Source organism: Trichosurus vulpecula, chromosome X (genome assembly GCF_011100635.1).
Source record: "Trichosurus vulpecula isolate mTriVul1 chromosome X, mTriVul1.pri, whole genome shotgun sequence".
Classification (NCBI taxonomy): Eukaryota; Metazoa; Chordata; class Mammalia; order Diprotodontia; family Phalangeridae; genus Trichosurus; species Trichosurus vulpecula.
The window spans coordinates 51,290,120-51,434,298 of record NC_050582.1 but is presented as its reverse complement, the minus strand read 5'-3'; the positions used below and the strand labels follow the sequence as shown (position 1 = coordinate 51,434,298).

Sequence of the window (144,179 nt, the reverse complement as noted above, 5' to 3'; positions counted from 1 at the left end):
GAGGTTAAGTGACTTGTCCAGGGTCACACAGCTAAGTAAGTGTCTGAGGGTAGACTTGTACTCAGGAAGATGAGTCTTCCAGACTCCAGGCCTAGCATTATATCTACTGCAGTGCCACCTAGTGGCCCTAATGGAAGTTTAGCTATTAAAAATATAAAACAACATTCACTGAACATGAAAACAAGATCTTCGACTTAGACCATCTAATGTCAGAAAATAAAACTGAACAAGCTTTTAAAGAATAATGAAAAAAGAATCCTAGTACAGATGGATTTATGGGAAAATAACATTAGATTTTGAAAGGATAAGTAGTCATATTACAAAAATTATTCCAAAAAATAAGAAAGGAAGTAGTCTACAAAATCATTTTAAAAGATATAGTCCTCAAAACATAAATTAGAGGAGATGAAAAAATAAAAGCATTGGGGCGGAAGGTGGTAAACTGAGATAAGGAGCTGAGAAATGCACACGTGTGTTGAGAGTATTTCTAGTGGAAGATATTTGATAGCTTTTCGTTTTGGTCCAGGTGTTTTTGTTGTTGTTTTCAAATTACCAGCTTGGAGTACAGAGGTCAATGGAAGGACCTGAATTCAATGCAGTTCTAATAATCTAGAGTCCATAGAAAGTGTTTTCCTTTTGGGGTGTGTGAGAATTTATTATGCCCCATTCCCAGTAAGAAGCCATGATAGGGAGGGGAGGGGGCATTGGAAAGACCTTATTTTCTCTTCAGGGTTTTAACAGAGCTTATTGGGAGCTCATGTCTTGATTAGGAGTGCACAGTAAGCCATACATTCCAGACTCTGAAAAGGTGTTGACTTTTTTTTACTCTACCTGTTACAAGGGAGAACTGGGGAAGGGAGATTGTGTGTAGTGAAAAAAGAGAACACCAATATAACCTTTAAAAAACACACAAAAGAAAAGTTCAGAAGGACATAGAGTAATCTTATTAATAGCTTGTTAGACAATATGCTATATTACAAGAGACTATATTCCTAAAGAATGTTGATATAAAAATGTTAAATAATATAGCAAACAGGCTATAGCAGTTTATTGAACAAATGATTCCTTATGACCAATTTGGCTTTATATGCAGGATACAAGGATGACTGAACATCAGGAAAAATTTACATTTAATTTGATTAAAAATAAAATGACAATTATACCCAAACTCATCTACTTGTTCAATGCCATCCCAATTAAATTAGCAAAAACAATTTACTGAGCCAGTAAGAATAATAACAAAATTCATTTGGTAGGGCAAAAGGTCAAGGATATAAAAGAAATTAATGGAAAAAAATGTAAAGGAAGGAGGTTTAGCAGTACCAGATCTTAAAATATATTATAAGGCAATAGCTAAGAAATAGAAAGGTGGATCAATACACAGTACTAAATAATTATAGTAACCATGTGTTTAAATATTTAAGCTTTTGGGATAAAGAATTCACTATTTGGTAGAAATTGTTGGGAAAACTAGAAAGCAGTCTGGAAGAAATTGGGTATAGACCAATATCTTATACCATTTACCAAGATAAGGTCAAAATGGATACATGACCTAGATATAAATGGAGGTATCATAAGAAAATGGAATATATTACCCATCAGACTAAGAGATAGGAGACTATATGAATAAACAAAAGATAGAGAACATTGTGAGCTATAAAATAGGTAATTTTGATCAAATTAAATTAAAAGGGTTTTGTACAAACAAAAGCAATGTAGCCAAAATTACAAGGAAAGCAGAAAATTGGGGACAATTTTTATAGACAGTTTCTCAGATAAAAAAGACAGAGGCCTAAACGATGTATTATTAATGAGATCCTGAATAAGAAGTGATTTGAAGAGCAAATCATAGAAAAATAATTATACAAAGGACAAGAAAGAACAGATAACAACCCCAAAATTCTAGCTTATAGCTAAATAATTCCTCAGAGAGAAGAAAAATCATATCTACATTAATAAAATAAAAAACAGAGGAATAATGAACTGAAGTGGCCATTCAATTACAAGAAAAGTATTGAACTAAAATATAGACAATATATCAGAGGAGAAATGGACAAACTATAAAACAAAAAGAAGATAGGGTGCAGAAACAAAGCTAAAGCTTCTTTGGAAAGATGTGCATGATTACAAACCCTTTAGCTAACCTAATCATAAAGATAAAGGGAGGAAATTAAATGGCCAAATAAAAATTAAAAGGCAAAGTCCCAACAGGGAAATAGGGAGCCTTATTATAACTTATTATACACACTTATATGACAGCACAACTGAAAATTGAAAAGAAACAGAATCTTAGCTACAAAAATAGCAGCATTAATAGAACATGAAAACAAGATGTTAGATCATCTAACGTCATAAAATGAAACAATTAACTTTAAAGGAACCCCCTTCCCCAAATCTGGGTACTGATAGATTTATGGGTAAATGCAATCAGACTTTGAAAGAACAAGTAAGCATATTACAAAAGTTATTCTAAAATATGAGAAAGGAAACAGTCTACAAAATCTTTTTATAAGATAGTATCTAGAAAAAACTATGGAAGAATAAAGGAACAAGGAATGACTATAGACTATATTATTAAAAATTGTTGATATAAGAAATTAAATAATATCATGGCAAAATGGCTACAGCATTATATCTAATGAATTATTTCACTATGTCCAAATTGGATTTGTATGAGGAATCCAAGGATGATTAACATTAGGAGAAATCATTTAATGTAATTAATTATATTAAAAAACCAAAAGGGGGGCAGAGCCAAGATGGTGACTGGAAAGCAGGGACTTACTTAAGCTCTCCCCCAGGTCCCTCCAAACGCCTGGAGAAATGGCTCTGAACAAATTCTAGAGCTGCAGAACCCACAAAATAGCAGAGGGAAGCAGGGCTCCAGCCCAGGAAAGCCTGGATGGTTGTGGGGAAGGGTCTATCGCACAGAACTGGGAGCGGAGCGGAGCAGAGCCCAGCGTGGGCCGTGCCAGGACCAACCAGACTAGGAGCCAAGCAGAACAGGTGGTAGGGCCCTGAATCATTGAGCTGTGGAAGTTACCAAACTTCTCAACCCACAAACACCAAAGACAACAGAGCAGGTTACTGGGTAGAACTGCTAGAATGGAGTGAAAGGAGTGTGCGGTTGGCCCCAGCTCAGGGCACAGAAGTGGTGCAGCTCTGGGGCTGCTTCCAGAATTCCAGCTGCAGTTGCTTCTGGCCCCAGGCCCACCTGGTGGGAGGAATTAAGCAGCAGATCAGAGCGGGAGTGCAAAGCCTGCTTGGATCTGGGTCGTGGTCCTGGTTGGCAGTTCTTGGGGGAGGAGGAGCACTGGTGTGGCAGAGCTTGCTGTGTAGAAGCAGCTCGGAAAACAGCAGTGTAGCCCCTAAAGCTTGGGACAAAGTACTCTATACTCTACAAGCAGTCATACCCTGACAAAAAGCTTGAGGGTCACGTAGTTGGCTGGGAACATGGCCAGCCAGCGAAAATGGTCTCAGATTGAGACTCAGACTTTGGAATCTTTTTTTGGTGACAAAGAAGATCAAAACATACAGCCAGAAGAAGTCAACAAAGTCAAAGAGCCTACATCAAAAGCCTCCAAGAAAAATATGAATTGGTCTCAGGCCATGGAAGAGCTCAAAAAGCATTTGGAAAAGCAAGTAAGAGAAGTAGAGGAAAAATTGGGAAGAGAAATGAGAATGATGCAAGAAAATCATGAAAAACAAGTCAATGACTTGCTAAAGGAGACCCAAAAATACTGAAGAAAATAACACCCTAAAAATAGACTAAGTCAAATGGCAAAAGAGCTCCAAAAAGCCAATGAGGAGAAGAATGCCTTGAAAGGCAGAATTAGCCAACTGGAAAAGGAGGTCCAAAAGACCACTGAAGAAAACACCACCTTAAAAATTAGATTGGAGCAAGTGGAAGCTAGTGACTTTATGAGAAATCAAGATATTATAAAACAGAACCAAAGGAATGAAAAAATGGAAGACAATGTGAAATATCTCATTGGATAAACCACTGACCTGGAAAATAGATCCAGGAGAGATAATTTAAAAATTATTGGACTACCTGAAAGCCATGATCAAAAAAAGAGCCTAGACATCATCTTTCAAGAAATTATCAAGGAAAACTGCCCTTATATTCTAGAGCCAGAGGGTAAAATCGAAATTGAAAGAATCCACTGATCACCTCTTGAAAAAGATCCCAAAAAGAAAACTCCTAGGAATATTGTCACCAAATTCCAGAGTTTCCAGGTCAAGGAGAAAATACTGCAAGCAGCCAGAAAGAAACAATTTGAGTATTGTGGAAATACAATCAGGACAATACAAGATCTAGCAACTTCCACATTAAGGGATCGAAGGGGTTGGAATATGATATTCTGGAGGTCAAAGGAGTTAGGATTAAAACCAAGAATCACCTAATGCTCCAAGGCAAAATATGGACTTTCAATAAAAAAAACCAAAAGGAGCAAGTCCAAGTCACAATTATTTGACAAGATACAGAAAAAGCCTTTGAAGAAGTACAACCTTCATTTGTACTGAAAACTTTACAAAACAGAAATTGGAGGCCCTTTTTTTGAATCTAATAAAGACTATATATCTAGCAAAGTAAAAGGTAGCACCAATTTGGTGTCAACATGGTTATTGATGTATTCTTATTAAAATAGAAAAATAACAGCTCTGAATCATGTGATTATTTGACAAGATACAGCAAAAAACCTTTGCAAAAGTACAGTGCGCATTTGTGCTGAAATCTCTCCAAAGCATCCATTTTTTGAATATGCTAGAGTCTGTGTATATATGTGTGTGTGTGTGTGCATGTGTGTGTATACACACACACGTATATATATATACATATACACATATATTTGTTTTCACATGTTTCTGAATATATATACATATATATATCAGAAAACAAAAGTTAGCTTTATTTCAAATGGTAAAACACTAGAAGTATTTCTAATAAATATATGAATAAATCAAGGCTAGATTCCCCCCTTTTACCTGTACTTTCTCACTCTTCTTTGATATAGTTTGGGAAATTCTAGTACTAGCAGTAAGACAAAAGAAAGAAATTAACAACTTAAACATACACAGAGAGGAGACACAATTATAGCTATTTAGTGACAAAATGGTTATCAATTTAGAATGTCAAATTCAACATGGACTAGAAAAAGATAAATAATGAAGGGGAAAGTGAAGGATAACTTGGAGAGGAAAACAGTGAAGGAAAATAAAAAATAGAGGATAAGAGGAAAAGGAGAGGAAAGTTTGTGGACAGAGAAAGAGTAGGTAAAAATGAGAGAGAAATAGAGATCGATACATGGATAGAGAAATAGAATACATATGGAGGTAAACTCAGAGAATTTGGGAAATAGCAGATGAATCAGAGCAGACATTCAGGACAGAGTCGTAGACTAGCATCAGGGTAATAGGAGCAAAACTATTTGCAAGTACAAAGTGGTGGTGTTTTCAACTCTTTCTGATCACAATTGGAATTTTCTTAACAGAGACACTGGAGTGGTTTGGCATTTCCTTCTCCAGCTCATTTTACAGATGAGGAAGTGAGGCAAACAGGGTTAAGTGACTTGCCCAGGGTCACACAGCTAGTAAGTGTCTGAGGACAGATTTGAACTCGGGTCTTCCTAAGTCCAGGCCCACCTCTTTATACATAGCACCACCTAGTACAAAGTACTGACTTTATACAGGAAGCAGAAAACTCATTGCAAAAACAAATGGAGGAACAAACAAGCCTAATGATCAGAAATTTAAATATAATGGATGAAATAATGCAGCAAAATGAAAGGCAGAGTAAATGGACAAGAACTAAAGTCTAACAACGTTGTATAATACAACAACAATAAACAACTTACATTTAGAATACTGCAAAATGAAACAGAGTCTCAATTAAAATTAGCTCCAAAATAGGTAAAGCAAGATAAAAAAGGAAAAGAAAAAAGCAGAAGTCACAACCAGAGTATCAGACAGAGAAAGCCAAAGATTCATAATACCAAGAGAGAGAAACACAAAAACCACTTTCCACCCAAAGGAACCACAGTCAGTGAATGGAAAGCTTTAAATGTGCATGTACAAAATAGCATAGCATCTAAATCCAAAAGGGAAAAGTTAACTGAATTACAAGAAGACATAAATAGCAACACAATAATTGCAGGACACTTAATGTTCATCTCTCAAAGATGGACAAATCTAAAAGTATAAAGAGAATATAGAACTGAAAAGCCATTGATGTTAGATCTTAAAAGGTTTATGCCATCTTATAAATGGGGATATTAAAGATTATATGTTTTTAGTGACAGGTTCACAAGAATAGAAGGTATGCCAGGGTGCAGAGAAGTTATAAATGAATGTTACAAAGTAGAAAGTATAAATACATGTGTTATATTTGTTCACATAAAAAATAAAGGTAATTAATATAGGAGATATAAGCAAAAGTTGTAGGCCCAAATGAAGGATTAATCATGATATCCTGAAAAATGAATTGGCCAAAGAACAAATCTTAGAAACAAATTGATAATTATGTGAAAAAGTATAACAATGATGAAAAAAACATTCCAAAATTTCTGGAATGCAGCTAAAGCAGACCTCAGAAACAAAAATCTTATCTTTGAAAACATACATAAATAAAATAAAGAGATAAACAATGACCTGAATAGACAAATTAAATAGCAAGGAAATCATAAAGAAACAAACTCAAAAGCAGTAGAAGAGGAAATTACTGAAATCAGAAGTCAAATAGCTACAATATAAAACAGGCATATAAAATATAATGTTGTTTACAAATTTTAAAAATTTAAATACTTATAGCTAATCTGATTATAAGGCGGAGAGAAGAAAATCAAATTGCCAGAATAAAAAATGACCAAGGCATAACCCCACAAAAGAGAAATAAAGAATTTTCATAACTCAGTGTACATACAAACACATGTTAAGCACAACTAAGAATTTTGAAGAAATTGACACTTATTTATCAAAATATTAAATAGCAAAAATCATAGGACATGAAGTCAGAATATTTCACAACTTATCATCAGCAAATTAAATTAAATGAGTTTGGAAGGAATTATGAAAAAAGCCTCTGCTCCCAGTGGATTTAGAGATGAATACTATTATACTTTTAAGGAAAAATTAATAAAGATAAAAATTATACTAAGAAATTGAGAAATAAAAGTCTGCAAAAATCCTTTTCTGTGATGAGTCCTGATTTTAAAAAATCAGGAAAGACTAAAATAAAGGAGAAATATAGACTATATTGCTAACGAATATTGAGTTAAATTAATGTGATTTTTGCTAAAGACTGTAGCAATATATTCAATAAATTATTCGTTATGACCAAGATGGATTTATAAAAGTGATACAAGGATGATTGAATAGTAGAAAAATTTCAGATAATTAACTATGTCAGAAAACAAAAACACCACCCCAAATTTAGATGATTATGTGACAAGTTGCATTAAAAAGGTTTTTGACAAAGTACAACAATCATTTGTGCTGTAAACCCTACACAACACAGGAAAGAAGGAACCATTTTTAATCTGATAAAGGGTATATATCATCACCCATAAGGTAGTAATGTTTCTAATGTTAAAACACTATAATTTTTCCTAATAAATGCAGGAATAAAGCAAAGATCTTTCTTTATACACTGTTACTTGACATAATAATTACATGAAATATTAATACTAGAAATAATTCAAAATAAAGAAATTAAAGGTACTCCAAGGGTAAAGAGGAGACAACATTATACCTGTCTGTTGACAAAATAGTAATTTATTTAAAATTTAAAACTCCAAATAGACTAGAAATAAAGAAAAATAATAAGGATGACAAAATCAAGGAAAAAGTTTTGAAAAGGAGAACAGTGAAAGAAAATGATAAAATAAATCAGAAGTTGGAGGGAAAGAGGACAGAAGATTTTTAACTACTCATTTTAATGGACTAGGAAAGAGAATGGACAAAAATGGGGGCCAGATAGATGGATAATAATAATAATGATGATAGATGCCATTTATATAGCATTTACCACGTGCTAGATACTGTGCTAAGCATTTCATAAATATCTTATTGGATCCTCACAACAACCCTGTGAGGGAGGTTCTGATATCTCCACTTTGCAGTTGAGGAAACTGAGGCAAACAGAAATCATGTGATTTACCCAAGGGCACACAACTAAAGCCAAATGTGACCTCAGTTCGTCTTGACTGCAGGCCATTGTACCACCTAGCTGACCCGTGGAAAGATAATGCAAATTCAAAGAATTTGGGATAGGGCAAACAGATCAAACAGAGGTTCAGGAGAGAGCCTATGGGGTTAATTAGGTATTGCAAACAAAATATTTACAGGTGTACAATACTGACTTAATAAGGGAAGAGAAGAATACAAAAATAAATTGAGGATAACACAAATATAATAAAGAGAAATTTGAGCGTGAGTGGATTTATAAGTAACACAATGAAATGAAAGAGATTGAATAGACAAAACACCCAAACCCAAAAATCTGCTGTATATAAGAAGCCCATCTAAAATACTTATACAGAATGAAAATGAGCAGTTGGATCAAAACTCACTACGCATGTGACAAAAAAGGAGGAATTGCATTTACAGTATCAAAAGAAGCCAAAATCAAGACTTAAATATCAGGAGAGAGAAACACAGAAATGACTTTATGCTTAAAGGAAACATAGTTGGTGAGCCAATATTAATACTTGCATCTAAATTCAAAAAGAAAATGTTAACAGAAATAGAAGAAGACAGGCAGCAATGCAATTAAGTTTAGGATGCTTTAATGTCCATTTCTCAAAGATGCACCAATGTAAAAGAAAGATAAGTGAAAAGAAAATAGATAACCTAACAAAACATTGATGTTGGAGCTGAAAGACTTCTGTCATCTTCTGAGGGGAAACATTAAATATAATATATGTTTCCCAGTACTAGAGGATATGTAGAAAATGTGCTAGGCCCCAGAGAAGTTATTAGGAAATGTTATAAAATAAAAATTGTAAACACATCCATTATTGGTGAAAATAACAACAAAAATAGTCCTTAATAAAGAGAAGGCAAGCAAAAGATCCAGACTCAGTGGAGAATTCATGATGACATCATGTATAATGAATGGATTAAAAATCCTACCAAATAGAGAAAATTGATATGAAAGCAGATGATAATAAAGAGCAAACAACCCCAGAATTTCTGGGATGCAACCAAAGTAGTCCTCAGAAGAAAAATCATATCTCTGAAAATGTATATTAATAAAATTAAAGAAGGAATTAATGATTTGAAGAGGCAATTTAAAAAGGGAAAATCAACAAAGAAACCCAACTAAACATGAAAGGAAATCTTGAAAATTAGAATAGAAATAAATAATATACCCAAGAAAAGGTGATAACATTCACAAACACAACTAAAAGTTCTTTGAAAAAAATGACATAATTGAAAAATAATCTTTAATCTGATAAAAAAAGGAGATAGGGAAATCAAATTGCTAAAATAAAAAATAGCAAGGCAAAATCATAGCAGAGGAGAAATAGAAGTTTTGTAGCTTAGTACATGCTATTACATGCAAGCACAACAGAGAATTTAAAATAAATGGAGGCTTATCGACCGAAATATAAAATAGCCAAATTAATAGGACATGAAATCGAGAACTTAAAAGATCTAATGTCAAAAAGTGAAATTGAATGAGCTTTAAAGTTACTACAAAAGCAAGAAAACCATGCTCCTGATGGATTTATGGGTGAATACCATGAAACTTTTAAAGAATAATTCACCACACTACAGAAATTCTTTTTTAAATGAGTTAGAAGACAGTCTAATAAAACCCTTTTACATGGTAATAATTACTGATAAAAAACCCACAAGAGAATAAAGCTAGACTAGATAGCTAATGAATATTAAGTAAAAAAAGATTAAATAAGAGTTCAACAGAAAGACTACAACAGTGGTTTCAAACTCAGAAACATGGGGACTAAACAAATATATACATAGATGTATATATTTGTGAGTCAATACTATCAAACATAAAGAACAGGTAATCATATTACAAATCTCATTTTATTCTGAAAAAAATGAGAAAGAAAACAGTCTACAAAATCCCGTTATAATATACCCACATGTATGTATTTGTTTAGTCTCCTTGTTTCTACACACACACACACGCATGCACGCACTTACACACTGTTGGATTAAAAAAATGACTCTTCTCTTCCTGTGTTTTATAGGATTTGCAGCACAATTGAGTGCTGCATTTTTCAGTCTTTTTCTGTATCTCATCAAATAATTATATGATTCGGAACTGGTATTTTTGTTTTTTTAATACAGGTTAAATGTTTTTCCTAATGTTCAATTATCCTTGTATCCCTTGTATAAATCCAATTTGGTGATAGTGAGTAATTAATTGGATATAGTTCTCTAGCCATTTTGCTATGATATTTAACTTTTTTATATCAACATTCTTTAGTAATAGTCTATCATTGTTCTTTGATTTATTCTCTAAGTTTTTTTTGGGGGGGGAGGGAAACTTTATCTTCTAACAGAATTTTGTAGACTGTTTCCTTTCTCATCTTTTTTTAGAACAGAATAGAATAGTAATATGACTATTTGTGCTTTAAAATATTTGATGGTATTTACCCATAAATCCATTAACTAATCTAATCCTGAAGACCAAAGGAGGGAAATAAGATGGCCAAAGTGAAACATGAACAGGGCAAAATCACAACAGAGAAGTGGAGGATTGTGTACACAATGACATGGCAGCACAACTCATAATTCAAAAGAAATAGAAGCTTAGGCACAAAAAATATATAAAATAGCATTAATAGAATGTGAAAATGAAATCTTAGACCATATAATGTCAGAAAATGAAATCTTAGACCACGTGTCATCAGAAAATAAAACCAAATCTGGGAACCAATGGGTTTATGGTTTATCAGATTTTGAAAGAAAAATTAATCACATTACTTAAAAAAATTCTAAAGAAAGATGAGAGAGAAAACAGTCCATAAAATCTTTTCATAAGATATAATCCGGAAAAACTAGGTCAGAATTAAAAATTGAGGGATTGGAGCAGAGGGTATCAAACTAAGATTTATTGCTATGCGGTACTTTCAGTTGTGTCCAACTTTTTGTGGAGAGCTGAGAAATGCACACTTGAGTTAAGAGCAGTTCTGGTAGAAGGTATTCAGTAGCTTTTTGTTTATGTTCAATTTTTGTTGTTGCATTTTTCCCACCTTACTTCCTTAGAGTGGTCTGTGAAATGACCTGATATCATTGGGAAGAGAACATAGTTTCTCTTCAGAGAGCTCATTGGGAAAAAAAGATTTCTTGGACTAGACATGTAGAATAAGTCATACTTTTGAGGCTCTGAAAAGGTGTTGATTTATTTGATTTGATTCTACTTATTACAAGGAAGGACTTCCATTTAGGGAGTATGGAGAAGGGAGATTGTGTGTAGTGATAAAGATGTTTAAAAAGAAGAGCTAATCAATTTAACATTTTAATAATATACAAAAAGCTTGTTAGAAAATAATCTATATTATACACTATATATAGAAAATAGTACTAAAGAATGTTGATATAAAGAAATTTAAATAATATAATAGTAAAAAGGCTACAGCATTATTTCCAATAAATTATTCACTGTGACCCAACTGGATTTATAGGACAGATACAAGGATGATTGAACATTAGGAAAATTATTTGACATATTTAATATAACAAGTTAACATTAAAATATTTAACATAAACTTAGTTTAAATTAATTACCTATTTTGATAATTTAATAAGTATTTTCTATTTATATGATTTTAGTAATTAATTTTAATAATAAGTTATTTAAAAAAATACTAGCTCTAAATCATGATTATTTGACAAGACCCAGACAAAGCCTTTGAAAAGGTACAATGCTCATCAGTGTTTAAAACCATAAAAACCTAGGAAGAGAAGGGTCATTCATATATTTCAAAATGAAAAGTAGCATTATTTTAAATGGAAAATAATGGAAGTATTCCTATTACATAGAGGGATAAAGCAAGGATGCATTCTCCCCCATCCCCAATTTCCCAATATTCTTTAACATAGTTCTGGAAATGCCAGTGCTAGAAATAAGACAAAAGAAATTAAGGATCTAAACACACACACACGCACGCATGCACGCACACACACACACACATACACAAGGAGAAGACAAAATTATAACTATTTAGTGACACTATGGTCTTTAACCTAGAATGAAAAATTCAAAATGGAATGGAAATGGATAAATAGTGAAGGGGAAAAGCAAAGGAAGACTTAGCAGAACAGTGAAAGAAAGTAAAAAAAAAATGAGCGATGAAGGGAAAAGGAGAGGAGAGACTCTGAACTGTTTACTTTATGGACAGGAAGAGAGAATGGATAAAAATGGGGGAGAGAGATGGATAGAGAAAGAGAATAAAATAGAAATAAATTGGAGAATTTGGGATAGGGCAGACAAGTCAGAGCAGGCAATCAGGTCAGAGTCTATGGGGTAGACTAGCATCACAGCATTAGGAGCAGAACTATTTGCAAGTTCAAAGTACTGACTTAATAAAGAAAGAGAATAAACCTCAAAAAAGTCCAATGGGAGGTAAACACAAGTCTAATGATCAGAAATTTACATATGACTGGATCACATAATGCAGCAGAAGAAAGAGAGTGTAATGGACAAAAGCCAAAGCTTAACAGTATTCTGACTACAAAAAAACCCACCACCAAACATAAAATACTCATAGCAGAGTGAAAATGACAGGTAGATGAAAATTGGCTATAGGATAGTTGATAAGAAAAAGAAGGAAAGAAAGGAAGGAAGGAAAGAAAGAAGGAAGGAAGGAAGAAAAAGAGAGGGGGAGGGAGAAAGAGACAGAGACAAAGAGAGAGGGAGGGGAGGGAAAAGAAAGGAAGAAGAGGGTAGGGGAGGGAGGGAAGAAGGAAGAGAGAAAGAAAGGAAGAGAAAATGGAGTTGCAACCATGGTATCAGAGAAACAAAAAGGTACATAACATTAAGAGAAACACAGAAACTACTTTCCATTTAAAGCAACCAAAGTTAATGAATGAATATCAATATGAAAAACATATGCAGAAAAAAGTGAAATTCAAATGGGAAATTTAACTGAATTACAAGAAGACGTACATAGTGACTTAATAATAGCAGGACACTTTAATGTTCATCTCTGAAAGATAGATGAATCTCAAGGAAAGATAAATAGTAAAAAATATAGAACTGCAAAAACCATTCATATAAGAGCTGAAAGGCTTCTGTCATTTTACAACTGGGAACATAAAAGATTATATGTGGTTTTTAGTACCAGATGATAGGTTTACTAAAATAGGAGATACGCCAGGGCAAAGAATAGTTCTAAGGGAATGTTATGGAGTGGAAAGAGTAAAGACATATATTGCACTTGATAATGTTTTGAAAATCATTAATATAGGAGATGCAAGCAAAAGCTATAGGCCCCAAAGGAGGATTAATCATGACATCCTGAAAAATGAATTAGTCAAGGAACAAATCACAGAAACAAATTGATAATTATGTTTTTAAAAAGTACAATAATGATGAAAAAACATTCCAAAATTTCTGGATGGCAGCTAAAGCAATCCTCAGACTAAAAAAAAGATAAAGCTTATCACCAGAAACATACATTAATAAAATAGATGAAGAGTGAAGTGAACTGCCATGTTAAGTAACAAGCAAATCAACAAAGAAACAAATCCAAAAGAAATACAAGATGAAATTGTGATAATCAGGGAAAGAGCTAAAATATTTTCAAAGGCTATAGAACTGACATCCAGAATTAAATGTTCTTTGAAAAGATGGTCAAAATTATGATTTCACATGTATAACCTATATCAGAATGCTTGCCAAATTGGGGAAGGGGGACGGGAAGGTGGAAGGGAGAGAAATTTAAATCTCAAAATCTTATAAAAATGAATGTTGAAAATTGTCTTTACATGTAATTGGAAAAAATAAAATGCTATTAAAATAAATGCTTACTGAATTGAAAAAGAAAGATGGCCAAAACTGCCAAACTTTTAGCAAATCTAATCAGAAAGAGGAGGGAAAGAAATCAAATTGTCAGAATAAAAATTAGCAGGCCAAAACCACAACAAGAGGGAAATAAAGAATTTTTATAACCTAGCGTTCACACTAGTACATGTTAGCACAATCGAGACATATCAAAGAAATGGAGGCTTTATCTCCCAAAGTATAAGATAGCAAAAAGAATAGGGCATGAAATCAAGATCTTACATAATCTATTGTCAGAAAATGAAATTGAGTGGGATTTAAAGGAATTATGAAAGAAAGAAACCTCTGGTGCAAATGGATTTATGGGTGAATTCTATCACACTTTTAAAGAATAATTAAATATAATACAAAACATATTCTTTTAAAAAATGAGAAGACAAAGAGTCTATCCAAAATCCTTTTATCAGTCCTGATGAGCAACCATGAAAGAATAAAGGAAAGAAGAGAAATATATGCTATATTAGTATTGAATATTAATTCAAAATAGTTAAGACCCTAGTAAAATGACTCCATCAATGTATCTGGTAAATTGTTCCCTAAGGCTATGCCATATTTTATTGAGGGATATGTAGATGATTGATTTAACATCAGGAAAAAAAAAGTTTGGTAAAAATTCATTATATATATATTTTAAAAATCATCAAGTCTCATGATTGTATGGCAAAAATACAGAGAAAGCCTTTGAAAAACTATGATGCTCATTCATGTTGAAACCCCTACAAAAATAGGAAGAGAAATTCCATTAAAAAATTTAGAGGGGGGGGAAGGCAGGGCAATTGGGGTTAAGTGACTTGTCCAAGGTCACACAGCCAGTAAGTGTGTCAAGTGTCTGAGGCCGAATTTGAACTCAGGTCCTCCTGACTCCAGGACCGGTGCTCTACACACTGCACAACCTAGCTGTCCCCAGGAGGAGAAATGCCATTTTAATTATGATAAAGCTCATATATTTTCAACCAAAAGGTAGCATTATGTCCAATGGAAAAATATTAGAAGGATTCTTAATAAATGTAGGAATAAAGCGAGGACACTATCCCCCACTCCACACCCACTTCCCACTGTTATCTGACATAATAGTTCTAGAAATGCTAGTGCTAGCAAAACAAAAAATTAAAGACAAACACAGGCAAGAAGGAGACAAAATTTATACTATTTGCTGACAGTGTAGAGGTTTACTTAGAATTCAAGATTCAAAAAACAAATTGAAGGAAAGCTAAATAAGGAAGAAGACAAAGCAAAGGAAAACTTCTTTGAACAGAGAGCAGTGAAAGCAAATGACAAAAAAAGTTAAGGTGGTGGGGATGAGAGGAAAAGGACAGGAAAGATTCTGAACTACTCGTTGATTGGTTGTTGTCCTTCATTCTCAAAAAGGACCAAAATGACATCACTATGCTAGAGTCAAGTCACAATGTGTCTGACTGCAGCTGATCAGACCAATACAACCTCAGAACGCTCTACCACAGGTCGGGCACAAATAGTCCATCTGAACTGCTCACTTTCCTGTACAAGGAAAGTGAGCAGAGAAAAATGAGTGAAAAATTGACAGGCACTAAATAGATAGAATAAAAATATAAGTGAATTCAGAGAACTCAGGACAGGGCATACAAATCACCTGAGTTGATCAGGTGATAGTGGGATAGACTAGGATCGAAGTATTAGGAGCAAAATTACATGATGGTACAAAGTACTAACTTAATAGAGGGAAGAGATAAAAATCAATACAAAAATAAAGGAAAGCACAAGACTCATGATCAAAAATCACAATACGAATGGATGAAATAATACAGCAAAATTAGAGAATGATGGATAAGAACCCAAACTGAATAATCTCTAGTATACCAAAAACCCATCTAAAATATTCATATAAAATGAAAATGAGAGGCTGGATGAAAATTGGCTATACAAAAAGTGATACCAAAAAGTAGGAATTGCAACCATAGTATCAGACACACAAAAATAAAGAGTCATATCCAGAGAGAGAAGCAGAGACTACTTTCTTATTAAAGGAACCAAAGTTACTGAATAAATATCATTTGTAAACATATAAGCATAAAATCACATAACATGTATATTCAAAAGTGAACAGTTAATGACAGTACATTTTGCAACAGTAAAATGACCTTCATAGTAACATAATAATTACAGTTCACTTTAATGGTCATCTTTCAAAGATGGAAAAATCTAAACAGAAAATAAACAAGAAAGAAATATTGACCTGAACAAACTATTTGTTAAAAGGTTTCTAGGATCTTACAAATGGGAATATTAGAGATTATATATGTCTTTTTCATGCCAGATGACATCTTTACAAAAAGAGAAGATATGCTAGGTCATAAATATGTTATAAATGTGTTTTACAAAATAGAAAGAGTAAGAACATATATTGCAATTGACAACATCAAAAACAGTCATTAATAAAGGAGACTGAAGCAAAAGATATGGGTCCAAATGGAAGATTAATAATGACATCCTGAAAAATGAGGTGTTCAAAGGACAAGTCATAGAATCAAATTAATAATTACACAAAAGAGTAAAATTACATTGAGAAAACATTAAAATTTCAGGGTTTCATCAAAAGCAGCCCTCAGAGTGAGGAAAATTCATATCTCTGCAAAAATACATTCCTTAAAGAGAAGAAGGGATCAACCAATAAACATTTGTTAAGCTCCTACCCTGTGCCAGGCAGTATGTTAAGTCCTTGGGATACAAAGAGGAAAAAGATGGTCTCTGTCCTTAAGGAGCTTACACTCTAATAGGGTAGACAACATGGAAACAAATATACACAAAGCAAGATATATACAAGAGAAATGGGAAATAATTAACAGTGTGAAGGCACTGGAATTAAGAAAGTCTGGGAAAGACTTCCTGTAAAAGATGCTATTTTACTTAGGATTTAAAGAAAGTCGGGGAGGTCAATGAGCAGAGCTGAAGAAAAAAGAGAATTCTAGCTAGGCATGGAGGACAGCCAGAGAAAATGCTCAGAGTAGAGAGGAAGAATGTCTTCTTCATGGAACAGCCAGGAGGCCAATGCCACTGGCCCAAAGACAACATGGTGGTGGGGGTAACGTGCAAGAAGACTGGAAAGATATGAGGGGGCTAGGTTCTGAAGGGCTTCAAATGTCAAACAGGATTCTATATTTGTTGCTGGAGGCTACAGGGAGCCATTGGAGTTAACTGAATAGGGGCAGTGACATGGTTGGACCTGTGCTTTAGGAAAATAACTCTAGTTGCTGAATAGAAGACAGACTAGAATGGGGAGAGACTTCAGGCAGGCAGAGCCACCAGCAGGCTATTACAATAATTCAGGAATGAGGTGAATGGACAATTAAACGAGAAAATAAAGAAAAAACAAACTCAAAGTAAGCACAAAAGAGATTTTGAAAATTAGAAGAGAAACAGCTAAAATATAAAGCTAAATGTTCTTTTAAAAGATACACAAAATTGTAAAACTTTTAATCTGCTCAAAAAGAGTAGGGGGGGAATTTGGATATCCAAAAAAATGAACAAGGGAAAATTACAACAATTAAGAAATGGAATTTTCAGTTTAAAATAGAAACAAGATCTCTGTGGACTACGCATTGACTTAGAAACCCACAAATTAACATTCTTTTTTCCCTTTTTTTTGAGGGGGGAAGGCAGGGCAATTGGGGTTAAGTGACTTGCCCAAGGTCACACAGCTAGTACATGTGTCAAGTATCTGAGGTCGAATTTGAATTCAGGTCCTTCTGACTCCAGGGCTGGTGCTCTAATCACTGCACTATCTAGCAGCCTCTAAATTAACATTCTTTATGTGCTTTAGTGTTTTCCTTTATTTTGTTAAGTGTTTTACAATTATGTTTTAATCCGGTTCAGGTGGCACTGAGAAGTTTTGCTGGGAAGCATGAGAGTTCTATAAGGATTCTTAATGGAGCAAAGGGTAGAGTCCAACAAAAGATAAAATAGATCATTTTGGTTACATGAAGTTAAAAGGGTTCTGAACGAACAAAATCAATATAGCTTGGATGAGAAGAGAAGCTGCTGATTGGGGAAAATCTTTGCATCAAATATGCAAATGTGCAAATTGTCTCCAGTGTGTGTCTCATATCCTAGGTGTATAAAGCACTAATGGAAATACATTAAGAATCAAGAGCCAGAAAGTGTTGGGGCAGCTAGGTGGCACAGTGAGTAGAGTCAGGAGGACTTGAGTTCAAATCCAGCCTCAGACACTTGACACACTTACTAGCTGTGTGACCCTAGGCAAGTCACTTAACCCCAATTGCCCTGCCTTCCCCCCTCCTAAACAAAACAAAACAAGAATCAAGAGCCAGGCTGTCTGAGTGCAGAGCCTGTGGCTGCAAGAGCAGCTAGCCCAAAGGCCTCCAACCCACAGTCTAAAGGTTTGAAACTCGCCTTCTTGAACTTCCAGGAGCCAGGATGTGCAGGTAAAATGGCTTTTATCCCTCCTTTGAATAAACTGAGAGAATAATAACTCAGGAGAAATAGAGGAGCCAGAAGGGGGGGCTTCAGTAGTATGAGAAGTGGGGGAGTGGGCCCTTCCTATGGTGGCAGAAGGAGACTAGTGCAGAAGAGAGGTATCCCAGCAGCCCTCACCTCAGCAGAACATCGAGGGTAACTGAGCCCCAGGGGCTGGAGCTAACAAACGTCAATGCCAAGAACCCAGACTAGGCTTTGCACAGCCAGAGGAAGTGGCAGACACCAGCACAGACAAGAGCTGAGACCACCCATTCTGTAGAACAGTCCTGGGGAAGAGGAGACCCCCAAGCAGCCAGATCACCCCTATCCCACACCTCAAGAAACCAGAGGCTGTAGAACGTAAAGTCAGTGAGCAGATCCACAGATTCCAACACAAGAAACTTGGGACAGAGCCCCCTGAGCCTCAGAAACAGAGATCCACTTAAAAGCCAGGAGAGAAAAAAAAAACACCATGAAAAAGAATCTGGTTAGAAGCCAAAGACCATTGATTCACATTATGGAGACAGGGAAGACCAAACTACCAATTCAGAAGAGGACAGCATGGACACTACACCCACATCTGAAACCTCAAAAGGGAAAGTGAACTGGTCTCCAGACCCAAAAGCATTCCTGGAAGAACTCAAGGAGGACTTTAAAAACCAAATTAGGAAGGTAAAAGGAAAAAATGGAAAAAATTCAATTAGGAAAACAAATCTTTAAAAGGTAAAATCAGGGAATTGGTTAAGGAAAATCAGAATATAAATGGATAAAATGTCTCATTGAAAAGTAAAATCAAACAAATGGAAAAGGAGATAGAGAAGATGAAGGAAGAAAACAAAACATTAAAAATTAGAATTGGGCAAATAGAAGCTAATGACTCTATGAGACATCAAGAATCAGTCAAAGAAAATCTAAAAAATGAAAAAAATAGAAGAAAATGTGAAATATCTGATTGGAAAAACAACTGACCTGGAAAATAGGTCCAGGAAAGACAATCTAAGAATTATTGGTCTACCTGAAAACTATGATGAAAAAAAGAGCCTGGACAGTATATTCCATGAAATCCTTAAGGAAAATTGCCCAGAGGTCCTAGAACCAGAGGGTAAAATTGTCATCGAAAGAATCCATCGATCACCCCCTGAAAAAGATCCCAAATTGAAAACTCCAAGAAATATTATAGCCAAATTCCAGAACTACCAGGTCAAGGAGAAAATACTTCAAGCAGCTAGGAAGAAACAATTCAGATATCATGGAACTACAGTCAGGATCATGCAGGATCTTTCAGCTTCTACCTTAAATGACAGGGGAAATTGGAATATGATATTCAGAAAGGCAAAGGAGATTGGACTACGATCAAGGATCAACTACCCAGCAAAAATTGAGCATAATTTTCCAGGCAAGGAGATGGACATTCAATGAAATAAGGGAATTCCAGACCTTCCTGATGAAAAGGCAAGAGCTCAATGGAACATTTGAGCTCCAAATATAAAACTCAAGAGATACATAAAAAGGTAAAAAGGGGGAGAAACCCCAAGTTAATCAATAAGGCTAGTTAGTAACATCCTGATATAGGATTATTTTGTTTTATACATATAATATGTCAATCTTGAGAACAGTATACTTTATTATGACAATTGAAAGGGATATTCATAGATTGTGGGTGTCAGTATAAAATAACCGATATAATGATAAAAAATATAATTAAGAGATATAAAGGGATGCTTCTGGGAGAAGAGGTAAGGAGGTAGTAGAAAAGGGTAAATTACGTCACATGAAGAGGCACAAAAACATATTCTAGTAGAGGGAAAGAAGGGAGGGAGAAGAGCAGTATTTGAGCTTTACTCTCATGGGATCTGGTTCAAGAAGGGAATAACATACCCTGATAAGTGTAGAAATCTAGCTTGTCCTACAGGCAGTAGGAGGGGAAAGGGTAAAAAAGGGAGGGGGTAGTCAGAAGGGAGGTAAGAAGTAGCAAGGGGAAAATGGTAAGATAAGGGAGGGGAATCAAGAGAGAGGGGAATCTGAGGAAGGCAGTGGTCAAAAGCAAAACTCTGTTGAGGAGTGGAAGGGGAAAGGGAGAAACAAAAGCATAAATAGGGGGGAAATAGGATGGAGAAAAAGGCGCAGATAGTAATCATAACTGTGAATGTGAATGGGATGAACTCTCCCATAAAACAGAAGTGGATAGCAGAATGGATTAAAAACCATAATCCTACAATATGCTGTTTACAAGAAACACATTTGAAACAGGGGAATACACACAGCGTAAAGGTAAGAGGCTGGAGTAGAATATATTGTACTTCAGATAAAGTGAAAAAAAAAAGCAAGGGTAGCAATCCTAATCTCAGACAAAGCAAAAACAAAGATAGCTCTAATTAAAAGAGATAACGAAGGACACTAAAAGGCATCATAAACAATGAAGCAACATCATTATTTAACATATATGCACCAAGTGTTATAGCAGGCAAATTCTTAGAGGAGAAGTTAAGGGAGTTACAGGAAGGAATAGACAGCAAAACCATACTAGTGGGGGACCTCAACCTCCCCCTCTCGAAACTTGATAAATCTAACCTCAAAATAAACAAGAAAGAAGTTAAGGAGGTGAATAGAATTGTAGAAAAGGCAGATATGATATACCTCTGGAGAAAACTGAATGGGGATTAAAAGGAGTATACTTTTTTCTTGGTGGTACATGGCACATACTCAAAAATTGACCATGTACTAGGGCATAAAAGCCTCACAATCTAAGGCACAATGGCAGAAGTAGTCAAAGCATCCTTTTCAGATCATGATGCAATAAAAATTATTTGCAATAAAGAACCATGAAAAAATAAGCTAAAAATTAATTGGAAACTAATCTAATTCTAAAGAATGAGTGGGCCAAAGAACAAACCATAGAAACAATTAATAACTTCATTCAAGAGAATGACAATAATGAGACAACATACCAAAATTTTTGGGCTGCAGAAAAAGCAGTTCTTAGGGGAAGTTTTATATCTCTAAACACTTACATGAATAAAATAGAAAAAAAAGGAGATCAATGAATTGGGCATGCATCTGAAAAAGCTAGAAAAAGAAGAAATTGAAAATCCCCAATCAAATACCAAATTACAAAAACTGAAGATCAAAGGAGAGATTAATAAAATTGAAATCAAGAAAACTATTGAATTAATAAATAAAACCTGGTTTTTAGCTGGTTTTATGAAAAAAACATTAAAATTGATAAACCTTTGGTCAATTTGATTAAAAAAAGAAAGAAAATCAAATTACCAGTATCAAAAATGAAAAAGGTGAATTCACCTCCAATGTAGAGGAAATTAAAACAATAGTTAGGAATTATTTTGCCCAATTGTATGCCCATAAATTTGACAACCTTAGGGATATGGATGAATATCTACAAAAATATAAATTGCCCAGATTAACAGAAGAGGAAGTAAAATACCTTAATAACACCATCTCAGAAAAAGAAATTGAGCAAGCCATCAATGAACTCCTTAGGAAAAAATCTCCAGGGCCAGATGGTTTTATGTGTGAATTTTATCAAACATTCAAAGAACAATTAATTCCTATACTTTATAGACTATTTGGGAAAATAGGTGAAGAAGGAGTCCTACCAAATTCTTTTTATGACACAAATATGGTACTAATAACCAAACCAGGAAGAGTCAAAACAGAGAAAGAAAATTATAGACCAATTTCCCTAGTGAATATTGATGCAAAAATTTTAAATAAAATATTAGCAAAAAGACTGCAGCAACTTATCATGAGAATAATACTATGACCAGGTAGGATTTATTCCAGGAATGCAAGGCTGGTTCAATATGAGGAAAACTATCAGCATAATTGATCATATCAACAAGAAAACTAGCAGAAACCATATGATAGTCTCAATAGATGCAGAAAAAGCCTTTGACAAAATATAGCACCCATAGGAAAAGGAGAAACTGCATTATCACTTTTTGCAGATGATATGATGATTTACTTAGAGAATCCTAGAGAATCAAGTAAAAAACTACTTGAAATAATAAACAACATTAGCAAAGTTGCATGATATAAAATAAACCCACGTAAATCCTCGGCATTCCTGTACTTAATAACAAAGCCCAACAGCAAGAGACAGAAAGAGAAATTCCATTTAAAGTTACTGTAGACACCATAAAATATTTGGGAGTCTATCTGCCAAGACAAACCCAGGGCCTATATGAACATAATTATGAAACACTTTTCACACAAATAAAGTCAGATCTAAATAAATGGAAAAATATCAGTTGCTCATGGTTAGGCTGAGCTAATATAATGAAAATAACAATTTTGCCTAAATTTATTTATTCAGTGCCATACCAACCGAACTACCAAAAATTATTTTACAGAGCCATATAAAATAATAACAAAATTCATCTGGAAGAACAAGAACAAGAATGTCTAGGGAATTAATGAAAAGAAATGCTAGGGAAGGTGGCCTAGCCATACCAGATATCAAACTGTACTACAAAGCAGCAGTCATCAAAACTCTTTGGTATTGGCTAAGAAACAGAGTGGTGGATCAGTGGAATAGGTTAGGTACACGAGATGCAGTAGTCAACGACTATAGCAATCTACTCTTTGATAAACCCAAACAATCCAGCTTCTGGGCTAAGAATTCACTATTTCACAAAAACTGCTGGGAAAACTGGAAAAAAGTATGGCAGAAACTGGGCATAGAACAATATCTTACACCACATACCAAAATAAAGTAAAAATGGGTTCATGATTTAGGAATAAAGGCTGATACTATAAGGAATTTGGGAGAGCAAGGAATAGTTTACCTGTCAGATTTATGGAAAACAAAAGAATTCATGACCCAACAAGAGATAGAGAGCATTACAAAATGCAAAAAGGATAATTTTGATTATGTTAAATTGAGAAATTTTGTATAAAAGGGCCAATGCAAGAAAGATTAGGAGGGAAGCATAAAATTGAGATAAAATCTTTACAGCTGTTGTCTCTGATAAAGGCCTCATCTCTAAAATATACAGAGAAATTAGCCAAATTTATAGGAATACAAGTCATTCCTCAATTGAGAAATGGTCAAAGGATATAAACAGGTAGTTTTCAGAGGAAGAAATTAAATATATCTATAGGCATATGAAAAAATGCTCTAAATCACTACTGATTAGAGAAATGCAAGTCAAAACAACTCTTGTTACCACATCTCTCCTGTCAGATTGGCTAAAATGACAACACAAGAAAATGATAAATGCTGGAGAGGATGTGGGGAAATTGGAACATTGTTACATTGCTGGTGGAGTTGTGAATTGATCCAGCCATTTTGGAGAGCAATTTGGAACTATGCCCAAAGGGCTATAAAAATGTTCATACCCTTTGACCCAGCAATACCCCTTCTAGGGTTGTATCCCAAAGAGATCACACAAGTGGGAATAGGACCCATATGTATAAAAATATTCATAGTGGCTCTTTTTGTAGCAGCAAATAATTGGAAATCAAAGGGATGCCCATCAATTGGGGAATGGCTGAACAAGTTGTGGTATATGAAGGCAATGGAATACTATTGTGCGATAAGAAATGGGGATGATACAGACTTCATGATAACCTGGAAAAACCTAAGTGATATAATGCTGAGTGAGCGGAGCAGAACTAGGAGAATATTATACACAACCACAGATATATGGATTCTGTGATAACTAACCTTGATAGACTTAGCTCTTCTCAGCAATACAAGGTTCAAAGACAACTCCAAAGGACTCATGAGGGTGAGAGATATCTACATCCAGAGAAAGAACTATGGAGACTGAATGCAGATTGAGGCAAACTGTTTGCTCTTCCCTTTTTTTCTTTTTTTTCCTCTCTTTTGTTTTGGTTTTTGTTTTTTTTTGTTTTGTTTTGTTTCTTCTTTCTCATGATTCATCCCATTGGTAATAATAATTCTTTACAACTTGACTATTGTGTAAATAAGTTCAATGTGAAGTTATATGTAGAAGATATATAGGATTATATGCTGTCTTGGGGAGGGGGAGGGAAGGGGGGAAGAATATCTGGAACTTGGGTTCATGCAGAACTGAGTGTTGTAAACTAAATATAAAACATCTTAATAAGAAAAAAGAGCAGACCCTCCAAAAAAAAAGAATCAAGAGCCAGAATGGGTAAATTATCAAAGGAAATGAAGGATTGGTTCCCAAAAGAATAACAGACATATGAAAGATTACTTTAAAATCACTAAAAATTAGAGAAATGGAAACAAAAGGAGCTTTGAGGCTTCGTCTCACACCTGGCTCAGTGGCAACTCTAATCTTCCTCGTTTTACAGAGGGGGAAACTGAGGCCCAGGGAGGGGAAATGACTTCCCTAAAATCACCCAGATAGGAAGCATCAGCATCAGGATTTGAACCCAAGTGTCCTGACATTAGAGCAAGTAATCTTGCTTTTTTTCTCATTGTCTCTGCAGCTTTGGCCTTACTTTTGGCCATAGTATGCATCTGTCCTGCCACTCTGTACTCATCCTGGTACCTAATACACATCTGTCCTACACTTCTGTACTTCCCCTCACTTTGCCCCTTTCCCCATATAAACATCTGCTTCCAATCTCTGTATTTACCTTGGGACTTTATGTCCAACTGCCCTGCAACTTATCTGCCCCCTCAGTCCTAATCAGTATCTGAGCTTTACTTCTGTGCTAACAGTAAGCACTAGCTACATCTGCCTGCATAGCTCTCTACCCTTGTATCTTCCATGTCTTTGTATTGACCCCTCCCTGCGCCCCACCCGTCCCGCAATCCCCTTAAAAACATTACACATAAACTTCCAGTTTTATCCTTACTTTCCATCTAGATTAGCCCTGCTGGACTGGCTACAGTCCTCAGCACATCAGTCATGCCTCTCTGCACTTTGTGGTCCTGTCAGTCTTCTCTGCTGCCCTTCCCCTTACTTACCTCAGCCCCGAGACACATCGATTGGGTTCCTCTAGTGTTACCTTCATCCTTAGATGACATTTGCCCAGAAAGTCTCTCCTTACACTCTGTCTCTGTAGCATAATCCACCCCCCATCATCCTCCTTATAATAATAATGATAATAATCATCCCCCACAAATTAAACATGGTGTCAATTCTGCCAAACTCTTCTTCTCTTCTTGTGTTCCTTGGATGCTCTGGAAATGTGATTCCTTACACTCTGTCTCTGTGGCATAATCCACCCCCCATCATCCTCCTAATAATAATAATGATAATAATCGTCCCCCACAAATTAAACATGGTTTCAATTGTGCCAAACTCTCCTCCTCTTGCTGTGTTCCTTGGATGCTCTGGAAATGTGATTCCCTATACTTTGTCTCTGTGGCATAATCCACCCCCCATCATCTTCCTAATAATAATAATGATAGTAATCATCCCCCACCAATTAAACATGGTATCAATTCTGCCAAACTCTCCTTCTCTTGCTGTGTTCCTTGGATGCTCTGGAAATGTGATGCTGGTGACTTATGGAATCCTGGAAGGGAAAAATTGGTTTAATGGATTTATTACGGGCAGGCTTCAGATTGGTTCTGAATGGGGGTGACTTAGCCCCCAGGGATTGGACGGGAACGAGGCAACAAATGGATGTCTCCACAGGTCAAGGACATGATGGGGTGAGGATGGGATGACTTAGGAATTAGAATCTGGTGCCAGGAAAAAGGCAATGTCTAAAGAAAATGGGTTAATCCTCAGGGAGGAATGAGAGTAATGAGCAAGGAGTGGTCTGGGGACAGGAGAGGAGTGGACAAGAGAGACATCCAGCTGCAAGAAGAGGTGGCAGGTGGGAGAAGCTGGATTGTTCCTAGAACCTGGATATGAGGTTATTATGGGCCCAGCTGACCTGATGCCAAGCTGCTTTTCAGTGGATCTTCCTCCAAGTTTCAGGCCACGATTGGCCCATAGAACAGTGGCCAAGCTAGACCTCTTAGAAGGAGTGGTAATTATTACCATAAGCATCAGCACCAAATCATATGCATATGTAACGTTTTAGGATTATGAAAACATTTTCAAAATAGGAACCCTGTTTTGTGATTCTGCTCTATCCTACAACTCTGTAATTTCTCTCAGCTTTCCAATACATGTCTACACTTCAGGTTTCTAATTATCACCATCCCAAATAAACATCCATCCCATGTGTCTACTAGACGTAGATTCTCCTCCCCACACCACCACCACCATACCAATCTTGACGATATCTCGGTACTTAACCTCAGAGGCCCAATAGACACACCCAGTGCTAGGGTCCTCTGTTCTTTCTAACCTCATCAGCAAACACATCCTCCCTTGGAGCTCTCTAGGAACCAGAGGCTGTACAATTCCAAGGTTGGGAGAGGATGACAGAGGGTCCTCCTAGGTTTTCCATGAAGCCCTCTGTGGGGCGAGAACAGCTACCTTCTCCTGATGTAGCAACTTCCACTTTTTCCCCCCCAAAACTCCATGGTTTTTTCCTTACATGAAGCCAAAGTCCACCCATTTTTTATGTTTCCCTGACTGCTCTTAGTTCTTTCTTTGGGAGCCAAAGAGAGCATGTCTGTTCCTGCTTTGACATGGCAGGCCTTCAGGTTCTCAAAGCCAATTATTTTAGCCCAAGTCTAAGTCTTCTTTTCTCCAGCCTAAATACCCCTAATTTCCACTAATGATCCTTCTATGGCATAAATTGAAGTCCCTTCCCCATCCTGGTTGGCTTCCTGTGGCCTCTCACTCTTCACTGTCCTTCCCAGAATGTGCTACCCAGAATGGACCACAGAAAAGCAGAAGCTGCCCAAGCCTTGGAGAGCATTGCAGGAACCTCCCCGCTCCAGTCTTGGCTACTCCTCTATCTTTCAATTGCACTGAAGATCCCATTAGTTGTTTTGATTGCCTTTTGACATTGCTAACACCTCTCAGGCTTGCCAACCACTGAATCCCTCAGATTTTCTGGAGATGAAGTCCTGCTAGCCACAGCTGCTCCTTCCCTTCTGAGCAGGAGGTTCAGTGTCCAAGTTAGAATCTGAACTAATATTACCTGATTCAGTTGAATTTCACTCAAGCAAGCTCTGGCCAAGTTATTTGTACTGTAACTGTCATTCATTATATTAGCTCTCTCTTCTGGCTTTGAATCCCCATTCACATAAGCTCTGTGCCTCTAGATTTACTTCCCAACCTAATACCCATTAGCCTTGAACTTTTGCTCTTACTCTTCCCCCTCAAATACATCTACTGTGCAACTTGTGCTAACCTGTTACCCCAGTACACCTGCCAGCACCTTAAAATTAACCCTAGACCCTCCTACACAGCCATTCAGCCCCTCATTCCTGATATTTATACTTAAAGCACTTCTACACTATCTCAGCCTCAATCCACATGTGATCTGCACCACTTTTTTTGTCCACTGTCACCCAAAGAAATATCTTTGGTAACTCTGTTCTTGTCCTAATCCCTCATCTCCATATACCCTGGGTATCCATGCTGACCTGCTATGCCCCAAGTACCCATGATGCCTCTCCAATGTTGACACTCACCTGAGGTCCCTAGAAGGTCTGTCAGGTTCAGAATTAGTCCACTGTCTACTGTGTGCATTCAGGAACTGGTCCTTTGTCTTCATCAGATGTCTGTACATTCTGGAAAGGTTTCAAAGCACAGGTGTGGCAACAATGTGTTGGGTAGTTGACAAAGGTCTAGTCAAGATGTGTGTGTGTGTGTGTGTGTGTGTGTGTGTGTGTGTGTGTGTTTGTGGGAAATGGTGAGGCAGACATTGGGCTGGAGGAGGGAGGAGAAGTTATTACAATGGACTCATTCTTATTAGAGCTCATGTCATGGCCAACGCAGGGTGCAAAGGGATGTGGGGCTTGAGTGTTAGGGGTTGTGAGACAATATCAAGAAATAGAGGGAGGGAAGCCAGCAGGGCCTTAACCTTGGGGATGGATGAGGCTTCACCAGGTAATGGAGCTTGGGCATGGGGCTGGGCAGAGGGAGGAGAGAGAGAGCGCAGAGCTCCAGCAATTCTGACTCAGGCACAAGGTGGAGGTCAGGGGAGAACACAAAGAGGTGGGGCTGTTTATGTGGTCACCAGTAGAAAGGGCAGGGACAACTTGTCTCTGGAACCCAGTGGGACCCACTCTCCTGATTCAAACTTGTTCTTCCTTGTAGACCAAGTTCTTGCTCTTTGCCCAGTCCTCAGGCCAGAACTGGTTCCTAGCACAGTGGCAGGGCTCCCCCTAGAGGCAGTGGCTGTGATTACCATTAGCAGTAACACAATCATAGTTTTAGATTTTAAGCTTCACTAAAGACTTTACTCACTGGCATGTATGTTGTGAGCCATATCTGCCCTGTAGCTCTACACTTACCCTCTGTATCCAAATACATACCTGTGCCTCAGTTCTCTCCCCACTGTCATCCCAAATACATATCTGCGCCATACCTCTTTCATCCCCTGCCCCCGCCTTAACTACTTCTTTTTACTTACCCTTAGCTACCCAACATTCTGTGGCTCTGGGCTCTGTCCTCTCCAGCGTCTGTAAACACATCTTCCCTGCAGCTCTGAAGCACCCCTAACCTCTAGAATCCCATAGCTGGCAAGGGAAAAAGGACATCTAGTCCAAGAAGTCACTGACCAAGAGTCCCTTCTCCAAGGTCCCTGGAAAGTAGCCTTGCCTTGAAACCCTCTATTGGGGTGGCGGAGACATTCCACTTGGAGACAGCCCTAATGGCTGCCTAGTTTCTTTGCATGAAACCAAAGTCTATCCCTTTGCAACTTTCCCTCCTTGCTCCTAGATCTGCCCTCAGGGGGCCAAGAAGGACAAGTCTCACTCTGCTCCCATGTGGCAGGCCTTCAGATTTTCTAAGTCAGCTGTTTTAGTTATCTTCTAAGCCTTCTCTTCTCCAGCCTAACCACCCAAAATTCCCACAGAAGATCCTCATTTGACATAGTCTAGCATCCCTTCGTAATCCTGGTTGCCCTCCTCTGACCTCTAGATCTCCATTGTCCCTCCCAGAATATGGTGCCCACACTGGACCATAGCATTGTAAATGTTGTCCCAGACAGAGAAAAGTAGGACTCCCCCCTCTCTAGCCCTGGTTACTTTTCCTTCTTTTTGTTACACTGAAGACTCCATTAGTTGTTTTGGTTGTCTCATTCCATTGTCAATGCATATCAGGTTTGCCATCCACTGAAACAATCAGATATTCTGGACATGAATTGCTGTTAGGCACAGCTTCCTTATCCCCTGTTCTTTCTCAGCAGGAGGTTCAGAGCCCAAGTTAAAACCTGACTAGCTTTAGCCTTATTCAACTTCATTTCATTCAGGAAAGTATTGTTTAAGAGATTTTTGTGCTATGACGTTTGTCATTCAATGTGTTCATTTTCTCTTTTGGCTCTGATCTGTACCTCTTTCTTTGCTCATTTCCCACTAATGACTTATGTTTGGTACCTCTGTTCTTGACCCATTCCCTCATCCCCCTTGGCCCTGGATCTCCATGCTTACCCAAGTCCATAGAACCCTTCTCCAGCCTCCAGATTCTCCTGAGGTCCCTGGAAGCTTTGTGAGGTTCAGAATTAGTCTGATGGTGCTCGGCCCATTCACAGACTGTCTTCATCAGCTGTCTGTACATCCTGGAAAGGTGTCACAGCAGAAGAGAACCTGACAAGGCTGGAGGAGGGAGAAGTTACTGCTGTGGCCTCAATATTATTAGAATACAGGCTGTTGCCAGTGTGGAGTGAAAAGGAACATGAGCCTTGAGTGTTGGGGCTTGTGAGACCATCTATCAGGACTCTATCCAGAAATAGAGGGAGGTAAGCCAGCAGGATCTAACCTTGTGGAGGGATGAGGTTGTACTAGGCAAGGGAGCTTGGGCATGGGGTGGGTTGAGGGAGAAGAGAGAGAGAAGATGGGGTTGAGCAGCTCCTACTCAGGTGCAAGGTGGGACCATCGATGTGGCCACTAGTAGCAAGGCCAGGGACTCACTGTTTCAGGAACATAGATATGAACTGATAGTGGGACCCACTGTCCTGTTACAAAGTTGTTCTTCCTTGTACACTGAATCATTGCTCTTTGCCCAGCCGTCAGGCCAGAACTGTTTCCTAGGAAAGTGGCAAGGCAGCCCCAAGAGGCAGTAGTCTGGATTACTATTTGGAACAAATGAAATAATATTCGTAAGGCCTGGTGCATATTAGGTGCTAAATAAAAGCTTATTCCCTTCCCTTCCCCTTTGATGTTGACTTTAATCCTCATTCGTACTGGAGCTGGAGCCCTGTCTCACACACCCTTTCTCCAGTGCCCAGGCCCATGTTTATCTGCTGCTCCCTAAATATTCTTTAACAGCCAGATCCCACCCTAGCAACCAGGTTAGGTAACCCTGAGTAGGCCCCAGGTCTGGAACTGGTCCTATGCCAATTCTGTCCCTTCAGAACCTGGACGCTTTGTCCTTTTAGGTTCTCTGAATGCTCGCTAAATGTCTCAAAACAGAGGTGAGGGGACAGGTGCTCAAAAGGAGAAATTAGACCCATTACCAGAACTCAGGTCATGGCAGGATGGTCCAAAGAGTTGTTTTGCCTGTGACCCAGAGACCAAAATACCTCCCTCTCCACCCAAAGGTGGGACAAACCAGAGACAACAGGTGATTGTCTTGGCAGGCCAAGCCCAATATGGAGTTGGACAGGACAGAAGGTAATAGGCACAAGTCACAGGATCAGGGAATCCTAGATCTAGAGCTCATAGGGTCCTTCAGATGTCATTGGATCCAACTTCCCTCATTTTACAAAAGGAAACCAAGGCCCTAAAAATGGAAGTGACTTGTCCAAGGTCACACACAGATTCATCTCTACATCTCGAACTGGCAGCTCCCTTAAAGGCCCTCTCATCCAATCCCTTTATTTGACAGAGGAGGAAATGGAAGCCACATGAGATGAAATGACTTGTCCCAGTTACGTAGGTGGCCACTGACGTCAGAATTTGAACCCTGGTTATTTTGGACACCACGATCAAGACATTTCACACTATACTACCCTGCACAAAGGTTGGTTCTTACGGAGAAACATGCAGACACAAGCTCCCAGGAATGCCCTTGGGTCTGGAGAGGGGAGGTAAGATCATTATCCAGCAACTATAGCTGAGACACAAGGCAGGAAGGTAGTTACTTGGTCACTAGCCACAAGGAGGTGCATGGTTCTTTGCTTATTAGGTGCAAGGCCAGAGACTCGTTGTTCCTACAACCAGGATATGAGGTCTTAGTGGGCTCACCTCATCTGATGGGGAGTTCACCTTCAGTGGCCATAGTGTTCCTGATAATCCCCTAAGGCTCTGGCCAGGACTAGTTCTCAGGATAGAGGCAGGGTTGGACCCAGAAGCATTGATTATCATCATCAGAATTAATAGTAACCCATATTTTTTATAATGTTTTAAAGTTTACAAAGCCTTCACCCCATAGGAAAGCTGTATTATGACTCTCATCTGGACTTCCTTCACTCCCCCTACTACACATCTGTACTTCTGTTCTTTTCTTAACATAATCCCAAATACCATCTGTCCTACCCAGTCATTCTTACCAATAGCACCTCCCAGCCCCTGCAAGTAGATTCTACATCCTTATCTGAAACTTCTAGAGCACAGATCATACCAATCATAGATTTATTTTTGGAGCTGGAAGGGCCCTCAGAGGCAATCCAACGCTTTCATTTGACAGATGAGCCAACTGAGGCCCAGGTAAGTGAAGTAATTTGTCCTGGGCTACAAAAGGATACATTTCAGAGGTGGGATTTGAACCCTAGACTCCTGACTCCAGAGTTAGTGTTCTATGCCTCATCTCACACAGAACTGCCTCCTACACCATCTCTCCTATAAGTCTTTCCTTTCCCTTCCCTCTAATTGTTATCTGTTCTAGAATTTCTTCATTACCCACTAACCCCTAAATACACACTGAATCTCTTTACTTGCTGACGATCCTCCAAGTGTGTACATCAGGGCCAGAATTCAATGTAGCATTAAGGTCCATTCAGGATCTTGTTTCTTGGTCTTCGTTCGCTGTCTCCAAGTCCTATAGATGAATCACAGGAGAGGTGAGGGAGGGAGAACTAGGTACAATAGGCCTAGCCTCATTGCATCTAAGGCCATGGCATGATACCTCAGACTGGGGTGGGATTGGGTGGGAGGTGCCCAGGGGTCAGGAAAGCCTTCTCATAAAAGGGAGGGTTTCAGCTGGAACTTGAAGGGAGTCAGGCAGACATGAGAAGGGAGAGAATCCTAGGCAAGGAGGACAGCCAATGAAAATGCCTGGAGTTGGGAGATGGAGTTTCTTGTGAGAAGGTCAGTGTCACTTGACTGCAGATTATGTGGGGGCTGGGAAGGGGAAGTAACATGTAAGAAGACTAGGAAATCAGGAAGGGGTCAGATTACAAAGGTCTACGAATACTAGAGGATTTTATATTGGTCCTGGAGATAATAGGGAGACAATGAAGTTTGAGTAGGGGTGGCTGACATGGTCACACCTGTGCTTTAGGAAGATAACTGACCTCTGGGTGGAGGAGGGGCTGCAGAGTTGAGAGACTTGAGGCAGGGAGACCAAGCTGTTGCACTGGTCCATGGGTGAGGTGATGAGGGCCTGGACCAAGGTGGTGGCAGTCAGCGTCAGGGAGAGAAGGGGCCTGGAAAGAAGAGTTCCAATGATTCAGGGGCTTGTCCTCAGGGTTTTACCAGGCAAGGGAACCCAGGCATGAGGCTAGGTGTGGGCAGAGGGCCTAGAAGGAAGGGCTCCAGCAGTTCCAGCTGAGGGGGCTGGTTGCTCATTATCAGCCACAAGGCCAGAACCTCAGTGTTCTGAGAATGAGGATATGAGGTCAGAGTGGGACTAACTGACCTAGTATAGAACTGTTCGTTACTGGCTGCCAGGACTGGTGCCCATGGTGGTGCCCAGGCTTAAACTCCCCAATGCAACCTAAGGTTTACAAAGCACTTTCCTCATAGGAAGCCTGCTTTGGAAGTCACCTCTGTTCAGCAACTCTGTCCTAGGCCTCAGACCTACAGTATACATCTTCACATCAGTTCTCTCCTTACTATGGTCCCAAATACACATCTGCTCCTCTCCCTCTGTCCCTCCCTCCCCCCTGCCCCCCTCCCTTTCCCCCACTCTCTCTCTCCCCCCTCTCTCTTCCTGTCTCTTTCTGTCTCTCCTCCCTCTCTCTCTGTCCCTCCCTCCTTCTCTCTCTCTCTCCTTTCCTCCCTCCCTCCTTCTCCTTCCCCCCTCTCTCTCCCTCCCTTCCTCCCCCCCCTCCCCTTCTGCTCGTTGATTAATTACCCAATTAACCACAACCACCAAGTACACATGTCCCACTCTTTCCTCCCTTTTCACCACTGAACACATCTTCCTGCATCCCTGTAGTTACCAAAAGCCCTGAGAATCCCTGAATTTCAGAATTCCATGGTTGGCAGGCATTTCAGAGGCCATCTAGTCTAAGAAGTCACCAAAAAGCATCTGCCTGTCCAGTCTTCCCCATCCTGGTTACCCTCCTCTGGCCTCTCTCAAGTTTCTCACTGTGCTTCCTAGATTGTGGTAACCAGAACAGAAGACAATGCCCCACTTGGGGCCTGAGCCGAGATGAACTCAGCTAGACTCCTTGGTCCTTGAGGCTATGGAAGCTCCTTTTGATGTACCTTAAGATCTCACTAGCTGTTTTTCTTGTCTGATTACTCTGCTCTCCACTGAAGTATCTAGAAATTGCCTAAATTAATTGCCCCAGACCTCTGAACTGGACATTTTGAGCCCAAGTTTAAGATTTGATATTCCATCTGATTAAGTTTCATTTCATTGGATTTGATCAAGCACTGCTGAACTCTTTTTGAATCCCATTATCTGACTATGCCTCTTAGCTCTGAACTGTCAGGTATACTGGCCCTCTGATACTACCCTTGCCCTCCAATTTGGTAATGTGCTTTGGCCTTGAACCTTTGCACTTACCTTGCCCCCTCAAACACACTTGCCTTGCACATCTATACTTGCCTGCTGCCTTTTAGACCTCCCCTGTACCTCTGGAACTAACCCTAAGCCCTTATAGACCTCAGGCTTGTCCTGACATCCTGCCATTTGGGCTTATTGCTGGTACATTAAGTTCTGTACTGACTGAGGCTCAATATTCACCTGTTTCTTACCCAGAAATCACCAGCCTTCCTCCCCATGCCACTCACCATCCCTCCTTGATCTCTTTCTTTGCCCTTCATTGCCAAGCATCCTGGAATTTTTTCATTACCCTTTGACCCATAAATATATAATATACTTCCTTACTTACCTGTGGTCCCCTAAGCCATGGCTTGGTCATAAAAATTCGGTGTGGTGTTAATGATGTACCAGGAGTCCTAGGTCCGGCACTAGGGGAAGGAAGAAGACCAAGTAAGAAAGCAGCATAGACAGTGTGTTACAGTGGTTAGATACAGTGCTGGACTCTAAGTCCTGCCTCAGATTCTCCTTAAAGGTATGTTCCCTGCCAAGTCACTCACCTCTCTGTTTCTGGGGTTCCCCATTTGTAAAATGAGTGGATTCACCTGAGGACAGCCAAGGTCCTACCTTCCAAAGACAGAGAATATGCCAGAGGCACCAGTTGTCTGTGTGGGGTGGGTGGGAGTAAAGTGAGATGGGAGACCCAACGTTCCAGGGTTGCCAGGCACTCCAAGGCCAAAGTTCTATTGTTACATAACACAATTATGAGTTCATCCTGGGTCTGCAAGATGTGATTGGTCCCCAGGGCAGTGGTAGGGCTTCCACTAGAAGTAGTAAATGTTATTCTCTCTGATTAGGGAGGGAAGTATCTCACATTTTGGTAATGTTTGAAAATAAACAAAGCACTTTATTCCCTAGAAGACTGGTTTGTGACTCACCTCTGACCAGCACTTCCTCCTAGCCCTTAGCACCTTCTGTAGGAAGTCTTTCCCAGTCCTTTTTAATTCAAGTGCCTTCCACCCATTGAATATTTCCAATTTACCCTATCTGCATCTTGTTTGTACACAGTTGTTTAATGTTGTCTTTTCCTTTAGACCATGAGATCCTTGCAGGCAGGGCTTGTCTCTTACCTTTCTTTGTGTACTCACTCCTTAGCACAGGGCCACTTGCTAGCTCTCACACCCCAGACAAGTCATTTAACCTCTCCATGCCTCAGTTTTTTCACCTGTAAACTGGGAATAATAACAGCACCTACCTCCCAGGTTGCTGTCAAGATTGAATGAGATCTTGTATGGAAAGTTCTTTGCAAACCTTAAAGTGTTATATTACTTAGGCTCTTTTAATCCAGGACCTTATTATCTCTCTCTCCCGGGAAATTGGAATAGCCTTCTAATAGGACTCCCAATTTCTCACTTCTCCAAGCCATTCTAAACACACATGTACATGCACACGCACACAAACATACACGCACACACACAAGCCCAAAGTTTATAAAACAATCTGCCTAAAACATATTATGTCTGTCTGACCATGTCATGACCCTGCTCAAGAACATTCAGTGGATCACTATTGACTTTCGGATAAAATAGAAATGCTTCAGCTTGCCATTTAAAGTTCCTTGAAGCTGGGCCCCAGCCTTTTATTTACTGTCTTTTCCCCATTATTCCTCTCCACATACTCTCCATTCCAACCAACTGGGACTTTGGTAGCCCATGTCCCCCCTTTGCCTAACTGTCAGACACAGGATTCCAGCCCAAGTCTGGCTTCTGCTAGACAATCATACAATTCTTTTTGATTCTGAACGTGACTGGCACGGTAATTGCCAGTATTAGTCTGACTTCCTTTTCTCCTCGTTATGATCTTTCATTTTTTGTTTCCTACGTCTGAGCCTGCATTTGAGCCCAGGTCTTCCTGATTGCAGGCCTGGTGCTCTAGCCACTGTGCCACCTAGCTGTATCTAATTAAGAATCTCTAATCTGTATTTACAATAAGCTGTCATCCAATATCCACTTGAAGACATATAGTAAAAGAAACTCACACTTCCCAAGCCATCCCATTGCACCTTTGAACAGATTGAATTATTAGTAACATTTCCCTTTCATTGAGCTAAAATAAATAATTTCATTTTCTGTTTCTATATTTGAATATTTCTATTTGTTGAGGGGTGCTAGGTGGCACAGTGAATAGATTGATAGACCTGAAGTCAGAAAGACTCACCTTCCTAATTCAGACACTTATTAGCTGTGTGATTTTGGGCCAGTCATTTCACCCTGTTCGCCTCAGTTTCTTCATCTGTAAAATGGGCTGGAGAAGGGGATGGCAAACCGCTTCAGTGTCTTTGCCAAGAAATCCCCAAATGGGGTCACAGAGAGTCAGACACGACCAAAGAGACTGAATAACAACAACGTCTGATTTTGGTGATGTAGTCTTGCTCTTTCTCTGCTTAAAAATTAGACTTGATAATTATTTCTAATTTTGTTGGACTTTTAAAAATACTAACACTTGGAAGAATTTCTCATATAAAATCTTTTGAAATATTTTTATTTTCAAATTTTATTTTTATTTTGACTTCCAAATTCTCTCCCTTCCTCCTCCCCTCCCCCACCCATTGAGAAGGCAAGAAATATTATGCCCATTATTCAAAAAAGTCATGTAAAACATATTTCTGTATTAGCTATGTTCATGAAAAAAAGACAAGACAAAAAGAAAAAGATATGCTTCAGTTTTCCCCCTGAGTTATGTTTTTCACATTTTTAGATGTGCTGCCCTCTCCCCTTATTCTGATGACTCTTTTTCTTTCATCTCTTACTCGCTGTTGCTTGGTTGGTATTTTGGGTTTTCAAAAGATAATCATAATTCCAGTTCCTTATTTTTGCTAATGTAGCCCCTAAATGCTATCAATTTGCTTTTGAGAACTACCTTGACTTTTTCCCATGGATTTTGATCTGTGACTTGTACCTGTGTTGTCATTATTTTTGATGCCATCTGCCACTGTTTTTGTCTTTTTCTTTTCCCCTTAGATGTTATTTACTAGAGCATTTTTTCATTTCCATCGATATCTCTGACATCTTCTCTCTCTGCTCACAAAGTCACAGCTCTTCTTCCACCCCTTATCATCAGTCTCCCTCTCAGCTGAGAACTTTGCCTCATATTTCACTGAAAAAATGGAGGTTGCTCTCTGTTCTCCCCTCCTCCTCATTTCATGTCCCTCAGCTGCCTTCTGCCACTATTTACTCCTTCACTCCTGTCTCACAGGAAGGAGTGACCCTTTTCCTTTCTTCTCTACATGCTCAAGTGATTCCCATTCCACTCCGTCCTCTCTAGCAGATTTCCTACTTTATCATCACCATTCTCTTACATTCGATCTCTCCTTGCCTATTGGCTGCTTCCCTATTACCTACAAACATACTCATATCTCCCTCATCCTCAAAAATCCCTAACTTAAAAGGGAAAAGGACCCACATGTACAAAAATATTTATAGCAGCTCTTTTTGTGGTGGCCAAGAATTGGAAATTGAGGGGATGCCCATCATTTGGGGAATGGCTGAACAAGTTGTGGTATATGAATGTAATGGAATACTATTGTGCTATGAGAAATGACTAGCAGGTGGATTTTGGGAAAACCTGGGAAGACTTATATGAACTGACACAAAGTGAAGTGAGCAGAACCAGGAGATTGTTGTACATAGTATCAGCAATATTGTACGATGACCAACTATGAATGACTTAGCTTTTCTCAGGAATACAATGGTCCAAAATGAGAGAAATGATTATTAATAACCAATTACTAATCTGGGGGAAGGATTTTCCACGTTTTTTCCCTTTCTATTTCCTTATTCTAAGCCCAAACCTTGTGCAGAACAAGGACAATGAGACATTCTCCTCAATCTTGGAAGGGATGCCACCCAATTGGGAGAATTTATTTCTGATTAAAGCATAAGGAGAATTGAATCTGGGTGAATTCCAGCCCATTGTATTCTACTCAGTCAGGACTTGGTGGACAATAGATCCTTTTGTATACATTGTCCATGAGGCAGGAGTCATCTGGGTATAGATGAGTCTCTTTGTCCAAAAGTGACATGATCAAAGTCACAGTTTCCCCTAGCCCCTTATTAGAATAAGCCCATTTATCATTATAATATTTTCTCTCTCATTATTTGTTAACCAATCAGTAGATTTCCACCGTTCAGGGACAACCCCTTTTCTAAGGGTATTTAAGCATTTAGTGACCACCAAGGTTGTCTTTGGTTGCTGAGAGAAACCAGTGACATCAATTTATTCATCATAATCATGTATAATTATAATATATAATATATATTAAATATATAATTATAATAAATTGATGATTAGTTACCCATACACTATGTTTCTCAGACTTTTCATTTGTCTCAGACACAATTCCAAAGGACTTATGTTGGAAAATCCTATCCGCATTTAGAGAAAGAACTGATAAAGTCTGAATGCAGATTGAAGCATGCTATTTTCATTTAATTTTTTCATGTTTTTTTTCCTTTTGGTCTGTTTCTTTTTTCACAACATGACTATTGTGGAAATATCTTTTATATGATTGCCCATATATGACCTATATCAAATTGCTTATCATTTTAGGGAGGGGTGAAGGGAGAGGAGGGAAATAATTTGGAACTCAAAATTTTTAAAAAATGAATGCTAAAAATTGTCTTTACATGTAACTGGAAAGAATAAAATACTATTAAAAACCCCTCACTTAATCCAAACAGCCCCACCAGCCACTATCTTTTATCTCACCTCCTCTTTGGTGTTAAACTCCTTGAAAAGGTCCTCTAGAATCCATGCCTTTGCTTTTTTCCCTTCTCATTCTTTTTAACTCTTTCCAGTCTGGCCTCTGAACTCATTCAGCTGAAGCCGCTGTCCAAAGTTACCAATGGTCATCTTAGTTGCCAAACCTCTTCTCAATCCTGATTCTTCTTGACTTGTCTGCAGCCTTTGACACTATTACTCTCCTGTCCTTGATATTCTCTTCTGTCTAGGTTTTCATAACACTGATCTCTCTGTGTTTTCATTCTACTAGTCTGACCACTTTTATTCAGTCACCTATCATTTCTGCCTTCATGTTTACTCATAGGTACACCCTCCTTATTTCCTCTGACACCAGCCTGGTCTGAGTCCTCATAACCTTTTGCCATAGCCTGCTGGTTGGTCTCCTTGCCTCAAGTCTCTCCCCACTCCAATCTATCCCCCACTTAGCTATCAAATTGATCTTCCTAAAGCATAGGTCTGACCCAATCACTTTCCTCCCTCCCCCCATATCATAAACTCTGGTGGCTCCCTATTACCTCCAGGATCAAATATAAACTATCATATTTAGCATTCAAAGCCCTTTATAACATGAACCTCTCTTACCTTTCTAGTCTTCTTATACTCCCTTCCCCATGCACTCTATAATTTAGTGACACTAGTCTCCTTCTCTTTCTCTCACAAGGTACTCCATTTCTAGACTCTGGGCATTTTCACTGGCTATCTCCCATACTTAGAATTCTCTGCCTTTTTATTTCTACCGCCTGGTTTCCTTGAAGTTTCAGCTAAAATCGGACCTTCTATAAGAAGCCATTCCCACTCCTTCTTAATTTTAGTCACTTCCCTTTAAGATTACCTCCAATTTATCCTGTCTGTATCTTGTTTGTACCTGTGAAGATGCAATGAGTGGATGAGAACAATTTGTTCCAACAGCCATGAAGGCACCTGAAACAGGTGCAGTGGAGCCCTTAGATCTTGGGGTGGAGCCCTTAGATCTTGGGGTGAAGCACTTAGAGCTTGGTCAGACATCAAAGAGGCCAAGGTCATCCACTGAATCTTGGGCCATCGCCAGTCATCCTGACTTTTGTCTTGCCACTGGATTTTGATGACTCTGGAAGAGAGAGTGAGGCTTCCAAATCTAAATCATGAGGAAGACAAGATGGCACCCCATGGTGTCATTGGCCCTCTTTAAAAGTGAAAGACAAACAAAAAACAACCACAACCTACAGTTTATCTTGTCTCTATCTTGTTTGTACATGGTTGGTTGCTTGTTGTCTCCCTCATTAGACTGTAGGTTCCCTGAGATCAGGGACTGTTTTTTTTTTTTGCTTTTCTTTGTATCCTTCTTTGTAGACAAGTACATGATTAATTTTTATGCTAGTTCTTTATACATTTAAATATATATACATATATGTATGTTATGTATGTTATTTGCTTTTCCCATTAATTTCTTTCCCATTGTCCATTAGAGTCAGTGTATGTAATACTATATAAAATGCTGTAATTTAATTTTGTTTCTTTAATGTTTTTTTCATATTCTGGTAGTGGGTGTTGAATAGGTATTTCTTTTTATAAGATTGAAGTTTTACCTTTTTGAATTTTACTGCAAAATTGTTAGGTACATATATATTATGACTTAATATACTCTAATTTTGATAGAACCTTTTAACATAATATCATCTAGTTATCTGCCTTTTTAAAAATATTTTCTGATTTGAATCTAACTTTGTCTATTATCAATGCTACTTTTTCTTTTCATGACTTATCAGTAGCAAGTCAGTTTTAGGCTACTCTTTCCCTTTGAATATATTTAAGTTTTCTGCATTAAATGTGTTCCCTGTTAACATGTTGGATTCTTCTAAAACACATTTTTTATTGGAGCGTTCAGATCATTTACATTTACTGTCAAAATTGCTAGTCCCCCCTTTGAATTGTTATTCCATTTATCAGAAGGGAATGAGAATTTTCTTATTCTTATCATTATTGTTATTAACCCACACTTAACACAATCTCACTTAAGAAAAATTCTTCCTTTTTGCTAGTATGTTTCTTTCTATAGATTTTATTAACACAGGCTTTCTCTTTATCAAAGAAAGGAACTTCACTTTGGGGTTACCCTGACCCACTCCTTTTGTTGTCCTATTATTTCATTCATTCATTCATTCATTCGTTCATCCATTCATTCATTCACCTGTTTGGAACATTCTGAAGCATTTTCTCTAATGCAATACTCCAGGTCATCACAGATTGTTAGCAAATAGTTGATACTAACTTGAGACATATGAAATATAGCAAGGGATTAGATTGTAGTATGAGGAGCCAGGGATCAATCAGAGGTCCCTAGTCATCAATACTCTATAACAAGGCATTGAAGTGTATGTACCCTCCTCTTGCAAGCCAAAGCATGCAGACCCAGTTCTATGGGAAGGATTCCAATCAAAGCTTTCATTTATATAAGGGTTTTGAATACTTTTCTTTTGGGTTTGGAGATGTGGTTCTTGTTTAAAGAATTCCTTGAAGTATAAAACTTTTCAAAGACCCATAGCAGGCCCACTTTTGTTGTTCAGCCATGTCTAACTCTTAGTGACCGCTTTTGAGGGTTTTCTTGGTAAAGATGCTACAGTGCTTTGCCATTTCCTTCTCTAGATCACTTTACAACTGAGGAAACTGAGGCAAACGGGGTTGAGTGACTTGTCCATGGTCACAGAGCTTGTGTCTGAGGCCAGATTTGAACTCAAGAAGATGAGTCTTCCTGACATTAGGCCTGCCATTCTATCCATTGCATCACCTAGACCAGTGCTTCTCAAATGTCGATCTCCAATCTTTATGTAACATCCTGTACTTTGCTGAGGCTATGGCCCTTGGTTCCTAATTTTATACATGTGGTATTGCAAATTTTCCCATTGTCCTTTGTCTTCCTGTGGAAGTCAGCTGTGATTCTGATTGATGTATTAGCTCCAACATTCAGCTGCGATTTGGAACCACCAGCTGTGTACAGAATGTGGATCTGAAATCGCTTCAAGACATGTCTATATAATAGTTAATACTCAACAAGAGATTAGCATCCCCCGAGGAGCTGCCCAAGGTGCGATGGGAAATGTAAATGAAAACACTAGAAGTTCCCATTCCCCTTGGGGCATGAAGTGTCATTTACCAGATGAAACTGAAAGATCTAATTAGGAAATTAAAAGCTCCATCACTCCTCAAAGGAGTGTTTTCTGGTGCTTCAGTTTTCCTGGAAAATTAGCCAACCTCTCAACTCACCTTTGACTGAGTCTGTTCTTTACCCAAGACAGGGGTGGGGAATCTTCGGCCTTGAGGCCACATGTAGCCCTCTAGGTCCTCAAGTTCAATTCACCCATTGGCTGAATCCAAATTTCACAGAACAAATCCCCTTAAGAAAAGACCACATCCAAGGACCTAGAGGGCCCACAGGTGGCCTTGAGGCTGCTGATTTCCCACCCTTTTCCTAGAACAATTCTGTGTTGCTTATTTTTCATTAATTTTGGGGGATTTTTGAATTCTTGTTTTAGTTGCTTCTGTGATTAACTTTCTACCATCTTTGATTTTATTTGTTCTCACAATTTTATTACCACTCATAATTTATAACTTCTTTGCATGAGTAATATGAGAAGCAGAGCTAAAATCTCATCTTCTCCTAAATCTTTTTCCCCTCCTCCTTAATTCTAGTGCCTTCCCTCTCTTGATTATCTTTAATTTATCTTGTTTATATTTTGTTTATACATAGTTGTTTGTTGTCTCCCCTGTTAGACTATGAGCTCCTTGAGGAAAGGGACTGTGTTTTGCCTTTCTTTGTATTCCCAATGCTTAGCATAAGACCTGGCAAACAGTGGGTGCTTAATAAATGTTTATTGACTGACTTGTGCTTTAGCTGTTTCTGTGGCTCCTCAGGATCTTTTTTTTTAAGTCATATCCACAGTTCTGCTTTACTCATCTCATCTTACATTTTGGTTCATTTTTATTTTCTCCAGGGGAGTAGGGTTAGCCATTTTTCTTCCCTTTGTCATTTCCACCATTGGTTGTTAAGGCAAGTGTGAAGAACCTGACTCTTCAAACATCTCACTCTGTCATTTTGATTGCAAAGCCTTGATGAAATCCTTCATGACACTTCTTGGATACAATAATTCTTGGCAATATTTCTTACAACTACTTATACCTACCATGAGGCCTCTGGTGTATCTATGATTTTGATCCCTTGGAAAGAATGGTGTTCCATGATATATAGCCGTTCAGCATCTCACAGATAATAATGGTGTAAAAATATGAGCTTTTGTGGCAGAGAGAATCTGGGAACACTGAGAGTGGTGTGCAATATCTCTAGTGTGAGCCAGCTTACTATCCTACTCTAATCTAATTCTGGCCTAGCTTAATGCTTCTCTATAGCCCTTGTCCAAGGGTACACATATACCCAGGAGTGTGCTGACATTGTTTAACAACCAGCTCCCCCCCAAAATGTACACATGACACATTTTTATGTTCAATATTCCTTATCAACATTTTCTCTATCACTTTCTTAAGTCTAGACAAACAACAAAACAATAAATCAAGCCCTGATTTGTTGGTTTCCCAGGTGTAAATGCTCATGCTCAAAGTGTAACAATTGGCTATCATGAGCCAGTATGAGCTAGCTCCAGCACAGCCCTGCACGTATCCCAGATGGACTAACCCTGGCTGCCCACCCAACTGCACGTCATCATCTGAGCAATATGCAGCATGGCGTAAGGGAAAGAAGTCAGGGGAACCTGAATTCAAGGCTGAGTTCCAATACTTATCAGCTATTTAGCTTTGGGTCAATCACTTAACCCCCTTTTGAGCCTCAGATAATAACTGTTGCCCTGCTTGCTTCCCTCCCCCTTCCCTACACACTCCTTGTGCCCTTCAGTCCTATTCTATTATTAACACATTGTCCTTCATGTTAGAACTGGGTCCTCCAACCTGGAAAAATCACTTTTCATATATTATGTGTGTAATTGTCTATGAATGGGTTTTCCTCCCTTCAAAGGAATGGGAGCTCCTTGAGATCAGAAACAGTTTCATCTTTGTCTTGTATCCATAGTATTGAGTACAGTGCCTGACACAGACTGGGCACTTGAATGGTTGTTGAATTATTGTTGTTCGTCCTTCGTGTTTTCGAAGAGGACCAATGACATTGTGAGGTGATGTCTTGACTTGTATGTGAATTGGATTTAAATGGGGTAGAGTTGCACAAAGCTGTGAATCTCACTCTCTTTTCCTGAGTCATCAAGGTCCAGTGGCAGGACAAAATCCTAGCACACAGTAGACCCTCAATAAATGCCTATTTTCTACCTTTCTTATTAATGATGATTATGCAGCATATAATACCAACCAACAAAATGCTGGTGTCTGTCATAAAGCCCAGTAATGTAGCTTGTTGAATTAGAGTTGAATGAAAGGAGAATAACACTCCTTTTACTCTTTATTCACCTCTCAGAGTTATTGTAATGAAAGCACTCATTCCGTAAATGTAAGTTGTTTCTTTCTTTTATTCTTTCCTGACAGTCAGTGATGGTGTTCCCCATGCTCACATAGCATTTTATTTTGCAATCACTGATGCTCTTGTCATGCAATGTCGTACAATTAAACTCTATGTGTTCATGTCCTAGTCCTCTTGTATCAGATGATAACTTCTATGAGGGTATAGGCAGGCTGTGTCTTATCTAAATTCCTATCTTACCCCCTACCTAGCACAGTGCTTTATGAACAGTTGGTGCTCTCATCCTCTCTCCCTCTATATATATGTATGTGTGTGTGTGTAGACATACATACATATATATATATATATATATATATATATATATATATATATATATATATATATATATATAGAGAGAGAGAGAGAGAGAGAGAGAGTGTGTGTGTACACATGTGCATATTTCTTGTATTTCATTATTTCAGTCATCCACTTGGTTTTTCCTATGCTAATCTTTATTTCTGTGTAACTGCTTTCTTGGTAATTGGCCTATTTTCTTTTATGCTTTTAAAAGCATTATTCTGAGGAGTCCATAGGATTCACCAGACTGCCAAAGCGGACTATCACACATTCGGTAAGAATCTCTGATCTAGAGAATCTTAGCAGCTAAAGAGAAACTTTCCTTCATTTGGACTTTGCATGGAATAACCTCAATGACCTAGTTAAAAAAACCCAAACTTTGAGAATATATCCTTCTATTTTATGCTTCACTTGCTATTTGTACTCAGTGGATCATTGAACAAAGTTATCTCTGTAACTGTATCTGTCAAAGAAATCTTGTACGATTTAGAATATGTATGGGAGAAAGTCTTTTGGGAAGAAAATGTTTAAGGCAATATTTTGCTCTAACTAAAATGATTTTTTTCTGTTAATAAACCAAGAATAAGAATTGTAGAATATTATCTGCTTTATACCTCTTAGTCAATTGCATGCTTTTGAAGGTATGATTTAATGTAGGAAATAATTTTTAAGAACCAGCCCTTTTCATGTTTTCATCAAACATACCCTTGCACCTACATAGACAATTTTTATGTGGCCATCTCCTGTGCCCTTCACATTGAAATCATCAAATGTCAAAGTGTATCTTGACATACTTTATAACTTCATCTAGAGTATCTTGTCAAGTTCTTCATAGAATTTCTCTATTTCTTCATCCTCCACAATAAATCATAGATTAGAAATTTTGAAAATTGGGAGGGACCTCAGTAGCATTCTAGTCTAAACAAATGGTATCAAACTCAAGTAGAAATGAGAGCCGCTAAGCCCTGCAGGGACATATATTGACTTAGAAAACCACATAGTAACATTACCTATACTATATTTTCTTTATTTTGTTAAATATTTCACAATTACATTTTAATCTAGTTTGAGTATTACAGCTGGTCCAGATTGGGATCTAAACCATAATCCTTCATTATAACATACCTGACACTTGGTCAGCCAACCTCTGCTTGAAGACATCCTATGAGAGGCAATGCATTCCCTCCCAAGGGAGCTGATTGCATTTTTGGACTACTAGACTTAGAAGGAATTTTTTCTCTGCATCCAGCCTAAATTTTCCTCTTTTCAATGTGCACGTATTATTCCTGGGTCACACAGAACAAATGAAATTCCTTTTTCACATGATAGTCCTTTGAAAACCTAAAGACCGCTATCTTACCTCATCCCCCGCCACCTCTTCCTCTACCCCCACCAAGTCTTCAGGCTAACAGGCCCACTTTCTTCAACTGATCTTCATATATGGTGGACTCAAAGCCCTCTTCCATCCTGACTGCCCTCCTCTGGACACTCTCCAGCTTATTAATGTCCTTCTTAAATTGTGGCATCCAGAACTGAACACAGTGTTCTAGGCATGGCAGAGTAGGGAAGAAAAATGGACTTCTTTGCAACTTTCCCTATTGTTCCCAATGCTTGGCCCCAGAGGAGCCAAGCAAATAAATCTAATCTCTCTTTCCTATTACCACCCATTGGATACAGGAAGACAGTCACTATGGCTGCCCCTCATCCCCCAAAGTCTTCTCTTCCCCAGGTTAAACATCTCCAGCTCCTTCGCTGTCCTGGTTGCCCTTTTCTGGGTGCTCTGTACCTTGTCAATGTCCTCCCTAAAATGTGGCTCACAGATCATCTGTCCAACACTTCATTGTACAGTGGAGGAAACTAAGGTCCAGAGAGGGGAAATGACTAACCCAAGGTCACCCCAAAACCCCCAAAGCAGACCTAGGATTCAAACCTAGGAACTTTGGTTCTCTTTCCACTACACTCCACTGCAGAAGTACTAGACTTAAAATTAGATGATCATGGTTCAAGTCCTAGCTCTGACACTTATTACCTGAATGACTTGAAGCAAATTGCACCCTCTCTCTCTGGACCTCTGTTTCCTGATCTTTACAATGGGCATGTCAAACCTAGATATTCTCTAAGGTTTGTCCCAGCTCTACGCCCTAACGTCACTTGCAGCTCAAATTTCCCATGAAATCTGTTCTGGGTTATATGAAATTTCCAGACCCATTTGGGTTGAACAAAAGTAACATTCACATCTGAGGGGACAGAAATATAGTAAGTCCTAGCTAGAGCTGAAGTTTTATGATGATGAATTGGAACTTCAGCCCATCATTTCTTCACACTACCTGGTTTTTCTCCCATCTGCTTTCCAGTCCCATGTGCACAGCCCAGAGCATTTTATAATGTGTCTTTGTGATGAAAAGAAAAGCTGTGCGAATGTGAAAAAATGTTCTCAGAGGAAACAGAGAGCTCACCACCTACCTTTCCACCTTTGACTATTACTGAAATCCCAATTACTGACTCCATGTCGGGGCAAAGCCCATGAAGATAAACTAATGTGCCCTCACATATTCTTCTAGTTAATGCATTAATTTTTTATTTGAGATAAGTACTTAGAAATGTGTTCCTCCCACATTCCAGGAAGCCCATTTTAATTAAAAATGCTAGGCTCATTTGTCTCTCTCTCCCTAAGCCACCTGTATTTTGCCTTTGGGCTCTTGTGTAGACTTTGCTGCCATTTGCCTGAATATAAATAACTCTCATTTTCACACTTGTCTTTTACTGCACTTAGTCAAAATGGCTGCATATAGCAGTATATTAATTTCATATCCAGCCAGGCAATTTTTTATAAAGTTACTTATCAACAGAAGTTGATTTTATCTTATGTGAGAATGAAACAAAAGCCGCTGCATTGCCAGCTGCAGAGGTTTTTGATAGAAGTCTGACTCCAGAGTCAGTGCTCTGTGAAAAATGAAGAGAGAACAGTGCTCTGAGTCTCATGGAAGCCCAGCAAGTCAGAGCTGGAAGGAATCTTCTAGATCATTTAATTTTCCCAGTCTCTTCATTTCATGGAGGAGGGAGCCAGGGGTTGCAAAAGGCAGAGCTGGGAAAGGAGATCCTCCAAAACGTAGGGGACAGCCTATGCAAAGGGATAGTGATGGGAGACGTGTACAAGGAACAGCTTCACTGTAATGTAGAGGGTGTGAGGCAGAGTGATGTGAAATTAGTCTAGAAGGATCCTTTGGGGCTAGATTGTAAAGGGATATTGAATATGTACTATATGCTGATTCCTGTGGTATGGTTGAGTCATTGGTGAAGGATTCAAGGTGGATTGTAGGGGTTTAAGAGAAAATTTAGTCCCTGTGTTGGTTGCAATTAGACTGTAAGTAGTTGGGAAAATGACCGAAGGGACCCTCAAGTCACTTAAATACTGAGCATTTGGGAGACTGGAACATGTGTCCCAAGCATAATACTGAACTCCTCAAGTATATGGAATGGTTGAATGGGGATCCTCTGGAGCCCTAAAGTATAGCTTTGTAGAGAAGATTTTTTTTCACATTTCCAAATCTGGTTTGTCAGATGCTGATTTTTGTGTAAATTTGTACTTTCCCTAGTCCTGGCAACCACTAAGAGTTGTCGCATACACTGTAGGTCTCTGAGGTAGCCAGAGGAGAATCTTGTGTGTCCAAGGGATGGCTACCTGTACCTCCTGCTATGCTATGGGGATGCTGCCCATCATACTCTAAAGTGCTTGTCGTTATAAAACCTAGCATCATACATCCGTCTGATATAGCTGGCAGAGTAGATAGAACACTGGACACTGAGTCAGGAAGATATGCATTCGAATATTATTTCAGACAGCTAGCCGTGTGACCCTGAGAAATTGACTTAACTTTTCTCAGCTTCGATTTTCTCATCTTGACATAATAGCACTTACTTCATAGGATTATTACAGGGATCAAATGAGTTAATATATGTAAAAATCTTTGCAAACCTTCAAACACTGTATGTGTTAGTTATCATTGTGGTTATCATCTTGGGAATTGATTAACTGATTTTGATAGCAGAAAATCGTACCAGAAAACTCACATTTGGCTCTATTCTTATGAAGGGCTCTGCCCTTTTAAAATTTCTGCATTCAAATGTCATTTTCTCCTTGGATTGTTTCTATGTTCGTTTTCTTCTGGCCCAACTTTCTAGACAATGGCTCAAAGGAAACAAGTCTCATATGTCTTCTTCCCTAAAGAGTTCCTTTGTGTTTATTTCTATGTATCTGTGTGGGATAAAGGGGAATGAGAATAAGCAAAAGTGCTAATTGTCAGTAACCACTGATGAGCATTGACCTCAGGCAAGCGTTGTCTTTAGAAGAATATCTGAATTTGTGTTCTGAAGCCTATTGTTATCTGAAGGTAGAAAGGGTTATAAAGGAGGAAACAGGGCTTCCCTTTATAGTTGAAGAGGTTCTAACGTTGTATAGGAAAAAAATACAAAAAAGTCTCAAACTTTTGCATATAAGGAGAAAAACATTGATCAATCAAATACACAGATTGCCGTAACAAAAACATGCTTAAAATCCCAAGGTTGGTAGTGGTTAATTTTACAGATTCAACAAAAAAATCACATATTTTGCAAGCAAGCAGGAGGAATATCTTTACATTTGAAGGAAAGGCAATTAAAATAATATAAGATTATTCCACAACAATGAGAAATCTGTGAAAAGAATGGAACCCCATATTCCAGAATGCAAAGCTACAGCCAAAAACAACATATGCTAAAATCTTGAGCCTAATCGTCAATGGAAAAAGATAGACTTATAATCAGAGAGACACCTGAGACATTTCTGCAGATTACAAAGAAAAAAAAAACAGAAACAAGCTGATCATACTGCAAACACCTCAAGCAACAGAAACATAAGAAAGATAAATGATAACAATTGTTAGGAAAATACTAAGTAATGAAATAATTCTCTTATTATATACTGCTTTATTTTTATTTTAGAAGATAATAAGGTAAAAGAAAGAATCCAGAAGGATTATCAAAGGACAAAAAGGATCAGATGGGCTAAAGATTTGAGGGAAGTTTAAAGAATTAGGAGACAGGGAGACGGAAAAGTTGAATCAAACAACCAACAGGCATTTGTTAAGCAGCTACTGCATGCCGGGCACTCCGCAGATTCTGGAGATATAAAGACAAAAGTCAAACAATTCTGGCACTTGAGGAGCTTACATGTATATATCTAAAAATTGGGAGGAAAACAGTATTAGCTCAGTGGATCAGGGCACGCTATATGTAGAAGGTGATGTAGGACCTGAGCTTTGAAGGAAACCAGAGCTTCTCTGAGGTAGACATGAAGAAGGAATAGATTCTAGCTACAGAGAACAACCATCACAAAGACACAGAGATGGAGATGAAGTGGTCTTCATGAAGAACAGCAAGAAGGCCAGTTTGGATGGACCATAGGGTACACAAAGGACAATATTATACAATCAGGCTAGAATGGTAGGATGGGTCTGGGTGGCAAAAGGCTTTAAATGTCAAACAGAGAAATTGATATTTGATCCTAGAGGTAATAGGGAGTCACTGTAGGCTATTGAATAGGGGAGTGACATAACTATACTTGTACTTTAGGAAAATCAAGTTGGCATCTGTGTGGAGCATGGATTCGAATGGGGAGAGACTTGAGACAAGGAAATCAATTAGACATCTACTGTAATAATTTAAGTAAGAGATCATGTGACGTTAGGAATTAGGTTGGTATCTGTGAGTGCAGAGAAAAGGACAGATTGAGAAATGATGTGTAGGTAGAAGTGACAAGATTTGGCAAGTTATTAGCCATAGGAGGTTAAGGAGAGTGAGGACTTGAGGATTGTGAGCCTGTGAGCCTGGCTACCTGGAATGATGGTGGTGTACTTGATGGGAACAGGGAAGTTCGGTTTGGGGAGAAATAAGTTATGTCTTGGAAATATTGAGTTTGAACATCCTAGAGGCAATATAAAGCCACTGGAACTTCCTGAGCAAGGAAGTGATATGGTCAGACCTGGGCTTTAGGAATTTCAATTAGTCAGCCACATGGAGATGTACTGGAGCCAGGACAGACTGGAAGCAGGGAGACCAGTTAGGAGGTGAGAGGGAATGAAAGCCTGAACTATGGTGGTGGCTGTGTGAGTGCAGAGAAGGGAATAGACTTAAGTTCAAATCCTGCCTCTGTGATGTAGAACAAGTCAGATCACCTCCTCTGGAAAAATAATGGGTTGGATTAAATGGCCTCTGATTTCCGTTCCAGTTCTAGAGCTATGATCCTATGTGTGACCTTGGTCAAGTCAGCTCATCTCCTTGGGCCTCATTTCTCACAGTTATAAAATTGAGGGGTTGGACTAGATGGCCTCTGAGGTTCCTTCCAGCTTTAGATCTAGGACCCTATATGTATGGCTGTGGCTAAGTTACTTCACCACCCTATGCCTCAGTTTCTTTTTTTGTAAAATAAAGGGGCCAGACTGAATGGTTTCTGAGGCCCTTCCTGCCCTAAATCTAAGATTCCAGTTTATGGCTGAGGTAGAATAAAGGTATAGGCCATGGGAGTTGAAGAAATGTATGAACTGGGTGATGACCAGGGTGTTTGGGGAGACATCAGCATGTATGTTGAAATTCCCAGGCATAAGGGTGGAGGTTGGAGGGGAGAGGAAGACTGTGAACCAGGTACTGAACTCCTTGAAAAGGGAGAAAGAGTGACCTGGGGCTGGTTAAAAAACCAAACTGATGCTAAGATCTAGGTAGGGTGACCTATCTGGAAAGAATGAACCTCCAAGGATGAGAGGTGCAGGTCTCTGGTAGCACCAGAAGATGGAAGCAGTGCAAGAAAAAAGGTCTAAGAAAAAGGGAGATTTAGTAGTGCTAGATGAGTAGGAGGATTGCAGAGGCCACAATGGGAGGGGAGAGCAGAGCTAGATGGGAACTTGAGAGATGCAGGGTAGAGAGGATACAAACAAGAGAATGGGAGTGAAATCATGGAAGAAAGATGGTTTTCACTTAGGCAGCCTGAGATTCTGTATCGGGGGATTAGGAGAGGAAGAAGTCGGAGTTTTCTAGCCACTAATGCACCATAATATTGTGTCTTATAACTGGGTCTGTGTTGTATAACACCCCCTCACTGCCCTCCCCTCCCCCCCACTATGGTCTTCATGGGGGCAGGCACTGTGTCTTATCTAAACTGTATGTGTCTCCCACTACTTGGGCTACTGCTCTTCTGTATACAGCAAGTACTTAATGAATATTGGTCCAATCAATGAATATAAATGCTTTCACATACATTATTCTCATCCATACACACCCCCTCAACAGCCAAGTGAGATGAGTAAATTAAAAGATTATTGTTCTCATTTTACATGTAGGGAAACAGGCTCAGAGAGGGGAAAATGGCTTGCCCATGGTACCGGTACCACAGCTAAGAAAGAGAAGAGGGAACACTGTGTCTCCAGCTTCTGAGGGAAGACCTCAACTCTCAACCTTCTAAGGTAGAGGTTCTTAACCTGGGGTCTGTGAATTTTTTGTTAGTATTTGGATAACTTAATTTTCATACAGTTGGTTTCCTTTCTAGACCTATGTGTTTTATTTTATGCATTAAAATTGTTCTGCGGTTTATTATTCATAGGTTTCCCCAAATTGACAAAGAGATCCATGACACAAAAATCATTAAGAATCTCTGTTGTAAGGACCCTTCTCTTTTCTTGGTAGTTGGTAATCAGTCTTGCTTCTGGATACAGTGTCTGGAAACCAAAGAATGATGAGCATGTCATAGGATCTAGAGCTGGGAGGGAACCTTAGAGGCCACATAGTCTAACCCCTTCATGTTACACATGAAGAAACTGAGACCTAGAGAGGTTGAGTAACTTTCCCAAGGTCACATAGGCAATGAGGAGTAGAGCTGAGATTCAAACCTAGATCCTCTGGCTCTGTCGTCAGTGCTGATTTGACTGTACCTAAAGCCTGTGAGCTGTCCTTGGGTTCTGGTATGCCTTGCATGAATCATAGCATTCAGGATCCTTTCTGAGATCAATGCCTTTTCAAGGTCTCCAACTGTTTAAAGAACTAGGAACGAGGGGAGCATTTAGTCAATGATGGTGGCCATTTCTCTCAGATGGCTCCTTGCTGTCTAACTGCACTCCAATAAACAGCCTCTCAGTGGGTAAGTGTATCAATATTCTCAGTCTTTCTTTAAAAAAATTCCCTGAGTTGAAGCCCATGCTTCCTAGGAAGCTTCCGGAATACTAACAGCATCAGCTGGGTATTAATGAAGCAGCATTGTATTATCAGTCAGGTGCTTGATGTCCTTGGCCTGTCCACATTGATTTTCCAACCATCGGAGCAAATGGCAACTGTTATTTGATAAGTATCTGAATGTTCTTCTTGTCAAATATGTATTTATCTTCAAAACTTTAGTTTTAGGGAGTACCTTTTATGAATAATTTTGACTAAAAAAGCTTATTGATTTCTTTTTCAGCCATGACTGCAGGTATTACCCCATTTAAGCCTCTGTTCACAACTAGAAATAATTCTAAGTGGCACTTTCAAGCATAGCCTCAAAGCCATCTGATGACTTTGAGGGAAGGTCTAGCTTGCTGAGTCTGTTGTTTTCCATTTCACTGAGGGTAGAAGAAATAATTTGCTGGGCAAAATGGACGAAACGGTGAGCCAGACAGATGCCCTTGGACTTTTCTAGAGGTACTCAGTGAGGTTAGGAAGTGGGGCAGGCTATGCTTGACCTAGGCAAGCTTGGGAAAATTCCTTACTCATAGTCTCTCTGTTCTGAGTCCTAACTGCAACTCCAAAGCCTACTATCAAAGAACATAAGAATTGGACAGACGTTACCACATATTTCATAGTAGCATGGATTTAGAAGAGGAAGATTCCTTGGAGGTCATCTCATCTAGCTAGTCCCTTTTGATCAAGGAGGAAACTGTGCCCAAGAAGTCATAGGATCAGTAATTAGAGCTGAAAGGGAGCTCAGAGGTCAACTAATCCAACTGCTTTATTTTACAGATGAGGAAACTGAGGCACACAAAAGGTAGGCAACTTGCCCACTATCACCATAAGGTCATAGATCCAGAAGTCACCAAATCAAATCCTCTCATTTTAAAGTAAAAAAAGGAGGACCAGAGAAGGGAATTGACTTGTACAAAGTCACACAAATAGTAAGTTCCAGAGCCAAAATATGAACCAGTGTCCTTTGACTCCATGTCCATTGGTCATTTTCATAACATTTTCCTCACACAAATGACCAAGACATTTCTTATTTCTGTTTTACAAGAGAGGAAAGTGAGTCTTAGAAGTGAAGTGTTTGAGCTGGCATTTGAATACAAGTCTTCCTGACCCCAAGTCCATACAGTGCCACGTTGCCCTCAGAAAGAAATCTTGGGATCCACTTAGACCATCTGCAGTGTGAAGGATCTCATGCTCTGTCCTGCATATCTAGCCCTGCTTCCATGAAGGAATGGAAATTGTATGCACTCTGAGTTGTTCCTTAAAGGAACGGAATTTGAGTTCTCAATTCAATCAAGTTAGATTCAATTAAACGAGAATTTATTAAAAGCTGGGACCTGAAGAATACTACGTTTAGTGGTAGGTAGAGAATTGGACATAGAGTCAGAAAGATGAGTTCAAATCCTTCCTAGCCATTTACTGTGTGACTTTTGGGGAGTCAACTTAACGTTGGTTTAAGTGACTTGGTTTCCTCATTCGTAAATTGGGAGTTTGCATTAGATTGCCTCTAAGATTCCTTCCAGCTCTAAATCTAGTGCCACTTACTGCCTATGTGAGGGGGCTGACTGCTGAAAAAAGATCCTTGTTCATGCTAGACCCTTATCTGAGAGACCACCACTAGTTTCCTTTGGGGGTGATGACTGGCAGCTGAGCAGGGGACAGCACTGGGTAACACTGCCTTATTTGTTGGCCTTGCCTGGAATGTAGCTTTTATAACTAGGTGGTGAAGTAGATAGAGTGGAGTCTGGAGTCAGGAAGACTCATCTTTCTAAGTTCAAGATCTGGCCTCAAATACTAGCTGTGTGACCCTGGGCAAGTCACTTAATCCTGTTTACCTTAGTTTCCTCATCTGTCAAATGAACTGGAGAAGGTAATGGTGAAGCGCTCCAGTATTTTTGCCAAGAAACCCCCAAAATGGGCTCATGAAGAGTCAGATGTGACTCAAAAATGGCTAGACAACGCAACGACAACATCCTATCTGTCTTATGTACCAGCCCTGTGATGACCCCTGCCTGTGTTAACCATGTTTGTATAATTCACCCAATATGTTATTATGCAGGTCTGCTTAAATACCTCCAGTGATAGGGAGCTCACTGACCCTTGAAGCAACTCATTCTATTATGGAATAGCCTTAATTTTTAGGAAGTTCCTTTATTATATAAGTTCCTTTTACTGAACTGAAATCTATCTCCCTGACCTAATAGCATACCATGGGCATAGAGATAAATGTGTTTTGATCTTCACAAATTTGAATGTTTATGTGTTATTTCCACAATTTATCTAGTTCTGAAGTATTTTGCTCAGATTTTGTTTTTGTCAACCAAATTATATTTTAAATTCACTGGAGAAGTTTACTACTTAAACCAGCAATCTTAACCTTCTTTTGTATCATGGACCCCTTTGAGGCATGTAGAATCCTCCTTAAATGCATAAAATATATAAGATTACAAAGGAAACCAAACACATTGAAATATAGTTATTAAAATATATATTAAAAAGTTCCTGGACCCCAGGATAAGAACCTCTAATTTAAAGAGCTCTTTACACAGTGAAGACTCCTTCTATGAAGCTAATCAGTACTCCAGTTACACCAGGACCATATGACTACCTGTATAACAGATTTGCCCTGAACACAAAATGATCTTTCAAAATGTTTTCCTATTGTTGCTTTGGAGAATTGTGCTCAATTGCTCCCATAGGCACTTTCCAGACCATGCAACATGGCACCCAGCTAAAGTTCTTCTCAAAGTCTCCTTAGGGATGTGCTCCCAGTCTTGTATCCTAACATATAAACACAATCAGCAGTGACTTGCTTTCCTTCTTACCCTAGATCTAAGATCCTATGTGTGACCTTGGGTAAGTCATTTCCCCTCCCTGGGCCTCAGTTTCCTTCTCGGTAAAATGAAGGGGCCGGACTAGAAGGCCTCTGAGGTCTCTTCTAAGTATGGATCTAGTATTTTCTGCATGACCCTGGCTAAGTCACTTCCCTTGTCCTCAGTTTCTTCCTTTGTAAATTTGCTTTGGAGGCCCAATCGTTTTTATTAGCAAAACATTATCATAACTTTGAATCAAGACAACTAGAGAAAATTAAATTGTGCTCTTTATAAGTGGACAATTTAAACTCAGGCTCTGTAGCCATGGGAATTGGAACTACCTTCTTCTATGACTGAATTTTTGACATTATAGATTTAAAGGTCAATGACCAGTCCACTGGGTTTTTTCTTGCTACATTCTATTAACTTCATGTTTGCAATTCAAAACAAAATTCTAGTTCAATGGAGAGCCAGGGTTAAGCCTATCTTGTTTCTTTTCAATGACTTTAGCCTGACCTTTGTCAGGAAGGTTACCTCCATGTTCTTTCTTTCTCTACCAAAACCATGTATTATGGCAGGGAACTCTTTCAGTTTCTTGGTATTGGCGGTGCTAAGACTTGATAAGCTGTAAGAAAACTATAAAGGGCGTGACAGCACAAAAATTTCAATGTCCAGAGCTGGATGTTGCTCTTTTGTTCCTGTGATGATAATTGTGCCATGTGGGAAAAATGTACAGTGAAGACCATTGATCATAATGCAGCTGGAGCAAATAGAACTGGAGTTCTCAGTTCTAAAGTTCAAATCCTGAGCAGTTTATCTGTAACAAGGTGTAAGTTTTCAGGGAAGACTCACATTTCACTCATGTATATCAACAGGATTATTCATTGGAGAATCTAAAACATGCTGCAGTATCCTCAATTTCCCTCCAGTCCAGGGATCCCAAATTGGTGTCATAGGAAACTGTGAAAAGTAGTGCTGAGTCAAGTGAAAAGTCAAAAGAAACAACATTGTTCTGATGTCCCTCTAGCTTCCCAATTCTGCTCCGCAGAAGCACAGACTTCTGTCTAGCCGAAGAACACTGAGTACACCGTGTGCTGCAGTAGAGGGAGATGGGACAGCAGTAAATTCACTGCAGAAGTCTAGACAACACCTGAATCTGGTTACCATCCTTATTTAGGTCTCCAATTTGAAGAGTGTTATCCCATAATGCAAAGACAAAAATAAAATTTCCACTGGGTACAAAGCTCCTCTCTCTTACTTTCCTGGAGGCCAGTCTCAAATTTTCATCTGCCCAACACTGAGTCCTGTAGTAAAAATGAGGCAAGAGAAGTACAGTGTTTGGGGAGTGTGTCATGCCCAGAGCTCCCTACTGGGTAGTAATGGCCATTGGCTGAGTGGCAAACCCTGATGATCAGTCTACCATCTTTGCCTTTGGCCTGCCTAGCCCTTTGGAATCCATTTTGCTGCTCCAGCTTTTGAGCTCAAACCTTGTGGAGATCGATTTGTGAGAAACGTGGTTTTGGGGATCACTGGACTTCCTAGGCAGGGCCAAAGTCCTGAAGAAGAACCCTGTGATAATCCCTAGGGAAGGCTGTACAGACCACAGGACTCCCAGAGGAAGACCAAGTGGTAGCCATCCCTTAATCTGTGGGGATCACAGGGCCTCCTAGGGGTCAGACCCTAAGGAAAACCCAAGTGATGGCCCCTTAGGATAGCAGTAAGATCACAAGGCTCCCGAGACAGGGCCAGAAATCCCATGTGATGTCCCCTTAAGAAGGCCGTGCAGACCACAGGGTTCCCCAAGGGAATCCAGAGTGGTAGCCCTCTTAACACCTCAGTGGGAATCACAGGACACCCCAAGACAAGATCCAGGAGTAAGCCTGGCGAGCTTCCGCTGCCTGTTGCTTCCCTTCACTTGACCTTAGGAAAACCCATGTGATTTGCCCATTCACACCCAAAGAACCCAGGACCACAGTGGGCAGAGGAAGGCATTTTATTATGCTCCCCGGTAGAGCGGGTGTAGTGCTCGAGGGAACACTCACACTGATACAGCTGCAGGAGCAGGGGTAACCATTCCCTCCACTCCTGCTAGAGTCATGGTTAGTTTACAATCTTTGTTTTTTACATAGTTTTCCTAGGTTATACAGTTTATATAAATAGGATAATAAGGATACAGAAGCAAAAGTGAAGTTAATTAGATTTTCCTTGTATTAAACTATATTCTTTTACATCCCCTACTTTCCCTCTTTAACATATGCAAATGATGCAAATCAGTAGGCCTGGATTCCTGACCAAGACCAGACCCTAGATAAGCTTGAACAGGTTCAAGTGGGTTTGGCCTCTCTAATTCCCCAGACTGCCTTCTCAAAAAGTATGCACATGCTTACAAGCCTCTGACCTCTCACCTGACTGACCTTGAGGCCTGGTCTCTGCTAAAGCTGGGGTGGGGGAGGGCAGGGAAGCACACCTTTAGTTCTGTGGAAACAAAACTCCTCCTCCCATTTCTTACAGATTGTTTCTGCAGTGGCCCTGAAATCAGCTCAACCAAATGTAATGTCTTTGAGATCATGTAAACTGGGGGAAAGGCAACACTCCAAATCTCATAACTTGATAAATTTTTTAAATGACAACTTGGTTTCCAATCAAATCCCCTAGAACAGGGGTTCTCATTTTGGGGCACATCAATCAGATTTTTAAATATTTTGAAAACTGTATTTCAGTGGGTTCCCTTTTTGAATACTTTGTAATTTATTTTATACATTTATAAAAAGGGGTTTATAGGCTTCATCAGACTGCCAAAGGCATCCATGGCACCAACAAGGTTAAGCGCTTCTGATCTATAGAATTTGACACATGTATAATTTAAAGCCATTCTCTACATTTAAATATTAGGCTTTGCCAGGCATAGTCCCATCCTTCTACATCCTCCATCTCTCCAAAGGCAATATTCCTTCAGGCCAAGTCAACCCCAACCTTTCCTGTCTGCCTCTTTTCTTCTGCCACTGGGTCCTCATTGAAGATTGGAATTAAAAAAGATTACATTACTGTTTAATTTTCAGTGATGTGTATTTCCATTCCCAAAGGGCAAGGCAGGCCAGCCAGAGCCTTGCTTGAGGATTTCATTTCCTTAATCACCCTTTGGCATTTGGCTACTTGAAGCTTTTTGGCTGAGTATACAAACAGGAAACTTTGAAAAATGTGGGGCAGGGCTCAGCCCATCAGGAGGTTTCCTGCAGTGCCAAGTTTCCAGTCCTCAGATAGCTGCTCCCATGAAAGTTGCATGCCTCTAATTGGAATGATTAAAGTCTCCCCTAGAAAAGTCATGCGACTCTGGAACTAGTAAGAACCTCAAGATCAGCCAGCATTGCCAATACTTAAAACCCCCAAGCACTTCTGTTTGAAGATCTCTGACAAACTGAAGGCAGTGATATCAGTAGAAAGAGTTTCAGATTGGGAGCCTGCGAATCTGGCTTCAGATTCTAGTAACTGTGCTCTTTTCTACCCTTATAGCCTTGAGCAAATATAAAATAATAGGGTCAGACTAGATGACCTCTAAGCTCTCTTGCTGCTCTCTATCTATGACTTTTTATGCTACAATCCCATGATCCCATGATCTTTATCCCCCCAGAGTCAATTGTTCAGGGAACTCTGTCTTCTTTCTTTTTTCTTTTTCTTTTTTGGCAGGGCAATTGGGGTTAAGTGACTTGCCCAAGGTCACACAGCTAGTACATGTGTCAAGTGTCTGAGGCTGGATTTGAACTCAGGTCCTCCTGACTCCAGGGCCGGTACTCTACTGACCGAGCCACCTAGCTGCCCCTCTTTCTTTTTTCTTAAAGCAAATTCCTGGCACACTAGGCTCATGTATTAATGTATAAGCTCCTAAATAAGTTCCCAAACCAGATAGAAATGCTTTGGGGATATCTTTGGATTTGTAAGGTCTCTTCTTGCTATTAAAAGTATAAAGATATTCAAAGACTGATAGCATCTATTTTCCCCACTGTGACAATGGTACAGTGGAGAAATATTAGGAAGAGGTGAGTTTAAAAAAGTTAGTGCTGATGCATCTGTCCTTATGAACTGCTTGATGCCTAGCAAAGTTAATCTGATTTCAAGTCCTCGTCTATTTTTCTTCACTTAACTTTGTTAGGTGACACCACTCCTGGTTTATGTGTCAATGGGTGACACGTATTTCAGAAAGTTTTCTATCTTTTCATTTTTCTTCCTTCCCTCTTCCTTTATCTTTCTATTTTTCCTTTCTCAGTATCTATGAGTCTCTGTGTCTGTCTGTTTGTCTGTTGGTCTCTCTTTCTCTCTCTCTCTCTCTCTCTCTCTCTCTCTCTCTCTCTCTCTCTCTCTCTCTCTTTCTTTCTCCCATCCTCCACTTAAAAGGAAGAAAAACCCACTCTTACCAACTTTGTTCACAAGGATTTGGAGAATTGGATAACTGCAGTATAGAAATCTGAGCCAGGTTTGGTCCAGCTTTCCCACAGGACAATTCCCCCTCTAAATTGGGGCCCTGTGGGTGTTAGCTGCTGACTTCTTGTTTTCAAAGCCATTAATCAATGGCTCTGTGCTGCTCTTCCTGCACTTCTAGAAATTGGATCTCATGTGGGTCGGTCTTGCGAAATTATTTCTGAGTCTTCTAGATTGCAAATAACTTGGTTCCCAGCTGCTTTCCAGCAGGAGTCATCAGGCTGCCTTCCTTGCTGTGCTGCTTGTCAGCACTTTTCCCCTTGCCTTGTCATTCAGCTTCTTCCTGTTTGAGTTGTACCTACTTACATCCTCCCAGACTACTGTATTCCTCACCCCTGTCCCCCAAAACCCTCCTCCTTTTTTCTATCATGAAGCAGAGAAGTTGGTTTATAAAGGAGGTGTTTTTCACACAGTTCCCCCAGATTTCACTGACTGACTTTGGGAAGATGGTGTGTGTGTGTGTGTGTGTGTGTGTGTGTGTGTGTGTGTGTGTGTGTATGGCACCACCACCATCTCTGTGGAAGGATAAAATGACAGGCTTCTCCCCTACCCCACTTTTCCCCTCAACTCCCCTCTTTTCATAAAGACAAATGGCAAGGTTTTGGTGGTGATAGTTATTGGGGGGGGAGGTAGTAACAATAGGATGTTGAGTCCTCTCCTTTCCATAGGTGACATTCCAAGCATTTATTTGCCTTTTTCTGGTCAGTACCATGGACAGCACCCAATGCACAATGCCTTTTTGGTTACTGTGTTTGTCTGACACTCTATCTTAATACATTTTTGAGGAAGTATGGGTACATTGCAAAGAGTATTGAATTTGGAATCTGCAATCATGGGTTTGAATCTTAGCTACACATCATTTACCCAAAGAGGTATAGTGAGGATCAAGTACATACAGCATAACATCTCATGTAAATGTGTGAAGATGGAGGCAGCTGGGGTATAGTAGAAAGGGCACTGGATTTTGAGTTAGGAGGAATGGGGACTGGACCTGTAATCTTGTTGGTATTGGAACTCCTGGGTCAGGAAACTCTCTCTGCCATTGCAGTTCTGCACCTTCTCTACAACTAGAGCATTAAATTAAGTGACTTGTCCAGGGTCATATAGCCATTATGTGTTGGAGCTGGGACTTGAACTCAAATCTTCCTGTCTTTGAGACTGGCTTTCTATATACCCTGTCATGGTACCAGTTGGGGGCCCTGGGTTAAAGTACTAAATCCATCCCATTTGACTCGGGCAAGTCCTTCCTCATCTCTAAGCCTCAGTTTGTTCATCTATGAGATGGAAACAGTAGTATTTGCCTTACCCACTTGTTGTGGCTGTAGTGAGTATCAGATGAGATCATGAGTGTAAAGTGCATTGTAAACATGAAGTTCATTTACACTAAGGTCCTACCAAACTGGTCTTCCTCTTTTCCTCTCACATAAAACTCCACCTCCCACCTACTTGCCTTTGCCACAGGCTGTGCTCTGTGCCTGCAAGTCACCTTTCTTGTCATCTCTGCCTTTTAGAATCCACAGTTTCCTTCAAAGCTCAGTACAAGCACAACTCCTACATGAAGCCTTTTCTGACCCTTCCTTCAGCTGCTAGTCCCTCCCCCTCAAAAATGGCTTTGGATTTATTTTGCATACATTTCAAATATACTTGTTTATGTAGATGTTCTCTCACTTGAATGAATAGAAACTCCTGGAAGGCAGGGCCATTTTCATTTCTATCTTTGTGTCTTTCTATCTTTGATGCATAATGCCCAGGAGCTAGGAATGCTGATGCAAGAAGATGTGACATCAGATGTAGGACTGGATAGACTGAAATTGACAGTCCAGGACATGACCATAAGGGGCAGAGTTCTGGATAATAGACAGTCACCTTCCCCATGATTCTGATTGCTGACAAGGCCAAACCTGTTACAATTAGATTTTTTCAAAGACATGTAAATAAGATGGAAGCAAGGGTAGGTAACAGAGGATGAATACAAAAGTGTGTGGTGACAGGGTCCTGTAAAAATAATGTCAAGAGTGCTAAATCTCAGATTGATCTGAGGCAAGCAATGAAAGCTAAGGAAACAGAAGGGATTTTTTTTTTGCTACATTGGGGATAAGAAGATATTTATAAATCCTGACTCTGCCATTCAGTGCATTAGCTCTCAGCTTTGTATCTTCTGAAAATTTGATGAGCATGCCATCTATGCTTTAATCCAAGTCACTGACAAAAACGTTAAACACAGAGCCAAGTGCAGATCCCTAGCATACTGTACTAGATACCTGCTTCCATACTGTCATTGGACCATTAACAACTAATCTTTGGGTATAACCATTTAAACAATTTCAAATCCATGTAATTCTATTATAATCTAGCCTACATTTCTCTATCTTGTACATTTGAATAGGGTAAATACTCAATAAAATCTAGATAATTGATATCTATCAGCTTCATAAGGCTAATATAGCATTATCTATTCAAAATGAAGCCATTCTGGGCCTTTGTGATCACTGCTTCATTTTCTAGCTATTTACTAACCACCCTTTTAATAATACTGTACATTCTAGAATTTTGTCTGAAATTGAGGTCAAGTTCACTCATATAGTCTGCAGACCATTCTCTCTTCTATTTTGAAAACTGGGCCCTTTGCCCTTCTTTAATCCTATGTTACCTCTCAAGTTTTCCATGATATTTCAAAGATCATTGGTAATGGCTCAGGAGCTACATCTGCCAGTTTTTAATGCCTCAGAACCTACGATGTAGTCATTTAGTCCCAATGAATTGGAGTCATCAAAGATAGGTGGGTAGTCTCTTACCATCTCCCTATTTACACTTGGAATCAACTTTCTAAGTGACTTTTGTTCTGGCTTTTCCAGTCCATTGATCATTTTCCTTGGCAGAGAATACAGAAGCAAAATTAGAATTAAGCTGATTTATTCCTCCCTGCTTTAGTTGATCATAGTCCAATCTGTCCTAAGCAATAGTCCTACTTCTTTTTTTATCCTCTAAACTAATAGCTTTACTAGATTTATTCTTATAGGACCATACCACACTTTTGCATTCATACTTTGTTATTTGGCCTTGCTTCTATCTTCTACACATGTCTTTTATAGCACATGCTTTGGGCTCATTCTTCTGATACTCCCTGTCACCTCCCCACCAGAGTTGGCAGGCTGGGCCCAGAGCAAGGCTGGCTATTCTGTTCTCAGAGTTCTAGGGAACTCTGAGGAGTTGGGAGTGTCCTTCCAATGCTATAATAGCTCACATGCCCCAACTGCTGTGTTTGCCCCATTGATTATCAGTTAATAGCAATTAGCCATCCAGACAATTAGGCTTTAGAAGCAGATATTTACTAAAATGGTATAGTATGAACAGTTGGTACAAAACATTCCTCCAAAGTGGAGGTGCATTGTTCCACAAGTATATACAGTGCTTAGTGGATAGTGGGCTTAAGCTAGAGGACCTGTGGCAAAGGGGAGGTAACTCAATGTTCTTATACATCCTTTTGCTCACAATCCTCATTTCCCCTTTGTGGGATCCTAGGAAATTCCCCTTAGGTATGGTGTATGAAGCTGCCTTTCCTCAATGTTTCTAGTTTATCCTTGGCTACTGATGAAGACACTGCCACCAGTCACTGTGGCTAGGGACACTTAGGATGCCAATAAAAGTTCAAATCTAAAGGGACCTCTTCTGGTCAGGAGATTGGGGAGGAATCAGAGACTCTATTCTCCCATTCCAAGGAATTCCCTCTCAGGGGTCTGGCTTGAACCGTTCTCTGTTCTAAGCTGACAGACAATTAAACAATTCTGGGTTTCAAATTGGCTTTCTATTTTATAGAAGGCCAACAGAATATCACATGACACACATTAGTTCAATGCCTTTGGTTGACTGACTGATTAAATGGGCATATTAACACCTGGTTTACTTGTTAGTTACTTTAATTGGGATGAGGTGATTTATTGATTGAGTCAATTGACCCTGATCTTAACACTTAAAAAAAATAAAAAAAAGTTGGGAAAAAATCCTGGGAATGTGGCAGAGTAAGAAGTAACCTAGGGGCAGCTAGGTGGTGCAGTGAGTAGAGCACCGGCCCTGGAGTCAGGAGGACCTGAGTTCAAATGTGGCCTCAGACACTTGACACACTTATAGCTGTGTGACCTTGGGCAAGTCACTTAACCCCAGTTGCCCTGCCTCCCACCCTCCAAAAATAAAAAGAAATAACCTAAGACTGGCCTTCTCCCTTACAATGTCAACTTAACAAGAAAGACACCTAACAATGCAAACAAAACAACAAAGTCAGGAAGAAGAGAGTTGAAAGAAGTCACCAAAAGAGAATTCTCATAAAAATAATTGAAGATAATTTCCCTGTCTTCCACTATCTCTCCAAATCTAAAGCACTGCTCTTTACAAGCTTGAAACCAAGTGGCTCCAGGGAAGCAGGCAACTTGCCCCCTGCAACCTGTCTATCCCTTATGCAACTTGCCCCTTCCCCCCAACCTGTCTATCCCTTATGGCAATTGCGGTTTTAGCCATCAGTTATTATAGTTGACCCCTCAATAGTGTTCTGGAGAATGTCTCATACCAGGGCAAGCAGGTTGGGACCTATGAACTGAACCAACCACAGAGGTTCAGGACAAAGGAAAGGTGATGCCTGTGGAGGAGGTTGGAAGCCGAATGAGTCAAATTGTAGAATTTCCTTGTGCCAGTATCCTGAATGGATCTTCCCCCTGGCCCAGTGGGTTGAGGTCCTATGAATACAAAGAAGTGATGAAAAATGAACAATAGGCCTAGCTGCCCCAGATCTCTCAGCATCTCCCTGTGGCAGTAAGCTAGCTAGCTACCTCCACCTCTTGGGGACCACAAACCTCACCCAACTTGTTTTGCCTGGGGAGAACAAAGTACAGACAGCGGGGGTTGGTGGAGCATGACATTGTTGGACCTAAATAAAGCCATCTAGTAAAGAAGGGAAGATATTGACAGTAATAAGCATAATTACAAAAAGGATACCACAAAACAGTGGAATGATTGATGAAGATAGATAAAAGCTGATAAAGGAGGAAAAATGAGCCAATAACTTAAGGAAAAAAAACATTCCAATGAATGAGTAGTTTGCAACAAAGGAAACTGAGTCAAAAACCTCTAAGGAAGATGAAACTATTACTTTGAATTCTACATGCCCTTCAGAAATGACAATAGAGAAACTCCAAGACTGTCCAGAATGGTTCAGAAGAGCAACAAAAATGAAGTAAAGCCATCAAATATATAAGTACAGAAATTTGATCTCTCAAGGAATAAGTATGTAAATAGAACAAGAACATAGGAGAAAGGGAACAAATGACATAAACTTCAAAATGATAATCTCTGAATAAAAGAGAAAATAGGAAAATTTGAATACAAGAACACAGAGAGAAGGCAAACTAATTGACAAAATTGGAAGAACACGGGAGCTCTACAAAACAATTAAGAACTAAAAATATGGTGTCAAGAAGTATATAAGGATTATAAATCTCTCAGTGAAAAATATAGTAAAAGTAGTCTGTTCATACACTTTACAACTATTGGAAACAGAGTACAGATCAATAGAATCCAAGAGAAAGGAACTCCATGTTTAACTCACCAAGAAACATCACAGTAAAACTTCAGACACATTAAACAGCAAATATTTCAGGCAGCCATGAAAAAAATTCATGTTCCAAAGAAAACATATTAAAATAGTCTAAAATCATGCCTTACAAGAAATCACAGGATGCAGACATGAAGAGGGAGGGAATTGTAGCCATGGGAGACAGGCAGTGAAAATGCTTGGAGTTGGGATCTCTGGAGTTGTGTGAGGAACACCAAAGAGGTCAATGTCACTGGATGGAAGAGTGCATGGAGGTGAGAAGACTGGAAGTAGAGAAGACATGGTATAAGAAGATTGGAAAGGTAGGAGAGAGCCAGTTAATAAAGAAAGGAAAACAAGCATTTATTAAGTGCCTACTATGTGCCAGATGCTGTGTTAAGCACTTTACAAATATTATCCATTTGATAATATGTGGGCCTTTGAATGCCTCTGTGCCAGGCTTGCGATCTCTGAACTTCTCACTTCTTTTCTCTCCGTATTCAATTGGTGTGTAGTATATTTTGACAACAGTAGCCCTTCTGTCTTATCTAAATACTCTCCACTCCTGGATTTTCTCCCATTCGTATATTTTCTTAGTATGAAATGCTTCTCAAGCCCCTTCCCCTTTCACTTATGTTGTTTCTTTTGCAAAAGGTTTACTCTTACAAAGCCATTTTCTAAGCAAGGTTTTAATCCCATAAAATCCTATTAATATCTTTGAGTTCAAATTTGACTGCTTGCATTAGAATCCCTAATTCAACTCGCTTGTTATTTACACTTTGGACACAGACATCTGAGGCCTTGCATTTTATTACTGGCTTATTTCATGGATCGTTTTCTCCTGTGGGCTGCTGTGTTCTCATCTCCTTCTGACATTTTAGTTTGGTGGCTATGCAAAGACAGTTTTCTTTCTCCCTCTTCCTTTCCAGCTTAAAGATCTTTTGATTAGATTTTCACACTTCCAGACAAATACACATTTACTCACTCATATTCAATGTGCTGCATCCATGACCAGCAACCATTTTTTCCCTCAACGAGCCTCATGTAGAATTTCTTGGAGCCCACGAATACCCCTTGCTCTCATACCTGTGGTGGCCTAGGCATCATATCCTTTCAACTCCATTTATCCATTAAGAATTTCTTTAGTTCCTTATATTCTCATTTCAACATAGTGTCTCCCATGAAACTGAGGGGAGCATTTGGTCACTGCTTTTTCACACTGAATCCATCAGAAAACTTTTGGGGCTTTCCTAGTCTCATGTCCCATTTCCAGTACACAACTTCAGTCTCCCCCACTCACCTCCTTTACTAGACCATTTCCAGATTCCTTGTGATTCTGATCAATAGTGCAAGCTATTTATTCTGGCTTATTTTACCTCTTCATATCATAATTTCTCAAATTAAGTTACTAAGTCACTACTAAGCACTTATTCTCTGCTTTGTACTATTAGGCACTGTTGGGAGCACAAGGGAGAAGCACAGAATGTCAGATGTGGAAGGGACCTTAGAGACCATGTAACCCAGTCCCTTGATTTTACTGAAGTGGAAACTGAGGCCCAGAGAGAACAGGATTTGCCCAAGCTTGCCTAGCAAGTTTGTGATAAGACTGGATTTTATAAACTCAAAGACTGTCAGATCAGGAAGGGGCCTTGGGGATCGTCTGGGCCAATCTCATTTTATCAGAGGAGTGGAAGGGAGTCGCCCACGATCTCACCTCCCGTAAACAGCAGAGCTGGAAGCTGAGCTATAAATGGATTCCTAGTTCCTAGTTATATCACATGAAATGGTCCCTGCCCTCAAGCACTTGCAATCTAGTTGGCAAGAAAGTCCTTGCAAGCATTAATCAATGAAAGATGGAGCTAGACACAATCTAATGGAGCAGCAGACTGCTGGCTTCAGGCTACTAGGCACTGCGTGCCCAAAGACTAATGGCAGTGGAGAGCTCGGGAAAGGCTGGCTCTCTTTTCTCTTCTAAGTGTATTTCTTCATCTAGCCTCCAGAGCTGTGGCTCTTTGAGAAATATTCTGACCAACTCAGTCTTTCTGATTGGCTCATATATCATCTTTTTGAGAGATGGATGGAGTTTCAGTACTGATAGCCCTGCTCTTGACTGGCTCCCTGGTTCCTCTCTCTCTGTCTCTCTCTTTCTCTGTCCCTGTCTTTCTCTTCTCTCTTTTCTCTCCCCTCTCCCTCCTTTATCTTTAAATCTCTCTCTTTCTTAGAAGAAAAAGGGACATTAGAACTTATCTAGTTCAACTCCCTCATGTTACAGATGAAGAAACTGTGGCCAGAGAGATTAAGTGATTTTCCCTGGTCAACAGAGAAGATTATACTTCTAGAGTAAGGGTTCTTCACCTTTTCTGTATCATGGACCCCTTTGGTAAATTGGTGGAACCAACAGACCACTTATCAGAATCACGTTTTTAAACACATAAATCAAAATGCACAAGGTTACAAAGCAAAACAATTATGTCATCAAAATATGAAAAAACACTAATTCACAGACCCCAGAATCCCTGCTCTAGGGCTAGAAAGGCTCTCAGAGGATAACACTCTCATTTTACAGTGAGGGAAACTAAGGCCCAGAGAAGTAAAATGACTTATCCAAGGTCACATAGTCAAAAGTGGCAAAGCTGAGACTTGAAACCAGATCTTTTGACTTTCAACGTATTTTTTCTCCTGTATCATGCTGACTCTCTATAATAGCTCCTAATGAAATGCTGGAGGCAGTCAGTGGCTCAGTGGTTAGGGAACTGGGCCTGGAGTCAGGAAGAACTGAGTTCAAATCCAGCCTCAGACACTTCTTAGCTGTGTGACTCTGGGCAAGTCACTTAACCTCTGATTACCTGACGGAATGGACCCATTGGAGAACGGAATAGTAAACCATTCCTGTATCTTTGCCAAGGAAACCCCAAATGGGGTCATGAAGGGTCAGACATGACTGAAATGACTGAACAACAATATCAACAAATGAAATGTTTGTTGAATTAACTTAGACTCCATAATACCAACAATAACAACTCACGTCTGTTTAGTGCTTTAAGGTTTGCAAAGTACATCACAAACACTATCTCATTTGATTCTTACAATGACTGGGTAGTAGGGGCTATTAGGAACCTGATTTTGTAGGTAAAGAAACTGAGGCCAGGAAAGGTGGACTGACTTGTCCATGTCTAGTAAGTGGCTAAGGCAGGATTTGAACTCAGGTCTTCTTGATTATAAGTTCAGTACTATTTATTGGCCCATCTAGCTGATGCTTCCTCTCTCCATTGGGCCTATACACTGCCCTTGTACCCCAGGCCAAAATCTTCTCTTTCTCTTTTCTCTTCTGCTCCATTCTAGCAAAACTGGCTCCAAGCTATTCCCCAAACTCAACATTCCATCTCCCACCCTGACTGAGACTGTCTTCTAGGTCTCCAATGCTTCCCTTCTCATCTCCATCTCTTAGAACTCTTATTTTTTCCAACCAATTGATCAACAAGCATTTATTAAGCACCTACTGCATGCTAGTCACCATGGTAAGTTCTGGGGGTACAAAGATATGTAAAAACACAGCCCTTGCCCTTGAGCTCACATTCTGATGGTGGAAACAACATGCAAATAACTGAGCACATGCAAGATGCCTATAGAATAGAAGGGAGAGCAGAATAGAATGGAGAGGGGAAGGCATGGGGACTTGTGGGGACCAAAACAGCCTTCCACAGAAGGTAACTATTGAGCTGACTTGTGAAGGAAGGGAGCTAATCCAGGAGACAGAAAGGAGAATGGGAGAGGATACAAGGCATGGGGGACAAGAAGTACAGAGGCATAGAGAAGGGATGTGGCAAGTCATGTGTAAGGAACACCTCCCCAGTGCTACCTCCTTTCTTTTTTTGGATTTTGAAAAATTATTTTTTATTTTTAGTTTACAACACTCAGTTCCACAAGTTTTTGAGCTCCAAATTTTCTCTCCCTCCCTCTCCCCCCTCCCTCCCAAGATGGCATGCAGTCCGATATAGGTTCTATATACACCTTCACATTAAACTTATTTTCACAATAGTCAGGTTGCAAAAAAGAATTATAACCAATGGAATGAACCACAAGAAAGAAGAAACAAAACCAAAAAAGAAAGAAAAGGAAAAAAGAGAACAAATAGTTTGCTTCAATCTGTATTCAGACTCCATAATTCTTTCTTTGGATGGGGATAGCTTTTTCCATCATGAGTCTTTTGGAGCTGTCTTAGAACCTTGCATTGCTGAGAAGAGCCAGATATATCAATACAGATACCGTGTGTTTGTAATCATGCATAGTGTTCCCCTGGTTCTGCTCCCCTCACTCAACATGAGATCATGTAAGTCTTTCCTACCTCCTTTCTTAGATTACCTTGATTTTACCTATTTGTAGACATGTTAATACCTGTTTCAGGTAGAATGCAAATTTCTTGTTACTCTGTCTAGACTCATTCATTCCTCAGTGGTTATCATACTCTCATTATCTCCTACTCACTACATTCCACTGATCCTGAGCCCCTAATTGATGCTGTGTAAACTTATCTATTCTATACCACCCCTACTACCCAATCCCTTGGTCCTCTCTTCCTTTATCCTTCCCCCAACCATGGTTTATTTTAGATTTTCCTGCCTCTCCCCCCCACCCTTGGATTACTCCTACATCCACCTATTTTACTCCCATTCATATGTTGCTGACTAGAGTTGGAGAAAAACATGAAACAATGATGCTTGGATCTACTACAAATTTATATTACATAATCTCAATTGGACTTTCACTGCAGAAAGGCAATCTTTTTACATCCCACTAACTAATTTGCTGTCTTATTCACCAGAGCATCACTTCTAAACCTTTTCATCATCCCTCAAGCCTCTTAGAGACCTTCCCCTAATATTTCATTGAAAAAATTATGCCATGTGCTGAGAGCTCCCTCTTCTCCTCTCATACTCATTTTACATCCCTCAGACACATTTCTTCACTAAATCCTTCTAGATGGTCATCTCACATAAAGAAGTGGTCCTTTTTCTCACAAAGGCAAACTCCTACTTCTAGGAGTAGAGACAAGATAGTGGAGTAGAGAAGCACTCAGCTGAACTCTCCCAACATTTTTCTCCAAATAACTTTAAAATAATGCCTCATACTGAATTCTCGAGTGGCAGAACCCACAAATCTCAGAGTGAGACATTATTCCAGCCCAAGACAACACAGGAGGTTGGAAAGAGAGATCTGTGACATGGTGGAGGAAGCTGACTGGGAGCCCACTTGGATGAAACACCAGTGGTAAGACTAGGTGGTGGCAAAAGAAACAGCAGCAGCTTCAGGAGTTCTCAAGCTAGAGATGGTAAGGCAACCTGACACCTGGTCAGAAAGAGATTTCAGGGGACCCCTGTGGTGGCGCTGGATGTAGGACCAGATGCTGTTTGGCAATTCCATTGTCAAACCCGCTTCTGGGCCATAGCCAAAGGGAAGAGAGGGGCCCTTTAGGTCAAGAGGGAGTGGAAGCCCTGAGAGACAGTATCACTTTTGGCCCCAAGGGATCAGGGATCTTGAGGAACGGTATTGTTTCTGCTCTGAAAGGATCAGAGGCCTTTCCTTGGTAATGACTAGAATGCAGACCAAGAGAATAGTGACCACACCTCTCCCCAGATCACACAACCCTGACAACTTCCAAACCCCCAGCACTAGCTCTGAAAACAACAATATGGAAAACGCCTGAAGCTTGAGACAGTGTTCTTCTTCAAGCAGTCAGGAAGAAACTATTCAAATATAGTGGAACCTTTCCTCAGCTGTATCTGGCACCTTTGCAAAAAAAATGACCATGTGTTAGAGTATAAAAACCTCACAAGCAAATGCAGAAAAATAGAAATATTAAATGTACCCTTCCCAAACCACAATGCAATAAAAATTATATTTAATAAAGGGCTGTAGAAGCACAGATTAAAAGTTAATTGGAAACTAAACAATCTGATCCTAAAGAATGAATGGGTCGAAGAACAAATCATAGAAACTATCAATAATTTCACTAAAGAGAATGACAACAATGAGTTAACATTCCAAATTTTGTGGGATGCAGCCAAAGCAGTATTTAGGAGAAAATGTATATCTCTAAATGCATACATCAACAAAAGGTAAAAAGAACAGTTCAGTGAACTGGACATGCAACTAAAAAAGCTAGAAAAAATAAATTTAAAATCCACAATTAAATGCTAAAATGGAAATCCTGAAAATCAAAAAAGAGATTAATAAAATTCAAAGTAAAAAAATCCCTGAACAAATAAATAAAACCAGGAACTGGTTTTATGAGGAAAATAACCAACCCCAACAAAATAGAGAAACCATTGATTAATTTGATTTTAAAAGAAAGAAGAAAACCAAATTATCAGTATCAATAAATGAAAAGGGTGGATTCACCACCAATGAACATGAAATTAGAGCAATTATTAGGAGTTATTTTATTCAATTATGTGCCAGTAATACTGACAGTCTAAGTGAAATGGATGAATATTTACAAAAATGTAAACTGCCCAGATTAACAGAAGAAATAGAATGCTTCAGTAACCCTAATTTAGAAAAAGAAATTGAACAAGCCATCAATGAACTGCTTAAGAGAAAATCCCCAGGAGCAGGTGGATTCACAAGTGAATTCTACCAAACATTTAAAGAACAATTAATCCAAATACTATATAAACGATTTGAAAAAAATAGGTAGAGAAGGAGTCCTACCAAATTCCTTTTATAGCACAAATATGGTTTTATACCTAAACCAAGGAGAGTAAAAACAGAGAAATAAAACCATAAACCAATTTTCTTAAAGAATATTGATGCAAAAATTTAATAAAATACTAGCAAGGAGATTACAGCAATATATCACAAAGATCATATACTATGACCAGATGGGATTTATACCAGGAGTGCAGGGCTCATTTGATATTAGGAAAATTATCAGCATAATTGACCATGTCAATAACAAAACCAAAAAAAATCATATGATTATATCAATAGGTACAGAAAAAAGCTCTTGACAAAATACAGCACACATTCCTATGAAAAAATACTAGAAAGCATAGGAATCAATGGACCCTCAAAATGGTAAGTAGCATCTATCCAAAACCATCAGCAAGTGTTATCTGTATTGGGGATAAACTCAGTAAGATCAAGAGTAAAGAAAGGATATCTGTTATCACCACTATTATTCAATACTGTACTAGAAATGCGAGTTATAGCAACAAGACAAGAAAAAGAAGTTGAAGGAATAAAAATAGGCAATGAGGAAACAACAAAACACTCTGCAGATGACATGGTATACTTAAAGAACACTAGAGAATCAACTAAAAAACTATTTGAAACAATTATTAACTTCAGCAAAGTTGCAGGACATAAATAAACTCACATAAGTCATCAGCATTTCTATATACCACCAAAAATACTCAGCAAGAAAAGATAGAAAGAGAAATCCCATTTAAAATAACCGCAGACAATATAAAATACTTGGTAGTCTACCTGCCAAGACAAAGGCAGGGATTATATGAACACAATTATAAAATTCTTTTCACAAAAGTAAAGACAGATCTAAACAATTAGATAAATATTAATTGCTCATGGGTAGGCCGAGCCAATATAATAAAATGACAATCCGACTTAAGTTAATTTACTTATTTGGTGCCACACCGGACTGCCAAAGAATTATTTTATAAAGCTAGAAAAAATAGTAACAAAATTCATTTGGAAGAACAAAAGATCAAGAATATCAAGAAGATAAGTGAAAAAGATGTGAACAAAGGTGGCCTAACAGTTCCAGATTTCAAACTATATTACAAAGCAGTAACCATCAAAACAATATGGTACTGACTAAGGAATATATCTGTAGATCAGTGGAACAGATTAGGTACATAATACACAGTAGTAAATGACTATAGTAATCTAGTATTTAATAAATCCAAAGATCCAAGCTTTGGGGGTAAGAATTCAACATTCAACAAAAACTGCTGAGAAAACTAGAAAGCAGTTTGGTAAAAACCAGGCATAGACCAACATCTCACGCTATATACCAAGATAAAATCAAAATGGATAAATGATTTAGACATAAAGGGTGATAGCATAAATAAATTAGGGGAACATAGAAAAACGTAGCTGTCAGATATATGGATAAGGGAAGAGTTTAGGACCAAATAAGAGACACATAGCTTCACAGGATATAAAATAAATAATTTTGATTATGTGAAATTAAAAAGCTTTTGCACAAATAAAGCTTAGTGCAGCCAAAATAATCAAATTTATAATCAAAATAAATATAAATATAAATCAAAGCTATCAATAGTCACACGAAAAAATGCTCTAAATCACTACTGATTAGAAGAATGCAAGCTAAAACAACTGTGAGATACCACCTCATACCTAAAAGATGGGCTAACATGACAGAAGAGGAAAATGCCAAATGTTGCAAGGGTTGTAGAAAAATTGGGGCACAAATGTACTGTTGGTACAGTTATGAACTAACCTAACCATTCTGCAGAATAATATGGAACACTGCTCAAAGGGCTATAAAACTATGCATGCCCTCTGACTAGACCTGCTTCCCAAAGAGATAAGGGGAAAGTAACTACGTGTACAAAAATATTTGTAACTGCTCTTTTTGTGTTGGCAAAGAATTGGAAATGGAGGGAATGCCTATCAATTAGGGGATGGTGGAACAAGTTGTGGTATATGATTGTGATGAAATACTATTGTGATATAAGAAATAATGAGCAGGATGCTTTCAGAAAAACCTGGGAAGAGGCCCAGAGTGGAAGTACCGGCTACAGCTAAGGCCAAGATTGAGCCCCAGGCCTCCCAGCCCAGGCTTGGAGTCTGTCAGAGCACAGAGCCTGCAGCTGCAGGAGCAGCTAGCCTGGAGGCCTCCAACCCCAGGCAACCATGAGGGCACCAGACCAAACCAACCCAGAACAGCAGGGGAATCCGGCCAGCCTGCGGGTCTGGGAGAGTGCTGGGTGAGCGAAATGCCAGAGCAGAAACAGGCCCAGGGCAGAAGTACCAGCTATAGCCGCGATCAAGCCCCAGGCCTCTCAGCCCAGGACAGCAGTCTGTTGGAGTGCAGAGCCTTCAGCTGCAGGAGCAGCTAGCCTGGAGGCCTCCAACTCACAGTCTAAAGGTTTGAAACTTGCCTTCTTGGACTCCCAGTAGCCAGGATGTGCAGGTAAAATGGCTCATATCCCTCCCTTGAATAAACCCAGAGAATAAAATCTCAGGAGAAACAGAGGAGCCAGAAGGGGGGGCTTCAGTAGCGAGAGAAGTGGGGGACAGGGCCTTTCCTGTGGTGGCAGAAGGAGACTAGTGCAGAAGAGAGGTGTCCCAGCAGCCCTCACCTTAGCAGAACATCGAGAGTAACTGAGCCCCAGTGGGTGGAGCTAACTAACGTCAATGCCTGGACCCCAGACTTGGCTTTGCACAGCCAGGGGAAGTGGCAGACACCAACACAGACATGAGCTGAGACCACCCCTGCTGTAGAGCAGTCCTGGGGAATAGGAGACCCCCCCAGCAGCCAGATCATCCCCCCCCACGCACACCTCACAAAACCAGAGGCTGTAGAACATAAAGCTAGATCCCAACACAAGAAACTTGGGACAGAGCCCCCTGAGTCTCAGAAACAGAGATCCACTTCAAAAACCAGGAGGGGAAAAATACACCATGAAAAGGAATTGTAAGAAGCTTTCAAAAACGATTGACTTATATTATGGAGACAGGGAAGACCAAAAACCAATTCAGAAGAGGACAGCATGGACACCACCCACATCTGAAACCTCGAAAGGGAAAGTGAACTGGTCTCCAGACCAAAAAGCATTCCTGGAAGAACTCAAGGAGGACTTTAAAAACCAAATTAGGGAGGTAAAAGAAAAAATGGAAAAAATCATTGAGGAAAACAAATCTTTAAAAGGTAAAATTGGGGAATTGGTTAAGGAAAATCAGAATATGAAAGGAGAAAATGTCTCATTGAAAAGTAAAATCAACCAAATGGAAAAGGAGGTAGAGAAGATAAAGGAAGAAAAGGAAACATTAAAAATTAGAATTGGGCAAGTAGAAGCTAATGACTCTATGAGACATCAAGAATCAGTCAAATAAAATCTAAAAAATGAAAAAAAATAGAAGAAAACATGAAATATCTGATTGGAAAAACAACTGACCTGGAAAATAGATCCAGGAGAGACAATATAAGAATTATTGGTCTACCTGAAAGCTATGATGAAAAAAAAAGAGCCTGGAGAGTATCTTCCATGAAGTCCTTAAAGAAAATTTCCCAGAGGTCCTAGAACCAGAGGGTAAAACTGTCGTTGAAAGAATCCATCAAAAAGATCCCAAATTGAAAATTCCAAGAAATATTATAGCCAAATTCCAGAACTACCAGGTCAAGGAGAAAATATTGCAAGCAGCTAGAAAGAAACAATTCAAATATCATGGAACTACAGTCAGGATCATGCAGGATCTTTCAGCTTCTACCTTGAGTGACAGGAGAAATTGGAATATGATATTCAGAAAGGCAAAGGAGCTTGAACTACAACCAAGGATCAAATACCCAGCAAAAGTGAGCATAATTTTCCAGGCAAGGAGATGGACATTCAATGAAATGAGGGAATTTCAGACCTTCCTGATGAAAAGACCAGAGCTCAATGGAAAATTTGATCTCCAAATATAAAACTTAAGAGAGACATAAAAAGGTAAGTGGGGAAAAAAAACCCTAGTTAATCAATAAGGCTAATTAATTATATCCTTATATAGGATTATTTTGTTTTATATATGTTTGATATATATGTCAATCTTGAGAATTGTATACTTATTATGACAATTGAATGGGATATTCATAGACTGTGGGTATCAGTATAAAATAACCGATATAATGATAAAAATATAATTATAGAGATATAAAGGGATGCTTCAGGGAGAAGAGGTAAGGAGGTAGTAGAAAAGGGTAAATTACATCACATGAAGAGGCACAAAACATATTGTAGTATAGGGAAAGAGAGAAGAGCAGTATTTGAGCTTTATTCTCATCAGATTTGAATCAAGAAGGGAATAACTTACCCTAATAAGTATAGAAATCTAACTTGTCCTACAGGCAATAGGAGGGGAAAGGGGAAAAAAGGGAGTGGGGTGGTCAGAAGGGAAGGAAGAAGTAGCAAGGGAAAAATGGTAAGATAAGGGAGGGGAATCAAGAGGAAGGCAGTGGTCAAAAGCAAAACTTTGTTGAGGAGTGGAAGGGGAAAGAGAGAAATAAAAGCATAAATGGGGAGAAATAGGATGGAGAAAAAGGCACAGATAGTAATCATAACTGTGAATGTGAATGGAATGAATTCTCCTATAAAATGGAAACGGATAGCAGAATGGATTAAAAACCATAATCCTACAATATGTTGTTTACAAGAAACACATTTGAAACAGGGGGATGCACACAGAGTAAAGGTAAAAGGCTGGAGTAGAATATATTGTGCTTCAGCTAAAGTAAAAAAAAAACAGGGGTAGGAATCCTAATCTCAGACAAAGCAAAAGCAAAGAGAGATCTAATTAAAAGAGATCAGGAAGGACACTACATCCTGCTAAAAGGCACCATAAACAATGAAGCAATATTATTGTTTAACATATATGCCCCAAGTGGTATGGCATGCAAATTCTTAGAGGAGAGGTTAAGGGAGTTACAGGAAGAAATAGACAGCAAAACCATACACTAGTGGGGGACCTCAGCCTCCCCCTCTCTGAACTTGATAAATCTAACCTCAAAATAAACAAGAAAGAAGTTAAGGAGGTTAACAGAATTTTAGAAAAGGCATATATGATAGACCTCTGGAGAAAACTGAATGGGGATAAAAAGGAATTTACTTTTTTCTCAGTGGTACATGGCACATACTCAAAAATTGACCATGTACTAGGGCATAAAAACCTCACAACCCAGTGCAGAAAGTCAGAAGGAGTCAAAGCATCCTTTTCAGATCATGATGCAATAAAAATTATTTGTAATGAAGAACCATGGAAAAATAAGCTAAAAACCAATTGGAAACTAAATAATCTAATTCTGAAGAATGAGTGGGCCAAAGAACAAATCATAGAAACAATTAATAACATCATTCAAGAGAATGAAAATAATGAGACAACATACCAAAACTTATGGGATGCAGCAAAAGCAGTTCTTAGGGGAAGTTTTATATCTTTAAATGCTTACATGAATAAAATAGAGAAAAAGGAGATCAATGAATTGGGCATGCAGCTGAAAAAGCTAGAAAAAGAACAAATTGAAAGTCCCCAATTAAATACCAAATTAGAAATCCTGAAGATCAAAGGAGAGATTAACAAAATTGAAATCAAGAAAACTATTGAATTAATAAATAAAACTAAGAGCTGGTTTTATGAGAAAACCAATAAAATTGATAAACCTTTGGTCAATTTGATTAAAAAAAAGAAGAAAATCAAATTACCAGTATCAAAAATGAAAAGGGTGAATTCACCTCCAATGAAGAGAACATTAAAACAATAGTTAGGAATTATTTTGCCCAATTGTATGCCCATAAATTTGGCAACCTTAGGGATATGGATGAATATCTACAAAAATATAAATTTCCCATGTTAACAGAAGAGGAAGTAAAATTCCTAAATAACCCCATCTCAGAAAAAGAAATTGAGCAAGCCATCAATGAACTCCCTAGGAAAAAATGTCCAGGGTCAGATGGTTTTACATGTGAATTTTATCAAACATTCAAAGAACAATTAATTCCTATACTTTATAGACTATTTGGGAAAATAGGTGAAGAAGGAGTCCTACCAAATTCTTTTTGTGACACAAATATGGTACTAATACCCAAACCAGGAAGAGTCAAAACAGAGAAAGAAAATTATAGACCAATTTCCCTAATGAATATTGATGCAAAAATTTTAAATAAAATACTAGCAAAAAGATCGCAGCAACTTATGACAAGAATAATACACTATGACCAAGTAGGATTTATTCCAGGAATGCAAGGTTGTTTCAATATTAGGAAAACTATCAGCATAATTGATCATATCAACAAGAAAACTAGCAGAAACCCCATGATCATCTCAATAGATGCAGAAAAAGCCTTTGACAAAATACAACGCCCATTCCTATTAGAAACACTAAAAAGCATAGGAATAAATGGAGCCTTCCTTAAAATTACAAATAGCATCTATCTAAAACCATCAACAAGCATTATTTGTAATGGGGATAAGCTAGATGCATTCCCAATAAGATCAGGGGTGAAACAAGGATATCCATTATCATCCCTACTATTCAATTTGGTACTAGAAACGTTAGCTGTAGCAATAAGAGAAGAAAAAGAAATTGAAGGAATTACAATAGGCAAAGAAGAAACTAAATTATCACTTTTTGCAGATGATATGATGTTTTACTTAAAGAATCCTAGAGAATCAAGTAAAAAACTTCTTGAAATAATAAACAACTTTAGCAAAGTTTCAGGATATAAAATAAACCCACATAAATCCTTGGCATTCCTGTACATTATTAACAAAGCCCAACAGCAAGAGATAGAAAGAGAAATTCCATTCAAAGTTACTGTAGACAGTATAAAATATTTGGGAGTCTATCTCCCAAGACAAACTCAGGGCTTATATGAACATAATTATGAAACACTTTTCATGAGAATAAAGTCAGATCTAAATAAATGGAAAAATATCAGTTTCTCATGGTTAGGCTGAGGTAATATAATAAAAATGACAATTTTACCTTAATTAATTGATTTATTCAGTACCATACCAATCTAACTACCAAAAAATTATTTTACAGACCTGTATAAAATAATAACAATATTCATCTGGAAGAACAAGAGCTCTAGAATATCTAGGGAATTAATGAAAATAAATGCTAGGGAAGGTGGCCTAGCCATACCAGATATTAAACTGTACTATAAAGCAGCAGTCATCAAAACTCTTTGGTACTGGCTAAGAAACAGAGCCATGGATCAGTGGAATAGGAGAAGTACACAAGACGCAGTGGTCAATGACTATAGCAATCTACTCTTTGATAAACCCAAAGAATCCAGCTTCTGGGCTAAGAATTCACTATTTCACAAAAACTGTTGGGAAAGTTGGAAAATGTTAGGGCAGAAACTGGGCATAGACCAATATCTTACACCACATACCAAAATAAAGTCAAAATGTGTTCATGATTTAGGAATAAAGGCTGATACTATAAGCAATTTGGGAGAGCAAGGAATAGTTTACCCATCAGATGTAAGGAAAAGCAAAGAATTCATGACACAAGAAGAGATAGAGAGCATTACAAAATGCAAAATGGATAATTTTGATTAAGTTAAATTGAAAAGTTTTTGTATAAAAAAGGAAATGCAACAAAGATTAGGAGGGAAGCAGAAAATTGGGGGAAAATCTTTACATCCAGTTTTTCTGTTAAAGGTTTCATCTCTAAAATATACAGGGAACTGAGTCAAGTTTATAGTAATACAAGTCATTCCCCAATTGAGAAATAGTCAAAGGATATGAACAGATAGTTTTCAGAGGAAGAAATTAAAGATATCTATAGGCATATGAAAAAATGCTTGAAATCACTACTGATTAGAGAAATGCAAATCAAAACAACTCTTAGGTACCACATCTCTCCTATCAGATTGGCTAAAATGACAAAACAGAAAAATGATAAATGCTGGAGAGGATGTGGCAAAATTGGAACACTTACATTTCTGGTGGAGTTGTGAACTGATCCAGCCATTCTGGAGAACATTTTGGAACTATGCCCAAAGGGCTATAAAATGTTCATACCCTTTGACCAAGCAATACCCCTTCTAGGGTTGTATCCCAAAGAGATCACACAAGTGGGAATAGGACCCATATGTATAAAAATATTCATAGTGGCTCTTTTTGTAGCAGCAAATAATTGGAAATCAAGGGGATGCCCATCAATTGGGGAATGGCTGAACAAGTTGTGGTATATGAAGGTAATGGAATACTATTGTGCGATAAGAAATGGGGATGATATGGACTTCATAACAACATGGAAAAACCTACGTGATATAATGCTGAGTAAGTGGAGCAGAATCAGGAGAACATTATACACAACCACAGATATATGGATTCTGTGATGACTAACCCTGATAGACTTCACTCTTCTCAGCAATACAAGGTGCAAAGACAACTCCAAAGGACTCATGATCGAGAGAGCTATCTACATCCAGAGAAAGAACTATGAAGTGTGAATGCGGATTGAGGCACCCTGTTTTCTCTCCTTTTTTCCCTTTGTTTTTTTCCTCTTTTGTTTGTTTTTGGTTTTTTTGGTTGTGTTTCTTCTTTCTCCTGATCCATTCTATTGGTCATAAATCTTCTTTACGACCTGACTATTGTGTAAATAAGTTCAGTGTAAAGTTATATGTAGAAGATGTATCTGATTCCATGCCATCTTGGGGAGGGAGGGGTGGAGGGAGGTGAAGAAAATCTGGAACTCAAAATTATGTGGAACTGAGTATCATAAACTAAAAATAAAAGAAATCTTAATTATACAATAAAGAAAAACCTGGGAAGACTTATATGAACTGATGCAAAGTGAAGTGAGCACAACCAGGAGAATATTGTACACAGTAACAGCAACGTTGTAATGATGATCAACTGTGAAAGACTTAGCTACTCTGGAAGACATTGATTAAGACAATTCCAATGGACCCATGATGAAAAATGCTATCTACCTCTAGAGAGAGAACTAATGAACTCTGAATGCAGATTGAAACATCTTTTTTTAAAAAAAAAACTTTGTTTTTATTGTTTTATTTTGTTTATGTTTTCTTTTACAACATGGCTAATGTGGAAATGTTTTGCATGACTTCACATACATAATCACAATTAAATTGCTTGCCTTCTCAAGGAAGAGGAAGGGGGAAGAGAGAGGGAGAGAATTTGGAACTCAAAATTTTACAAGATGACTGTTAAAATTCTCCCTGTAATTGGGAAATATTTAAAAAAATACAAATTCCTCTATATCCCATCCTTTCTCATCCCTTCTAGATGATTGTTTCCACTATAATCCTCAAACTCCCTCTAATCTTCAATATCTCCCTATTTACTGATTCCTTTAACTGCCTACAAACACATCAATCTCTTCTTTATCCTTAAAAAAACATTATCAATCCAACCATCCCCACGAGCTGTAGTCCCATATGTCTCCTTCCCTCTGTGTTACAACTTCCTGAGGTCGTCAAAATAGGGGCCTCCACTTTTACTCTCTCTCAAATCTAAATTCCTGTAGATCTGGCTTCTGATTTTCTCATTCAAATGAAGCTGCTCTCTCCAAAGTTGCCAGTGATCTCTTAATTGCCAAGTCTAATGACTTTTCCTCATTCCTCATCCTTCTTGACCTCTCTGCAGCCTTTGACATCGTTTATCACTCTCTTCTTTATACTCTCTTTTCTCTAGATTTTAGAGACATTGCTCTCTCAGTAGTCCTCCTAACTGTTCAGCTACTCCTTTTAAATATCCTTCGCTGGATCTTCCTCTTGGTCCCACTCTTTGCCCCGTGCCCTGTACCCTCTGCCCTACGTTCTGTGCTCTATGTCCAGTGCTCTGTGATCCGTGCTCTGTGCCTTGTACCCTGGGTCCCATTCTGTACTCTGTGACTTGTGCCTGTACCCTGTGCTATGTGCTCCATGCCCTATTTATTCACTGACTGATTGTGCTCATTGACTGACCAACTGACTACGCTGTGCCTATGCCCTTTACATTGTATTCCCTTCCTATGCCCTGCATTCCATGTTCTAAGTAGTTTTTATTATTGCTGTTTAATGGCCAAAGCCCAGTCTCTCAGCCTCCTGTGTCTCTATGAGGATCCTCCCTTTTAAGCGAGAGATGGAGCTCTTGCTCCTGAGAAAACTCACTCCACCTAACACTCTGTAGCACCTACCATAGGAGATGGCTGTGATGGAGATCAGACAGGTGATTTCTGCTGCAACATGGAAAAAAATAAAATAGCCTTGAATGCCAACTCAGCTGGAAACAATATCACCAGACAAGATCAAAAGCTTTCTAAAGCTTCTTTTATCATAGAAATGAAACCCTGACTTTTATGGGGTGGATGAAAGTAACCAAATAGCAGTGTCCCCTTTAACTTATTTGGATTAAGCAGTGAGTATCTTCTCCAGGAGGGCCCACTGGAGGGCAGAGGATCAGAGGCCATCCTCAGACTTTTTCCTTTCAAAACATGCAGCCAGGTTGTAGGGTGGAGTAGGGGGTGGGGTGGGGGAAACATCCATTTCTAATTTAGGATATATTAATAGCTGCTAAACTGACTGGAAAATACATCCTGTCTTACGAGAACATACATTTCAGTCAATATGTCTCATGTTTTTCTCCAAGTGATTATGTGGGTATTTAAATTAGGGGAAAGTAACTGACTGGCATTTAATGTTAATTGTTAATCTTTTCGTTAACCTGTGCTTTCTATTTTCAAAGAGCTTTGTGTAACCTTGACTACTCTGGCTACCATGGCCCAAAGGCCAGGTATGTTACATTTCACCCTTCTGCCAGGCTTCTCTGACACACTTAAGGAGGTGGGGATAGGGGTATCTAGTCCCTATCATTGACTCAAGCCACTAATTGCATTCCCTCAATTTTAGGGGGTCCTTAGCACCCCAGTTCATTTAACTACTCAACAGTCAGATTAGCTTTTAGAAAGGAATATATTTCAAAGACAGTATAGCAAAAACAAATACAAACATTCCCTCTAGCACCTAGGGGGCATACTATCCTCTATATCCCCCTTAGGCCTCAGAGGAGGGGAAGTGGATTAGGTTTATAGTTTAAGTTTCTACATAGCAGAATTCCATGAAATTTCAAGTGCAAATCCACCTGGGCTTACATCCCAGGAAGCTGGCTTCTCAGGGATTCCCACCTAGGCTAGCAGCAACATCTGGCCTAGAATCGAAGTTTCATGAGTTCAGGGACTCCACCTGGGCCTATACCTAGAACTCAAAAGGACACATGAAACAGACCCAAACTCCAACCCCATTTCTTGGAGTCACAGTGCCTATAGGGTGAGGAAGAAGGTAGCCCTTCCCCTACCCCATCCACCTTACTATATGGTGTCCATGCTTCAGATAAACAAGGTCTTTAACCCTGAATGGCACCGGAAAGTGAATGAGTGTGCCTCCCTCAGGTAGATTTAAAGATACATCCAGTTCCAGCTATGAAGCCAATGGAAAATAGCTTTTCCCACTTACATGGTAGGACAGAATGTCTTCTCCCAGAAGAAGGTTTATGGAGTCTGACATCTGGGTACCTCGATGGAACGTGATCTGGGCACACACAAAACCCCATTATATTTCTAATAATCAGAGAGCAACCTGGTATTCATTTTATTTCACAAAAGGCTTCTAGAGCCTTTATTTAAATTTGACCCCTGCCCCCAAACTCCCCATTAGAGAGGAAGAGAGTAAAGCTGAGAGAAGGGAGGTCACAAAAGGCAACCAGGTGTCATAGTAAATAGAGTGCTGGACCTGGAATCAAGAAGATACGAGTTCAAATGTTGCTTCAGATGCTTATTAGTTATATGTCCTTAGCCAAATCACTTGATTTCTCTGGGTCTCAGTTTCCCTCTCCGTAAAATGAGGGAGTTGGACTTGATGGTCTCTGAGGTCACTTCCAGGTCTAATCTGTGATCCTATGATCCTAGGACAATGTCCAGTTGTCCCCTTGGCATGGTCAGGAGCCTGCGGTACTTGGATCAGGCTGGGATAGTGAGGAAGTTGGTGGCTTTGATCTTATCCTTCACTTACATAAGACCAGCATTCTGGAGACTCTTGGTTTTCTCCTAAGAATTCTGCCTGCGATTAGGGTTGTTTAGTTGTTCAGTCATTTGAACTCAGGAAGATAAGTCTGCCTTACTCCAGTCTATCCACTGCACCATCTAGCAGCCCAATTAGAGTTGTTACCAAATAAGTTAGGAGGCAATGCCTTGATGATTTCCTTCTGGGCCAACACTTAGGTCTCCTCTATAACTTAAGTGCCACCTCCCATAACCAGCCCACCCTGATTCCCCACCCCACTGCCCTAGTTGCTAATGCCTTCCTTTTCACAGCCAAATTACTTTGTATATGTTTTCTAAAATCTTATATGTATGTATATGTGTTTCCTGAAATAGAATGAAAGCTCCTTGAGGGTAGGAACTATTTTGTTTTTATTATTTTATATCCCCAGCACCTAGCAGAGTACCTGGAACATAGGTGTTTAATAAATGCTTGTCATTTAATCAATTGATAGGTAAATTGACAGAGAAAGTAACATACTTTCACTCGGGTTTTTCCAAAACAAGCCCTCTGTTAAAAGAACTAAGGTCAGGATATAGACCATGTCTATGGTCATAGACATCTACAGATAAATGTATAGAATATGGCTCATAGACAAATAGGATTTGAACAGAGCATAGAGGAGACGTCCAGCTAAGGTGATGGCATAATAGGACCTGGGGGTCCAGATAGCCCATAAACACTTCTCTAAAGCTCTAAAAATGCACCAGAAGAAACAATGCTAAGGAAAGACAAAGATAGACATCTATAGGTTCCTCCATCCATTTCAGGACTGTACAAAAAGGGGACTACTAGAAGCCTATGGATGCTCTGAATGGGGACACAGCTAGATTAGGCAGAAGGCATGGCATAGAAATAGCCCAGAGCCACAGCAGAAGACAGGTGCAGACCAGTTTCTGGGCAGACCAGTGCCTAGGCAGTCTACATGAGTCAACAGGAAAAAGAACAAAGTTAGAACTTGGGAATTAGAGTGTATAGAGTCTTACAGAAGGGTTATCACCAGCACAATTGATAATATCTGATTGTGGCCTGTTAGGGTCACAACAGGGGACAAGAGCCCAAGTCTAGGTTTGGGACTCTACAAGGAGACAGAGACAGAGCCAAAGCCGAGACACAAGACCAGATACCTGGAGACTGAGCCATAACCCAGGAAGGGATTCCTGCAGATGACAGGGTCTAGTCTTAGTCACCACATCTAGGACCAAGCAGGGCCTGCCCACTCCACCAAAGAATATGAGAGAGAGTAAAGTAGAGACACAAAGTCCGAATCCTAAAACTGAGGCTACAGATAAAAATAAATAGAAAAATGGCAAGCACAATGAATACCATGGATTGAGAAAGTCCCAAGAGGAGATAAACACAGAAGAACAGAATAACTCCACAAACCCAAATAGAGCTCAGAGATAATAATGCTTTGACCACAAGGACAACAAGAGTACCTAGAAGAAATTAAATAAGTAATTCAAAGTGTAATTTACAAAGAAATGAGAGCTAAAGAGGAAATAAGGGCAGGAAAAAGTAATAGCTTAAAATGGAAGGAAGGGAGGGAGAAAGAGAGGAAAGGAGGAAGGAAGAAGTACCTATGATCAGGTGTAAGGCAAGGGAAAGAGAAGAGGAGCAGTGTAGTGGCAATAGCTTATTTTGATCATAGATCACTAGTGTTTTTATTTGGTATTTTTTGTGCTTCTTTTACTAAGCAATTAATTCTCTTTCATAATTTTCTTACATCACTCTCATTTCTTTTCCCAATTTTTCCTCTACCACTCTTATTTGATTTTTAAAATCTTTTTTTGCTCTTTAAAAATTTCTTTCTTTAGCTCTTTTAGGATTCTTATTGGGCTTATGTCCAATCTGCATTTTAATTTGAGGATTTACTTGTAGATGTTTTCAAGTTATTGTCCTTCTTCCGTTTGGGGCTTCAGTTTTCTTTTCACCATATTAATTATTCAAGATCAGGTTATTTTTTGTTGTTGTTTTCTCATTTTTCCAGCCTATTTCTTGACTTTGTACTTCATGTTAGAATTAGGTTCTGCTCAACCCTGGGGGTTGGAGGAGGTGACTGTTGAAAGCTTCAGGTTTTTATGGCCTGCTGTTTTTATACCTCGGTCTGGGGGCCTGTAAGTTTTCAATGCTTCCAAAGTGGGGTAATCTGTGGTTTGATCTGATTACTGCCTTCTTCATCTGAGCTCTAGTCCTTACCTAGGTAGGGCCCTTGCTCCCCCATGATGACAACTTCTCCAATCTGCTCTGGAACTGGGACCTGGAACTAAGTACTATGTGATGGATTTGCCAAATGGGGCCTGATCCTTTGCCCAGTGCCAGCATAGGAATCTGCCTGAAATATTTTTCTGACTAGGTATTCAGTCTCCTTACCGACCCTGGGCATTGGCCACTCCCAGTACAGCCACCAGTACTGCTGCTGCTGCTGCAATCTCAGGCCCACAGCCAGTGCTATTACTACATTTTGCTCTGGGCCAGCTCCCACCCCAGTGTCCATAGATCTCTGTTTCTGTCCTTCTAAGTTGCCCTGGGCTGGAAAAATGACTCATTGTGACTTTTTAATGGTTATCCCATTCAGAATTTGGTTTGACACGTTTTCCAAAATTGTTTAGGTGGGTGAGTTGGGAAGAGCTTGGCAAAATTGGTGACTTCACTCCATCATCTTGGGTTCATCTCTCATAGATCACTACTTGTGATCACTAGTGTATTAAGCACGTTCCTTAGCTGAGAAAGGGAAAAGGGTTATATGATAATAGCTTGAGGGGATTGTAGGGTTTAGTAAAGTGTTGTTTTTAAGAAGTGGGGAGACTTAGGCATGTTTGCAGACAGCAAGGAAAGAACTAGTAGATAGGGAGGGTCTGAGTTATGAAATTAGTGCTTCTATGTCACCAAGAGAGGCAAAATTTAAACAACCTAGTTGAAAGAACAGTGGCCCAGGAACCAGAGACAGTTCTAGACCCTGCTCTGACACTAAATCTGAGTCTCTGTTTCCTCCTTTGTAAAATGAAGAAGGTGAACAAAGTGTTCTTTAAGTCTTGTTCTAGTCCTAAATGATCTGTGACTTGATGAGATTTGGGTTCCATTCAATTCTACCTCAGCTCAGCCTCAGTTTCAGTAAGAATTGAGTGAGCCTTTTTTTTCTGTGACCGTGGGTGTGTAGCCATAATGGCTTTTGTTTTCTTTGAATGGCTCAGCTTGCCTCATTGAGCCTCTGGACACTGTGGCTTGCTCTTCCGGGGCAGGAGGCCCGGGGAGCATGCCGGGAAGCAGACAACTTCCTGTGTGAGGAGTCATGGGGCTGGCTGAGGGGAGGTGTTGGCGGCTATGCTAGGGGGAGGGGCCAACTCAGGAACCAATCGGCCCTGGTCATTTGGGCGGAGCTTGATGATGTCAAAAACCCTATAAGAGGGGAGAGGACAGCTTGAAGATTCTTCTCTTTTCCTTTTCCGGTTGGAGCCAGTGACAGTTACATCGTCAGTTACAGCGACCGTTACATCGTCAGTTACAGTTGCAGCTTCAGTTACAGACACAGACACAGCTGAGGCAGGAGCTGCCAGTAGCAGAGCTGATCTACGGGAGGAAGCTGAACAAAGACTTCAGTCCAGTGGGTAATCTTATTACCATAAAAGGGGGAAACATGATTTTGCTTTACGCAATCATGTTTCTCTGTAGCCTCCTGGTTACTCTTTCAAGGCGTACTTATTGGGCCTGGAAGATTATGATCAACATATCAAAATGGGGCTTCTGGTTCATGGGTTGGTTACTGTGGAGCCTAAATAAATGTTTTGATTCTTCTGCCTTCTACTTTGAGAGTTTCTTATATCCGGCGATTCCGAACCTTTCAGACATGTTTATGATCCTCTTTGAGATTATAAACTCTGCCCTCCTGATACAGGGTGTCATTTTCCCCTCTGGAGGGCCTCCCCATTCTCTCATGTCATTAACTCCTCAACCCTTTGTAATCTGGCTTCCAACCTCAACACTCAACTGAAACTGCTCTTTCTAAAGTTGCCAACAATTTCTTACTAACCTAATCTGATGGTCTTTTCTCAGCCCCCATCCTTCTCAACCTATCAGCTATATTTGATATAGTTAATCCCTCCCTCTTTATAGATGCTTTTTCATTTCTAGATTTTTGTGAAACTTCTCTCCCAATTCTCCCCCTACTTGTCTTAACATTCCTCCTCTGTCTCCTTTGCTAGGTCATCCATCTCACACCCCCTAACTATGGGTGTTTCCCAAGGCTCTGTCCTAGGTACTCTTGTCCTACAATACTCTCTGTCTCTTAGTAATCTCACCAGCTTCCATGGACTTAGCTATCATCTCTATGCAGATGACTCCCAGATCTCTATATCCAGTCCTAGTCTCTCCCCTGACCTTCAGTTCCGCCAGTAGCATACTGGACATTTCAAATTGGATTGCCCTAGAGACATTCCAAACTCATACCGTTCTTTCTTTTTTTTCTCTACTTAATAGTATTTTATTTTTTCCAATTACATGTAAAGATAGTTTCCAACATTCACTTTTATAAGATTTTGAGTTTCAAATTTTTCTCCCTCTCTCCTTCCCTCCCTCTTCCCCAAGATGGCAAGCAATCCAGTATAGGTTATACATGCATAATCATCACTGAATGGGCGTTACCTCACTTTAAGTGAGTACATGAAAAGGACTTAGCCTAAAAGGGCCAGAGTCTCCCATGGCATCCTGGGCCATCTCCAGTCATCCTGACAAAATCTGGTCACTGAACCCAGATGGCTCTGGAGGAGAAAGTGAGGCTGGTGACCTTGCACAGCCCTCCCTCACTCAAGTCAAAGTCAACTGCCAGTCATGTCATCAAGGACAAACACAACCACAACAATTTCCACATTAGTCATGTTGTGAAAGAAGAATCAGAACAAATGGGAAAAATCATGAGAAAGGAAAAAAAAACAAAAGAAAAGTGAAAATCATCTGCATTCAGACTCCATAGTTCTTTCTTTGGATGTGGACAGCATTTTCAGTCACAAGTCTTTTGGAATTGTCTTCATCCCATTCTTTTCTTCCAAACATCACTATCTCTGTCAAAGACACTACTATGGTTCCAGTCTCCTAGGCTCTCAATCTTGGAGTTACCCTTGACCTTTCCCCCTTCCTCACTCTACATATCCACTCAGTTACCACATCTTGCTGTATCTACCACCACAGCATCTCTAGCATCTGACTCCTTTTCTCTAATTATATAGCAGCCACTTTAGTTCAAGTCCCCCATCACCTGCCACTTAGATTATTGCAACAGCCTCCTAATTGATCTCTCTCCCTCAAGTCTCTCGTCACTAGTTTGTCCTTAGTGCTGTTGCCAAAGTACTTTCCCTGAAGTGCCGATCAAGGCACATGACTTCTCTACTCAACTCTAGTGCTTCCTATTGCCTTTCTGTTAAAGTTTCAAAGCCTTTCACAACCTCTGTGCCTCCATTCAATCCATTAGTTTATCCATCATATCTTTCTAGCTTCATTGGGAACTCATTACTCCCCTTCCTGTACTCTGCAATTTAACCAAAGTGGCCTTTCTGCTCCTCACATAGGATATTCTGTCACCCATCTCTTGGCCTTTGCACTGGCTATACCCCATGCCTGCAATGCCTTCCTAGACCAGCAACCTCAATCTTCCCCAAAAAGGAACTACTGTCAAGGATCTGCTGATTGTGAATGTGCTAAAGGAAGACCAGGTTCCCCATAGCAAGATTGCTGTTGTTGAGGTTGGTGCAGTTGGCATGACACGTGCCATCAGTATCTTAATGAAGGATTTGGCTGATGAACTTGCCCTAGTTGATGTAATAGAAGACAAACTAAACGGAGACATGATGAGTCTCCAACATGGCAGTCCCTCTCATCCTTCAGGATACAGTTCTTTCCTGGTCCTCCTAACTGCTAGTTATCTCCTTCCCAAACTACTCTGTATATAACTGCTTTGTATTTGGATTCATTCTCTTTATATTTATTGTGCATATACTTATGTATGTACCTGTCTTCCCCTACAGAATGTAATCACCTTATGAGGAGGACTGGTTTCATTCTTTTTATTTGTGTCTCTAGCACATTACACAATGACTGGCACTTAATAAGCACTTAATAAATGCTTGTCCATTGATAGATTGAACTGAGGCACAGTGTTATAAGCAGAAACAGGAAAACAATATATACAATGATTATACCAATGTAAATGAAGAGAACAGGAAAATGAAACTGTACACAGCATGATTATAATAACCCAGTTTGAGCCTGGGAAAGAATTGTGAAAATGTACTGCCTTCACTTCATAGCAGGGGTGGAAGACTGTAGTTGGGGAATATTGGACATACTGTCAGACACAGTCAATGTGTTTTGTCGAATTGTTTTTTTAATATTCTTTCTTTTTAAAGTTTTGCTACATGAGATGGCTTCCTGAGTAGGGGTGAGAGAGGAATATAGTTGGAAATGGATGTGATGTAAAAAGAAAAGATTAATTTTTTAAAATAACAAAGTTGGGTAAAAAGTTACCAAATGTGGGGTAGGCAGCCTTCCTAATAGTGCCCTTATGGTATTCTGGGAGTCTCATCTCTCTCCCCGCTGCCACAGACACACACAGAGTGATATGTTTGCCACCCACTCCCAAAATGAAGGAACCTTTCATGTTTCTTGCCCTGGCACAGTTTGTGGTATTTGCCCTACATGCAAAAACTAATGGTTATATATATAACTGAAATTTTAACAACAGAAGGCAAATAACACTGGGTAGGAGGGAGTTCATCATTGAAATATGGCAATCAAAAGATATATATTTCATTCAAAAGAAAGCAATTTTTTTTATTTTCAAAGGGGGTTGTAATAATCATAGGGTTCTTGTATTGGCTCTATTTCTGGAACCTTTCTAAGGATTGTTATATCTTTCTTTGATAACTGATAGAAAATATGGAGGGAGCAGCACTATATGTCAAAAAGGTATGTACCTGTGTTGAAATCCCCAAACCTAAGGTGGAAAGCTTGGTGAAGAGCATTTGAATGCAGATAATATGAGAGAAAACCAGACAAGCCATCTTTATGGGAATATATATTACAGACCATTCAGTCAATCATAGGCTATGGTTGCTGTTTCCGTAATATACACCAAGCATTTAGCATATAGGCAAGGTATGGAGCATTTCAACTATCCATAGTATGCTGGAAATCTCATTCTGCTAAAAGCATAGCACCTGGTAAATTCTTTTTTTTTCAGCATTCTTTATGAAATTTATTTTCTTTACATAAATTATGTATTTCTCTGGGCAGGCACCTGGTAAATTCTTGACTTGCCTTGTGGATAATTTTATTTTTCATAAAGAATGGGAAGTAAAGTAGATGCCCTTTAATTGAGTAATGGCTAAACAAATTTTGGTATATGCATGTAATGGAATACTACTATTCTGGGTTAATCCTAACCTACAGGGAAGAATTCGTCAGTAAAGTAAAAGTGGCAGGGAGCTTGACTGAAAGTGACTACATCATCTTATAGCTAATAATGGCTAAGGGAGGATATCATGGTCATAGTTAGATGTGGCCCTTACATTTGAGGAAAACAATATATTAAAATGCCCAGAGGAAAAAAAAGAAATGTGTACTTACTTCCAGACATTTGAGAAAGATTAGAGGCTCTAAAAACTGATCCCAATGAAGACAAAAGGGAGAGGGCATCTAATGAGACAGATGTGGCCTCACAAGGATCTCTCTGATGAGATTGAATTTTTAAAAGATGTATACAAAAGATGGACAGAAGATTTTTCAACCAAGAACAAATAAATACTGAAGACTGGCAAAGATCTCTAAGAATAGTGTCAGGGAGGACAAAATAGAGAATGAGCTGGTGCTTTTGAAAAAAGTTCTAAAAACAATAAAAGAGGATTTTTTTCAAAAGCTCTTTTCAGAACAAGAGGAATAGAGAACACACAGGCCTGCTGCTTAGAGTGAATAATTTAGTGTTAATAGAAAACAGAGAGAAAATAGAGCTACTCAATTCCTATTTTGATTCCATCTCCTCTATCAAGGAGAATGTTCTCCCAGTTAGAAAGGGTAGAACAAACAGAATTTAAAGGTAATTAAAGATCAAGATATATGAGGATATGGTGGGAGAACCCCTTGTTCTCAGTAAGCTCAAATCTTCAGGGCTGTATGAATTATGGCCCATGGAATTGAAAAAATTTGTGAGTCACTATCAAGAAACAGTGGAGAATGAGAGAAGTGCCAGAACAAAGGAGATGGGTAAATGCCTTGATTTTCAAAAAGGAGAAAAACATGGATCTCAGAAAGTACAGTCCAATTATTCTGCTGTTTACCTCCTGAGCAAAATTTGAAAATTAGATTGTTAAACAGATGGTTTGTTGGTATGACATGGATGTTCTGATCTTAGTCTCTCAGAGCAAGGCCTGCTCCATTTCCCTCTTGGAATTTTCAGGTACCCTGATAGGTTTGGGGTTTCTGTTCCCTCTGCCATTGGTGCCAGCTCCACAGGCACTATTTTTCCCATTTATTAGAGACCAGAGACCAGCACCCACAATCCATTCAATCACTTAAAATCAATTGGCTCTTATGAAAGGCCATTTATTTCAGAGATACAGCAAGAACAAGGAGGTTGGTCACAGGTAGACAGAAAAATCCCAATATAGCATATATAGTACAATATTTATAGAAGCACCGCTTTTTGTAGTAGCAAGACTAAGTAGATGCTACTCCATTGGGGATGGCTAAACAAATTGTGGCACATGAATTTAATGGAATATTATTACGGTAGAAGAAAGATGAGTACAGAGAAACATGGGAAAATTTCTATGAACCGATGTGAAGTGTAGTAATCAGAACCAAGGAAACAATGTACACAATAATTACAATTCAGATTGAAAGAATAATAACAAAAAAGAAACTGAACTCCGTGTAATTATAAGGAACAAGTTTGGACCCAAAGAAGAGACAAGGGAATGCAGCTTCCTCCCTTCTTTGCAGAGGCAGGGAACTGTGGATATGGGGCGCTCCATATAACGTTAGTTTTGCTGAATATTTTTTCTCTTTTTTATATTTCCATGTTACAAGGGATGGCTCCCTGTGTGGTCAAAGGGGAGGCGTATATTGGGTTATACGAAGGTGACATAAAAATAAAAGATAGCAATAAAAATGCTTAAAATTGAAATTATGCTCACAGAAAAAAAGCCTACTCATCTCATTGCCATCATGCTAATTAATTCCAGTGGAACTTACATCTACTTATCAAGGAGAGACTGTAGCTCTCCTATGGAAAATCAAAGCTGTTGGTTTGATGCTTGGAAGGGGAAAAGAACTTCATTAATAAACATACTTTATTTTTGAAGCATATCCTAAGTACAAGAAGAACTGGCAAGACCAAAGGACTATTGAAGTTTTTTCCTGGTAAACTGATTGCAAATGTCTCTGTCAGTCAATTTGATTGATTATAGCACATATAGAGTGAAGCATACTTCAGACAGCTCTCTTGCTCGCTCAACTGAAGCCTGGCTGTAAAATCTTTTGTGAAGTAATTTAAGATTTAACCCCCAGAGAATCCTGAACTGTTCTTTGAAGGCGACAAGCTCTAGGAAATACACAATCACTGTACAGGAAGGAAGAAAGAAACAAAAGGGGAAAAAACCCTCCATCAGCTCAGGCATTTTAACAATCAAAATGAAAATTGCAACACCATTAACAGGGTTGAGTTTTTCAGACCCTCAGATGCACCTGATTATAAAGATCATTCCAAACAGTATTATTGATCCTCAGCGCCCAGTAGGGTTACATGCCACTGAGAGACAGTGGGGTGGAGAGGTAGATCACAGGGATGAGAGAAGGGCAACTGGATTACATTCCCAAGTCTGTCATGGACAATCTTCTTAACCTTAGCTAAGCTACTTAAACTGCCTCATTTCTTCCCTGTGATTGTCAAAAATGAGACCACGTGTGGTACTTAGCCAGGTGACAGAGGTGGAGAAAATGACCACAGCATATATCCAAATTCATGATGGCCAAGGATGAGAACACTGCGTGTGATTATACATGGATCCTGGCCTTTAGGAAAAGATGTTTCAGAAAAGTCAGAGAAATGATAGGCCTAATTCCATGGCCAGGGATTGTATAGAGAAAATTGGCTCAAAAGGATGGGAGCAGGTGTGTGTTGAAGCCAGATCATAGTGGTTCATGTGAGTCAATTGTTAAATGTTCAGCATGAATGTTTATACACCTCAGAAATCAGCAAATACTATAAATCAGGGCTTGACTTACTGTTTTGTTGATTTCTAGACTTAAGAAAGTGATGGTAAAAATGTTAATATGCAGACTAAACTAAAAAATGTGTCATGCCTTTTTGGATAGCTGGTTGTTAAGCATTTACTAGTACATCCCTAGATGGGAGGCTCCACAAAATTCAATTTTGATGATACTATCCTGTATGATTGGCTACTAGGTGGCACAGACCTGGAGTCAAGAAGATCATATTCCTGAGTTCAAATTTGGCCTCAGACACTTACTAGCTGTGTGACCCTGGGCAAGTCATTTCACACTGTTTGCCTCAGGTTCCTCCTCTATAAAATGAGCTGGTGAAGGAAATGGCAAACCATTCCGTTATCTTTGCCAAGAAAACCCCAAATGGAGTCACTAAGAGTAGAACATGACTGAAAAAAACTGAACAACATCCTGAATGATCCTGATGGGGAAGAAAAGGTGAAGACATTTAAAGAATCAATATAAGGAGCTCTCCAATGAACTCAGATTTTAAAAGGACAGCATGGAAAAACAATCCAAGGGAGGGTATACAATGGGGCGTGAGGCAAAAGACTGATGTAATCCTAAAAGAATGGTGTTAGTATTGCGAAGGCTCCTGAGGTGCTGAAACTTTAGATGAATGCTAAGGGTAAGCATTTGTTTAGTAAGTTAGGAACAAGAAAAACAAAGAAGAGATGGACCCATTTCCTACAAAAGATATAAAACAGAACTACTCAACTCTAATATTGTCTCCCTCTTCTCAGTATAAGTCAATGATCTTTCATTTGAAACAGACAGAATAATTCCAGTTGTGAAGGAATTGAGTATGAGTTATATAAGGAACTAGAGACTGCCTTTTGTTGTTGTTCAGTCGTGTCCAAATGTTCATGATGCCATTTAGGGTTTTCTTGGCAGAGATACCGGAGTGGTTTGCCATTCCTTCTCCAGCTCATTTTACAGAGGAGGAAACCGAGACAAACAGGGTGAAGTGACTTGCCCAGGGTCACATAGCTAGTAAGTATCTGAGGCTGGATTTGAACTCAGGAAGACGAATCTACTTGACTCTAGGTCCAACTCTATCCACTGTGCTATCTAGCTGTCCTTTCCATATAAGTTCTATATGATATAATAGCTATATAAATTCGATCTAGGTTATACATATTACTATTATTATTGTGCCACCATAATAATAACAGGGGTGGAGAGGCGCATGCTTTTTGGCCAATAGGGGCAGAAGAAAGATTCCTCTCTCTCCCTTTATGCTTTTATTGGCCCCAAGTAGAAAACCTAGGCAGCCCCATCCAAGGCAATGGATTTTCACACTGAATTCATAGGGACAGGACGATTCAAATCTATACTCTGCCATTTACTACCTGTGTGACCCTGTCAAGTCCCTTCCACTCCTCGGGTCTCAGCTTCATCCTCTGTAAAAGTAGGATATTGGACAAGTTGGCCTCTAAGGTCCCTGTCAGCTCTAGATCTACATGTCTATGTGTGACCTTGGACAAGTCCTTCCCCTCCCTAAGCCACAGTCCGCTCTTCTGTAAAAGGAGGAGATTGGACTAGGTAGACCATCAGACCCCTTTCAGTTCAAATCTATGGCTCTATTGCTTTCTATCATCTCTCTTCAAAGTCAGGACCCATAGGCCTAAATGCCCCTTCTCCTGCACTTCCTAAGCAAGACTGAGGCTTGAGATGTGGTTCTGCTTGTATTGGAATAGCTTCATCGGCCTCGTTTTTGTTTCTTGGCTTTCATTTTATTTAAATATCAAAATCCTTTTTAGCAACTGCAGGTGTTTGCTGGGAGTAGCAGATGCTTCTGTGGATCTCTTTAATTTTAGACGTTCCCTTCTTTCTTGCAAAATCTCAATTCGGAGATTGCTGGGGATGCAGCTGTCTAGGATCTTGTTCGGGGCTGGCGTGATCTTCTGTGAATGACCCAAGACATGAGGGATGTGATGGATGCCAAACTTTCTTCTGCATTATCCAGCCAGTCCAATCTGTGTGTTTGTATGTGGCATGCATGTGTGGGTTGTGTTTGTGTACACAGGTGGATGTGGGTGTGAATAGTGGGGGGGAGGTGTAGACACAGTCCAACTATTTGAGACGGATTGCCAGTATCTTTCCAGTTTAGTGAAGAACACAAAGTGAAAAAAAGGTCAGGCAGTTCAAATTCTGCTACAAAGAACAGGCCCTTTTAGAAAAGGTCTGTGAATAAAGAGAGAGCAGAGAGAGAGAGAGAGACACATGAGGAAGAAAGGAGACAGAGAGACACAGAGAAAAAGTGAGAGATGAAGGCAGAAATGGAGACAGGAAGACAGAGAGAGACAAAGAGACAGAAACATAGACACAAAGAGAGATGGAGACAAAGATGGAGAGAGAGAGAGAAAAAGAGACAGAGAAAGAGATGGAGACAGAGAAAGACAGAGATACAGAGACAGAAACAGACACAGAAATAGAGGCAGAGATGGAGACAGAGAGAGGCACAGAGACAGAAACATAGATACAGAGACAGAGAGAGATGAAGGTAGGGATGAAGAGAGAGAGAGAGAGAGAGAGAGAGAGAGAGAGAGAGAGAGAGAGAGAGAGAGAGAGAGACAGTAGCATTAAAGAGACATTCCTCAGTTCTGGCAGAGGACCCAGCACCGTCCATAATACAGGTAGATTCTTATATGCCAATGTAACCTAAACCACCCTTTGGAACTCGTTAATAAGACCAGATCTGGCAGCTCTGTTGTACAAAGTAAGGCAGTGGCAATGGTATGTCTAGATAGGTGCTGGGAGATGAAACCAACTCCTAGGGTACAGTGGAACAAAACAGCATTTAGTCCAATGGACCCTCAGGATGCCAGGTGAGCCTCAATGCCCCATGGAGATCAGGAATGGAAATGCCACTTCTCTGAGAGTCATGCCTATCCAGTGCCACTTGCGTTGTTGCTCATTCCTTGTGCTGACTTTTGGATGCCCAGTGGAATTTCGTGGGTGCTCTTGATGAGTTACAATTAGTCCTATAGACTTAGACATGAGCAAACCTTCCCAAAGGGAAGCTTCCCACTACTAATGCAGATCGGTGACTTGTCTGCAATTTCTAGCATTAGTTTACATATCTTGGATATGCCTATTACCAGTTTTTGTTCACTCCATTCAAATCCAACAATTATTCTCTTTGACAGAAAATAAACTGAATCAAAAAGAGTTGAATATGGTTTCTGTACACAGCATTCCATCTCTTACCTCCAAGCCTTTGATATTCAAGATATATATATACTCTTTAAGGCTAGAAATTGCAGACCAATTACTGAAAAATATAAAATTAAATGTAAAAAATGCTTCTTGACTCCTCATTAGAATTTTTGTCGTTGTATATTCACAATTTCACCCTTTGGAGTTTCCCATTCCTCCGTATGCAGTGCAGCCCACCTACAAGCATAGAAATTGACATAAATGCTTTAGTAAAGGAAGCCGAGCTACCGCAGAGCTCTCACTAAAATGGCAAATCAAAATGTATTGTCTCTTGTTTCAATAAAAACCTAAGGTTGGACAGACCTGATTTAAAGGGATTGGTGACATGAACAGTCTCATATACAGGCTAATCCATTTCATTTTTATTTGGTTTGGAGATATGTGGTGAGGGAGGGTTGTTGCATCCAAATTACCTTCCTAATTCTTTTTTGCTCGGTGCTGTGATTTCATCAGCATAGGGGACTTTCAGGGTGGAAACTCCAGCTACCAATGCAGATCAGTAACTTACCTACAACCTAGACTCTTAGAAAGTTGTTTGCAGCATGGAGAAGTTGTTGCTTGGCCATGTTTACACAATATATATCAGCAACAGTACTTGAACTCAGGACAGCCTGACTCTAAGGCAGCCCTACACTGTGTTGCCACTTACACCAGCCAGCTGACAATAGGCAATATGCCGCAGATAATCCATGAAGTGAATCTCCTTTATGATGTAAACTGAGCAACTCCAACCTCCTGCCCCCTTATGTCTGACTAGGTAGAGAGCACAGGGGTTTCCAGTTATGGTTTCCAAAGTGATGAAGTGAATCTCCTTATTCCTCATACATTCACCAAAGCAGGACAAGCCAAGTATCCACCAGAGGTAGTAGCATTCATTAGCAAGGTGCCATTGTGATGCTTTTCCTTAATTAGGGACAGCAGGCACCCAATTTGGAGCCTTTAAAAACCCAGCCCCCAAACGACCATGTCTCCCTCCACATGTAACAAGGCATGCTTGAAGGTTGGGTTTAGAAGCAGAATGGGAATTCCTAACCTTTTTCTGTTTTCCATTTCAAATCATGCACAAAAATGGCACCGAACACTTATTTAGTATCCTGTTTTCCCCAAGCATCCAGGACAGCAGAGGGGGAGCTACTTTTCCCTGAGCACTCTAACAGATTCATTTGAGCCATCACTCACTTTCCAAAAATGAATCTTCTGTGGCATTTTGTTTCCCTTTTCTGTGTTCTTTTTATAAGCTGCAATGGAAACACATTTATATTAAGCTTCCAGTTGCAAAATCTACTTTGACTCTCTCCTGGAGGACTAAGCATCTCTCAGCCAAGAGAAAAAGATCTCATTAAAGCCCCAAATGATATACAGTGTCTATTCATCAACGAGCTGGAAATACTTTATGCCTTCAATATGAAGAGCTGAAATGCATCTTTTATGGATCAATATTGTTTCTGAGGGACTAAAATGGAATCGATACTAGACCCACACTTTGTTTTGGTAACAAATCATTGGGTCCTAGTGTTTCTGAGTCTGTAACTACAAACCTAGATTGACCGTGAAGGCATTCCTAGAATCCATTTTTTTCTGTTTATCTCTTTAGTTACTGATTTGCATTAATATGTAGAGTGGGACCTTTTTGAGGTGTCCCCTTGGGACCAAAGGACAGGACATGGCAGTGATTCTAGCTGGCTTTAATGCCATGGAGTACATATATCGCAAAGGGCCTGTGCTTGTAATAACAAGGTCCAATTGTACTTAATGTTCTAGTCATCTGCTGATTCACCCATTGGCCCTCCATATGGATTTGAATGAATGAATGATGGCATGAGTCTCCTTGCTAAAACTAATCTCTTTGCTTGTATCCTTGACCCTAGACCTTCCAAGAGTTGGCTCCTTCCATTCTCCCTCTCTTTTTCAAATCTTCAATCTTTGCTGAGGCAGCTAGGTGATGCAGTGGGTAGAGAGCAATGGGCCTGGAGTCAAGAAGACCCAAGTTCAAATATGGCTTCAGATACTAGCTGTGTGACATGTGATACAGGACAGGTCATTTAAGCTCTGTTTGCCTCAGTTTCCTCAACTGTAAAATGGGGATATCAATAGCATCTACCTTCCAGGGTTGTCGTGAGAATCAAATGAGATGTTTGTCAAGTTTAGATAGCACAGTGCCTGTCACACAGTAGGTACCATATAAATGCTAGCTATTATTATTAGCATTATTCTCTGTTGCAAACAATCCTATCAAGATTTTCCCATCCTTAATTCAACTCTGTCGCAGCTATCATTCAGCATCTTCCTTCTGTTTCATAGCCAAACTCCTAAAAAACCTCTGTAAACCTGTCTGTATTCAGTGTCTCCACTTCTACACATCTGCCAAATGGCTGCTTCTAAAACATGTCTGACCATGTAATTTCCCTCCTCAAGAAGCTTCAATGGCTCCCCACTGTCGCCAGGATTGAATAAAATCTTCACAACTTGGCTTTAGCCTTTCTTTCTATCCACATACACCCTATGTTCCAGTCACACTCATCTGTTTACTGGTCGCTGTAATAACATTCTATCTCCTACCTCTCTGCCTTTGTATATGTTGTCCCACATGCCTGAAATGCTCTCCTTCCCCACCTCTGCTTCTTGCTGCCTCTAGCTCCCTTCAAGGCTCAGACATCTCCAATGGGAATGCGAAGTCTTTGAGGAAAGGTTTTTTTTTTGTTTTCATCACTGTATCTCCAGAGACTAGCACAGTACCTGGCACACATAGCAAGTTCCTAATTCAAATACCTGTTCAATTGAATTGAATTTGGGATATGAAATGGGCCGTAATACAGACTCAAATGTGAACTTTTTAGGAAAGTGCATTGTCTGACACTTAGATTTACAAAACAGATATATTTGGAGGGCAGTGATTCCCCTTACAGAGAAAATCTTTGCTTTGCAGAACAGTTGAGTCAAATGTCCCTCTACCAGTGGACAGAGTATGGATTTGGAGTCAGATAATATCTGTGTTCAGATCCCAGCTCTGTCACTTACCTTCTGTGACCTTAGGCAAGTCACTTAATACCTCTTGGCCTCAGTTTCCTCATCTCTAAAATTAGGTGGGAAGTTCCAGCTCTAGGTCTATGCCTCTATAATTTTAGTACATCTAAGAGTTGTTCCTTTGCAAGTGAGTAATTATTTGACAAGACTTCGTCAAAGATAATTAAAGCAGATGTGTTGGGTTACTGCCAACTGAAGAACAATCAGAAGCAAAGATGGGAAAGGAGAGGAGAATTCTGGTTATAAAAGTTCAATTTGCATACAAGTTTTTGAGTGACTTGGCTTTTATTTAAATCAAGACACACCTCAACCATGCTTCCATGGCAAAGCTTTGCTTGAGTCTTTGTTGGTTACTCTTGCCACTAGATGAAAAGCTAATAATCTGGCCATTTATATTATGCTTGGAGGGTTTCAGAGCACCTTCCTCACTATAATCCTGTGAGGTTAGTAGTATATGGGTCATTATCTCCATTTGACTGATGAGCAAAGGCTCACAGATGAGAAATGACTTACTTAAGATCATGGCAATGATAAGTGGTAGAACCAAGACTAGAACCTTAGTCTCATCACTCCTGAATCAGTGTTGTTTCTCTTTCACCACAGTTGCCTCTCTAGCCTCACCAATTCATTCTTAAGCATGGTGTAGTGGACAGGGTCTTGAAGTCAGGAAGATGGGTACAAGTTAAACCTCTAACACGTATTGGCTGTATGACCTTGGACAAGTTACTTAACCTCTTAGAGCCCCTGCCTACCCTCTAAGATAAGAGTTCTTAGCCTGGGGTCTATAGTCTTTTAAAAAATTGATAACTGTATTTCAATATAGCTAGAACAGCTATATAGCACAGTGGGTAAGAGTGCTGGAATTGGAATTAGGAAGGCCTAAGTTCAAATCTCACCTCAGATACTTAGTAGCTGTGTGACCCCAGGCAAGTTACCTAATCTCTCCCAGTCTCAGTTTTCCCACCTGTAAAATGGGGTTGTTGTGAGAATAAAATGCGATAACATATACGGCACTTTTCAAAGCTTAAATGTCAGTATTGTTACTTTTAGTATTATTGTTGCTATTCCTTTATAATCCTATGTATTTTGTTTTACACATTTAAAAACATTATCAGGGTACAGAAGTAGAAGTCCAGACAAAGAAGTAGAAAGATGTGGGCAGAGTAAGTGACACTCCCACCTGAATTGATCAAATACAATACACACAATTGGGTAAAAGAATACATTTCAATCACTAGGGAAACATGAGGAAAAAGGAGAAGGGAAAGGGGAAGAATGAGAGGGAGAATAGATTAAGGAAGGAATCAGTCTTAAGCAAAACAAACTAAATAAGGAGAGTGAATTTCAGAGAGGTGTTTAAAAGAAAAGAAATAAAGGGCAAAAACCTGTTATTGGACTCTGGAAGATGGAAAGAGAATAAAGATAGGGGAGCATAAATAAATTATACCAAACTTAAAGCCCTTGGGCTGAACTCACTCTCTTTATGACCTTCTTTATAAAGGTAGGGAGTAAACAAAGAGGACAAAAAGTATAAGAGAATATGGTAGAGGGAAGTATATACAATCAACAATCATAACTATGAATGTATATGGAATGAACTCACCCATAAAATGGAAGAAGGAAGCAGAATGTATTAAAAACAAGAATCCAACAATATGTTATTTACAAGAAAAACATTTGAAACAGAAAGATGCACACAGTTAAAATAAGTGACTGGAGCAGAGTCTGTTGTTTCAGCTGAAGTGAAAAAAAAAATATTCTCCAAGAAAGCAACAGCAAAAGAGACTTAATTAAAAGAGATAAATAGGGAAACTACATTTTGTGGAAAGGTACCAAAGACAATGAATGAATATCAAGACTAAACATATATGCACCAAATGGCAAAGTATCTAAATTTTTAAAGCAAAAGTTAAATGGATTACAGGGAAAAATAGAATGTAAAACAATAATAGTGAAGTACCTCAATTTACCCCTCTCAAATATAGATAAATCTAACTAAAATACCCCCCCCCCAAAGAAATTAGGGACCTGAATAGAGTTTTAGGGAAGTTAAATATGATAAACCTCTAGAAATTGTTGAATAGGAATAGAAAGAATACCTATTCTTAGCTGTACATGGCACTTTCACAAAATTTAACCATGTGTTAGGGCATAAAAACCTCACAAGCAAAAGCAGAAAGGCAGAAATATTTAATATATTTTTTATAGGCCATGAGGTAATAAAATTATATTCAGTAAAGGGTTATTGAAGAAATGACTAAAAATTAATTGGGGACTAGATAACTTAATCCTAAGGAATGGATGAATCAAAGAACAACTCATAGAAACAATTATAGTTCCATTAAAGATGATGACAACAGATTACATACCAAAATTTTGGAGATGTAATTAACATAGTCCTCAGGGAAAATTTATATCTAGAAACACTTTCATCAATAAAAAGAGAAAGAGGGGGGTGGAGCCAAGATGGCAGCTGGTAAGCAGGGACTAGAGTGAGCTCTGTACCGAGTCCCTCCAAAAACCTATAAAAAATGGCTCTGAACCAATTCTAGAATGGCAGAACCCACAGAACAGCAGAGGGAAGCAGGGCTCCAGCCCAGGGCAGCCTGGATGGTCTCTGGGTGAGGTCTATTCCACACGGAGCTGGGAGCTGGGAGCTGGGAGCTGGGATCAGAGTGGAGCAGAGCCCAGCCTGAGCGGCGTGGAACAACCAAACTTGGAGTCGGGCGGATGGGGCCCCAAGCGCCCCGAATATGTGAGCTGCAGCAGTTACCAGACCCCTCGACCCACAAACACCAAAGACTGCGGAGAAGGTTAGTGGGAAAAGCTGTGGGAGTGGAAGGAGTTCGAGGTTCGGCTTCCAGCCCCGGGGGCAGCAGAGGTGGGGCAGCTACAGTTGCTGCTGCTTCTGGCCCCAGGCCCACCTGGTGGGAGGAATTAAGTGGCAGATCAGAGCAGGAGTGCACAGCCTGCTGAAGATCTAAGCCCAGCCCGGGCTGGGGGTTCTTGGGGAAGGAGTAGTGCAGGTCTGACAGAGCTGGCACCTCCCCCCCAAACGTGAAACATAGTCTACAAGCAGTCATACCCCACTGAAAAACTCGAGGGTCAAGTTAGTTGGTTGGGAATATGGCCAGTCAGTGAAAACGCGCCCAGATTCAGTCTCAGACTTTGGATTCTTTCTTTGGTGACAAAGAAGACCAAAACATACAGCCTAAAGAAGACAACAAAGTCATAGAGCCTACAACAAAAGCCTCCAAGAAAAACATGAACTGGTCCCAGGCCATAGAAGAACTCAAAAAGGATTTGGAAAAGCAAGTTAGAGAAGTAGAGGAAAAATTGGGAAGAGAAATGAGAAGGATGCGAGAAAACCATGAAAAACAAGTCAATGACTTGCTAAAGGAGACCCAAAAAAATACTGAAAAATACACTGAAGAAAACAATACCTTAAAAAACAGACTAACTCAAATGGCAAAAGAGCTCCAAAAAGCCAATGAGGAGAAGAATTCCTTGAAAGGCAGAATTAGCCAAATGGAAAAGGAGGTCCAAAAGACCACTGAAGAAAATACTACTTTAAAAATGAGATTGGAGCAAGTGGAAGCTAGTGACTTTATGAGAAATAAAGATATTATAAAACAGAAACAAAGGAATGAAAAAATGGAAGACAATGTGAAATATCTCCTTGGAAAAACCACTGACCTGGAAAATAGATCCAGGAGAGATAATTTAAAAATTATTGGACTACCTGAAAGTCATGATCAAAAAAAGAGCCTAGATATCATCTTTCAAGAAATTATCAAGGAGAACTGCCCTGATATTCTAGAGCCACAGGGCAAAATAGAAATTGAAAGAATCCATCGATCGCCTCCTCAAATAGATCCCAAAAAGAAATCTCCTAGGAATAATGTTGCCAAATTCCAGAGCTCCCAGATCAAGGAGAAAACACTGCAAGCAGCCAGAAAGAAACAATTTGAGTATTGTGGAAACCCAATCAGAATAACCAAAGATCTGGCAGCTTCTACATTAAGAGATCGAAGGGCTTGGAATGCGATATTCTGGAGGTCAATGGAGTTAGGATTAAAACCTAGAATCACCTACCCAGTATCATGCTCCAAGGCAAAATATGGATTTTCAATAAAATAGAGGACTTTCAAGCTTTCTCAGTGAAAAGACCAGAACTGAATAGAAAATTTGACTTTCAAACACAAGAATCAAGAGAAGCATGAAAAGGTAATCAAGAAACAGAAATTGCAAGGGACTTACTAAAGTTGAACTGTTTTGTTTACATTCCTACATGGAAAGATGACATGTATGATTCATGAGACCTCAGCATTAGGGTAGCTGAAGGGAATATACATATATATATATGTATATATATGTATATATATATGTGAATGTGTATGTATGTATATATCTATGTGTATATGTATGTATGTGTATGTATGTATATATATATGTGTGTTTATATATATGTGTGTGTGTGTGTATATATATATATATATATGTAAAAGAGAGAGAGCAGACACAGGGTGAGTTGAAGATGAAGGGAAGATATCTAAAAGAAATAAAATGAAATTAAGGGATGAGAGAGCAACATACTGAGAGAGGGAGATAGGGAGAGATAGAATGTGGTGGATTATCTCGCATAAAGGTGGCAAGAGGAAGCAGTTCTGCGGGAGGAGGGGAGAGGGCAGGTGAGGGGGAATGAGTGAGAAAACTCTCATCAGATTTGGCCTGAGGGGGAATACCATACATACTCAGTTGGGTATCTTACTCCACAGGAAAGAAGAGGGAGGAAGATAAAAAAAATAAAATGGGGGGGGATGATGGAGGGGAGGGCAGATGGGGGTGGAGGTAATCAAAACAAACACTTTGGAAAGGGGACAGGGTCAAGGGAGAAAATTCAATAAAGCGGGATGGGTTGGGAAGGAGCAAAATGTAGTTAGCCTTTCACAACATGAGTATTGTGGAAGGGTTATACATAATGATACATGCGTGGCCTAGGTTGAATTGCTCAACTTCTTAGGGAGGGTGGGTGGGAAGGGAAGAGGGGAGAGAATTTGGAACTCAAAGTTTTAAAATCAGATGTTCAAAAAAGAAAAAAGTTTTTGGCATGCAACTAAAAAATAAGATACACAGGCAATGGGGCGTAGAAATTTATCTTGCCCTACAAGAAAGGAAGGGAAAAGGGGATGAGAGGGGAGGGGGGTGATAGAGGGGAGGGCTGACTGGGGAACAGGGCAACCAGAATATACGCCATCTTGGAGTGGGGGGGAGGGTAGAAATGGGGAGAAAATTTGTAATTCAAACTGTTGTGAAAATCAATGCTGAAAACCAAATATGTTAAATAAATAAATTTAAATTAAAAAAAAGAGAAAGAGCAGATAAATGAATTCGACATGCAACTTAAAAACAAAAAAACAAACCTAGAAGACCAACAAATTAAAAACCCCAATTAAACACCAAATTAGAAATTCTGAAATTCAAGGAAAGGATTAAGAAAATCAAAAACATAAAAATCATTGAATTAATAAATAAGCTAGCAGCTATTTAAAAAAATAAACCATTAACAATCTTGATTTTTTAAAAAAGAAAGAAGAAAATCAAATTACCAGCATCAAAAATGAAACAGGAGAATTCACAGCCAATGAAGAAGAAATAAAAGAAATTATTAGGCATTATTTCACCCAATTATATGACACTAAAACTGACCATCTAAATGAAATGGATCAATATTTATAAAAATATAAAATGCTTAGTTCAGCAGAACAGGAAATAGGGGACTTAACCCAGTCTTAGAAAAAGAAATGCAAAAAGCCATAAATGGTATCCCAAAGGGGAAAAAAACCGAGTGAATTCTACTAAAAATTTAAAGAGCAATTAATTCCAGTATTAATAAACTGTTTGAAAAAAATAGGAAAATAAGAGACTCTAGCAAATTTCTTTTGTTGGTGGCTTTAGTAGGTTAAGTACTGGAGAAGGCTCTCTTATTGGCTGTGAAGGCATTCAAGGTCTGTCAGCTTTAGTGACTTCCTTTTTTGGCTTCATCCATTGACTTCTTAGATCATGGCTTCCAGTGAGAGACCATGTTGTAAGGCTCCCCTGAGACAATGGGGCCCCTAGAAATAGTCCTTGGCCTTTTCTTTTTTTTTCTTTTCCTTTCTGGGTGAAGGAAATAGAATATCCAACCTTGGGAGTGTCAAAAGGATGGGATATCTCAGCCACCGGAATCTATGAGTCTGAGTCTGGTTTGGCTTTTGTAACCAGTATAGCAGTGATGCCCCAAGGAATGAGGAGTGAGATATGAGTATAATAGGACTTCAGTCCCTCGGTGGCTGAGATATTGGTGATAAATGCCAAACTTATGAAATCACAAATCTGTTTGAGTATCAATCAATTACCCCTCCTGCCTGTGGCCTCCCCAGCCAACCAACATGTCCCCAAATTTAATCACTGAAAATGGCACTGCTGTCAATTAGTTGATTCACCCCATTCTTTGAATCTATAGGCAACAAAGACTTGGTTCATTTTCTTGTGGTCCAGTGGGGAGCCTGAGATAGGAATATAGAAAGGCAATGAATAAGTATTTTGAAAAATATGTACCTTAGGAAGGACTTTGCTCAAGTGACACCTTCTATGTCAAGCCTTCTCTGAATCCCTCAGCTGCTGGTACCTCCCTACCCACTTCCCCTGTATCTATTTTGTGGATATTCTATACGTGTACTTCTATATCTATTTGTTGCCTCCTCAATAGAATGTAAGCTTCTTGAGGTCAGGGACTGTTTCACTTTTGTCTTTGTTTACCTGGTACCCAACACAAAGTAGCACCTTAACAAATGCTTTTTGATTGATTGATTGACCTTAGTCAGGAATTCCTTGGGTCAGTCTACCTGGGTTTCAGATTCCGTTTCCCAGCAACCCTAAAAATCAGCAAGATATTGGGGGAAGAAAGAGAAGGGAGAGAGAAGGGAAGATGGAAACCAAGCCCTTCTGGTTTCCATCAAGGCCAAATTCCAATCAGGAAAAGCTTTTCTTCTTTCCTCCCTGAAGATGGAGGTGAGTAACAGTTAACACAATGATTAATTGACTATCTCCAGTCTATGATCAAATCACAATCCACCCCCCTCAAAAATCCCAATTCATTTCTAGCTAAGGAAAATTTGCAAACTCCTTTCCTCATATATACAGGGGTTAGAGAGGAAGATGGAATTTTTCTTCTCTTTCTCTTTATTGTCAGCTATTGCTCCACAGATCGAAAGGAATCCAGACTTCTTATACCTGCCTAGTAGAACTCTTGGTTTGATTTATATTCCAATCCAAGTCAAAGACCAGTTGCTTTGTTGAAAAGGTTCCTCTTGTTGACTGGAGGAATCTGTTATTTAGACTAATAACCCTGCATGGCTTTGGGAAATAAGCAACTCAGTGGGAGATATTTTTCTTGTAAAAAGTCATTTCCCCCCAGGGTAAGGCAGTGAAAGGATCACCAAATTTGGAGTCACATAAACTGAGGTCAAATCCTGACTTTTCCACTTTCTACATTTGTGACCTTGGGCAAGTCCCTTCCCCTCCCTGGGCCTCAGTTTCCTCTTCTGTAAAATAAATGTTGGACCCAGTGATCTCTGAGATCCCTTCCAGCTCTAGATCTAGGATTCCATGTGACCTTAGGCAAGTCCCTTTCCCTCCATGGGCCTCAGTTGCCTCCTCTGTAAAATGAAGGGATTGGACAATGACCTCTAAAGGCCCTTCTAGCTCTGGTCTGTGATCCTATATGTAACTTTGTGCAAATCTCTTTATCCTCCTGGGCCTTACTCAGTTTTCTCCTCTATAAAATTTGGGAATTGGACTAGCTGGCCTCTGAGGTCTCTTCCAACTGTTTATCTTTGACTCTATGGTCCATCTCTATTATGCTTCAGTTCTCCCAAAATACATGGGGAAGTCATGGACCAATATTATTTGGTAGGCTACATAGAGACTATGGATTCCATAGAGACCTGACCATGGCCCAGACGGAGCCTGGAATGAGGGAGCAATTCCTTTCATGACAGAAAGAATCTATGAGAGAAAATAATCCAATTGTCTTTCAAATGAATGAGAGCTTTTCCTGACTCACAGATTTTCCTGAGTCCCAGAGCTGGATTCCAGTTTCTTTAATGAGACCTTCGGGGCCTCCTGAACAGCAAGTGGCTGACCTCCAGACAAAGGCAAAAGGAGCCAGTCAGTCAGTTCCATCTTCCCTGTCCCTTCAGCACTTCTATACACCTAAGCATCGGTGGACAGGAAGCCCCATTGAACTGAAAATTATTTTTACTCTAACACTCTGCTTGAAAAAGAAAGGCCAGGTTCCCTCCTTCCATCCAGCACAAGAAAACTAGCAGAGTTCAGATTTTTCTGTGTTTTAACCAATATACAAGGACTGATTGGGCTCAGGGCACATTTTACACAATCACCTTCACCTCCTCCATCTCCATCTCTAGACCTGATTACAAATAATCAGAAGAATCACTCCAAGGCCCTGCAAGATTCTCAGCTGTCAAATGACAAATCAATAGCAGTCACTAAAGTACACTTATTAAGGGGGAGAAGTAGATTCAAATCTTTTATAAATCTCGTTCACAAACTTTACTTCTGTATAAAACTACAGTCCCCCTCTGCTCTAATATTCTATGTCTTGTGTTCGAAGGTCCCTTCCAGCTCTGAAGTTCTACATTCCGAGGTCTGACGTTTGGTTTTCTATGTTCTAATGTCCTTTCCAGTTTTAAAATTCTAAGTTCCAAGATATCTCTGGTATCCTATATTACGACCAAAGATCCTTTCCAACTCTGGTGTTCTCTGTTACCCCAAGCCCTGACATTTTATGTTCCAAGCTTGTTTTCCCAGCCCTGACATTCCATGTTCTTTGTTCTAATAGTTTTTCTGGCTTTGATGGTGTGTGTTTCAGTGTTCTCCCAAGCTCTGACATTCCATGTTCTATCTTCTAAGGTCTTCACCTGCTCTGACATTCTATGTTCTAGTTGGACATATAGTTTCTAATTTTTTCCCATTACAAATAGAGCAACTATGAATATTTTTCTATACAAAATGATGTTAATATAATATTTTGGAAAACTGTTTATTTTTCAAGAGTCTGGGAGTTTAAGGGAGAGAAATTCAGGGCCTCTGTTGTACAAAAGTAAAAAGAGAGAATCATTAACTTAACATATTAAAACAAAGTACTGTTCAACTTATGGAACTGACATGGGGTAGGAGAAAGGACACTGGCCTGGGAGTCTTGAGGCAGCAAGGTGGGCCCAATGGCCTGGAGTAAAAAAAGGTCACAGACACTTACTAGCTGTGTGACTCTGGGCAAGTCATCTGACCTCTCCCAGCCTCAGTTTTTTCATTTAGGTGCGTTAAGGTAAGGTTTTGTTTAATGAGCATCTTTTAAATTTTTTTTTCCAATGAGCATCTTTTGCATTACAGTCTTCCTTATGTTAGGGGCAGCAAGGTGGCACAGTGGATAGACTGCAGGGCCCAGAGTCAGGAAGACTCCTCTAAATGAGTTCAAATGTGGCCTCACTTACTAGCTGTGTGACCCTGGGCAAGTCACTTCACTCTGTTTGCCTCAGTTTCCTTCTCTGTAAAATGAGATGGAGAAGGAAATGGCAAACCAATCCAATATCTTTGCCAAGAAAACCCCAAATGGAGTTGTGAAGAGTGGGACATGACTGAACAACAACTTCTTTTTAAATTATATTTGGATTTATTTTAAACTTAAATACAAAATAAGAAAAAAAACTCTTGCCATGTATACAATAGAACATGAGAGGATTCAATATAAAGAACTAAATTTCCATGTCAAGAAAACATATATAATGAATACTGCACATTATTGTCAAAGCTGCCCAGCTTTTCTTTGCTTCCTTATGTATTTTATTTTGTCCTCTGCTGTGCACTTTTTACTTTATTTTTCCCCCTTCCTCCCCACTCCCTCAGAAGGCTGCAATTAAGTGTGTGGATATATATATATATATATATATATATATATATATATATATATATAAAATACATATACACACATATACATACATATACATAGATATCCATAAACATACACACACGTATGTATGTGTATATATCTATGTTTTATATATATATATATACACTCAAACACATATATGTGAGACCATATTATGCTTATTTCCACTTGTCATCTGTTTCTCTGTAGGCGGACAGCATCTTTCTTCAGAAGTCTAAGTCTTTCCAAACAACTTCTTTGTCCCATTCTCTTCCTCTTGCCTGGGAAGGATGTCTGGGAAAGACGCAATCCTTACAGCTCACTTTGGGGAGGGCATAGGAAGCAAATGGACCAGCTCCTTAACTGTCCCTGGCCTGGAAGCCCAGTTTAAGACTGACAGTGATTACAATAATCAGCAGCTGCTGATAGAATCTCAAAGTAAAGGTGCTTGTTCTCCATTATACTTCAAACAAAAAGGAAATAATTCAAAGACATTTATTCACCATGTCTCTTTGGAGCCAAGAGGTAGCCATTAACTCTGATCTCCTGCCAGTTGTTACCCATTGGGGGCTGTCAATAACTGTCACGCCAAGGCACTGATTGTCTGTGAGCAGTTGGGTGGGAGCTCAGTGCACTCAATAAGCAGCATGTGAATTCACAGGATCTCCTGGTATGTTGTCTTGTAATGTGAAAACCCTTTAATGGAGTCAGGCGCAAAATTTCCCCCTCTAGTCCCTTGACTGTGAGGTACTTGGTGAACAGATCCCAAGGTTCCCTTTATCTTTAGGAGAATTTCTGCTTCAATAGTCAGCCGTCTAGGCAGTGATGCTACAGGGAGACTGGAGTTTCCTTGGAGTTGTCCAAGAATGCATGGAGGATGTTGTCCTTCAGTCATCATTCCATTGTGTCTTACTCTATGTTTCCCCATTCAGAATTTTCTTGGCAAAGGTGTTGGACTGGTTTGCCATTTCCTTCTCCAACTCATTTTACAGCTGAGGAAATTGAGACAAACAGGGTTAAATGACTTGCCCAGGGTCATGTAGGAGAGCTTGTGATTAAAAGAAGGGTCAACTGCCAGGGTTAAGAGGTGAACATAATATGAGCTGATAGAATAATCACAGGCTACATGAGAGCTTCCCAAGTCCAGGAAAGACTAGTATTATATCTTTTACTCAGAGTCTTCCTGTTTCAGTGAAGTTATGCAGAGAAGAGAAAGCAGAACTGGAAAAACACTATATAAAGTGGCTATTCAGCCATTTTTTAGTCATGTGTGACTCTTCATGACCCCATCTGGGATTTTCTTGGCAAAGATACTGAAGGAGTTCGACGTTTCATTCTCCAGCTCATTTTACAGATGGGGAAACTGAGGTAAACAGTGTTAAGGGGCTTGCCCAGGGTCACACAGCTAGTAAGTGTTTGAGACTAGATTTGAACTCAAGCAGATGAGTCTTCCTCACTCCAGGCCCAGCACTTTATCCACTACAATGCCACCTAGCTGTCCTAAAATGACTATAACAATATCATTGAAAAGAACAGGAAAAAAAGAAAACAGGAGGATGTGCAATTATAAGGACCAAGAAACTTAGTCTTGGAGAAAAGTTTACAAAATTTTCCTCCTTGGGGCAACAAGGTGGCACAATAGATGAAGCACTGGCTCTAGAGTCAGGAGGACTTGAATTCAAATATGGCCTCAGACACTAGCTGTGTGACCCTGGGCAAGTCACTTAATCCCCATTGCCTCCAAAAAAATCCTCCTCCCTCATTTTTTGCAAAGACAGATAAACATACACTGGCAGACTCAGTCAATGTGTTGGTTAGTTTTGCTGAACTGATTTTTTTCTCTTTCTTTTTAAAAATTCCTCGTTATAAAGTAGGAATAAGGGCAAGAGGGACATATTAAAAAATGGAGGCAATGTTAAAACAAAAGGCATTATTAAGAATTAAAACAAAAACCCCTCCGTATTCTTCTTGGATGGTACCTTATGACCATTTTTTCATAGCATGTATTAGTCACTGACCTCTGAGGATGACAGGTGGACACACCTATAAATAGGTTTATATTTCAGTTTACAGGGTCTGGCCCCTGGGGAAGGGAGATCTAAGGTGGAGGGTCAGGAAGGATGGAATTCATTGGAGTTCTCTATCAAGTTTTTCTCTGAAACAGTTAGCTCTGATCAGAGCTAGGGGCCAAATGAAAAAGCAAATAGTAATATTTAACATTATTATAATAGAGGCAGCATGGTGCTATGGATCACAGTGAACTGAGCTTGAAGCTAGGAAGACCTGAGTTCAAGTCCTGTCTCTGACATATACTGACTGTGTGACCCAGGACAAGTCACCAGATTTCAGAGTATTCTAGACCAGCAATGACAAACTCAAATAGAAGGGAACTCTACAAGCCTCATATTAACTTAGACAACCACAAATTAACATGATCTATGCTTTACTGTATTTGTTAAACATTTGGTTCAACTGAGATGTTCAGGTTGCATGTGGCTGAGTTTGACATCTCTGCTCTAGATAACCTCCTAAGACAATAAGTTGCAGAGAAAAGTGATGCCCTGCACTGGTAGAGGGAGTTTCCTCATCTGGGAGTTCTCTGTCCCAATGAAATGACAGGTCCAGTCCCTGTTATTAATTCTAATTTATAAGGTCCTTGATCATTTACCTCTCTTCTCTCACTTTATCTTTCCAACAAGCTTGGCAAGGTAGTATCATTTTGAATTCATAGATGAGGAGGCTGAGATTCAGACAGGCCAGACTTTGTCAAGGTCACATGTCATACAGCTAATAAGCAGCAGAGCTGGGATTGGAGCCCTTCTGAGGCTGAGTCTAGGGCTCCTTGGCCATCTTTGTCTCTCTCAGAGGTCTACCAGTGCATCTTGCCTTTGGTATTGGGAGGACTTATTTTCTCCAGAAAATTGGGGCTGCTAGGTCTGAAGTCAGGAACACTCATCTTCCTAAATTCAAATCTGACCTCAGATACTTACTAGCTGTGTGACCCTGGGAAAGTCACTTCACCCTGTTTCCCTCGCCTTCTTCTTCTGGAGAAGGAAATAGCAAACCACTCTAGCATCTTTGCCAAGAAAATGCAAAATGAGGTCACAAAGAGTCAGACACAATTGAAACAACTGAATGAGTTTTCTTCAGAGCCAATAGAAGCCAGACATTGGCAAGCTGCTTTCTCTTTTTTTCTGTAATCAATCAATCAATAAGCATTTATTAAGCACCTACTATGTGCCAGGTACTATTATAGACCCTGGGGATATAAAAACAAAAGTGAAACAGACCCTGTCCTCAATGAGCTTATGTTCTCACTGAGGGAGACATGCACATATAGGTTTATACAAAATAAATATAAGGTAGTTCATGAGAGTGAGAAGGCACAGTGCCTGGCACATAGTAGACACTTAATACATGTTTATTGATTGAATGATCAATTATAGGAAACCTTAGGAAAGAGGTCATGCAGAAAGTGCTACTTGAGTCTGTAGGGCCTTGAAGAATACTAGAGATTTTAGGAGGCAGTGCATTTCAGGCATGGGGTGGGGAAATTTTAGGAGGCAGTGCATTCCAAGCATGGGGGTGGGGGACAGGCTGTAAGAAGGCCTTGTGATAGGAGATGAAATGCTATGTTTGAGAAGCAACAAGGCCAAGACTCTAGAGGGTGGGAAGTGAAGCAATGCTTAATAGATAAGGTAGCTAGAGGCAGGTTATAAGGAGCTTTTAAAATGCCAAACAAGGGAATTTGTATTTGATCCTACAGAAAATTAATACTAGTATATACTATTTTGTTGTTGTTCAGTCATTTCTGATGCTCCATGACCCAGTTCTGGAGTTTTATTGGCAGAGATACTGGAATGGCTTGCCATTTCCTTCTCCAGCTCATTTTACGGAGGAGGAAACTGAGGCAAACAGGGTGAAGCGACTTGCTAGTAAGTGTCTGAAGCTGGATTTGAACTCATGAAGATGAGTCTTCCTGATTCCAAGGCCAGTGCTCTATCCACTGCAGCGCCACCTAGCTACCCCATATAACCTATGCAATACTATTATTTTCTATGCAGAAACAAAGAGGTGAAGAAGATTCAGTGATGGTATTTTGAACCATATTGTTCTGATAAAGTAACATTGGAAATTCATCTCAATTCTTCAGAGCATTGAATAACAAAGGCAAGGTCTAGAAGGAGAAAAATTGGTGAGAACAAGAAATTAGCATCAATGCAACATTTATCTTTCCAAAAGGGGCTTATGCAGAGCACAAGCTTGCATCATTTATTTGATTTATTATATTATTTGGAACCTGCACAACATGGTTGTATCATTTGTGACTGCAGAACATAGCAAAAGTGATGGACCATATGAAAGTCCTTTACAATCTGGACTAGTCTTCGGACTGAGCAATCATTTGTTCATTCATCCATTCATTCATTTATTCATTTGTTCATTCATTCATTTATTCATTCGTTCGTTCATTCATTCATTCATCAAGCATTTGTTGAGCACAAGTCCAGGGAGTAAGGGATCCATTATAATGAACCTAAAGGGGACACCCAGATTATCACTGTACTATCATTTCCTTGTATGGAGTATTGATCAGAGCTGGGAATGGGGGGAGGGCAGCACTGTAATGTAGTAGAAGAAACTTCGTCTCTAAAATGGAGTGGGACTCAATGCCCTTCAATGTCCCCTTCAGGTACAGTTATAGGATTAAAAGGAAACAATCCCAGCAAGTAAAGTGACTTTTCCAAGGCCACATACAGGATCCTAGATCTAGAGCTGGGAAGGCTGTCAGGGGCTATCTGGTCCAACCGCTTCATTTTACAAAAAGTGAAACTGAAGCCCAGGGAGGGAAAGGGATTGACCCAAGGTCACACATAGGATTCCAGATTGAGAGCTGGAAGGCTCCACAGAAACCATCTAGTCCAAGCCTCTCATTTTAAAGAAGAGGAAACTGAGACTCAGACCTGCCCAGGATCACACAGGTAGTGTCAGAGGCAGGAACTAAGCCCTCTGATTCCAGAGCTGGTACTTTATTCACCCGCCAGACCATACTACCTCTACAGGCCTTTGTTTCCCCTTCTGCACCTTGAGGGAGATAGACTAGGTAACCACTTCCAGCTCGGACATTCTCTGTCTCTTTAATACCAATGTAAAACCAAATGTATGTTCCCTTGTTCCCTTAGCAATCATCACATACAAGGTACTACACTCGTCTGCCTTCATATGTACAATGCCTTCAGAAACAGCTCCCAGCTCCCAAATGTCAGATTCCTTCAGAAAATGTTTCCTCTTCCCCAACAAACCATTTTAAAACCAGCAAGGATTGAGGAGGACCTGGAAACAGATATGGGCTGGCCTTGAACCTTCCCCTCCACAAAAGATCTGGGCCAGGAGACTGCTGGAGTTGTGGAATATCTGACCAGCACAAAGTTGGATGGAAGAACAGAGAACCATGGGCTGTCATTTCCTAAAGCCCTAAAAATGTGAAAACGCTCCATGTCTGTGAGTTCTCACATTACCATATGAATCTTTAAAAAAATCATCACAGTGATGTGAGAAACTGTCAGAAATTGTGAGCTACATTCAATTCATGTGAAGTTGACTGGGAGATTTCTGGACCATGGCTTTCTGCAATGAATGTGATGTTTTTTACTGGGGAAGAACATGGGAGAGTGTGAGGATTCAGGAGGTTCAAAGCCTGCTGGGTTTAAAATAGGCTTTGCAAAATTAGGTTTTCTTCAGAACAAGGGGGAAGGGGAGGCAATGACCAAAGCCACGTTCTAGAGTTTTTAGTGGTTACTCACCTTCCCTTTTGTTGGTCCCCTGGCTTCCTAGAGACCTGGCTGAAATTTCTTCCCAACTCTGATTTACTGGTTTACCTACTGATGCATCATCGGAATCATCTGAGGTCTCATCTGGTCCTAGTTGTGTCTTCTCATTCCAATCCACGTCCCACCAGGAAAACCTTGATAGTAGATGTACCCACCATGCTGGAAGGGGATTACCCTTGCTCTGTTACAGTTTTATGAATTCAGTGCAGCATCCAGGCTACCCATCTGTTGTCCCTCACTCGTGGCAAGATAGCATGGTACAATGGAACAAGCACTTCATCTGGAGGCCGAGGATGTGGATTAAGTGTTTGGATGGATCTTCCATTTCCTATTTGTATGACTGTAGGCCAACCCCTTCCTTTCCTCCAGCCTCAGTTCTTTATAAAATAACAAGGTTGGAGCCAATGGCATCGAACGTCCCTTCCAGCTCTAAATCTGGGATCCTATGTATAACCTTGGGCAAGTGACTTCAACTCCTTGGGCCTCACTTTCTCCGTGTAAAATGAAGGGGTTGAACTAGATGGCCTCTGAAGTCCTTTCCAGTTCTAGAGCTAGGGTTCTGTGTGCAAACTTAGTTAAGTCACTTTAGTCTCTCTGTGCCTTAGTTCCCTTATCTATAAAGTATGTGTGTTGAGTCCTCTTCCATCTTTAGCTTTTTGATCCTATGAACTGAAAAGTAGTCCATTAATAGTGGCATAGCATACAAAGGTATTTACTTTTTGCCTACAAGCTAGAGTTCCTCTCCCACCCATTGACATTTATCTTTCTGCTGTTGTTTTCAGTCTATTTGTAAAATCACTACATATTCCTTTGTTGCAAAAGAGATTGTACATAGAATGTTGTGGGGTATTTGATTGGTCCAGTCAGAGTCAGGTATCATCATTAAAGAGAGAGAACATTTGTTTTAGCCAGGGCTGTGCCTTACAGCAGTGTCCAATATGAAGGAAATGTCAGTGACCTATCATCTTGGCAAACATTTTCAAAGATATTAGCAAATGTTTTCTATCTGGGCTCTGGGAACTGACAGTCAAATTTCAGTTATCAAGAGCCAGAGGGGCAGAAGAGTGGCCTTTTCCATTTACAGATTTGTGAATTGCAAATTGAAAAGTCCGTGTTGAAATAGCTGCAGAGGGACAGAGTGTCATAAAAGGGAGAGATACGTGAGCTCTCCAAACAAGCCTGCGGTGAATACTTTTTCTTGGCTGTTAGCCCTGAGACCTGTCAAGACCTCTATGGAGACATGGGGCCTTAGTTGCAAGGATGGTTGGGACTGATGCTGAATTCTGAAGGTCCATAACAGTGCCTGAACACAAGGAGTGGCTTAGGAAATACTGATTCCAACACCCAAACTCTTGCTTGTATGTGGTCCAATGCCATAGAACCTGTCAAGAGATAAACCCAGCTGTAATGATAAGGAACCCAAGTGGCTCAGACACTACACTTATTCCCTTCCCACTAAGGGACATTCTGCTCTAGACCCAAGTAATCCATTCTGATTTTAGTCCTGGGAGAGTCTGGTCTCTAATGAGAGCCTAAGCTCCTGTTTCTTGCCCTCTGGTTTGATGTACCCCTACCCTGATGGTACAGGGACACATTATTTAAAGCTTAGTTTTCATGTCTTGGTGAAGGTTCCTTCCCCGCCCCCAAAACTAAAACCAAAATCAGGAAGTAGAAAGATGCAGTGTAAATCAGGATGGGACAGGTATTTATTTCCTACACAGAGAAAAATACTAACAGACACAAGACTAAGGATCACATTGACAGAATAGCTTAAAACAGAATTCAGGAACAATTTATAACTAATACTTAGTAGTTATAAGGAAACTGATAGAGCATTTTATAAGACTACTAATTAGGTGTTTTACATTTCACCTTGGCCTCGCACTGTCCAAACAACCTGGTCCATGCCTTCTGGGAAAACAGGCCAGGCTTGGGCCAGTCTTCTTATTGCTGATCATCTTCTCCAAGAGCACTGGATTAGTTAAAGCCTCCTGCAATTCCCTCCCCACTTGCTACCAGTCAGCTCCAACCAGATGGGACCAAGGATCTCTGGACTTCCTGACCTCATGGGGTCTTCTATAAGCCTGGATAATCATGGGATACATACTCATTCACTTTAGATCAAGAAAGAGGAAAGACTAAACACGCACACACAGCAGCAGCAGTAGCCCAAAACCCAGGCTTAGGCTTACCTATGCAAAACTAGGCTTTAGATGCCATACGTTCTTAGCTTCTTGGTGGCAAGAGTGTGTGACAGTGCAAGCCATCCCTGCCCCCACCTTTTGTGGGAATTGGCTTGCAACAATCCAGACACAATCCATAGCCAGGAAGGAAAAGTGTACTGACGGCAGGGGCTCTCCTTTTGAAGTACCAACTGAGTCATTAGTAATTCCAGGTCAGGCCAATAAGGGGACTCTTCCCCATTTCAAACTGATAGCCCTTTAGGGCTGAGTTACATATGATCAGAACAAGCCTCAAACCCCTCTCCCCCATAAGGATGATCGGAATCAGAAATGATCTGAACTTGCTCTGCCGGATGGCACCTATTACTTTGTGATTTCAGAGGCTGTATGGACTAGTACTGTGGCCACATTGAGCCATGACCAGAAGAAGAACACGTTCTGTTTTCTTACAGAATATAGGAATGAGCCTTAAACTTTGGGCAGTAGGATAGCAGTGCTGCCTGTGAATCAGACCTGAGTTCCAGTCTCACTTCTAATATTTATTAGCTGTGTGACCCTAGGCAAGTGCGACCCTCTCTGTGTCTCAGTTACAATAGTAGCCACTTCGTGGGATGATTGCGAAGAAAACCCTTTGTGCACCTTAGATTTATATGGAAATGTGAGCTTTTCTTATTTGGGCAAAGAGAACTTGGACACTCAGGCCAATCCTCTATATTCTCATATCTTCTCATGCCAATGTCTCTTCCACTGGGGTAGTAAAAAGGATGTTAGACTTGGAGGCAAAAGTCATGAGTCTTATTGGATCTCATTGGTCTCCCTATCTTAAGCTGCTCCCTATTCTAATCCATCTTCAACTCAGGTACCAACATGCTTTTCTTAAAGCACAAGCCTGACTATGTCATCCCTCTGCTCAATAAACTTCAGTGGCTCCCTGTTGCTCCCCATTCCAATCCATTCTGGACTTAGTTGCCAACGTGATTTTCCTAAAGAACAAATCTGACTGTGTAATTTCCTTGTTTAATAAACTTCGATGTCTCCCAATTGCCTTTAGGATCAAATATCAAGGTCTCTGTTTGGCATTTAAAGCTCTTTACAACCTGACTCCTTCCTATCTTCTCAGTCATCTTACACATAACTTCCCTTCACAAACTCTGTAGTGTTGGTCTGCTTGCTCTTCCACATACATGAGGCCCCATCTCTTATATCTGTAGCTTTTCCCTGGTTATCTTCTATGCCTGGAATGTTCTCCCTTCTTCTCTTGGCCTCTTAGAATTCCTGTCTTCCCTCTTTTTGTGGTGGCAAAGTATTGGAAATTGAGGGGAGGCCCATAAATTGGGGAATAGCTGACCAAGTTGTGGTATATGATTGTGATGGAATGTTACTGTGTTATAAGAAATAATGAGCAGGATGATTTAAGAAAAACCTGGAAAGACTTATATGAACTAATGCAAAGTGAATTGAACAGAACCAGGGGAACATTGTACACAGTAACAGCAACACTGTACAATGATCAGCTGTGAATGACTTAGCTATTCTCAGCAATCCAATGAGCCAAGACAATCTCGAAGGACTCATGATGAAAAATGCTGTCTGTCTCCAGAGAAAGAACTAATGGAGTCTGAATGCAGATCAAAGCATACTATTTTTCACTTTCTGTATTTTTTCATGTTTTTTCCCTTTATGTCTGTGTCTTCTTTCACAACAAGACTAATATGGTAATATATTTTGCATGATTGAACATGTATGACCTATAACAAATTGCTTACTGTCTCAAGGAAGGGGGAGGTGAGGGAGAAAGAGAGAAAATTTGGAACTCAAAATGTTTTTAAATGAATGTTAAAAATTGTCTTTACATATAACTAGGGAAAAAATAAAATGTTATTTTTTTTAAAAAAAAGAATTTCTGGCTTCCCTCAACACTCAGTTCAAACACCACCTTCTCTGAAAGAAACAGATCTCAGTCCCCCAGCTGTCTTCCCTCTAAGGTTGCCTACCTTCCATCTACTCTGTATATATCTTATATGTGCTCATATATTTACATGTTGCCTCCCTCCTTAGCCTGTGAGTTCCCTGAAAGTGGGACCTTTGTTTTCCCTTCTTTCTATTCCCAGTCCTTGGCACAATACCTGGCACATAGGGAGCAGTTAATAAATGCTTGTTGATTGATTGGATTCAAATGGCACTTCTGATATTTCCTGTGTGTGTCTTTGGGTGAGCCCCAACTTCCCTGAGACTCCATCTCCTCAATTCCATGTAATCCAATGAGTATATATTAAGTGTCTACTATATGCCAGACACTGTGCTAGGCACTGAAGACAACAAGGAAACAGATCCTACCATGAAGGAGATAGAAAACAACCCATACATGGATAAATACCAAGGCCATTCAAATAATGTACAGAGCAATTTTAAGAGGATGGGGAGAGAACCTTTGGGGAATGTTTTGTGTAGGATCATAAGAGGTGGCGCAGGAGTTGAGTTTTGAAAAAGGAGAGCATTCTTAGCATGGGAAATGGCCTGAAGGAGGGAGACAGAGTGTTGTGTATGATGAACAGCAATGAGACCTTCTTGGCTGGAGCAGAGGATTATGATGGGGCATCAAGTCTGGAAAGAGAAGTTGGGGTTCGATTGGCAAGGGGCTTTGAATGCCAAACAAAGGATCTTATAGTTTACTCTAGAGGCTCTAGGGAGCCACTGGAGCTTAGTGTCATAGATCTGGAAGGGACCTTAGCTGTCATCCAGTTCAGCATCCTTTTGCAGATGAGGAAACTGAGACTGCAAGAGAGGTTAAGTGACTTGCTCAAGCTCACTTCCCTAGTAAGCATTGAAGGTAGGACTTGAATCCAGGTCCTTTGACTCCAGAGTTTGGGCCCTAGAGTGAGAAACCTTTGGGACCTCTTATACATCATCAGATGGAAGATGGAGCTTCAGGACAAAGGGGAGATAGACAGGCTCCTTCTACTAGTCCATTACTTGGTCAGTCTTTGTGGCCTGGGATTTGTCAGGATTGTTTTTCCCTTTAGCTGCTCTAACTTCTCATTATATTCCCAGTCCAGGTCCCTTTTTCAAGTATCGGAGTGACATAGTCAGACCTGAATTTTAGGAAAATCATCTTGGCAAGAGTGTGTAGGATGGACTGGAAAGGAAAGAGAAGAGAAGCAGGGAGACCAGTTAGGAGAGGATTGCAATCATCCAGGTGAGAGGTGGTTATGTGAAGGAAGAGGAAGGTGCCAGAGGCAAGACGTGTTATGGAGGCTGAATGGGGAAGACTTGGGAGGGTAATGATCAAAGGGGACATTGAGGATGAGGACCTGGGTATCTGCAAAGAAATCTCCCTTGTCAGAAGGAGGGAATTTAGGAAGTGGAGTAGGTTGCAAGGAGAAGAGGAGAATATAAGTTCCATTTTGAACATGTTGAGTTTGGGATACTCATAGCACATCCAGGAGGAGCAGCCAATTGGTGATGGAAGACCAGAGCTCAGGAGACAGAAAGGGTGTCCCATAAGTCTTACTGCACTAAGACTTTTGGAATACTCTGCGTAGATCTAAGAGTCATTTGCATAAAGGCTACAGTTGGACCCCTGGAAGCTCCCTTATTGTCAAAAGGGAGAAGGTAGAGAGAAAAGAGCAAAAGGCTGAGGTCAGAGACCTGGGTACAATCAGGCAGATAGAGAAGGGCTTGGATGATAATCTAGCAATGGAGCCTGAGGGGCGATAGGGAAGTAAAAAAGAACCAAGATAGGGCATGGTCCCAACAACCCAGAGGGGAAAGAGTTTCGGGGAGAAGGAGGTGGGCCCTAATGTCAAACACTGCTGAGGAGGTTCCCAAGGATGAGGCTGGGAAAATGCCAGCAGATTTAGCAATTACAAGATCCTCAGTAAACTCAGAGACAGAAGTTTCAAATCAGTTATGGAGCCAGATTGCAAAGGGGTTGAGAAGTGAGTGGGAGATCTGAAAGTAGAGGCTATAAGTGTAGTTGCCTTTTTTCTAGGAGTTTGTTGGTAAAAGGGAATATAGATTATCAGATGGCAGGCTCGAATAGAATTTGGGTTTTTTTAAGGGTGGGGGATGGGTAGGGAGATTTAGGCATGTTTGGGGACAGTAGCGGTAGGAACCAGTACAGAAAGAGAGAGCAGATGATTGAAGGTATATGGGAGGGAATGCTACAGTGACCTTCATCTGTAAAATATTGAATTCTTTCATTTTTTCTTTTTAAAAAATATATTTAATATTTTATTTTCCCCAATTACATGTAAAAATAATCTTTAACATTCATTTTTAAAGATTTTGAGTTCCAAATTCTCTCCATCCCTCCCTCGCTGCCGCCCTCATTGAGAAGGGAAGCAATTTGATATGGGTTATATATGTGCAGTCATGCAAAACATATTTCCATGTTAGTCATCTTGTGAAAGAAAATACAGACCAAAAAACCCCTAAAACCAGAAAAATAAAGAAAGTAGAAAAAAAGTCTGCTTTGATCTCCATTCACACTCTGTCACTTCTTTCTCTGGGGAGGGATTACATTTTTCATCATGAGTCTTCAGAGTTGTTGTGGATTATTGTATTGCTGAGAACAGTCATTCGCAGCCGATCGTCATGCAATATTTGCATTATTTTCAACCGATATTTTTGTGACAAAAGTGTTTTGTAAACTTTAAAGCATCAGAGAAGTATGGGTTATTATCATTTTTTTCCTTTTTCCGTATCAGATTACTTTGGTTGTGTAAAGATCAGAGCTAGTAACAGACAAACTTGTGAAACTGTTACACACATACACACACATCCCACCACACACACATACACACAACATACAACACACACACAGACACAGACACAGACACACACACACACACACACACACACACACACACACACACACACACTCCTAAACTAAACTAAAAAGCCTTCCAGACTGTGAGATTGGTTGGCTATATGAGGTCAGAGCAGACAGTGAAATAGAGAACCCAAAAGTTTGGCAAGGCTAGAAGGACCAGAGAGGTAGAGAAATTCAGAGCAGATAATGGGTCCAGCACAGAGATACTGGTGCTCTTTGTCAGAGTAATCAGCCCTTCCCTGTAGCTAGATGGTGTAGGGGAGAGAACACTAGTTCTGGAGCCAGAAAGACCTGAGTTCAAATCCTACCTCAGGTACTTAATAGTGTGACCCTGGGCAAATAATGTAACCTCTGTTAGTCTCAGAGATGATTATCTGAATGGAAATAATTATAGTACAGGGTAATTGTGATGTAGCCTCAGTCTCTTCGTCTGTGAAATGAGCATAATAATAGCACAAAGTTATTTCTTTTTTTTGCAGGGGGGAAGACAGAGCAATTGGGGTTAAGTGACTTGCCCAAGGTCACACAGCTAGTAAATGTGCCAAGTGTCTGAGGCTGGATTTGAACTCAGGTCCTCCTGACTCCAGGGCCGGTGCTCTACTCATTGTGCCACCTAGCTGCCCCCACAAAGTTATTTCAAGGATCAAATGAGATAACATATGTAAAGCATTTTGCAAATTGTAAAGCTCTCTACAAATACTATTATTATCATTACACCCACTCAGCGCAACTACCTGGCCTTCCTGACCATGGTAACAAAGGTAAAGATCACTGGGGGTTGAGATCATTTGAGGAAGACCTCAGAGAATCCACCTGTAGAGTTCAAACGAGAAGAGCCATCTTCTTGAGACTGGCTCTTCTTTCTGAGAAGCCACGTCCAGCTCAGCCTGTTGCTCTCTCATGTTTGTTTGATTTTTTCCCTGCTCACTCAGTTGCATCTCGTCCTCGGTTGCTAAATATGGACAGTCCCAAATCTGGCAGTTTCGCCAGCCAAGATGTCCTCAGGGAGAACCCAAGCAAGGACGGACGCTGCAAAGTGACAACATATTGCAGAGGAGCAACACTCGGTGAAATGAACGAATGGTGACGCTGGAGGCTTGATTTCCTCCCCCCCCATACTTGTCGACATCCTTCTGAATTCATAGCACCAGATGACTGGCTTCTCTTGTGATTTGTCTGAAATCCTATCACAACCCCCTTTTGAGTAGGGATTTAATATTTTAACCTTTGGAGGAATTTGCCTACTGATGCCGTGTTAGAATTTGTAGCTGTTCTAATGCACCATACAAAATAACAACCAAGAGATGAAGCCCTCTCTGGAGTCAGAGGATCTGGGTTCAAATACTGTTTCTGACACTTTTTGCTTGTGTGACCTTGGAAAAGTCATCTAACCTTTATGAACCTCGGTTTCCTTATCTGTAAAATGAGGCGGTTTGGCCAGATGGCCTCTGAGGTTGTTTCCAACTTCAGAGCCATAATCCTATAGTACTAAGTCAGCCTCTCAAAGCCTAGGTTTCCACCTCTACAAAAGAAGGGGGTTGGCTTTCAGTGCTTCTTAAACTGTGGGTGGGGTTGTGACCCACAGTTTAAGAACTGTTGAGGGGGTCTCGAGTGGAGAAAGTTTAAGAAGCCCTGTATGGCCTCTGAAGACTCTTCCATTGTTTGAGCTAGGATTTTATGATCTGATATTATGTGTGGCCTTGGACAAGTCACTCCCCCTCCCTGGGCTTTGGTTTCCTCCTCTATAAACTGAATGGGTTGGACCTGAGGGCCTCTGAGGTCCTTTCCAGCTCTTGAGCTAGTGTCCCACTAACCTATGATCTCCATTTACCATCCCTTAGCCAATATTCAGTCACTCCCTCTCCACTCATTCTTTCTCTGCCTGTGAACATGCCCAGGCCATACCTAGCCACAAAACTCCAGCTCTGGGCCTTGACTCCTTCATAAGCTATCATCTTCTCTCTTTGGCTGCCAAACTCCTAGAAAGAGAGGGTCTGCACTTGATTCCTCCACTTCCACACCTTTAAGACCCCTACAATTTGACTTCTGTACCACTCTCGCAAAGGTTGGGGGAGCCCCATTAGGAGGCAGCTGAAACAGGCCCATGGAGGGGGTAATGATCATAGATTCATAGGTCAAAAGCTTAAAGGGACCACCAACTTCCTCATTTTATAGGTAAGCAAACTAGTGAGGGCAAGGGTCTTGTGTAAGATCACACAACGAGTGAGCATAAGAGGTGGGATTTGAACCCAGGCTATCTGGCTCCAAGCCCAGAGTTCTCTCCATTACGGCACATTGCCTTTCACGAGGGTGGTAAGCAAGTTTCTTTCCCACGTCTCTGGGTCTCAGTTTTCTGATCTGTAAAATGAGTGAGTTGAGCTATCTGATCTCTCCAAGGGCCCTTGAATCTCTGAACTTCTTATGATTTGTCAGAAGTTTGGCAAGCATGATGCGTGAGACCAAGATGTGGAGAAAAGTCCTGTCTAGCTTTCTATTTCATGGTCCTGTTGCGAGATCCGTCTGGGTAATGAGTCATCAGACAAATCAGTAGACAAATGCAGAATTGGATGCCAGGTTCTGTCTTGTTGGCAGCATCCTGTATGTGCCAACCCTGTGTTCTAGAAGCTTCTTCTTTGTTGTAGTTCAGCTTTTGAGAGTGGCATTTCCTGAGTTATGTTGGTTTTAAAGAGGAAGCCTGCTGCTTTATTTCCATTATGGTAATTTGGACACGCAAACACAGTGGATTCTTCCAAAACAACTTGTTCCTTCATTTTCCTGCCTTTGCTCCTAAAGAACTTGTTTCTCCCTAAAAATATAGGCACAGTGCTGCAAGGGTCACAATCTCTAGAGCTAGGTCAGCCCTGAATTTTAGAGAGGAGGAAACTGAAACCAAACTGAAAAGACTCACTCAAGGTCATACAAGGCATGACAGAGCCAGGATTGACCTTGTCTTCTGAATTGCGATCCAACACTGATCAGTTTGATAAATTGCTAGTCTTCGAGGGGAGCCTTTTCTTGTCTGAGCCTATAGAGAATGGGCATGACCACTGGTCTCTTGCTAAGGGGACAGAATGCAACTCCCAGCTAAATTTCGGCCTCCAAGATGATTTGATTGTCTGGGACTCAAGGCTTAGTTCTGAAGCCATCTCCTATGGGAATCGTCTTCTGGTCTCCTCCTCAAATGATCACAAATACACTCCTTTGCTCAAGCAATAGTCATAGAGTCATATAATCTAAGAGTTACGAGGGAATTTCACATTTCATTTTCCTCATTGGTAGAAGGAGAATGTTGTATTTGATGGTCTCCAAGGTCCTGTATGGCTCAAAATCTATAGGCCTGTGGGCCATCTTGATCAGCCCATAGCTAGGCGAGAATTCTACCTAGAGTACCCCTGACAAGTGGTCATCCATCTTGTTTGAGGGTCTCCAGCGAAGTCTGCAATCTTCCTGATGTCTGAATTAATTCCTACCACCCCCTCCACTTCCAGCTCAGACTCATTACACCTTGTTGCCTAGTGAATAAAGCATTAGTAAAATGCAAGCTCCTCAGCCAGTTGTCTTTTCAAATGTAAACTCTCTGAGGGCAGGAGCTGTTTTCACTTTCTTTGTATCCCCCGTGCTCAGCACTGTTCTTGGCACATAGTTAGCATTTAATAAATCCTTATTGATTGGCATTCAAGGCTCCTAAAATTTTCTGCATACTACCTTCCCATTCTTATCAACGCTATTTCTCTCTAGGTATTATCCTTTCTATTTGTCTTTCCCTCATCTCATCCTTCACTCTCCTAGCTCCGTACCTTGGCTCACACTTTCCCTCATTCCTGGAATGGGATTCCCTACTCTATCTCTCTTTCTTTAAATAATTCCCTTCTTTCAAGACCCAGCCCTGGTGCGACCTACTCAAAGGAATCTACCATGATGCCCCAAGGTGACAATGATATCATTCCTCCACAATTCTCCTAGCATTTGGCCTAACCCTCTTTTCTACCCTTATTAAAGCTGAATCAGCATTTGGTTGGATACGTGTCTCATTCTTCTCCCGAACTTGAAGGCAGGGGCTTTGTCTTGTTTCAGCTTTTTGTCTCCCCCAGTGTTCATCACAAGGTTTCAAATATATTGGGGGCTTAATATTTGTTGAATGAATGAATTATGAATGAATAAGCCAAGTAGTTCACTCAACTATGGGGCTATCTGGGGCTTCCAGTTTCTGTATAAATTGCAAAGACTAATACAGTTGACAAAGAGAAGAGAGAGCCTTTCAGGCTCAGGAATCTCAACCTTTTTAGACGATTGACAAAAAAGTATATACAAGATCCGAAGTCAATCTCAAAAGTTTGTCAAGCCCTGGAAGCTGCCTACTAACGGGAGTCAAATGCAGCCAACAGAATTAAATTGACAAATACAGACAGAGCCAATGTGCCCAAGACCTATAGTCCATGCTGGATGGAAGACTGGGAATCCAAAGATCTTTGTGGTGTCTTCCCTCTACGTCTTGCTTGCACCTGGTGCAGGGAAAAGTTGAAAGCACAGGTCTTAGACTGTGAGCAATGGGGCAGAGAAACAGCTGACAATGAGTGTCTATCTATGCACCAGGTGTGATGGAAAAGGGAATCTTTTCCCAAGACCACCATGCTGATGTGGTAGAGTTGGGGGAGAGATCATTCTTCACTCAGTCAACCTTGGGCTCAGACACTAAGTTTTCTTGGATTTTTATTTAAAATTCTATATTGTCCAGCAAAAATTCTCGAATGCCACAGCCTGTGCTATCAATGGGGACTTGTTTTTGTCTTGGCTAATTAGCAATACCTTTCTTCTTTTCATTTTTGGAAAGGGTCTGTCTCCACATTTGGCTTTCTTCTGCCAATAGAAGGACCCATGGGACAGGCCAGCTGGCAGAAGAAGCAAGTGATCTGATCCCAATGCAGGTCAAACAAAGGGGAGCGTTTCCATTTAACTGGCATGAAGAATATTGAATCCAAAAGGTTGGAACAATGGCATTCCCATAGGCTCTGTATATGTTTGCACAGTGGTTAGAACATATGCTAAGGAGATCAAGGCATATTTATGGATTTCCAGCTAGCCATTTACAAATGTACACCCTTGTTTACAATTCTATTCTGTTCACAAACATTCAACATTTGCTGAATTAAAATTTGGGTAGGGTCCCGAATTCAATAAGATTCTTGGAATCATAGATTTGGAGTTGGAAGATATTCCAAAGGCCATCTAGTTCCAAGTCTTTCATTGTAGAGCTGAGGAAACTGATGACCAGGGTGAGGAAGTGACTTGTCCAAGGTCACACATAGGCCACACATCTAAAGACACAAGACACCTTAGAGGCCAACTAGTCCAAGTTCCTCATTTGACAGATTAGGAAACTGAGGCCCAAGGTAGAGAAATGACTTGTCCAAGATCACACAGGTAGTGAGTGGGATTTGCACCAAGGCCTTCCTTCTTCCAACTCCAGCACAAGTTTACATTAAACAAAGATGATCAACAGTAATAGTAACTTATGGTGCTGTGGTACTTTAAGGTTTACAAAGTGATTTCCTCCCAACAACCTGTGAGGTGGGCAGTACAGTTGAATGATTTCCATTTCACAGTGGAGAAACTGAGGCTCAGAGAAGGTGATTGACTTATCCTTGGACACAACTAGAATGTGGCAGAGCGGGGATTTGGACATGGATATCCTGTTTCCAAGTCAATTGTATTAGACTAGAAAGCATGGGTGGCTAGAAGCACACTGTCCCCATAGTGAAGAAATGCCTCAGAGCAGCACACGGGGCAGGGAATGGAAATCCAGAGACCCGCATTTAAGTACTAGTTCTCTCACTAATTCACTGTATAACGATTAGTAAGTCACTTCTTTTTATGGGTCTCAACTTACCCATTTGTAAAATGAAGAGCTTGAACTAGGTAAATTTTAAGGTCCCTTCTAATTCCATACCTGTGGTACCTGGTATAATATTATTATTAGTATCATCATCATCATCCTCACCATCACCCATGGAAGGAGCCCCTCCTTGAGGAACTCCTTCCACCAAGGCAGGTCAGCATCAGCTCTGCAACTTGTAGTCTCAGAGCACTACCTGGGGTGTTGAGGGGGAAGGTGACTTGCCCAGGGTCACACAGCCAGTGTGTATCTGAGAAGACTTGAGCTCAGATCTTCCTGACTCTAAGGCCAGCTCTCTAGCCACCACTCTGATGCTGCCTCTGAAACAATAATAGATCCTTGTTAAACCCTTGTTTAACTGATTCTGTGGGCTCTTTTGGTTCTTCCATTTTAAAAGATCCTTTCTGAGTCTAATATTCTGTGCTCTAAAGTCCCTTTAATGCAGTGTATAGAGCACTGGCCCTGAAGTCAGGAGGACCTGAATTCAAATCCGGCCTCAGACACTTGACACTTACTAGCTGTGTGACCTTGGGCAAGTCACTTAACCCTGATTGCCTTGCCTCCCCCTTCCAAAAAAAAAGTCCCTTTAAGCCCTGAAATTCTATTGCCTTTGTTGTGAGCAGATCCCTTTGAAGGCTAGCATTCGGCATTCTAAGGTATGGGTTTTTAATCTGTATATGTATGTGCATGCATGCGTGTGTATTTGTGTGTGTGTATGTGTGTGTGTGTGTGTGTGTGTGTTGGGCCCCTTGGTCAATCTATGGAAGCCTTTGGATGCCTTCACAGAATCATGTTTTTAAATGCCTAAAATGAAATCCAGAATATTATAAAGGAAACCAATTATACTGAAATCTGGTTATCAAGATATTTTTCAAAACAAGTTCTCAGACCCCAAGAACCCCGAATCCATTGTCTCTGTTTGAAGGCCCCTTTCTCCTCTGTTAATCTATATTCAACAATTCACATGCCCTTTGTCAGCTCAGACTCTGTATGCGCTGGATGGGGATGACATAAACCTAATCCAGATGCTCTTAGCGATAGAGTTCTCTCCGTAGCTGGTGTCGTGTTGTGTGTGTGTGTGCGTGCGCGCGCGTCTGTATTTTCCTTTTAACTGGTTTTTACCATAGGAGAACTTGAAATCTGGTGCCTGGAGGATTTAGGAGGAGGTTGGAGCAGTGTGGGGCCTGCGGGGAGGAGAAGCAGAGAAAGGCATCTGGAGTGAGGAAGAGGCAAGCTAATAGAGAGTGGGTTGAAAACTATTAAGGAAGAGAGTGGGGGGAAGGAATTGGAAACCAGAATATTAGTGCCCTTTGAAGATTCTTTAAGCAGGGTGGCCTGGAGGTGGAAAGAGATTGGGTTCTGAAATGGGAAAGATGCATACAGACAGACAGATGGTTTTCTCACAGGGAAGAAGAAGGGCCAGGAGGAAGAGGGAGGCCAAGAGCAAAACAGCAGACAGAAAGCCAGCATGGGCTGTCAGGTGAGCTGATGGCAAGGAGGACTTTATGCCTGAGTTTTGGTCACCCAAAGATAAAAAACCATATCTTTTCAGGAAAAGAAAAAGCACATTCTTATTTTCTTTTGAGTGACCTCCTGAAAAGATAAAATCACTTTGAACCTTTGTTTTGGATAATTTCCATGGGATGTCAGAACTTGAGGGAACAGAGCTGATCTCTTAACTAGAAGGGACTGTGGGGCTCATCTGGTCCAGGGGTTTTTAATCTGGGGTTCATGAACTTATATTTTAAATATTTTGGTAATTATTTGAATATAGTGGATTTGAAAATACACAGTACTATGCACTTAAAACATGATGCTGAAAAGAAGTCTAGAGACTTCACCAAACTGCCCAAGGGGTCCAGGGCACAACTCCTGATCTGGTCCCATCTCTTTATTTCTTGGATGAAGAAACTCAGGTTTGGAGGACCAAGTGACTTGCTCAAGTCACACGGGAAGCTAGTGGCAGAGCCATTAACCCAGATCTCCAGACTCCCAGTCTGTTCTACTGCACCAGCTTATCCTTTGATAATGGAGGAAGGTAGGAAACAAGCATTTATTAAGTTCCTACTATGTTCCAGTCCTGTGCTAAGTGCTTTTTGAAGTATTATCTCATTAGATTCTCACAACCCTGGGAGGTAGGTGCTAACATTATTCCCCATTTTACAGTTGAGGAAACTGAGGCAAATAGAAGTTAAATGACTTGTCCAGGGTCACACAATAGGAAGTATCTGAGGCAAGTTTTGAACTCAAGTCTTCCTGACTCCAGGCTCAGCTCTCCATCCAGTGTGAGACCTTTCAGAAGTTCTATGGTTCTATACAATTTACAATAACCTGATAGCTTCTCCAAACAGAAAAAACAATAACATGTCAGTAAGGAAACACTGACATGCTGTGATTCACGTTCAACATGAAACTCACAACTTGAAGGCAATTACCACTGAGCCACAGGACTCCATGACTTTCCAGAGAAATATGTTAACAGCCAAGCATCTCTGATACTCTGAAGGCTTTTGAAGAAACAACAGGGAACATTGATTGGAAATGGCAAGGGATGAAATTCTCATTAATAAGCATTTTATTCAGGATCTATTGGACCCTCTAACCACTCTCTAACCAGTCAGCAAGAACAACTGTGTTCAATGTTGAAAGAGGAGGACTTTGGATGACTCGTCCATATTTCTGTGTATTCTTCCTGGTCCACCTTTTTTGCAAGGCATAATTAAGAAAGAGAGATAGCATGTTGTAATAGTAGCAGCTAACATTCATCTAACACACGAAGGTTTGTACATGAGATATATCATCTTATTTGAGCCTCACAACAACCTGGGGAGTTTATTATTATCCCCATTTTTACAGATGTGGAAACTGAGGCAGAATGTGGTTAAATGAATAGTGAATAAGCATTTATATAACACCTATTATGTGCCAAGCACTGTGTTTTTGTTGTTTAGTCATTTTTTAGTCGTGTCTGACTCATCATGACCCCCATTTGGGACATTTTTTGGCAAAGATACTAGAGTGGTTTGCCATTTCCCTCTCCAGCTCATTTTTTTTCAGATGAGGAACTGAGGCAAACAGGGGGGAAGTGACTTACCCAGGGTCACACAGCTAGTGAGTGTTTGAAGCTGGATTAAAAATCATAAGGATGAGTCTTCCTGACTCCAGGCCCACCTCTATCCACTTAGCCACCCCACTAGCTGTCCTAGATGGTAAAGATCTGCCTTGTAGTTCCACCTTCGATGGTACTGTCTATGTGACCCCGGGCAAATCACTTAACCTCTCAATTCCTCAGACAACTCTAAGGCTAAATTGCAAGATGGCTTCTGATCTGTAATCTGAATGAGAGTACTGACAAAAGAGAACTCCCTACACTGATGAAATCATGTGTCCGGACAAAAAGAAATCTACCACATCCTTTGTTCCTCGATTAGAGGATTCAATCAATCCTGGGCAAAATCCTTTTATTTTTTGGAGGGGGGAAGGTGAGGCAATTGGGGTTAAGCAACTTGTCCAAGGTAACACGACTAGTAAGTGTGTCAAGTATCTGAGGCCAGATTTGAACTCAGGTCCTTCTGACTCCAGGGCCAGTGCTCTACTCACTGCGCCATCTAGCTGCCCCATGGGCAAAATTCTTAATGAGATCTTGATTCTCCTCATTTCCAGTCAATGTTCCCTTGAAACACAAAGAAGGAGTCTTATGTTCATAATCATGGTCTCTGTCATTTCTTCAAAAGGCACTCAGAGATGCTTGGCTGTGTATTTATTTCTTTGGAAGGTCGTAAAGTCTGTTGCTCAGTGGTAATTGCCTTTAAGTTGTAAGTCTCATCTTAAGTGTGAATCTCAGCATGTCAGGGTTTCTTTACTATCATGCTGTTCCTTCATATGTCTGGGGTGTATGGGGTGTTTAGGGAGGCCTAGCACCTCTAGCATGAGGTCATGCTGAGCCCTTTTCAGGGCTGCTCATCCACCTGATTCATCCAACTCTCAGCTGTGGCCACTAGAACCTGCAGCATGTGGAGTGGCCACACCCCAGAAAAACTGTCTCAGCAGATGGGCTCAATTAGGTTGAGGGCATCTGACAGGCCACATATCTGTTGTTGAGCTAGGAGTATGGCTACCCCAAGATGACATATCTCATGTACAAACCTTCATGTGTTAGATGAATGTTAGCTGCTATTATTATCCTCAAGGGAATGGGCGTATAGGAACAATTTATTGTAATGGCCATGAAGATGGCTGAAACAGGTACTGTGGAGCACTTAAAACTTATCTAGACATTGAAGGCACCGACGTGGTCCACTGCATCCTGGGTCATTGCCAGTCATCTTGACTTTTGCCTTGCCACTGGACTTCGATGACTCTGGAAGAGAGAGTGAGGGTGATGACTTTGTGCAACTCTGCCTCACTTAAATCCAATTAACTACCAAGTTAAGACATTACCCCATGATGTCACTGGTTCTCTTCGAATATGAAGGACGAAAAACAACATATGTTTGCAGAAGGCATCTGGTGAACAGTAGGATGTCAGAGCTAGAAAGGATCTTAGACATAGGACATAGGATGTCAGAACTGAAGGGGCCTTAGAATTCAAAATTGAGAGGGACTTTAGAATATGTGTAGCAAGTATCTCTGGTCTGCCACCCCAGAGCCAGGGTATTACATCTGCCCCTCAGGATTCAAATAAGCCTAGGAGAATTAAGTGGTAAGGATTGCTTACTTGGGTTCTCTAGGCACATAGGCAAACCATACCTTACACATGGTTAGGGAATAAGATAAGTGGCTTTGGTCTCTAGAAAGACAAAATTATGAACATTTCTAAACTCAGCACCAGCTTGGAGAAGAATGCAACGCCTTACTTCTCATGTTAGTATTGCTATCAATACTTGCATAGGATTCTGTAATCCAGTAAATTTTTGTTCAGTTGTTTTCAGTCGTGTCTGACTCTTTGTGACCCCCTTTTTCTTGAGGTTTTCTTGGCAGAGATATTATTGTGGTTTACCATTTTCTTCTCCAGCTCATTTTATAGATGAGGAAACTGAGGCCAACAGGATGAAGGGACTTGCCCAGGGTCACACAGCTAATACGTATCTGAGGCCAGATTTGAATTCAGGAAGATGAGTCTTCCTGACTCCAAGTGTGGTAGTCTATCCACTGAACTACCTGGCCCCATACCATCTGGAAACTTCCCATTTTAATTACTTTTCTTTGTTAACTAGATTCTGTCAAGCCCAGTAATTTCTACCTGTTGGATACAAGGACACCCCAAATTTTAGTACTCTAGGACAAAGCCCCAACATCCTACCCTAGTTAAAGCTCTGGTGGATAATGTTATGGAAGTACAATACTTTCTTAATCATTATCTCTCACTTCCTAATCCCAGAGTTTGTGAGAAACCTTTCAAGATTATTGAGATATTAATAATACCTAGCACTTTCTGGTTGGCAAAACACTTCCTGTACTTTATCTCATTTGATGAGCTCTTCCCTCATTTTCTAGCTAAGGAAACTGAGACCTAGAGAAGTGGAATAATTGCCTACAGTCACCCAGAAAGTTACAAATTAGCAACTGAACCAGGACTGAAATGGTTCTCCTGACTCCCAAGTTGTTTCCTAAATCCTCCTATTCTAAACAAGTCAGCTATACAAGTTACATGGATTTATTGTATATTTTAAAAGAAAAGTAAGATTTACATAATAGAGATCCACAGCTTCATGTCCAATCCTCTTTTTCTGTTCAGTTTTTTTGGTGGAAATGTTAATTTTATTTGGTGTTTGAGTTCTGAATTAAAAAAAAACAACAATCCTACTCTGATGTCCTGACCTGCAAAACTTCATTTTACGTGTGTAGATGGTAGCTACATGGAGTGTGCAGCCAGTCCGTATTCTACTCCCTGTGCTGGCCCTTTGCCCCTCATTATACATGCAGGAGGGCTGACAATAAAGCCATGTTGCCCACCAAGAGATGAAGGAGTAATGGATTTCTTTTCTGGGTCTGTGACAGCAGTAGCCCTGTGAGTGATTAGTGGCACCTGAGGCAAAGCGAGCCAGGAGCTGCATGGAGACATAGCAATTAGGAGCCAAGTGGAGAGAGACGTTGTATGCCTCGCACACGTTGAGAGACAAGCAGTGGACAGCCATCGCCAACAAGGACTGTTTTCAAGCAGCAGTGCCAAGGTTGACCACATGTAATGTTAAGCAGGGTGGGACTTTTTTTTTTACTGTTTTCTCTTTGAGAATGCTAAAGTAATCAAGTGCCTTTGATTAAGTCTTACTAGGTGCTAAGCCCCAGGCCCACACCCTTTTGTTGATTAGGTGTGAAGCCTTCAGGTCCTAAGAAGGGTATATAAACTCAGAGGTTAGCGTTTTGTTTGGGGCTCCCACTCACTGGAAGAGTATCATGTGATTTGACCAGATGAAACTCTGGGTAGCCACTGGACCTCCCCCCGCTTTGGAAAATCCAGATGTTGGTGCTTCTCTGGTAACTATGTATATTGTGATTTGGCTAGACAGAAATGTTGATCTGTTTATATTGTCTCCGTTTGTAATACCTGTTTGTATTTGCTCTGAAGTTCAGGGTGCTGGCTTTTCTCCCTGAACTAAGTTAATGATATATGTATGTTTTGTATAGATTCCTATATTTACTAATCATGATCATGTTTTATCCTCACATACACTGTAAGCTCCTTGAGGTTAGGGAGCTTTCTTATTTGTAGAACAGAGTAGGCACTCAGTCAATGCTTGCTGATGGACTGATTGATGAAAACAATCTGTACAAGCCTCCTATTTACACCCTTCCAGAGTGTTCCTGTTTGATCTTTGTCTATCAAATTCCATTCAATTCAACAAGCATTTATTTTTAATATATTTTTATTTCATTAGATATTCCCCAATTATATGTAAAAATGTTTTAACAATCTTTTTAAAAATTTTTGAGTTCCAAATTCTCTTCTCCTTCCCACCCATCCCATCTTCTTGAAAAAGCAAGCAATTTGATATCAATTATTCATGTGAAAACATGAAAAAACAGTTCCATATTAGCCCTGTTACAAAAGAAAACACAAACAAAACCCAATAAAAATGAAGAAGGTAAACAAAAGGATGCTTCAATCTGCATTCAGGGTTCATCAGTTCTCTCTCTAGAGGTGGAAAGAATTTTTCATTATGGTCTTTGGAGTTGTCTTGGATAGCTAAGTCTTTCATAGTTGACCATCCTTATGATATTACTATTACTCCATACAATGTTCTCCTGGTTCTACTCACTTAACTTTGCATCACTTCATATAAGTCTTCCCAGGTTTTTCTGAAACCATCCTGCTCATCATTTCATACAGTACAATAGTATTCAAACACAATCCTATACCACAACTTATTCACCCATCCCCCAATTGATGGGCATCCCCTCCATTTCCAATTCTAGTTCACAACACCAATAATGTGCATCCCAATTTTTCCACATCCCATCCAGCATTTATCATTTTCCTTTTCTGTCATATTAGCCAATCTTATAGGTGTGAGGTAGTACCTCAGAGTTGTTTTAATTTGCAATTCTCTAATCAGTAGTGATTTAGAGCATTTTTGTGACTAATGATAACTTTTATTTTTTTCTGAAAACTGCCTGTTCATTTCCTTTGACCATTTATCAGCTGGAGAATGGCTTTATTTTTATAAATTTGATCCAGTTCCCTATATTTTTGAGAAATTAGGCCTTTATTAAAGAAACCTGCTATAAACTTCACCCCCAGTTTCCTGCTTTCCTTCTAATTTTGGCTACATTAGTTTTGTTTGTGCAAAAGTTTTTTTAATCTAGTGTGAGGGCTTGCTGAACCCTTTTCAGAGCTGTTATCTACCTTTGGTATCCATTTGATTCATCCATCTTTCACCTTTGGCTCCAAGTAGCTATAGCATTCAATAAAACCATCTTGACAGACAGGCTAAACCAGGTTGAGGATAACCCATGGGCCTCACACCTGGTGAGTTAAAGGAATGTATACCCTAAGCATATGAAGACTTTCCCTGGTGGAATAGGCAGATGAGAACAATTTGTTCCAATGGCCAAGAAGGCAGGTAAAGTAGGCACTGGAGAGCTTAGAGCTTGGTATGATGTCAAAGACACCAAATCATTCTCTGCATCCTGGGCCATAGGCAGTCATCTTGACTTTTGTCTTGTCACTGGACTCCTATGACTCAGGAAGAGAGAGTAACGCTGATGACTTTGTGCAACTCTACCTCACTTAAATCCAACTCATATACAAGTCAAGACACCACCCATAATGTCATTGGTGGTCTTCAAAAATGAATGACAAACAATGATCAAAATTATCTACTTTACTTCCCATAATCCTCTCTAACTCTTTTTTTCTCATAAACTCTTCCCTTATCCATAGATCCGATGGGTACATTTTCCCATACTCCCTTAATTTACTTATATCACCATTAATGTCTAAATCATTTATCCATTTTGACCTTATCGTGATGTGTAGTGTGAGATGTTGTTCTATGCCTAGTTTCTGCCAAACTGCTTTCTAGTTTTTCCAGCAATATTTGCCAAATGTTGAGTTCTTCCCCAAAAGCTGACAATGTACTCTTCAATAGATGCAGCGATATTCTATTCTACAACCCTCCAATTGACATCTCTTTTTACTCTCCTAACCCTTCTTGCTTGGAAAGACATCTTCAGTGACTCAAAAGCTATATGGAGACAATAGGAAATGAACCCATTTGAAAGCTTTGGGGACAACATAAGCTTTGGCCTTGGGCCTGTCTCTATGGAAGGAGTAGTTCAATTGACTCACCATAGAATGAGGTTTGGCAAACAACACAGATACTTGCATTGGTGGAAATAAGAAGATGAGGTCAGCTCCTGTTGGAAACGTGTGCTTGTCACTGACACTGTTCTGCATTCCCCAATCCCTTTTCTACTTCAAATGACCCCTTCCTTTCCATGGCTGTGACAGCTAAAACAAAGGAGCTGGCTCCTGGGTCAGGCACTTTTTCAGAAACTCATTCCAGGGACAAACAATTTTACGACTCTTTCTATGGGCTTTTGTTTCAAACTCCACTGTTGGTCAGAGGAAATCCTCATGATCATTCAGTAGGCTATTCAAACTCTAGAAGGGATCTTAGAAGGAATTCGCTGTTGCTAGTTATTGGGTAGAAGGACTCATAATCGATAAACATTTAGAAGTTCCTACTATGTGCTAGTCACTGTGTTAGAGTAAGGGGACGCAAAGACAAAAATGAAAACAGTCCTTGTCCTCAAGAAGTTTGGAAAGATGTGTTCACACACATGTGTGTGTCTGTGTGTGTCTGTGTGTGGGGGTGGATCTGTGTGTGTACACGAGTATATGTATAATCTACTGATATTTCTCAATATACATACATATATGCATATATACAGTCTCCTACACACCTATGTATGTATATATGTATACCATACATAATCCAGCATTACGTGTGTACACATATATGTATTTTGGGTGCATATGTATTGTATATGTATTTGTATGTGTGTGTTTGTGTGTGTGTGTGAGAGAGAGAGAGAGAGAGAGAGAGAGAGAGAGAGAGAGACAGACAGACAGACAGACAGAGACAGAGGGAGAAAGAGAAACTGGTCTCTAACCAATTAGTTTCTCCCATACCGCAAAGCAAAGGGCAGATAACAGATAAAAAGGTGCCCATATGTTAATGAAGACTTGTTAACATCCTGTTGTTTTTCCTCAGAAGGGGACATAAACAAACAAGGCAGTGTTGGAACTGCTTTGTTAAATTTGAATTTACTAAAACAAAAACAAAATACCACAAGCTATATATAGTCATTTTAAAAAAAGGCAACCTGTATTTCACAGTTTCATAAACAATCCCCTTCTTGATTGTTCTTTGCCAATGCAAATGTTTACTTTTGCTTATGTTTATTAAGTTAATAACCAAAAAAAGGTAAAAAAAAAGAAGCAGCTCTCCCTGAGAGAGGGAACGCAGATATCGTTTTAAAAATCCTATTATTCCTTTAAGAAGTGTTTAAAAAGAAACCCCTTTCTCTTTAATTGAATTGGAAAGGGCAACAAACTACTGGTGGGGATAAAGGTCAGGCCCTCCCCAAGCATCCTTAAAAAGCCAAGTTCACTAGATCTGAGAGAGACTAGGCTGGGAGCTCCTTTGGGAGTGTGACCCCCATGCCAAAAGCAGAGGGCATGGTGGAGAGGGGAGGGGTTTTTCCCTCCTTCCAGTTTTGGCCCTGATGTTTTGAAGCATAACCTCTAGGAGAAGTCCCATCCAGCAGTTTGATAGTTCATGAGTTCAAGAATGTTTCAAGGCATACTCACCCTTGTTGTTCAGTCATTTGAGTTATGTCTGATTCTTTGTGACCCTATTTCAGGTTTTCTTAGCAACGATACTGGAGTGGTTTGCCATTTCCTTCTCCATCTCATTTTGTAGACAAGGAAACTGAGGCAAACAGGGTGAAGTGACTTTCCCAGGGTCACACAGCTAGTAAGTATCTGAGGCCAGATTGGAACTCAGGTCTTCCTGACTCCAGGGCTGGCATTCTATCCACTGTGCCAGCTAGCTGACCCCCGATACTCACCCATCAAGGCCCAAACTCTACACTCTCTGAAGAGACGCAGATACAGAAAGGAGCTGACCCTGGCAATCCAGCAGAGATGCTGTGCCCATGAATGATCTGGGAGAGGAGAGAAAGGGTATCGAGGCCCTACAATGTTTCAAGTAAGAGTTGCCTGGGCCCTGGAAGTAAATTTTATATGGTACCTTTGTAATCCAGGTTTGTGCCCACACTTCTCATGAAGGTGAACACCTGCCCTGCAGTTTAGAGTGCTGCCTGAGACAGAGGAGTAGAGTGACTTGGCCAGGATTCCACAGTTAGTAGATGGGACTTGAACTCAGGTCTTCCTAATTCTGCGGTCAACTCTTTATCCGCCACACCGTGCCGCTCCTCAGCATCGTTAGATCTTGCAGTATCCTGGGACTCTGTAACTGAGGGGTTTCTATGCTGCTTTGAGAAGATAAAGACCCTCCTCTTTGCATCAAAATACCATCAGAGCTGTGCAGCTTTCTAATTGATGACTGCCTAAGGAGCACAGGATTTGGAATCTCTGCTACTACTACTTGTGTAACATTGGGCAAGTCACTTGACCAGTCTGGGCCTCAATTTCCTCCATTGTAAAATGGGGAAGGTGGGGCTGAGCTGGATGGTCTCTAAGGATCCTACCAGATTTAGTTCTATAATCCTATGTGGAATCTTCAGCCTACTTGTGCCTCAGTTTCCTTATCTGTAAAATGCAGGGGGTGGTCTACATGATTTCTAGTGTCCCTTCCAGCTCTAAAGTTCCTAGGATCTTTTTTTTAGTCCTTCACTGAGCGCTGCTGCGGCAGGTTGAGAAATCAGAGAAGTTGAGGAAATGCCTTTTGCAATCACAGGATCCCAGAGCTGGAGGCCTTTAGGCTTCATCTAGTTCAACCCCTTCATTTTTACAGAGAAAGAAACAGAGGGAAAGGGACTTATCCAAAGTCACATAGCTAGTCATTGCAGGACATGGTCTTGAACCCAGGTTTTAGTTCACTCTTCTTTCCATTGTGTTAACTATTTACCTATCTTCTAAGGGCTCGGGCTGTGGAATTTAATATATATAATGTGAAATATTTTGAAATAACATTCCTTCACCACTCATCCTAGACATCTTGGATATTGGAAGTCACAAACACTTTTTGCCACAACAGTTAAGGGTTTCAAGACAAAGGTGCACATTAAAACAGGTCAGGTTTGAGATGCTGATGGGGCATCCAGTTGGAAGTATCCAGGAGGCAATTATCAACGTGGGCCCAGCTCTTAAGAGAGAGAGAGACTAAAGTTGGACTTATTGTATTTGTATATCCCTAGCATCTAGTGTGGTGCCTAACGCATAGTTGACATTTAAAACAGGCTTGTTGATTGATATCTAGAAGTAATGTGGGGTGTGTGTGTGTGTGTGTGTGCACGCGTGCGTGTGTGCATGTGCATGTGCGTGAGTAAAGAAAGAGAAAGAAGAAGAGGTAGAAGGAGTGAGAAACAGGGACATAGAAATATGGAAGGAGACAAAGACATAGAGAGCTCACATTTTAGGGGTTTTAAATGAATACATTTACATCAGCATCTCTGCTTTTATCTTAATTATTTTACTTTTAAGATGGCATTTATCTTTTTGAGTTATTAGTCCTGTTAGAGGCTGAAATGACTTTCCATACCACAGACCTTTTCAGATTTTAGCCTTTTGTCAAACACAAAGTCGAATAATATTGATAGATATTATCAATTAGCCTTCTATTTTTTTCAGCCTCATTTATGGACTTCACTGTTTTGTGCTCCATTTTTTTTTCTGGTAAATTTTCACCCTTATCTGGAATTATGTTGTGCTTTAAAACAGATTTTTTTTCAATTAACAAGCAATCATATTTTTCTCTCTCCCACATCTCACCTAACACTGGAAAAAAAGAAAAAAGAATAGAAAAATATTTGTAACGAACATGCAGAGTCAAACCAAACAAAGTCCCATATCGTATTATTGTTGTTCGGTCATTTCAGTCGTGTCCAACTCTTTGTGACCCCATTTGGGTTTTCTTGACAAAGATACTGGAGCGGTTTGCCATTTCCTTCTCCAGTACATTTTACAGATGAGTAAACTGAAGCAAACAGGGTGAAGTGACTTGCCCAGGGTCACACAGCTAGGAAGTGTCTGAGGCCACATTTGAACTCAAGAAGATGGGTCTTCCTGATGTCTGGCCTAGCGCTTTATCTACTGCAGCACCACTTAGTGGCCCTAAAATCCCCTATTGCCTATATCCAAAAATGTTTGCTGCACCTTCAGTCCATCACCTCTCTGCCAGCAAGTGGTAGTCCTCTGGGATCATATAGGAATCACCATTCTCTGGAATTGCCATTGATAATTACATTGATCAGAGAGCTTTAGTCTTTCAAAGTTGTTTTCATAATGTGTTGTTATGGTATAAATTGTTGTCCTGGCTTTGCTCGCTTTACTGAATCAGTTCATACAAATTTGCCCAAGTTTCACTGGAATTTGCCCCTTTACAGCTTCTTACAGCCCAGTAGTATTCCATTATACTTATATACCATCCTTTCTTCAGTCATTCCCCAATCCTCTTAGTTTTCAGTTCTTTGCCACCACAAAAGAGCTACTATACACACAATAAATAAACACACATGTATGCATGCACACACGTATGTGTATACATACACGAATAGTCAGTACACATATGCATTGCTGAGTCAAAGGGTATGCACAATTTAGTTACTTTGGAGGCATAGTTTCAAATTGCTTTCCAGCACAGCTGGACCTATTTGCAGCTTCAACAGCAAAGCACCAGTGTATCTGTATTTTTCATTTTTCTCTTTCTTTTTCCCTCTTTGCCAATTGTGAAGTTCTGCAACTGTTTAGCTAGACTGCATTCCATTTTCCCCAACAGTTTTTGTTGAATAGTGAATCCTTACCCACAGTACCTGGGGTTCTTGGGTTTATCAAACACTAAGCTACTAGGTTCGTTTGCTTCTGTATGTCATGTACCTAATATGTCCTATTGATGGACCTCTCTTTTTTTTTAACAAATACCAAATTGTTTTGATGATTTCTGTTCATATTATGGTTTAAGATCTGGTACTGCTAAGCCCCCTTCCTTCCAACTTTTCTTCATTATTTCCCTTGAGAGTAGTTTATTTGAATAAGTAAAGTAGTTTAAGTAGTATTGTCATTTCCCTCATATTGGCTCTGCCTACCCATGAACAATTAATATATCTGTAGTATGCACATTCTTTGATCCAGCAACACTGGTTTTCTTGCTGTTCCTCAGACTGAACACCCTACATAACAACTCCATGCATGTACTTCCTTATGCCTAGAATGCCCTCCCTCTGACTTCTTTCAAGATTCAAGTCAAGAGGCCTATTGTAGCCCTTTTTCTTCCCCCTCCCACCCTTTACTGTTAGTGCCCTCCTTCTGAGATTATCTTCCATTTTGTCTTTATATATCTTGTAT

At 39.9% G+C, this 144,179-nt stretch overlaps 1 pseudogene; it reads right to left on the bottom strand.

The window, feature by feature from the left end:
• Nucleotides 1–56,624: 56,624 nt before the first annotated feature.
• On the bottom strand, nucleotides 56,625–136,281 carry LOC118832536 (annotated as a pseudogene).
• Between the last annotated feature and the right edge of the window lie 7,898 nt (nucleotides 136,282–144,179).